General features: G+C 37.2%; 1 protein-coding gene across 12 annotated transcripts; it reads right to left on the reverse strand.

Moving 5' to 3' along the window:
* Positions 1–4,756: 4,756 nt before the first annotated feature.
* HERC1 (HECT and RLD domain containing E3 ubiquitin protein ligase family member 1) lies at positions 4,757–110,044 on the reverse strand. Of its 12 annotated transcripts, none has more exons than XM_032195046.1 (78): positions 110,029–110,044; positions 89,728–90,683; positions 87,871–87,966; positions 87,393–87,587; positions 85,918–86,229; positions 85,186–85,282; positions 83,531–83,674; positions 82,495–82,622; positions 81,444–81,588; positions 81,178–81,349; positions 79,952–80,086; positions 78,158–78,323; positions 76,740–76,865; positions 75,428–75,649; positions 74,058–74,210; positions 73,766–73,898; positions 73,090–73,281; positions 71,628–71,849; positions 70,524–70,697; positions 68,701–68,815; positions 68,489–68,612; positions 66,431–66,602; positions 64,420–64,726; positions 62,903–63,023; positions 62,543–62,594; positions 53,110–53,381; positions 52,256–52,471; positions 52,048–52,168; positions 50,844–51,081; positions 49,707–49,900; positions 47,565–47,720; positions 47,220–47,326; positions 46,868–46,978; positions 46,611–46,787; positions 45,481–45,720; positions 45,219–45,302; positions 44,159–44,679; positions 41,332–42,107; positions 40,049–40,247; positions 38,907–39,067; positions 37,806–37,922; positions 37,409–37,640; positions 36,093–36,217; positions 35,630–35,850; positions 34,197–34,465; positions 33,632–33,684; positions 32,126–32,365; positions 31,374–31,548; positions 30,374–30,644; positions 29,973–30,186; positions 28,951–29,207; positions 28,248–28,375; positions 26,009–26,136; positions 24,570–24,761; positions 23,582–23,712; positions 22,499–22,698; positions 21,835–21,949; positions 21,165–21,311; positions 20,543–20,644; positions 17,904–18,077; positions 17,298–17,591; positions 16,482–16,547; positions 16,268–16,393; positions 15,478–15,616; positions 14,846–15,027; positions 14,005–14,160; positions 13,442–13,564; positions 12,760–12,862; positions 11,933–12,102; positions 10,900–11,038; positions 10,536–10,705; positions 9,973–10,142; positions 9,624–9,789; positions 8,294–8,370; positions 7,622–7,874; positions 7,222–7,374; positions 6,040–6,345; positions 4,757–5,133 (listed from the first exon to the last, which is right to left on the reverse strand). In XM_032195046.1, exons 2-78 carry the CDS (start codon positions 90,655–90,657, stop codon positions 4,948–4,950), a joined length of 14,676 nt encoding a protein of 4,891 aa, XP_032050937.1. In that variant the 5' UTR covers positions 90,658–90,683; positions 110,029–110,044; the 3' UTR covers positions 4,757–4,947. The 12 variants fall into 12 exon arrangements, with proteins under 12 accessions (XP_032050937.1, XP_032050946.1, XP_032050944.1 ...); XM_032195055.1 differs by lacking the exon at positions 110,029–110,044 and adding an exon at positions 107,969–108,094 and having other exon boundaries at positions 28,951–29,156; positions 32,126–32,326; positions 68,489–68,609; XM_032195053.1 differs by lacking the exon at positions 110,029–110,044 and adding an exon at positions 107,969–108,094 and having other exon boundaries at positions 32,126–32,326; positions 68,489–68,609.
* Positions 110,045–132,009: the final 21,965 nt, after the last annotated feature.

Genomic DNA, 132,009 nt, shown 5'->3' on the forward strand with positions numbered 1-132,009 from the left:
TTCCTTCCTCTGCTAGAAATGGTGAGCTAGCTATGGACTCCTGAAAACACTATGTGCTATTTTCATCATTTTTTATGAAAAATGGAAAGGATTTTACAGCTTTCAACACAAATTAATATACTTGCTCCTCCTTTACCATCCTGGCTTACTGATTCACAGATATCCTTTGGAACTCTCTAATTTGGCTGAACTAAGAAATAAATCACAGCATTGCAGATACTTAGTCAAACAGATAAGAAATTCTAGAGAAATACTTTATCAGTACGAGTGTCCAAAAGTTTCACGCACTTAGAAGACAAATAAAATAATTTAGTAATTTTATTTGCACAACTTAGAAATACTTAACAGCATAGCACTATAGTATTCTGCTATTTCATTAACTCAGTCCTAAAACTGAAGTAGGATCCTTATGCACTACAAAAGCACAGAACAAAACTAGAAGCATAGAAAGGAAGAAAAACTGTCAATCCTAAAACAGTATTTGTAAGTTGGAAAGAAGATTGGTGGTCTGAATAAACCAATTATGATGTGTAAATTGGGAAGCCGACAGAATCCTTACTTTGAGTACACAATTTATGCATGGAGAAAAATACCAATTTCATATATTGATAAGCCAGAAGCTACAAACTCTTTAAGTCACATTAATAATCAAAGACCCTCCTGTGATGCTAGCTCTCTCTGAGCCCTCTGTGATGAAAGCTACACCTCTGCAGATCTAACAGATAATTTTAAGTAGCTATAAAATACGAATGTGGGTCTGCAGCTTTACATATTTTTTATACCTTTTTGCCAATTTTCTCTCAACTGTTTCTGAGTTTATTTATAGTGTCAAAAGAGTGCCTCAGAACACTCTTTTACTTGATTTCTTGGTTTATTTCTATACAAATGCTCAAAGTTATATTACTTTGCTCTTCTCCTCCTTAAATATGGGTATTTCTTTCGTGACATGGTAAAATTTGAACATACTTGTGCTGATAACTTCTCTTAGCATCAGTAATCAACTTTCTTAATTTTTGAATTGTGTTCCCAAGTATACATCGGTAACATTTTACTTAGGCTGTGATGCAAAGATAGAAGCATATTTAAAGTTTTCCTCAGTCCCAAGCCATTTGAGCTCTGTCAAAGTTCTCTTAACATTGTTGAAACATTTTTTAATACTCACACATTCTAAGTCTAAATTACCAGGTATGGAGGGAGGAGGGCTTGTTATATAAATTTCATAAAAATACCAAAAGAAAAGCAGTATAAAAAAAAAAGCCTGCTCAGAAGCTGCACTTATGTTATCAGATCCAAGTAGAAAAGACAAGTTTAGTTGTAAAAGTTCGTGCCTTTTCCCACAAAATAGGGGAAAAGCAACATCCAGGTGACACTTCAAATTTTCACTGTGAAACATAGATCATATTGGCAATAAAACAGAAGAGGAACAAAGACCTGCAGTATGGTAAAACTGTTTACTTACAAGCAGTGGTAGTTTTTGCAGTTCAACTTCATCACATAGCTAAATGCCAGATACAGATCAAATTTCCAGACCTGAGCTGATCATTTGTTAACCTCTTTGGAGAACACCACTACTCAATAATACATTCTGCTCTTACTAGTTCCCCTCTAGGCATGACAGATGCACATACCACCCACCAGTACATTCCAAGGCTGTTGGATGAGCCAACTCTTCTACTGCCGACTCTCCAGTCAGAATAAGGCTTCATCAGGTTAGAGCAACTTACCTACCTCTAGAGCCTTGGGGACTGGTTGCTCATCTTCTCTCTGCTGTAGTCTGCCTACCTGTTTCAAAGGGCTAACCAGGTATCTGACAGCCTGACAGCCCAAAAGGCTAGTGATATACTTCCTAGGTGTACAAAAAAAAGTGACTGGAAATACCAGAGGCGTAAGAGAAGAAATTATTTAATCCCAGGTTAGAAACAGGATAAAACAACATAAATTAGGGTTTCAAGAAGTGACAGACTTACAAAATCAGAGAGGACAATTGTTTCTTGAGAACTGAGTCGTAAGGAAAAACTAAAAACGTACAGTAAAAAACAGCAGCAAACAGTAGCCACATGTAACAAAAGAAAGAGGCTTTTGGCAATGAAGTACTTTCCTATATATAACCTACCCAGCACAATACACACGTGGCTAAAAGCTTTTCAAGCTTTTTTTTTCTCTAGTTGGATTTAAAATTTAACATTTCTAAGTATAGTGTGCTCCATACCTCATTAATTTGAAAAGGGTCTAAATAAACACAGTGACACACGTGTTCTTACTTCTGATATGCACTTGTTATCACTGATACTCCCTGCTGCAGTCTTACACGTCCCATCCAATGCTGAAAAATGGAAGGGGAATGAGAAATAGCTCACAGCCTACCTTGCTACGGCCTAGTGCTACAACCCTGTCATTAGTAGGCTTGTTACAAGACTGAGCTGCACACATTTTTTTCCTTTAAAGAATGGCATATATGACTTACTTATCCTATGGAATGCTGACATACACTGGTAATATTTACTCCTCTTTTTCCACAGGGAGAGGTTTGCATACCAAAAATATGCTGAAACTGACATAAAGTTAGAACTTTCTCAGATGGTCTCCAATGAACAGTACAACAGAGTCAGCACTGTACATTCTTTATCTCCATATGCAATTAGGTATAAGAAGAAGCATTATGCAGGAAACTTGAACATGATTCCAGTCTCACTTAGATGCCTCAGATGCCTGAACAACAGAAATAAGACAATCAGCAGATTAAAAGGAATGCACGCACAATGTAATTACAGTAAAAACAAATGGTGGGATAAAATAAAAATAATTAAGCATTTGAAAGATTTCATCATGCTAAGATAGAATATCCAAAGGACAAGCACAATGAACGAAATGGCTAAAGGAATCACGCTTAAATCTTTTAATGAACATTAGTATTTGTAAACATTGCTATCCTCTCTTACCTACCTGTAAACTGCCTCCAAAAAAATCCTAATTTTCCAAGAACCAAACTGCATAGTCCATACTAAACTGCAATTTTTCAGGCACAGTATTACTATCTTCTCCATCTGATAGAAACAGACTGGCAAACTGGTAGCACTGATTTGAGTCACATCAGTGAGGTCTAGTATACAATCATACACTACATTCTACAGCAGTTTCCATTCTTATTTGTAGCCATATATATATATTTATATATGTACTACACCTATAAATTTAAGCCACAAAGGGAATATACTTCCTCACAACATAGTGACAGGCTGTGGAAATCTCAGTCCAATTTGGAACCATAGTACACGATGAGTCAGGAAACTAAACTGCATGATTTCAGAGCCCTGAGTCCCTCCTCCCCAAACAATTGGAAGTCCCCCTCCAGATGTTTCATGCTGCAGTCTGGTTCTTGGTCATAGCTCAAGAATCATTTGCCTTTTTCATGAGCCAACAGTGAGTCCTAACCGAATAAACCAGATAAAAACTGGATCTGGAAGCTCTTTGCTCAGCCCTTTGACCAACATTAGCTGGCAGCAATACACCAGGTTCCATCTTGGACAGCTGGGAAGCTTCCCTAATAATCCCTGCTAACATAAAACAGGAATGCCTGTGTTCTCAGACAAACTAGTGGTGTACCAAGTGAGTTTAGGTTCATAAATTTTTTCCACAGCCCTCAGGCCCCATAGCCTCCTATCAAGGATTCCAGTGAGAATGAGGAGAAACATCAAGCCAGAGCAGCAGCAACTCACCTGAGGAAAGACACTACCCTTCTCAGCCTGGTTGAACTGGTTCCTGAACATAAAACAGCATTTGCAGTTTGACACAAATTATACTTTAGATATGGAGACTGAAAGGAATTGTCATCAGCACTTCGCTAAGACACAGAATAAAAATTTCTTGGTAATAGTACATCACTGTCCTAACCAAGTATGAATGTTACAGTGTAAGCCAGGCACTGCTGATTATAACACAATTACAGCTGTGACAGAGACCAAACACGTGCAGTTTACTAAAATCAAAGTTGTATACTCAGAACGTATATAAAACCCACAACTTCAACAACTAGCCTGTCACCTTCATTTTAATTTATTTGTACTCTGATTAGGACCAGTTACATCAATTCCTGTATATCAAAGAGGATGGTGTGTTTTTTGGACAAAAAGTTTAAGATTTCCAAGTCAAGATGGCTGTATATTATTCATGTCAGCAATTACTACTCTTGAAAAGAAAAATGTTTAAATGAAAATCAAGAAGGAATCAAGTACAACTTTAACTCATATTGAAGTACAAGGCATAAGCTAATGGTATACCTGAAAAAGCCTCAAAGACATTAGAAAGCAGGGCACGGTCCTACCCATCAGATTACTTGAAGATAAACATTTTAAGATGCTTCAAAAGTCATGTCCTGTCTAAATACCGCAGTACTAGAACTTCCTGAGATAAAATGAAAAAGTATGAAGACTAAGTATACCAATACACAGTTCACAAATGCATACAAGCAAACAATTCTTGAATTCGCTTTATTTTTCTCTGCATAAGGAACCCTGCACAGGCAATTCAAATTAAAACAAAATAAATATGTGAATATTCATGTAAAACTGTCCTTGCTAATGAACAATTATACACAATGTACAACTCTTCATGTTCACTGGGAAGGCTTACAAATGTACTATTCCCAACAAAAATGCACCAAAATGTCTCCATGCAAACTTATCAAAAGTGACCAAAAAAAAGGAGAAAAAAATTACTGATCATACTTTTTTGTTTTCTTTTTTTTTTTTTTTTTTTTTTTTACAATCACAAAAAATAAAAACATCTAATTTTTTGTTACATTTAGAGTAACTAAAATGTGGCCACTGTTTATTAACATCTGTTTTTATGCTCCTAAAACATCTATGGTTACCATAAAATTATGTCAACAACAAATTGGACTCAGGGCGCTAGTCGTAGTAAAAGGAAGATGATTTTGTTCACAGAATGTTAATAATCTGTGTCTGAGCCCTCTGCATTGTCCACATTCCGTGAGAGCATATAATTGTCCATATCTATAGACCTGCAATTATTGATTGCATAGCGCAAACGCTCTGCCATGATTAGTTGACTGGAGTAAGGTGGGAGCCTCAGTTGAAAGAAACAAGTCTGTGAGGTAGGCAAGCTGTCGTAAGGCTGTGGAAACGGATAAAAGGTGGGACACTGTTAAGTTTGTGAATAAAGTAAAAAAAAAATGCAACATATCCATATTTCATTGATCCCTTCTTCCCTGCCTCTATCATTCAGCATTTTCTCATTGTATCTCAATATTTCTTCTAAGAAGCAGACTAGCCTCTCTTGTTTATTATATCACTTGTTTTATCCTGCAGTATGTGCAAAACTACTGCTATATCACCTGCTGTGTGACTTCCTCCATTCACTAATGAAATGCAACTATTTGACCACGCTATTGTTTAGAAGCCCACTGGAAGATACCAAACAACATTCAAATTACATACCATTCAGTGCCTTAACATGAAGCAACCTGAGACACCTCACCAAAGATGACAGTCAAAACACTGTTATCTTATATTTGCCCAAGTTTTTGAGTCATATAGTTCAGACAATATCCTTTCACTGCACAAACCCCAAACACAATGCAAAACGTATGCAACCTGTGCGTAAAGTAATATACTGTAAATTCATTATAGTGGTTTTAGGACTTAGAGCTCATTAGTGGTCATATGTTGCTGCTTAACACAAACTTAAAGGAGTTAAAACTATCGAATGAAGAAAGGAATTGGAACAGAAAATGACTGTGGACAAGTTACAACCGAAGAGGTTTTGTTTCTTGTGCAAGGGCTTGTCTTGACCTCCAATCACAGAACCATAGTAAATATATGAACTGAATTAACACGCAATCCATGCAGTATTCAATGCTCCTGCACAAATAAAATCCTTGGTTTTAATAGCTCAGGGCATATCCTATCCCTGACTTTCTCTGTAAATTTAGTTATGGAAACCTGGCTGCTATTGCCAAAGGACAGATTAAACTAGACAGGAATAATATTAATAATAATAAAAATAAAACCATCATCTTACCCTATCAACCTTCATTATTTGGAATCGCTGAGAGATATCAGCTGTGTTGGCTGGCAATCGAGATCTTCCTGACACAAACCTCATGAAAAGCACTCTCTCCTCATTTGAAAATTCTTCAAGGGTATGCCAGAACCACTGTACTAGCTGATGCTGTTCATCAACTTCTCTGTAACGCACAACTTTCTTCAGAACTTCAACTGATATTTCTGGCATTCCACAGACCATTTGTTCCAACTGCTTAGCAGTCAGAAGAGACAACAAGGGAACTGGAACAATCCAAGACATTCCTTCTCTTACAGCAGCCACCTATTGCCCAAAAAAGAAAAAACATTGTATGTGCAATTGTCCTATTTCTGCCACTTATTGTACCATCCAAATAAATGCAAAGGCCATGTATCTGCTAATGAACAGGGTAAGGAGAGAGAACATCTGCCAAATACAACCTCTCACACATGCATACCCTGCACGGTCAACAACCTCTCAAAATTCTGGTGAATATTACAAGTATTATTAAACAAAGCTACTTTTAAAAGTAATTACACATAAAAGAAAAGATTCTGACGCAATACAGCAGAACTTAAAGTACAGGTTAGTAGCTTATTTTTCTAACACAGGTTAGAATTCTGCATGTATTTATATCTTGAGAAAAAGGAAAAGAATATTCCTAACATCTAATTATCATAGTGCTTTTGCAAACTTCACTATATGAGTGACAAAACACACAGAAATATGCAAATAGGTAATTAATACTCCTCAGAACATTTAATGCTGTATTTGTAGTTTCTTTGCTAAAGCAGATGAGAAAGTTTTCAGTTAAATGAATGTCTGTCCACAATATTTACTTCAGCTAGACTCTATGTTGCTGTCGTGTCTAGTAACAGTGCATACTGCACACAACTGTGATGAAGTTTCTCAAGAATTGACAGTTGCAATGGAACTACTCTAATGAAAAAGAAGTTCTCATTTCCAGTACTCTTTTGTCAAGTGAGCAATTGCTAAGAAAAAATATAACTGACTTAGAAAAACAGCAAAAACATACAACTAAAAAGAACTATAGGAGTTTGTAGGGAAAAAATCCTTTCCAGCTTTTCATATTCCCTTATAAACTGTAATGGAAACTTACACAAATCAAAAATGCTGTTCATGTTAACAATGTGGAGAGGATCACGATGAGATTCTTACCTGACGGTCCATTTCATGAAGTCTGTACTCAATTGCCCTCTCCACATATTCTTTCCTGTTTGAAAAGGTAAGTGGGATACTGTTCCCTCCAGGGATTATGGGAACCATTTTACCATCAGCACTTTGACCAACAAAAGAATCTAAAGGAATCATCTGTTAGGCAAAACAGAAAAACTATGTTTAGTGTAAGTCAATCAAGTGATCTAGGTTCAACATTTTACTATCAGTCACCTAGAAATATATTTAGGTCATGAACTATTCCGAACGCTTATCAAGGCCTTGTTATCCCAATAATGGAAATATTTAATCATACAATAAAATAAATACTGAGATTAAGGTCAATCTGATAACAGTGACCACTTTCAGAATAAACGCAGAAGCTCCAACTTTTGCATCTTACCTCATGGAAATTTTCTTCAGTAATCCCACTGTCTTCAATGTGAAGAATGCTGTTGAGGGTCTGCACATAGAGCAGATCTACCTCCTCCAAATCCTCCAAGATGAGTGGGATACAACAAAGTTGCTTCCAGACCATTGGAGCCAAATGAAGATCTAATGGCTTTTTTGTACGAATAGCTACACCCATGAGAATACCCAAGAATTTAAACTGCATCAGATGTTCATCTAAACATGCTGAAGGGTTAAAGAGAAACCTGGAAGAAAAGACAGTCAAAAGACTATAGTATAATTTCTGTGCTACTTCATTAGAGGCAAAAGAAGTATTTCTAAGCACAGCATTGTAACTGCCAACACAATTATCAGCAAGAGGTGTCCAAATAAGTAGATTAATGTTATTTTTAACTGTTGAAATAAAGGAGGCCAAGATGGGCAAATTTAACCCTGACCACAAATACTGAAATTCTTAATGTTATACTAAATTCTGTATCAGCAATCCAGAAAGTTCACATTTAAACCACACCTTCTCCTTCATGTCAAAGTAACATCACAACCTGAAGGAAAAGAATGTACTAGGGACACTCATGAAGTCTTACCATTTGGTAAAAGGTAGTTAATAGAAGTTGATTTTCACCAACTTACAACTGTCAATAAAAAGAAATCCTGGACAACTTACCTATCCCTATTGTAGCCTACTTCAGCAGTAGCATTTGGAGAAGGAATAAGTAGGTCTACTACTCCAGTTTCCAGTTCCTTAAAAATCAACAACCAAAGAAAAGCATTCTTAGACACAGGTACAAGAAACCTATTACAGAAATATTTTTACATTACAGCATTACAAGACAGAATAGTCTATGACAGTGATTATTACTTCTTAAAAAATCTTTTGCAATACTTAAGAGAAAGCAACAATGGCAGGGCTGGTTTTCCTTAAAAAAATCATGTTTATTTGAAGGCCTGCCTGTATGTCAGACTATAACCATTGTTTTGCTGTGACTACTCTGTGATATATTCCCGGGTACCTGTTCTAGAAATGAACAAAAGCTCTAAGCTATACACCCTACCAAGTGCAGCTTTTTGCATGAAATACCAATGTATCAAATTTTTCAATGAATTATGTTCTGAGCCCTCATTACACCTCACTGTTAATGTAAACTGCCTAGGAAAGAATCTATAAGTTAGGCCTCAAGTCCTTATCTGAATCAACCCTCTCTGGTCTAACAGGTATTAGAAATATCATTAATAAACAGAGTTCTTTAGTTTCTTCCATCCTATATCCTAACCGTAACTCCAATTCCAGCTTCATCACTATCTATGGCTGTTCCCCTGTCCCAGACTAGGCAGGTCTATTAATTATCCTCTTTTGATAGCATTAATTCTTGTTCTTTGGGATATAAGACTCCTGGAAGAGTCAAGGAACAACCACAGTTCTCCAGCCAGTATACTTTTCAATCCTTCTCCTGGCTACAATCATAGTTGTGCCTTAAAAGCAACCAGATCTTAGTCCTAGCCCATAGACCTCAGTTTCCAGATGAAACTGTATAGCAACAATATTCTGGCTACGGTCATAGTAAAAATACTTACTTTCTGCCACTGAACTCCTTTCCAGCACTGAACCCAAGAGGTAACAGATTTTCACATATGTTAGAAACCCCTGACAGAGGTGTAACTGTATTGTAGCATACAATCTTATAGAAAATATTGGCTGGACAGAATGGGGGTTTGCAAAATGCTCCCATAACGTGTAGCAGCTATTGTGGAACTTCAAGCCTATTGGCCTATTTTAACACTAAGTTACAGTGTGGCTTTTTTGCATCTCATTGCCACAATTTGAAGAAGGTTTATTTTTCCTCAGAGACATCCGTAAGTAGACAATTCTAGTACTATGGCAAAGGACTGAAGAATAAGAACTTAACGTGCTGCATAAGGAAATCTGACAAATACAAACAAACACCAGATATAACAAAAGCTCTACCAGGCATTTTGAAGTAATTGGCTTTTCATACCTGACACATTTCTGTAATAGTGTCATCAAACACTCCGCCTGCATCATCGGCTCCTTCTCCAACCAGTTTCACTTTCCAGGCACGGGAAGGTAGGCGAAGGTCTGATGCATTCAGCTTTACCACTTGTCTTGCTATCTGTACAAAAATGGGCTTGCATTTCCGACCTCTTTTGAAAAAGAGAATAAAAAAACACAGCCATACAATGTAACTCATAAAAATGTAAAGGCTAGTGAAGTCACTTGGTCATAATAAAGTTGTATAGAGAGAGCATGGTATACCAGAAGTTCTGGAAAATGTATGAGTATCAGTATTTGTTATCAAATACATTCCCTATAAAAAGAATACTGACCTGGTTGATATTCTTTTTACAGTAATCAGAGGCCCATAGTTTTTTCCCTGAACCATAGTTTTTCCTATAGAGCGTACCATGGGGAGTGTGTACACTCGTGGTGCTAGCAAGGGTCTTAGCTGTCCTTGAACTATTCCCCACGTTCCAGCATTGTAATGAGATGTACTGTTCTGCAATAAAGCGGTAATAGAATAAACATTAATAAAGTTCATTAATTCAATTCTTTAAAGAATAAAAACTTTTATAATTAATCACTAGTACTTCAGTATTTCAAGAAACAGGTTATTACTTCATGTTTATAGCTTTGAGGCTACTAAGTTTTTGGAAACTAAAACATTGACATGTCAGTATTAGCATAAATGAAAATATACAATGGTATTTGAAAATGTCTGGCTTAATCCAGATCCGTATATTTTGTTTATAAAATAAATAAATAAATAAAAACCAAACAAACCAACCCTACAGAACCTACCAATAAGGTCTGTCTTAATCTGGTGAAAAACTTCCTAGTGACATGGCACAACACAACACAGCTAAGCTGTATTTTTCAAATGGAATTTTACCTGGTTATTGGGACTGAGGTTAAGTAATCTCCACGAAGAGTACATGAGGTCAGAAAAATGGTACAGCAGTCTGAGCCTTGCTCTTACTGTATGAATGCTCACTTCTTTCAGTGCCCCATACTGCGGTGGAATGGCATCAGGTAAACCAAGCTGTAAAGGCACTGAAACACCTACCACAGTAAAAGAAAGAATGCATTATTTCATCATAAAGGGTAGCAAAATTCAGAGACTAAGACAATTTGAAAACTTAATAGATGTAAAACAAAACAAATTTGTCCAAATGTTCCAAGGCTCCAGTTGCATTCATCTCTTGGGAAACAAAAAGACTAAATCAAATGACCATACAAACTACCCGGTTTTTTACCTGGAGCTCTTGGTGGAACAGGTGGTGCTGTCCAGGCAGCACTGTGGCAACGTCCTGCTGAAATCTGTCGAATATTTTTTCCTTGCAGGACTGTTATTAGGGTTGGTTCTCTGACATGGTTGGTATGGCCAAGTCCAAGCTGACAATTTGTAACAGATGGAAAAGGCACAAAGAAGAATCAACAACTGTGGAAATACTTCTAAAACACTCTCAGCAAAGATTCAGAGCAAGCAGTAAAGAGTGATACTTATCAACAACATATACTGGGTTAAAATATTTAGCTTTTAATCTTTTATTATGCTATCGTATATCTTTTATTTTGGATAAAATGTTACATCCACACTTAATGGAAGAAGCAAATTTAGGTGGCAAAGCAACCTTAAAACAGCTACAGATTCTTTGCAAGATCTTTTGTACACTGAGAAATTCATCTATGCACAACCTCTCATGCATAGTCAATACAGCTCATGCCTGTTCTGTGCCATTTAAATACCACTTTTGCTGTAGCGTAGAAGCTCCTACAATAGTTTATGAAAACACAATCTGTGTAAAGAGAATGTCTACTGAACCTATTCTGACTTTTTACCTATGGCTTTGAATTTCATTTTCTAAAAGCAGTAACTTTGTATCATAAGAGTATAAAAAATTATTCCTACACCGTATAAACCAAGCTTTTTAAACTGCAAGGAAAAACATAAAATAAATAGGCTTTCAGAACCAAGTTTCTCTCTTTTTTTTTTTTTTTTTTTTTTTTTACACTAATAAGCATTTCTCTTTCAAAAATACAGTGTAAGCATCATTTTAAAAATAAGACATATTTCTTTCAGAAACTATTCTAAACAACTCGCTCAACAAGGATTCTCAAATACTCAATCCTGAAGTATCAGAGCAGCAACTTTGCCCTTCTCTTACAGGAGCCATCTGAGGGACAGGGGAGAGTTTGATTTTCCACCAAAAGGTATACATTACAACGACATCTATAAAGTATAATTAGCCTTATAAAGGTTAGAAATAAACAGGAAATGGTAGATACCTGTCCTTCAGAGTTGCTACCCCATGCATATACATCCCCTGTAGAAGATAAAGCAAGTGTATGCTCTGCTCCTACAGCTATGTCTTCAATAAAGACTCCTGACAGTACTGGAACTTGCTGGGGTCTGTTGTGATTTCGAGCTCGGCCTTCTGGTAAACCTATAAGGCGATCTGAAATTGCAAGGAAATATCCACATATGTAAAGAACATCAAAAAATGAATTTTACTTGCAGGCAAAGTCAGGGAGGGACAAAAAGCAACTCTTTGGTACTCTTAGAACTGGGACTAAATAGAGAAATGTAGTGTACATTTCCTACAAAATCTTACATGTACTCATTAATATTGCCAAAATTGTTATTTTCACTTCAAATCTGAAACAAAACTAAAATTTATTAAAACAAGGCTTCTACATCTAAGCGTATAAATTTCTCAACACACAGGAGTTAACTGACTTAAGAGCAAATATGTTTATTTCAGTGTAGCTGGCAACTTGCCTGTCCAGAATTTTGAACGATTTGTGTAGGTATACGATTTATTTGGCAAAGTGAACATTCAAGTAACCCAATGCATTTGGATGGGTGAAATTTGATGAAGATTAACGAAAACACTCTTCAAAAGCTAAATTATAGTATTTTGAAAGCCAGTTTTTGTGAGATCAAACTAGATACAGCCACAAATCTGTATTTTAGGCCTATGTTAATACTGCATTGCTGTACTTCCAAAATCCACATTAGGTCACTCTTATAAATGCATCTTAGTATTCTTCATTTTCACTTTCAATACACAGAAACATGTAGATGGAAAGATCTAAATACTAGATTGCCCTACCTTGTCCAAAAGTGTATACGTGACCATCTTTTGTCAATGCAACAGAAAACTGGGTTCCACAGGCAACTTTTTTTATTCCAATTCCACACAGAATATCCACTTTCTAAGGGGGTAAATGAGAGGACAAAAAGCTATGATGTTATGAGGGTACAAACAGAAAGCAAATATGAATTACATATGTAACTTCTGCTTCCAAAGATAAAATTTATAATTCCCACAATGCAATGTATACAATACAACATTATTCTAATTAATGCCTGTACATGACTACAAGAAACTGAGACACAGTTTTCTCTTTTTCTTTAAAAGAACTAACATCTTATTCTATGTGCAATGATTCAAAATGCCTTTAATTTATTGGTGATTGGTGGGGCTGGCATCAGAGGAAGCCTGCCAGTGTGGAAACAACCTTCCCCACAAATTCCAAAATAAGGAACCTCTGATTTAAGCTAATTCTATGACTGTCACTATTTGTATTATCTCTGACATAAGGTGAGACTGGTTTACATGAGATGCTTTAGAGTGTCATGCTTAGTATAACATATGATCAGAATTATTTATGCTAGATTTTATTGGAGTAGTATAGCCTCTGGAATTACTAAGTTAAATTCTGAGAACTACACTCTGAACTCTGTGCAATACATTAAGCATTGAAAGAGTAATTTCCCTTGTGAATTCTAACCTGTGGTGACGATTTTGCAGTGGAATTTCCCAAACCAAGTTTACCATAATCTCCATCTCCAAAAGCCCAAACCATTGAGCCATCAGTTGACACAGCTACAGTATGATTGAGTCCACAAGCCACCTGGTTCAAAGAAATATGTTATTACTATAGTTTTTGCCAACTTACTACAAACTTGTACAACCCAAATACCTTCTAAAAAAGAAAAAACACATTTTAGAAAATAACTATCCCTTTAAAGGCACTGAAATTTTTATTGCTTCATATAGTGTTTTGAAGACATTTAGGACCACATTAGTTGTGTTATTTTTTCTAGCTCAATAATTCATACTTAATGCCTACATATTGAAACTTTGCAATGCTTTAAAAAAAAAGTGGGGTAGAGGTTGCAGTATTGCAGAAAGAGGATCAAAAGCCAGGAAAGAAATCTGAAAACAATACACATACTCAAAATCTGCTATTACAATCAAAATAACAGCCAAAATTAAAAAACAGAACACTAAAGTATACTGAGAATATTAGCTTTAAACAAAGATACGATGACAATTTGAAATAAACCATGCCTGTCCAATCTGGTAACCCTCCAGCGCTGTCACTCTTTCTGGAAGTTTCTTATTGGAAGTATTTCCAAGCCCTAATCGACCATAATCACCATTTCCAAATGTAAAAAGTTTGCCATCTGCTGTCACTACAGCTGAGTGTTTGAAGCCACATGACATCTAGAAATAAAATAATTGTAATTTATACATGTAATTTATATTTTCGGGGAAAAATATTACACATATAAATATGTAATACCCTTCTCACACATAGCACATATTTACTTTATAAAGATGTAAAGTACAGATATTGTAGTATTAATGACTCAACATTCTACCTCTTTTTGTTTTCCCTCACAGTAAAGTTAGGAGGAAGACAGGTGGATACCTGTGTACATAAAGGCTTTCAGACAAACCCAGGTATCTTTTTTTGGACTGTTATAAAGCACACTTAGTAAGGAGGAGGACTGGTGACTTACTTTAAAGGTCAAAGACCTGAGAAAGACCGAGAGAAAATGCTAAGTTGTGCCTGTGTTTTGACAGCCATTTGGATCATCCCTTACTTCCAGGCTCTTCCAAATTTTTCGTCTTCTCAAATAACGAGTGTCAAGTAACATCACTAACCACCAGTGAGTTTTGTGATTATAACATTCTTCAAGTGGGAATTATCAACTTGCTTCATAATACTTAGAGAGAAGTTAGAAGTTGCCTGTTTTCATTCAATATCTGAATTCAAATTGGCAAGACTGACAATGGCTTTGGAACATCTCTATCACTATCTGTACTGGTTACCCCAAGCCAGTATTCCTAGCACTAAGTCACAATATCTGCAGTTTATAAGAAGGAATAAGAAATGCTGTGGTACCTGCACCACTTCTTCTCCTTGCAGAGCCTCTATTTGTCTAGGCCTGCGCTGTCGGTCGCTGTTCCCATGTCCCAGTTTGCCATAATCTCCATCACCCCAGCTAAAGACTTCCCCACTTTCTGTTAAAGCCATGGAATGTCCATCAGATCCACAAGAGGTTACCAGCTGTGTTACAACAAAGCCTATTAAAGAAAAGTGAGAAAACAGTGCTTACAGTAAATTATAATGAACTCTTCATATGCATCCACCAAGTGCACCTAGTGGTAGCACATTAAGGCCAGGGAAAGGAAGCAACAATGTATAGTTTTTTCTTATATCAATTATTTTATTTTTATTTTGAAGGAACTCTTCAACTTCTCATGTGCAACCTATGCTTCTGACCTGCTGTTAGTTTTGAAATGAAATGTTGCTATCTTGGGCAAACACTTTTCCTCAAAGCCTTCTGAAAATTAAGGAATTTTAAGATGTCACTACTTAAATCATGAGAAGAAATAAAAAGACTAGTTTATTTGTTCAATTTATTTAATGACTACAATGGTTCGATATCTGTGAAAAGTGTCTAGACAAATAATATTAAATGCCAAAATACTTATTTGTTCTCTATCAATCAAGTAATTTCGAACCAGTCTTACCCTGCAGTGCTGAAATGACTGTTAACACATGAAGATCATCTGAATTTCCTTGTCCCAGTCGTCCATAGCTCCCTTCTCCACAAGCCAAAACTGTGCCATTAGCTTGAATGACAAAAGTACAATTCTGACCACAAACAACCTAGTCAAGAAGAATACACAAATGTGTTATTTTTGTTTTAGATGCAGCAATGTTGTAAGTCCTGTGTTAAAATGTACCATCTTTTTTTTTTTTTGTCAAGACCACAGATTCTGTTACACTACAAATACCTTCATAACAACCCTATTAGCATCATTCATCCCATGTTTAATGGAGTTTTAGCATCTAATCACATCTTAATACATATTATTTCATTGATTCTTGCTACTAGTTTTGGCAAACCTTCTTAAAGAACCATCAAATCATAGAATGGCTTGGGTTGGAGTTGGAAGGGACCATGAAGATCTTCCAGTGAAAGAAATCAGAATATGCTCCTACGTGAGATTTATCTTGACGTTTCCATCCTAAATGTTAATTTTAACCCAGAAAACAAAATGGGCACATGAATTATGCTAGAGCTGTTTGGGTATTTTCAAGTCATGCCCCTATCAAGCAATTTTGCTTTGTCAGATTTCAATGGCTTAATTTGAAATTGTCAAATAATTAAAGACTTCTTTAGTGAAAATACATGTTTGAGGGTAGTTCGCAGTAAATTCAAACAACAAATTGAAGACATTTAGATAGAGATTTTGACAAACAAACAATAATACATGTTATAAATCAATAAAAATAAAAACGTGTTTAAGTGATTACCTGCTGAGCCTGAGAGAATGAAGGTGCTGCTACTGGTATCATGACATTTCTACCAGCTTCTGCTAACTGCCCGTGTCTTCCTGCTCCCCACAGATACACATCACATTTGCCTCCCAAGTGCCAATCCTATTGCATAGCATGAAAGAATGCTTTAGAAAAAGAGTACTTTCAAAAGCTTACCATGTTGAAACAAATAAAATTCAATCTTACTAACCTCTGGCCTTGATGTTGCCCAAGACATTATCTGTTCATCCATACCATTGATCCATTTACTGTTATCCTATGCAACAAAAGGCACAGTTACGACATTCAGTTCAGGAGAGGCACATTATTTAGCTGTTATGCAACGCGTATTTATTTTTTGACTAATAACAATATGCTCATTCAAATCATTCTAAAAAATACAAAAATAAAAATGACTGTATGCAGACTAAAATACTTGAATTTTGTCTATAGACCAAGCTTATTTCCTTACTATGCCGATCTATCAATGGCACAATTATCCATGGCTTGCAATCAAAAAATAAAATAAGACATTGGGATGAAATAATCTTTTCCCTTTTACAGATACTTGTTAGGGTTTTTTGAAGCTTTAAATGCAAACACTGTCTGAAGATATCTTGCTGATAATATTTTCTTAATCTAACATTCTTATTTTGGTTGACATATTGTAACAAGTTATAAAGACAGTTACCTCTGCCAAAATAATTCAGTGTAGGAATGTGCCAGAAAGTTAGTCTGAAATCAGTGTAGTTGAGCTCTAGATTTCTTGCTTTTATCACGTAAGAAAATTACTGTTTTTTTTTTTCCCCTCAATATGCAACTGACTTGCATTCATGACTACACACACAGTGAACAATCTTTACAGTATACTCTGTAATAGTTAATTTAAAAATAAACCTATTGCTGGTGCTTATGTGTATATATAAATATACGTTATAAATATTTACAGTCCAGAGATGTTAACTGCATCATACTATATGCTTAACACTAATATTCTTTGTTCTTAAGGCAGTATAGCACATTTTACCATTAGGAGAGTAAGTTCATCCTCTGGAACAGGCTCAAGGTCTGGAACAGTAAAAGATTCTGGGAACTGTGCTCCCTTGGCCAGGGCTTCAGCAGCTTTTATGGTAGTTGAGAAACACTCTAGCCAGGCCCATTCTGTGGGACTCCAGGCTGAAGGATCAGGGAGGCAGTTCTGGTGATGAGGTGGTACTGGAGGATTGCACAACAGCTGATCTAGATGAAGGCCCACAGCGAGTGATGCCAAGCATTGCATATAAGGACTATGAACAAGCTGGTCTCCACAAACAACATGGGGCTAAAGGTGAGGGGAATGGGAGAGAGAAATCAAACATGCAAAGTTAGGAGTATATATTCATCAATTCAGAAACAGGAGTCCTTCAAAGCTAGTCCTATAGACAAATACTTTCTTCCACACTTAAATTTTTTCTAGGATTTTAAATATTCTCAAACTAAAAGGCTGCTAGTTTTGAGAACACTGAAAGGTAATTGCAAAAAGGACGTAGAAAAGTCTTGGGTTTTCAGTCTTGAAACACTGAAACCAGCAGAGATTCAAACAGTGATCTTAAGTCAGACATGAATTTTAAGTATTCTCATTAACTTTTCTTACCTTTTCATAAGCATACTGTTCCTGAAGCATTATTGGCAAACGTTCCAAGAAAGCTCGCATGCAAGGAGCCATATTTAATCCTAGAACTCCTTGCTGTTTCAGTGCAGTCCTACACGTTGCAAGGACATGATTGGAAGATATCCACTCTGAGGTACAGTTCACTACCAACACATCCTGTATAACAGCAGCCACAAGACACATTAGAAATTTTAAAATCATAGAACAGCATTGTTCAGCTCCACTGATTTATCACCAATTATCTTAGTTTCCAAAGGGGCCAGAAAATACATAAACTTCAGTATTTTTTATGTCTTCTGGTGAATAATCTGCTGGAATCACCATGGAATAGCTCTATCAATATGCCTCTTCCTCACAAGTTAACATCACATTCTTGAGGCAACATTAGGATTATCATTCCAAGGAAGAATGCAAACAGATGTTAATAAGCAGAGTTCATTTCAGTGACTGCTGTTGTAACCTGAATTAAGGATTAGCCTTGCAATATGATCTTCAACATCTGGGCCGAATTCAGAGAAGACTTTCAAAAAATCCCCAAATATTTAGAATCAAATGTACCATGACTCTAATAAAAGAAACTGTAACTTGTGCCATGTTTAACTTTGCTCACAAAAATGTCATCTTTTGGAATAATCAGCTGTGGGGAGTTTCTGTTGTTGTTTTCTGTTTTTTTAATTACTTGAGGAAGTGCAGGACACATGCAGGTTTCTAAATATTGCCACTTATAAAGCTTCTGTTCAGGTACCAGAAGTTCTTGACACAGAAAACATTGAAGTAAATTCTGCTGCTCCTTAAAAAAAATTCTTGAGGCTGGTTGAGACTAAATTAAATCCCTACAGAGTTTTATTTGTTTTGGGAAATGAAACATTTTTTCATGTTGCATAAACAAAAAATTAAGTGTCTTTATCCTATTTTTGTGGCCCATTTACAGCTGCCACCGTTAAACAGAAAAGTTGATATAACCAGTGTGCAGCATCCTTTATAACCCCCAGCTCAGAAGGTTTCCTCCCTCCTCCACCTCCACTGCCCAAAACTCAATGTGGGATACTTCAAAAAAAAAAAAAAATCTTTTTAGGGTCAAGTGATAGTTGAAAGTCAAAGCAACATAGCTTGCAAATATAACAGGGTTAGATAGACTGTCAGTTACAGCCATGGTCTGTTCTGAAAGTAGTAGGACTGGCTTTTTCCTGGGCGAACGGGTGGACGAGAGGTGGTCTGCGCGCGCAGGATCGGTGGAGGGGGATATTGGGAACGCTGGGAAAAATTGGCAGTCAGCTGTTGGCCGTTGAAGAGAGCAGGTCGCTTGTACTGTGAACACCTGTTGAAACGCCTCGTCACGGAGAATCATGGAGCATTTACTGGAGCAGCGATACGCGATCAAATTTTGTGTAAAGCTTGGTAAAACGGGCAAAGAGACTCACGACATGATTAAGGAGGCCTACAGTGATGCTGCCATCAGGTGTTTTTGAGGGGCACAAGCTGTTCCGAGAAGGTAGGGAAAGAGTGGAAGACAACGACCACTCCGGACGCCCTTCGATCAGCAAGACCAACGAAAACGTGTCGCGAGTGAAAAATTTACTGAACTGTGATCGCAGGATGAGTATCAGAATGATTGCTGATGACTTGAGCATTCCTCAAACCCAAGTTTTTGAGATGGTGAAAGAAAACTTAGCCATGAGGAAAGTGTACACGAAGTTTGTGCCGCGAGTGTTGTCAGAGGAGCAAAAGGCCAACCGGAAAGCGATCTGCCAGGATCTTCTTCAGCATGTGAATGAGGAGCCCGACTTTTTGGACAATGTAGTGACCGGTGACGAGACGTGGGTGTTTGAGTAAGACCCGGAGAGTAAGCGGCAGAGCACAAAATGGCACACCCCTGCTTCCCCACGCCCCAAGAAAGCACAAATGAGCAAATCCAAGCTAAAGTCCATGCTCATTTGCTGTTTTGATTGACATAGAGTCATCCACTAAGAGTTTGTACCACCCGGACAAACAGTTAATGCAGTTTTTTACGTGGAAGTCCTCACAAGACTGCGAAAACGCATTGCTCGTGTCCGCCCAGCCATCATCAACAATTGGCTGCTGCACCATTACAATGCGCCGAGCCACACAGCGTTCCGCGTAGTGGAGTATCTTGCCCAGCACAAGGTGGCAACGCTGCCTCAGCCCCCCTACAGCCCTGACTTGGCCCCGTCAGACTTTTTTCTATTCCCAAGAATAAAATCGACGCTCAAGGGGAAGAATCACGCATTGGCAGAAGCGCTTCAAGAGACCGTGACGAGGGAGCTAAACAGCATTCCGGTCCAGGCGTTCCTGGAGGTGTACGAAAACTGGAAAACTCGTTGGCAGCAGTGTGTTGATGCGGAAGGCTGCTACTTTAAAAAATTCTAATTGTTTGTTCTATTCTCATGAATAAATTTTTTTTAAAAAAGTGAGTCCTACTACTTTCAGAACAGATCATGCAGCTTTGTAAACAAATATCTTTGGATAACGTAAGCCAATAAACAGAGATTGGACCTGCCTGCATACTTCTTTAAAAAAAAAAAAAATAAAAGATTTTATTTCAATAAGATAATTCTAAATAATACAAAAATTTAAAAGATTACTTTAACACACAGTATCACCTTTGATCTGTTAGAACACGCAGCTACTCCAACTTCAGGTATCCATACTGCAGTCTGAATAGCTCCAGAACCTATTACAACACTCTGTAATACTGAACCATCCTAAGGAAAGAAGTGTTTTGTGTCAGTGTGTATACAGCTACTTTTCTACTTAAATACAAAGTATATTACTTAGGGATGATATACTCCCATGCTGTTCAATAATTTATTAAAAAATGAAATGTCTATACTAAAAGCAAAAATCCATCTAGCAATTTTATCATACAAAGGACATAACATAACAAAGGGTTTAGAAGTGTTTAATACTAAACATTGTCTGATTCTTGGACAAGTTCTTGTAGTAAATTGTTCTTGTAGTAACAAGAGTTGCTGCTTCTGCAAGGCCTAACATGACCAAGACTAAAGAGTGAATTAGTAGAACCCTAAAATACAAAGTACTTGAATGTTAAGTATAATTTCAATTTATCTTTTACTAAGTATAACATCATACCATTATTTTACACTACACTTCCTCTCATTTGTAACATACTGGGGGAAAACAAAAAAAAAGAAGTCTGATTACTTGACCATTTGAGATACTTACACTAAAAAAATACTCATGCCAGCTCTAAGATAATCTTACCCGTAAAGACCAAATATTCATGAGACCTCCAAGTCCACCAGATACTAATGCCAGTCCATCAGGACTGAATGCAACAGTCCGAACAGGAGTAATATGGCCTCTCAGCTGAAATACACACTTGACTTCTACTGGTTTTCTGTATCCATCCTGCAAATTATTTCATAGTTATGGAACAATGAATTTGTTACAGAAAAAGGAATAGCATTATATAACTTCTATATCCTGTAATAAACACTGATAATTTGTAGAGATGTAGTAATTTACACAGGATAATAAAGTCCAAAATTATAAATATCTTTGTCATGTTATCATCTTTTCTCCCTGTACAAAATGACATCAACATTAAAGATTGCATTACAATTTAATTTTATATTGGTTAAATTTATTGTGACTTAATTTTATCTAGAAAGAATTTAAAACACTTAGTGAATTTTGGTATAAATTTAACAACTTTAAAAAATTGAAACAGTTCAAAATACACTCTTTAGCTAAATAAAATTCACTTAAACCTGTGATTTTTCATTTCCTGTTCTGAAAATACCTACAAATGTTATATATTTAGCAAACATGTTCTCTTAGTAAATTTGAGATTTGAGTAATTTGTTCACATTTCCCTCCTCCCCAGTTTCAGAACAAGCAAAGGAAATTTCTTAAACACTACTTCTTCTACCTTGGCACTTGTTTCTTGGTCCCACCACCCTTCTGAGTATGTTGAGCTGGACTGCAATGTGGTTACTATGTCCTGGGGAACAGTCCAGACACACACCAAACCATTGTGGCATCCTCTGAAGGTAGTCAGGTTAAATCAGAAAAAAAAAAAGTAAAGGTATTAATATAAAGTATTAACTAACAAAACATCCTGAAAAAATCAGTTGGCACCACCTTTCTATAACACTATATTGATCACATAGATCATCTAAAGTGGAAAGGAATGTTAACCATGGATAAATACGTTCCTCCTATTCCACTCCCTAAACTCCCAACCCTCATCCCAATGCTTTTCAATTTTTTACTAACACCGTAATCTCAAAAAAAAAAGAAAAATATATTTGCAGGAAAACAACAAATTTCAAGCACAGGTTCACCATGCACAGGTCTTATGACATAGAGAAAACAGTAAACATGACCAGACCCACACTTTCCATTTAAATGTGGGTGCTTTATAGATCTCATTAAAAATGGCTTACTGAGTAAACATTATTTGAAAAAACACAGAACTTATGTTTGTTTTAGACATTAATGACCAGCAGAATTAAAAAAAAAAGAAAGATACTACTACTAGTAAAAGAACACCCAACTGCAAAAGAGCTAAAACAAACAAAAAAATTACATACGTAGCTAGTAAAAGCTGTAACTTGGGTCCTTTCCCTGGAAGAGCACACCAGGCAATGCCATTCACAAGAGCTGGATGGGGCAGTGAATGCAGACGTCTCCAAGACCCTCCCATATATCCCCAGAGTTTCACTGTTTCTTCTTTGGCACATGTCAGGAGAATCTTACCAGTTGGATCCCACTTCATACTAACAATCATATCCTATTAGATTTTTAAAAATTGAATGTTAGTGTGAAGTAACACAGTAAGAACAGAGGAAATTTAATTGCCAGAGCTAATGCAACGTTTAATTACTAATAACAAAGAACATTTTATTCTCACATCATAACAAGTAAAAATAATATGAATGATACTTTTCAGAACGCTCACTTTTTATATTTTTTAATTTCAGCCTTAAAGGTATTGGCTTCATAAGCCTATTAGGCAATGGGACTGATGACATACTGAGCCTAACCAATGTAGGAAAGAAGAGCCCATACTGGAAAAGCCAAGTATAGTTTTATCGCCACAGCTTGCTCACTTCTGTGACTACCACACTTCAAATATTTAAGACAAATTCATGGAAGCACTTAAGAGGTTTTTAATAAACTTTCCTTTAGGAAATTCTCTTATTAATCTAATTAACTCATTAGTCAAATTATTCATGACTTATATACACCAAAGCAAAAGATCAAAACCTTTACAGCTGCATATTTAGAAAAATATCTTTTGCTTTGCACAGTAACTTAAGCTTTACAAAAACATGGGGCCTGACCAAAATTAATATTTTTAATATTTGTTAAGTGCTTTTACGAATGAAGTCTTTTTAAATCCAGATGCCCATAATACATACCCATTGCTGTATGCCCATACACTTCACAATCTCCAATAGCAAAAAAGGCTGTAATTCTTTTTTCTTTTTTTTTTTTTTTTTTTTTTTAAATTTGGTATACTCTTCCTCTTAACTGTATTGTATTTAGTATGTCAGAAATAGACATTATAAATATATGCTTGATTTTATAATTAATTTCCAAATACAGAAAACAACTTAAACAGACTGTTACCTGCAGAAATTATAGATTAGTTTTAAAATGAGTAACTCTACCTTGTGTGCGTCAACTAGAACAATTTCTCCTTTTTCAAGTGGTTCCTTTGTTCCTATCAGCAACTTTCCATCTGAATAACCAACTGCAAATGGTCTGTCTTCACTGAACCAGGCAAGGCATGTGACGGAAACTATGTAAACAGGTAACACAAAACTTAATTAATTACTCCTGCCAAAAGGTGTGCAAGTGTAATTGCCTAAAATATTAAGTGCATGAAAACTTGCCCTCCCCACCAAGGTTACCTGACATACTTTTTGTCTGAGAATTTTCTTGAATTTGTATAGTAAAGAGAGAAGCAAGTGCCCCTGTAATCACAGATGTTGAGATCCCGGTTAGATTTTTTTTCCACTCTTCTTTGTTACAATAACTGGATTTACATTCCTGACATGGTGAAAATTATCTATGCTAAGGAAAAGAAAAAAGTAGACGAAATCCTATACATGTGTCTGAAATTGGAATGCTTCTAAGAAAACTACTGAAAGCCACTTCAGCCTTTGTTAGTACCTTGATAGCAACTCACTCGATTCTGCCAAAAAAAAAATCACATTTCTTAGAGAAACAATACGCAAAACCACAAAACACTACCTAAGATGTGCTATTTGATGTCCCCTGGGACTGGAACTATAAAAGAAAAATAGCAGTAATTATGGAATTCAGATGATACTGTCTACCTGCCTTTTTTAGAGAGAGCAGACACTGCAGAGAATCTATATTAATTTATTTTTTTATGACGACAAGGAATGTCACGATTTGACTAGGCCACTATAAACTGTTGGTCTTTGCTGTAAAAGGAACCTAGGTGCAGACAGATTCCACACTTTCTTGCTCCCATGAACACAAGTGAATGATGCTTGTGAGCAAAGTATCAGAAGTTGCATCCCCATGAACAATAATAAAAATAGGGATTATATACTTGTTAAAATATTTAAGGGGGTGGGGGGGATTTTTAATGTTAAGCTCTGTTTAAATATTAAAATAGTCACCTACCATCCTTTCTGTAGCAGTGTTCCAATTCTATCCGGTGCATGGTTGAAATATCCACAACTTCAATAAGTCCAAGAGACCCATCCATACGACCAATTAATAGCAATTCTCCTTTCCATGCTGCAGCTGGCCCTTCTTCTGGCCAAGCTAATGCAGATACCCAGTGAGGCTGAAGATCTAATAATCCTTTTCCTCCTAGGAACCCAAAAAAAACTTTTAAACTGCTTCATCTTCATAAAGAAAATAATGCAACAGAAATACTTTCCATGGGAAAATATCAAAAGACCCTATTGACAGCTAGGACATGCTACAAATTCACATAGATTACAAGACCATGAAGCAGTGGACCACTAATCTCCACAGACTCAAAATCTAGCTAACAAATCTAAATTTTCAGTCAAGTTAAGTAGTTTCATTAAAGGAGGAAGCTAAATTCTTCAGTACTCATACAATTTATACTTTTCCTGTGGACTGCTTATTAACATGGACTGCGGCAGCAGTGATTTTCCTAAGTGCAGAACTGCAGAATAATGTTTCTTCAGAGATTAAAAGCAACACAGTGACTAACATTCTTCCTCTCACGGGAGTTCTGAAGGTATTATTCTGAACTGGTTAAATGCAGCAAAAATTACAGGAAGGATGTAAGAGAATCCATTTAGAGACACTTGCAAACTGAATTGAGGAATTAGGAACGACCTTTCTGAATCAGGCTCAGTCCTCCCTATCACAATGCAACCTTAAAAATTTATCTAATACATTTTAAAGTATTTCTTTCTCAGTCATTATCCCTCCTTATAAACTATTTGATATCACAATCTTTTTAACACCAGAAACATTCTTGAAGTTATTCACGGACTACTTCCATTTCTTCTAGTGGTAACCCTATTCATTTTTGCTTAGACAGTTGCTTTTGCTCTCTGGGCTTTTAGCGGTTACCTTCCTACTGTATTGATTTATAATCTTATTCCTCTGAGACTCTTTTGTTCAGCTACATAAACCGAGCTTAGTCATTGTGCTCTCAGCAGGTTTTCCATCTCTTCCACTGTAACCCATCCCTGCATCTGTTTCAGCCAATTTTGGCATTCTCTGTGCCTTTTGTAGAAAACTAAGTCTTGTGGACTATGGGAAGATACCATATTTGCAAACAAAACACCAAGAGTGACCAAGCTTCAAACCTAAACATCACATACAACAAGAATTCATATCTGGTGCTCAGTTTTCTACTGAATTAATTATAAAGCATGCATCAATTTGTGGTTAGTGCCTTCCTCTAACTGAACAGGTTGAGAAGATATTATGGAAGATGGCAGGTATTTAAATTGGAAAGCACACACAAATAGTTAGGTAAACAAAGACTCAACGCTATAGCAGCTTCCCTAGAAATACATTTTATGGTAGTTAGTTTATGGTGAACTTAACGTTCACCGGTAGTTAGAGCATACCATTGACTTGCCATATGTTCACCATCTTTTCCGTAGCTCCAGCCAGATACTTGCCACTGATGCTCCAACAGACAAGAGACAAACTAAGGTCACTGGGTGACCCCAGACTTTCTTCAGAATCACCTTCTCTGTAACAGGATAAAATAAAGTAATTGAAAAAGGGCATTTCCTTTAAGCAGAGTAGATTATGATTATTGTATTGCATGCTGATTATTAAGAATTTGACCTCATCTGCAGAGGGTCCATGTAACTAAAGAGTTTAGGTGACTAAAAATTCTAGATAATATGAAAGCTATGCTCATTTCTAAAAGAAAGCTACCCTAATTTCTAAGAAATATATCTAAATTATTATACTTATTATAATATTAATATATAAATAGTCATAATAATATTATGACTATTAATTATAATTGATTGATGATCATGATTAATAATTATAATTAATAATTAATTGTATAATTATTGTGATAAGCTATGCCAATTGCTAGAAATTCTTTTTAATGATAAGCTACACTAACTGATTAAGATTCTAGATAACAATAAGATGCACTGATTGCTATAAATTTTATGTGATGATAAAGCTCTAATAATAACCACAACCCTGTGGCCAGTCCTCATTCTATCCAGGATCCCTAAAAGAACCTGCCTCTCCCTGTAGCACTGGGTGACACCTACTCATATCTCAAATTTAACATCTTTGGTGAGGACAAAGCTTTCCAGGAAGTCATGAAATGAAACAGAATAGGCTGAACAAAAGAAAGAAAAGATGTGCATCTTGCTCTCAGTTCTAGCCTAAACTCTTCCTCCTGTTAAAACAAAAATTCTACTTTAAAGCTTGCTTGACTAACTGTAACAGAACCTCTGTTATGTTTTATTTCCCCTAACAACATACAGGACAGGTGAAGTTTTACTTATTTTAGTTACAAGAAAATGAAGGTTTTAAGTCAGGATACTTATTACAGACCAAATACTGCATCACCCCTGCACTTTTGGTGATGCAGCAAGAGTATGCTAGTGTCTTCTTGCTCAAGCAGGTGACAGTTCGTTTGTGAATACAACAGGCAATGTGATTTTTTTTAACTATTATAAATAACATTAACACATTAACATAACATATGGAACATATTAACATAAAAAAGTAACAGAACAGATAGTAATATTGTATCATAGAATAGTCATCTAGTAACATTTAAACAATACTCCTCCAAACTCAAAAAAAAAAAAAAAAAAAAAAAAAAAAAGCATCCTCACAAAGAGGAGATAATTCTATCACAAAGAAGGGATAATGCCTTTTCTTATGATCATCTCTAGGGGCTAAAAAACAAAAGTACAACTCCACCTTTAATGATTGACACTTATCCTCCACAGTAATGAATATAAATAGAACTATGCTGTGTTTGCATTTAAAGCCATTGTTGAATTGTTAGAAATGAAGCCCAAGAAAGTACTGAACTCTTGATCTACTTTACAGGAAACTCACTCTTCTGCCACCTGGATATCAAACATCTGGTAAAGAAAGAAGCTGGTCTCATTTCAATCTTCAAAGTCAAGCTGCATGTCATTCTGTTTGTTACTTTTAAGGCAGCATCTAACAGTAGCACGCAAGCAAACTAATAAAGACTGCTAAGAAATCATCATGAAACAACCTTTTAGTTCACTACTGCTTCTTCATTCTCCCCGATTTAAAATCGCATAAACTGTACTAAGGAATTGCCATATTGTAATCTTTCTTCTTTTTTGGACACATCCAAATGACACAAATGTACTATCCAGACACTCTGCTGAAAGAGTATTACTCTAAATTCCTGAAGCCCAGAAGTCACAAATTCTTTTCTGACACTTCACTGAAACCACTACATTCATTATTATCTTGTTATACATTTTACCTGTTCACTGATACACACTGAAGGAACATTTAACCTATTTTTTTCCTCATGTATGACAGGCCCTTACAGTTTTTATTTTACTCATTCATCATTAGATGAAATTATTAAGACTATTTTTAAACAGTTTTAACATGATCTCCTTATACTGACTCTTATCAGCTTGATATTTAAGTTGTGTTTTCTGTTTTAAGACACTTAATTTACATTGCTTACCATAAACACAGCAACAGTTCCAAGAACAAAAAAGATGAAATAATGTCCATGTAGGAGAAATTGTGTGATTGGCTCCTTTCATTATCTTGCACAGTTACAACTTATATTAAGTATGTGATTATTACAAATAATTAACTTACAATTTGTTGAGCACACATGTTTGTTGCAATGAGTACTGCTTCTTGGTAACATTCCACACTCTTATGGTACCATCATTTCCACTAGTTGCCAGAAGTCCCTTTTTATTGCACCAAACACATGTCATGACCTACAAATGTCAAAGCAATCATAGCAAAATTGGAGTTTAAACCTAAAGCTAAGGTATATTTGTTTACTAATATTAATGCCAACTTTAACCACCAGGACACAGCATTAGCTACATTACTGAAATATACTATAACCACCAAACCCAATACAGTTTTCTACATTTGCAGTACGATGTACTGTCACTAAGCATATTTTATGCTGTTATTGAATGCTGCTATTTGTTCAGACCCACTGCTCCACAGGCCACTATTGCACAAGAATAGCTGTTAACTACTACGACAGAAAAGCTTCTTCAAATTATGATCTAGTCTAAAAAAAAACTTACGGTGATTATACTAACTAAATGTGCTGAGAACAGTTTCATGTCTCCTTAAATAAAAGCTTCAAAGAACTTAGGCATTTTTCTGTATGAGAAGTACCCTGAAGCAGTAATATAGTTTATCACCAAAAATTACTTTTTGTGGTAAATCATTTCAGTCAGTGTATTTGTAGAATAAAACTATTTTATGTTTTCTGTATTCTGCAGAAGAAGTAGACTATTAAAATTCATGCAATTTTGGTAGAAATCATGCTTACCCTGTTCTGATGAGCCTCTAATTTTATGAAGGAACATTTTCGTAAGTCTCCCCCCATATCAGCGAGGGTCTGAGGAATAGTTTGATTATCTCGATCATGAGCTGCAAGAGTTCGCACCAGCTGCTGAGCAGCCCACTGCCTATGTTGCGAAGATAACCTTGAAGAAAGGCAGCAAGCTGCTAGTGCATTAGCCAGCTCCAGAGGGCCTACAGCAGAAGGATCATAGGAAGGATGGGCATACAAATGGGCAATTAAACCTGCTTAAACAAAACAATGAGATGATGCCTAGATGAGTACCAAACAGAAGTACACAAACGAACACAGCATTAGCTATAATTTCCAGAAAAAAAATTAAAAGATCAACAACTTTTTTATAAGAATGTTGCAACTAACAGTAACTATTAGAAAAAAAGTATCTTCTGATACCAAGAGAAAAATAACCTCCCTTAAATTTACACAAAAACTAAACAAGAGAATTATGAGTAGTCTTATTCCCACCATACGGAAAATGGTTATTCAAAGCACAAGTGTTGTCTAAACAGCAAAATGCCTCCTCTGACAGAGATAAGCTGCTGTCACCATTATGTCCTTCCCTCCCCTGAACACAACAAAAGTCTTCTGTGGAGGCACAAAAGTTGTTTTTTGTTTCCCTGACTTCTCACAGCAGAGGCAACAAACTTTTCTGAGACAAAAAAGTACTTGGGTGGCAGGAATCAACTGTTTTTCCCTTTGATTTTATCATGTGGCACAACTGAGGCTGAATGCTATACCTACATGATTTTGAATACACAAAAACACTCAGATTTCTTTTCAAGTGATGGAAGATACAGGAATGTAATAAAACACCATATTTCTAAATAAAATTTGTGTACTGAACTATAAGACTACTTCAGTGAAAACATGTTCTATACATTTTTGAGAGCATATTTATTTATAATTATTCTAGCAACCCTCCTTAAATAGAAATGACTAATTGAAGATTTAATAATTAATGTTTAGAATAAATAGAAGCCTTCTCATACCTTTCTTTTCAATTTCTGCTTTATCATAATTTGGCCTCAGTTTGGCCCCTTTGTCTGCCAACAATGCTACAAGTGCCTGAGTAACCACAAAATTCGGAGATGTTACAAGTTTGTTTTCTTCAGCAATTCCTCTTAAAAAGCTTGGCAAAAATTTTCGTTGAATTGGATCATCAACTGTTGTTAAGTTTACACCAGTTGCTGCAGAAATCAAATTCTAAAAATAAACAAATAAAATAAATAACTAGAACAAGCAAAATAATCACATTTACTACTACTATTACTACTAATAATAAATTAATAAACTATCACAAATTATGTACACAATGGGTTGCTTTATGTCATGTATAAGCAGTTTAATATAAATATTTAATATATATTAATTTAATATATAACAGTCATACCTGCGTACATAACTGAACCAGCAGTTTAGCAGCACTAGGAGTGTTTGATGCCAAACAGCCTACTGCTGTACTCAGGTAGGCAAGACAAGATATAGGCTTGCTTGTTTTGCTGTGTATTCCTCTAGATCGCTCTGTTGAACTTGACGCAGTGGATGGACTTGTGGAGAGTCCTGCTCTCCCTGCTGCAGCGAGGCACATTAAACGAACCAAAGTTCTGATATCTGTTAATCCCAAGGATTCAAGACCAGCTGCCAGACTACAACTGGAACCACTGTGAAAAATGAAAACAAATGCTCTTGGTTTTGCTAGGATATTCATAAAGAAAGTTATATTTGGCCAAAACTATTCCCAAACCATTAGTGAACATTGCCTGCTTGATTAGCTGGATATTGCTAATGTTCAGAGGGAAGGAGAATAGAGAGAAATGAAGCTGCAGATCCCTCCACTCCTTTTCTTTTAGGCTGAGAGTGAAGACAAAAACTATTACAGCCTTGCCCTAACAAGAAGCCATGTATTTACCTGGAATCACTCAAACAAAGTTACACGGATAATTCATTTTTAGAATTATGCTATGGCAATATGCATATGTCAGATGTCTGTGACTTCTTCACAGCTGCACAGTCTTGTACAAAACCCATATTTAAATCCTCATATCCCATTAACTCCTGCAATACCTCTTCTTTCCTGTAATGTTTCCCTTTATGTTCTAATACTTGTCTTGAACAAAAACCAACTAGCAAACACAGAATCATTATGTTTCAAGTGGTTAATATTACTGGAGTCTGCCTTCTATATACAGTGTAGAAGTCTCTTTCATAAAGTTTGAAGATAGGGCTCAAAAGAACAAAATCAACAAAAACTGCTTTCTTAACAGTATGATTTAAGTATTTAAAGTGAGAATCAACTTTCCCAAATAACTTAAAACTGCATCCTTATCAAGCATAATTTCATAACTGATTCCAAATGAAAAGGCAAAAATGTTGCCAAGGATGCCACAAACCTGACAGACAAAAGTGAGAGCGCTCTCATAACCATAGTTCTTGCAAGGAGGACTTGTGCAGCAGCTGTCACTCTTCTTAGGGCCATAACACGGTCGTGTGGATTTACTAGGGCAGCTGCCTGTTCTCCTAAGGTTATTCTGCCAGAAGAACTTTTTTCTATAGAGCCATGACAGCCTTGGAAATAACAATCTGTGTTAGTGTTCAAGAAAACCAGAACATTATCATATGGTAATAAGCACAGAAGGAAATTCGACATAGACTTGCTTAAAAAATCTTAAATTTTCAACATCTCATATGTACAAAACTATAGCAAGTGGAAAATACACTCCTGAAATTCTACATAACTTAATTACTACTTATTTTCAAAGCTAGATAATCAACAAATTGATATTACTGAAGTTAAATAATTCTTCTGTTTCCTTTGTCTACTAGAAGGGTCTATGAAGTTAAACATCGATCCTGCATTTCAGTAGGATAGCAAACCACAACTTAAATCCATGAATCTTTGAGTTGTGCAAAACATGCTACTGGCATTTCTTGTAGAAATATGGTCGCAACTTTATTAGTAAATCAAAGTTTCAAGACCTCTGTCAATAAAAATGCCTCACATTTCTCAAGAACTCCCTTATAATAAAAGGAAAATTTAGAATCTCTGTTTCTTCATGGAACAGTAAAGACTGATAAAATACTTCTGCATCACTCCTATAAAAGTACACTAAAGGGGACATATTCATTCTAGTATCAAATTTACCTATTTGCATCAATGTTTCTTCCATACTGTTCGTGGCTGTCACCATTGCAACTGATGCACCCAGAGGGTCACTGTCAGGGAACTGTACAGGTTCAGGTACAATACGTCGATCATTTAACCCAAGAGGTCCAGCCAGTAATTCAAACTCCTCTTCTCCTGTCAGCTTTTCATCTTCATCTACATCTAACATATCCCAGTCTTCTACAATTGGAGAAATATAATTGAACTTGGTTACAAAATCTGAAAGTAGTAAACAATTTTAATAAATGTTAATAAATATAAATTAAGTATAATATATAAAATAAATATATAAATATAAATAAATATAAATTTTAATGAATAAATATAAATATAAATCAGTAAATAAAGAATATAAACCATGAATTCAATCTGCAATTTAGTAGTCTTAATTCCCATCTTTAGACGTTGCCATAGGCACAACACAGTGAATCAGAACCCTCTCCCCTTTCCCATCTCCATTAAATCTGATCTTTATTTCTACTGTAGAGAACTTTCATAGGAGATTCTCTCAAGAACCATTTGTTTAAAACAAAGAAACAAGAAATCATTGTATCTAGCACAAGACAACTCCACAACCTGGAATACGTTGAGAAGTGTGGACATACAGTTGAGCTTTAAATCATGACAACAGGTGCGTATTCCAAAGGACCAAACAATAAAGAAAGCTACTAGAAATTTCTTGTCTTCATATTTATCAAAAAGTATGCACGAGTTCTGAGGTCATATTTGTACATGCAGGTTTTTTGCTTTTCCTTCCTCCTCATCAGCTCCCAGCCCCTCCCTCCCCCACCAAACATTCAATTCAATTATAATTCAATTATGTACTCCACTAGTACATTCACTTCCCAGCCATTTACACAGAAGCCAACTTACATTTAGTTACCTCTCCCTCTCTCACTCCCCATACAATTTAATCTCAACACCTTTTACCTGCTGGAAAACAACTTGCCCTTACTTTCCAGAGCACTCATTTACTCTTAGATATACAAATGTGGCAACTCATGTAACTGTGATCATACAAGCTACAGAAAGGCCCAGAATCAAAGAATGACCAGAGTCACTAGAAATAGTCTGCTCAATTGTGAAAGACATTCTCGACTAGTAAAAAGGTAGAAAGAGTAAAAATAAGCCTAATGGCAGACTTCCAAAACTCTAACTTATGATAATTAACCTCTCCTAAAATGCCAGCTAATTAAATCAATTTCAATATAAAATTTTACATGTGCAATTCTGGATGTAACATCAACTTACAACACCTCATCAAACAAAGCTGAATATTAGCCATTAGATGAAATACAAGGGAAAAATGTCACTGATTGTTTTCCATTTGAACTTAAATAAATAAATAAATAAGTCTAGTATGAAGATTTAAAAGTATATCTTCAAGTACAGTTTCATTACATATTTATTTGCATTTTTGTTTATGGAAAAATAATACTCTATAAGTGTAAAGTATTCAGTATATTCAAAAACTTTAAAACATACCTTCATAGACACTGTCTTGTTTACCTATTAAATCGGGAGCCTGGCCTTTGTACCTATATGGAAAAAAGAACAAAGACAGAGTCTAAATGGCTCTAATACTTTACATAATATGCATACCAGTTTTAAATTCTGTTTACAGTATGGTTACTTTACTGTTAGGTCAATATATATATGATTTGTGGAAATGACTAGCGACAGAGAAATGAATAAAACAGTTTCTAAAAAGTGTGTGTGGAGGGGGAAAGCATTTTCCAGTATGAATGTAGAAAAGGCCCATAAAAATACTGGCATTTTCAGACAAAACTGAAAACAAGTTTTTCAACAAGAATAGGCAACATTTGAAGAAATAATTCCTTTTTTTTTCATTAAAAAAAATCAAGACAGGTTTTTTTCTAAATATGCCTTTGTTAATATAAAGATTTCAAGCCTCAGTTAAAATTACTATGAACAACAGTTACAGAAATTTTAGTTTCTTCCATCAAAGTCTTAAAATCCATATACTAGTAAGCATTTTTAAATTCTTTTCTTTCTTCACACACACCATTCCACTCTTTTATTTCTGTACCTTTCTGAAGCTGATGTTTTAGATTTACTCTTCAGGGCTAAGTACTTCTCTCTGCAGATGCCACACAATAAGTAGTAGGGATTTCCGCTTCCACATTCACCCCCAAACCATCCATCTACGTAAGAACCATTGCTACGGTAGCCCTGACGATTTGCACTGCGACCGCAACCTGGATGGTTTCTTTTCATATGTTGATTGAAGCTGACAACACTCGATTCACACAGTTCACAAACCACTACTTCTTCTCTGTCTTCAGATTCACAAACATGCTGCAAAATCAGATTTTCATGTTAGTTGTAGAGCACAATTACCTTCATATTAGATACAAAAATATGCCAATATTGTTAAGTGGATGTTCCTGCCCATTTCTATTACATAGATCAGTACTTGTAAGGTTAACTTGCACAAAAGTAAAGCAGAAATAGGCAATTTATGACACAATGAAGAGCAGATCATCTGAGAACAGGAAAAAAACTCGGATGTAAATCAGAGGACCAGTATTAGTTTTCACATGTAACTTTGCTAGCTTACATTTAACACTGTATTTAAGTTTTCTTCTTCTTAGAACTTGACTGAGACTAGATGTAAAAAAGAAAGAATTCATTGTTTCCAGACAATCAGCCTTTACTTTTACTGAGCAACAGTAATAATTTATGTCAATACATTCCGAGGTGTTGCCTGGATTTAGAGTTCATTCTTCTAGAATTACATCTCTATCCTACTTAATTTCATCAAGATGCTCCAATGAAACTAGCCCTCTGCAGATTATACATGCCTATACTGAAACCTGCTTCATGTTACACAGCAGTCATGTAACATTATAATTAGGAGATTAAAGTTTAGTCTTGTAGGTTGCTTGTCAAGTTAAGATGGATAATACAATGATTAACAAACTACAGGTCACGTATTTCTACTTCAAAACAAATGTACTTTGAGTGGGCTAACCAACAACTGAATGAAGACTGTCACTATATCCTTCTTAGAGTCTGATACACAACATTACTAAATTAAGATTGCAAAAACTGATTTGTGTAAATTATGTTGCTACAGAGCTGATTTATTATTTTAGTATTGTTATTTTAAATAGATCATACATTTACAACTATGTTTGTTATCCCATACATAGACAACCTGAAATGCCTACTTGATTTCTAAGTAATATCAAAACAACTACCCTAGTTCTGTTGCCATCTTTCAGAACTATTTACATATAGCATATATTAAAAACTATTTACATAGAGCAGAACAGGAAACCCAAGAGAGCACCATTCTTAATCTAAAAGTGAAGCTGTGGAATACAACAAAGATTTCAGCATCACTAGCTTTAAGTAAGATATTTTCAAACAGTATATAAACTTATGCATGTTAAATTACAAAATGCAAACATGCAAAAAGCAGTAAGTTAAAGCAGCCCCCGCTGCAGTCACACACACCCAGGTAGGCCAATCCAATACCTCTGGGATCCACATTCCCAGAATATCATTATCGCTAGCCAGGTCTTGACCAAACATAGCTTCCATTGCTTCATCATCAAGGTCAATTTCCAACTCCTCATCCAAGTTGAAGTCATAAAGAGCCCCTGGATCTGGCTGCAAACATATCGCTCCTCTTCGATTCTGATTCCCATGGGCCTGTACAGAGCGGTATAATCCCGCTCAAGTAAAAAAGGAAAGCAGTACTTTTATTTTTCACGTTATAAACATAAATACACTTTCAACTTCTTTCTGCTTTGTTTTTAAACTCATATAAACATAATCTACCTATGTCACTTAAACTAAAGATACGTTTATATACATATGCAAAGGAGACTTGTTTAACTTCCACGTTAGATACCAAACTCTCTCCTCTTCATTTATTGGATATGCAAAGAACATGGAAGTCTTTTAGTACACTTACCAGCACGTGCTAGCAATGTTCTGGCAGCTAAATCTAATTTGTGTCTTCTTGTTACAGCTGACCGACTTCTAGAGGGAGGTCCACTTGCAGAAGCTGCATTATCTGCATGATCCATATTATCAGGGCTAAAAGAATTTGTAGAATTAACAGGTAAATCAAAATAAGTTTTAAAGAGCTACATATAGTAGCTATGGAAAAAATACTATTTATTTGTATTTATTTGGTTTTTGCTTTCTTTCATAAAGTGAAAAAAAAGAATTTTGGAATTCAAGCATTTTCTTTTCTACTGCAGCACATTTACTGTCTTTTTTGACCATATTTACTTTAAGAAGTGACATGCCGCAATGTTTCTTAAGTGGCTGAGCACTGCAAAAATGTTGGGAGAGCTTTGTTTTTATGCTATGTTAACTATAAACTGACCTAAGTTTCTTCTCCTTTTTTAAAGAAATAAACACTTCCGTCCCTGCATCCGTCATTTCCCCTTTTGCTCAACATTTTTTTGACAAAATAAATAAAAAAATAAATAAATAATAAAAAAAGAATTTAAGTTACTTGGTAACACTTGTTAGTAGGTTTATTTTTCCCCACATGAAATCCATGAGTTCTCTGTGAAATGACAGTTTACTTTGGTCAATGTAATTAAGGAAATCTATAATTGTGTTTCTCATTAAGATTGAGCAATCTCAGCAAAAGTGGCAAAAGTGTTCTCAAAATGCACGTTAACAATTCTCACCGTCCTTATTAATAAAAGGCTGCTATGATTCCTAGCACGTGTTACTTAACAATGTAACTACTGTTTTTAGGATTAAAACAATAAACAGTTTTTTTCTTCCTTGATTAATACAGACTTTAAATCTAAGGTTGTGAAGGTGGCCAAGAATGTAAACCTGAATTCAGTTTCATTCTTTCTGAACAAACCAAGAATTTCTTTAAAAAGAAAAATGTAAGAAAATATCTGTTCACAAATACACTGAAGGGGAAAAACAAACGAACGAACAAACGACTCTCCAATGAAGTTCTGCTTTATTATTACTAGTCTTCCTGGTAAAAAGTAAGCTACATGCCTTCCTTTGTTTACACATCCTCCTTTTCTGAAGGAAGGATGTTCAATTGTGTTCTTCCCCAGTTCTATGCATAAACAGTACTGGAAAGTAAACGCATAGTGTAGACCTATTTTAATTGCATCTTTGACTATACTAACATTGTAACAAAATTCAGAAGTGTCATTTCAAAGCCTTCTGTCAGCAGAAATGAACATGTGAGGCTTTCAGTTTCAGCAAGAGATTTCAAGCTGTTAGAAGAAAACTACAGTTTACCTTTCACTAAAGCCTTCCTCCATTTCAGTGGCATCAGCAGATGGGATATCACCTGGTGACTGCAAATAACAATGATCACTAGATTTTCCACCACTTCCAGAGACTATTGTCCCATGTCGTGAATCTACAGTCACTTCTGACTGAGGCTCTTCATCATCTTCGTTTCCAGGATGCTCTATCATCCACATGGCCAGCACTGTGATATTCTGTGCATCTGCTTCTCCTCTGGCACCTGAAAAGAAGAAAATCATACTTGGAAATTGTACTATGTCACTGATGGTGAAAATCCATCTTTTATTTTAACCAAAAACAGTTGTAGAATTTAAAAAAGTATGAAACACACTTTTTTTCAATGGAATATTTATCTGATTTTTCCGTTTAAATTGATATAGATTACCTGTGGCTTCCATGGCTTTTGCAATCTGCCTGAGGGAGAACCCCATTTCTAACAACGGAACAGCAATGGCAGGAGGAGGAGGGGATGTTGAAAGTCGGCTGCTTGGATCAGACAAAGCTTAAAAGACAGAAAATACTGAATGTAAAGTGTGTAAATCTTTATTATCTTACACTGTAGGAAACCTTCTGGTTTAGCAAAGATATGTTAGCTTTAGATAAAGGAATTCAGATAAAGGAACTTGTCTTTAACAACTTTTGTCTCTATTAGTTTCTAACACTATAATGAAATCTTATGCTTATTCTTACTGGTAACATATATATTATGTCAGCCTACGTTTAATTAAATATTATGAGTGCCATATTTAAAGGATTATTTGTATTAAGGTATTTCTAATACCTTTTTAAATTTCCTTTTAAAACTCTATCAAATTATCTATTTGATTTACATTTAGGTAGACTAGATAAGTTATCCTTGCCTGAAATATCAAGATCCACAAATATCGTGAGATCACACAAATACACATTCCTCTTAAGAGGCAGAAAGAGGCCTCTTATAAGCTGAAGACATATACCTGAAAATCTCTTTGCAGATTACATCTATCCTTTTGTGCAAAGTGTCTCTTGAGAGACTCTAAAAAGTTCAGCTACTGCCCAAAAAGTTTAACAGAAAACACAATTTCTTCTGATCAACAAAGACATTAAATGTACTGACACTGTTGTAAACAATGTATTATGATCCAGAAGCAAGACATCTCATCAAAAAATGAGGGGAAACTGAAAAGACAAGTTGCTATGCAACAGTGACATCAAAAACAGCCAACTTTACAGCATGGATATAAGAACAAGAATAATAAATTGTAACAGTCAGGAATTATGAAGTACAGGCTTTGTTTCTCAGTGTTGTGTATAAAAACCTGAATAATATACTTTAACTCAGTCTCTTCTATTCATTTAATATAAAATATAAATATGGATTTATATGTTTATTCTTATTACTATCTCCTCTGGATCACAATACTGTGTTCTTTAGGGCCTTGAGATTCTCACTCAACAGTTGTGAACTAACTGTTCGTATTTCTATTTATGTTGACTACAACTATACCTGTACGGTTTGCAGGCCTTGCAGACTGGGAATCAGGAGAAGTCAAACTTTGCCGCCTTCCAACTTCATCTGAAGGAGATGTTGGTAAAGAAGATATTGGAGGAGTCTGAGCACGTCGTGCTGGAAGTACAGTTGTAGTAGGATAGCTAGAGAACATCTGCCTATAATAAAAAACAAAATACATTTATATGAAAAAGATCTACCCTGAAAAAGGTCTGACACTTAAAAGAAAAGCATCAAATTAGAGTACGACTTGCCAAGTGCACCTTACAGAAAATGAGTTTTGTAGGGGTAAGGTGCAGCATGTACATTTAGGGAGATGGTAGAGGAACACTGTAGGAACAGCTCATTGCTAACATTTTGCCTGGACAATTCAGTTCTCAAGTATGCACCTAAAAATACCTCAGAAACCAATGGCTGTCCTAGGAGATAAAAGAAAAGCAATTCTTTTCCCATTTCCTTGCTTTGTTCTGAACTCAGGCTAACTAATCATTCCTTTTAAGATACTTTCTCTGTCCTGGTGATAGGACTTTTGTCAAATTGTATCTGCAAAGCCTCTAAGAGGTCAGACACGTCAACAAAAGTAATAAGTTTACAACAGGACTGTATTCAATGTAAAGCAGATTTCTTTCCATATCACTAGTAACGTCTGCAGGTTAACTAGCTTTATCTTACTTCAATTTCAGTGTATCAGTGTAAGATGAAACAAACAGGATTGAAGTGCTACCTTCAAACTAAGATCTACTTTAGTTTGAAAACCAAGAACGATTCATTAAAATACAGAATTTTGCAGACTTTTATTTTAAACCACATCAAATAAAAATGGAAACTAAAGAAGACAACAGAAAACTGAACAGAAATGGAAAACAATAGAAAAAAGGTATTTTTTCCTGTCCTGAAGAATTAAGACGTTACATATACGTAAACTATATATAAAAAGCTTAGCTGCTTTTTATTTCTAGAAACACATGTCTTGCAAATAAAGCAACAAATTGAACTCTGTCTTTTGAGGAGGCAGTTCTTGACAGCAAATAAAAACGTTAACGTTTTCAAAGCCTTGGAGAGCTGAAGACATACCTAAAATGCAAAATCAGTTCCCTACACCCACAAAATCAAATTTGTTGAAAATAAAGATATTTTACCTAAGAAGACTGAGAGGCATAACACCAGGTGACTCTGAAGCTGGAACAGTTTCAGTATCAGTTACTGGAGTAGTAGCAGTGGTGGTATCCTCCAGAGAGCTGCTCATGAAAGATGTTGTGCTAGAAGCAGAAGGGCTGGTTGTAACTGGTGTTTGGGCTTGCTGAGACTGATCACCTTCTTCTACTTGCTGATCCACTTCTGCAACAGAAAATGGACATTAATGTAATTGAGTATTGAAAAATAGTATCTGTGACTATCAGGGTTTAAAACTATCAACGTTTAAAATTCTCCTCTAAGAAAGGGGTGTGCAGAAATGCAGACAATACAAATACCTATTCCAATAACTCATGGACTTAAGTAAATAAATTGGTCTTTTGCTGTTGTCATACTGATACAAGGTAAACAGTAAGTAAATATTTCTGAATGATAACAGAAGCCATTTATTTGGTTAGATCTTATGATATTTACTGTTCTAACAGCTACTGTTCTTATTCTCTTAGCTGTTTAATTAATAAAGCTATTTTTAACTTACCAGCCTAAGTAACAGATCTTTGGAGGATTTTTTTTGGTTGGTTTCTAAGAAATCCATAAGATGGTAAAGAAGCAAACAGTACAGGAATTAGCTTTAATATTTTAGATAGTTAAAAAAAAATATTTTAGAAATTCCTTGTTTATATTAATTTATATAAATGGTTTCCCTGTAATATACGTATTTTTAAGATGAACAGAAGAAATGGTATGCATTCTCTCTTCAACATCTTGTTATTGCAATGCCAAATATCTCAGGAAAACAAACAAATAAACAATAAAATCCCAAACCCTACAAACGATTCAAGATTTTCAGAGAGTAACAGAGGTTACTTACAGCATAAACATACACGCTTTCAGTATTACTTTTTAACATGACTGCAAGCAATCATGTTTAACAGCAGTGAACAATGTGATAATTGTGCCATAGAGAAATCCTTCTGACAAATATATACAGAACTAGTCATTTTTTAAAAGCACAAAGAAAAATTAGAAACTCTTACATTTTTGATTGATACACACTCACATTTTATTAAAATAAGGAACTGAGGAAAATAAGGAACTGAGAAAAAAATCTGCATTATATCTACAAAGTAGTATGTGTCTAAAATTTCTCTGTCCAATCAACATTCACCAAAGTACTGCCACTACAAAATTACAAGGTTATGTCATTTATATCATCATTGTTCCTACATAATTTCAATAGGAGTAAAAAATAACTTAGCACTGTACTTTCATAATTTTGAAAACATACCTTGCTTAAGTCTGCCACCAAACTGATCCTCCAGCAGCCCATGAACCACTAATTTGTAGATCATGGCTTGTGCTCGTTCTAAATCTGCCAGTCCTAGAGCTCTTTTAATCGGTGAGCGCATGACTGCCCGTTTCACCATGTGTCGCATCAGGAACTGCAAGGCAGCACGCATTTCAACATCTTCGTGAACAACTGGAGAACTAGCACAATCAGAGTTGTGACCATTTTCTGCCAGGACTTTTGGAATTAACAGTAGTTCAGCATATTTACTACAACTAAGAAGAACACTAAGTGACTTCATAGCACCAAGATAAAGGTAAGATAGCTGTACTGCTCTGATTTCTGACTGCACTATATCATGATTTCTTGGAGTATGCTCATGATTCTTTTTTCTTCCTTCAGCAGGTTGGTGCTGGGATTCCATACCTAGCGTTGATGGCTCTAGAGAAAAAGAAGCAATTTCATTTTCTGATTTCGAGCTTGTAGTACTATGTCCTTTGTTATCATCAGCACTTTGTGCTAATCGCGTATCTGATCCACCATCCCCCTCCGTTTTCTGGTCCACTTCCCCTTTGTCTTCGGATTCATGTCTGTGTTTTTTCTCATGTCTCTTAGTGCTTTGTTTTCCCATATCCTCGTGAATACCAGTCAGATAGGTAAGGTCCAGCAACACAGCAGCTGTCAGCCCACGAAATCTTGCAACATCAAAAGGCAGTGGTTCACAGGGCTCCAGATTATACAGGGGAGTATCACTAGGCGACCAAAAAGTTGGGAAGCTTTAATAAAGATCAGAATGACACAGGAAAAAGCAAGTGAGGGAGAGACAGGAGGAAAGTACAGGAAATAATGTAGGCAAAGTAAGATGTAAAATATATTTAATGAAATAAATGGATCAATTCTAAAAATTAAATGTAAACAGAGGAAAATGAGGTAATGATCAGAAAATGAGGAGATATGGTATCAGAGCAAAGCCAACAAAGCACGCGCAGGTTTTCAACAACCATTAAAAAATCCAGAAGCATCACAGAAGCTATCAATTAGGCACTGACAGATGTTTAGATATAGTAGCTTAAGTCAAATTTTATCATTATACCTAAAAGGAATTTGTGAATAGGAATAGAATATTAGATAGAAAAAAAAAACTAACTTTTTTTTAGCACTAAGTAAAAGCTTTGATTGACTGCACATTCTTGTTCAACTGTTTGTCACAAGGAACACAAAACTAATAGCTCAAGGTAATTCCATCTCTGTTTATACCAGGACAGAGTGCCTAAAGACAGCAACTTTTTAAAACACAGGTCAGAAAACCCCACAGAGGAAAAATGGATGTCTACCTATCTGTCCAGCTGTACATAATGGTAAATTTTTGTTATATTTAGGAGTTATACTTGACTATTTTTCACTGTAAGCAGGACAAAAACTTGCCAGCCCGTATTTTCCAATACATTTTCTTATCCACCTATCGCATAAGGGATTTCTAAATTTTCCTTTCATTACCCCCAAAATGTTTCCTCTCTTATAATGTAAAATTCCATTTAAAACTTGAAGGCAAGCTTTAATCTCATTTTAGTTACAGAGGTACACTCTGAACTTAATTCAATGAGCTTGTCTATGCTCAAACGCACACCACTTCACTCAAGTAGTATTTAAAATTATTTTAAGGGCACACTTTCTGTAAAGCCATACTTCCACGTAGGCATACTTGAAAGAATTTATATCTGGAACTAAATTTGATAATCAATTGTACTTCAGCATATTTAGTTGAAGTGACAACAGCTTTTGCGTAAAGACAAAAGAGGCATAATGTTGGAGCAGTTCTAAGAGGTGATCTGACTTCAGCTGTTTTGGAATGTAATAACAACCAGTTGCAAAAAAATAATAATAAAAAAATACTGCTCAATTTCTCTACAGGATTAAAGTTCAACTATAGCCAGGAGGAGTTTAAGTGAATCAAATTTTTCCACACAAAAACCACAGGCAATTCCTGCAAGAGCACCACTGAGCCAAGAGACACCACTACCTTCATTTCATAGTTTCCTGCAAGAAAGGGGGAAAAAGAAGTATCTCCTTCCAGCTTCCCCCCAGTTCTTACTATCAGCTGTACCTGCAGAACAGCTCCAGAGTGTCAACATCAAGTATATCTCATTCCTTTAGCTCATTAAGGCAGGTCAAAAAAAAAAAGCACAAATAAATGCTGCGTTGAGGCAGCATTAATTTCAATAGTACCACCCAGCCACCATTAAGAAGACAGAATCCTCCTGATTTGGACCCACTCTTTAAGCCCCAGAGAGCATTTCCAGTCTTCTAAGAATGAAATGACAATGCAGCAAAGAAACCTGTTCTCAACTCTGATAAATCAAATCAGGACTCTCTTCAGAAGCAGGTTCACCATTTACAACAGAAGTGTGCACTTTCCCCCTGTAAAGACCTTCTTTATACCCATGAACAAGAAGCTACAGTAAATTAGGACAGGAAAGCAAATTTTAAAGCCAGCAATACTCCAAATTTAGGAAAACCGGCAAGCTGGTCACATTCCAGCTCTGAAAACCTACAGCCTACAAATTCTACAAAAAAATCTACAAGAAAACCCTACAACCTAAGAATTCTAATGATGTTGATCAATTCCAGATTATCAAATACATATTTGACATGCATTTTATTACTAGATACTATCGAAGTATCTCATATTAGTTTTGAACAGCCAACTTTAGCTGCATTATTTTAAAGTTTAAGATTAAAATAACTTATCGACATGACTCTAATGTAAGATGCATATTATTTAAGATAGACTAGACTCTGAGAAGTACAGGAAGTGAGCATACTATACCTGATAGTAATTTCTGCTTCATCCCATTGGACCTTGGCAGATGTACTGCCTTCCTTCACTACTCCAAGTAAAGTAGCATGACGTCCCGTTTGCTTGTGTACACATCGACCTCCAACTCTAAGACCAGCATCAACTCCGCCAATTACTGCTAGAACAGGCCACACTTCCACACACAGCATCTTCAGCTGAAGTTCTGAAAGGTCAGCTAGACCATGCCTACTATGCTTGCTTTTCTCCTCCTCTTTATTTTCTTTTTCCTCTCTCACCTCATTCTCTTCTCTACTTTGAATTGAGCGACTTTTCTTCAGTTTTTGACCTGCTTCTTTAAGACATGTTTTGATTTTATTCAGTCTTTCCATCATTTTTTTATTGATGCAGTGTGTCCAACGGTCTGTGCGATGAAGGATACGAATGAGTTGGATAGTGGCTTCTGCCAGCACTGCAGCAACAGGACTACAGATGGGGTCACCAGGTAGCAAATCTCTCGGTGTACCACGCATCTGCATATCACAGATTTTCACCTAAGTGTTCAAAGAGAGCAGTTTAAAGTTATCTTCTCAACTTACCTACACAGGAAGCTATTTTAACATGTGAGTCTCCTGATCAATACAAAAAATTACTGGCTGAGGGCTTTTTTTTTTCTTAGGCTCTCTAGGAATTTCACTTTAACAGTGATCAAAACCTGCACCCCTATAAAGATACTGAAACTCCAACATTTCATGCTTCCCCACATTAAATTCCTAATACTATATTAACTCTGATTTCTGGGGATTGCGATTTTATGTGTAGAACTTTAAGTCTCTAAATCAATTTGGACTAGTAACATACATTCTAATTTCACAATAGATTGCACAATGTAGGAATTCGTGAAGAGTCTAGGTAGTGCACAAGTAATGTAGTGTTATATATGCCTTAAAACAAAATGAATCATCAGTTACATTCTCAGTACTTCTCAACTACCAACAATTCCCATTTATCCCCCAAAAATCCTTTACATCCGCATGACACAGTCTAGGGAAAGCACAAACTTACAACCAATGCAGATGAACATTTATATTACCTTTTCTCCTGGATTACTGCTATAGAACATAACACACGGGTATAACTCTGCTGCATCTACATCTTCAAAAGCTAGTTTTGGCTCCTAGATAAAACAAACAAAACCAAGCAACACCTTAAGTAAAAACATGACAAAGTTATACTTGTAAGTACTGAAACTATCACTTGTCTTAACCATTATGCTTAGCTTTATATAAAATATCTGTGACAATTACTGCTGGAAAAAGAAAAAAAAAAAGAAAGAAATGATTAATGTTAAATACCTCTCCATTTTTACCAAAGGAAATAGTTCTTGCTTCCATATCTAGTACACATGTGATGAAATCCCCTTGTGTAAAGCTGGACAGAGTCAAAGTTTGTTCTCCATTGTGATAAAGGTTACCACTATAGGCTCTGTATAGCCACATATCTGAGGTAGTGCGATGGTTAAAATCATGTACTGGCCAACGAGAAACTCCTACACATGTGCCTTCATTGCCTCGATTCTCTTTCACAATGTAGAACTAGAAGGCAATTAAAAAGAGAAGTCAGAATATACATTGTAAAAGAACAAAGCAATGGCAATTTACTTTATATGTATTTATGTATACTTTTAACCGTTTTACTCATAAGCATTTAATAAATGAAAATTTTTAATACACTAAAAATCGCATTCCATCTTTAAAAGTACACGGTGTACAAGGTTAGTCATTAGTTAGTCACTAAAATTTAACCTAGTAGTAATGATGAAAACTGTATGTAAATACACACAAGAGCTTATGATTTTTCTGACTCAAAACTCACTCCTAGAAGCTGGCATGCCGGTAATAAACGTAATACGGAAATAAACCAGCTTCACTCCTCACATTCACAGCAAGTGGTTTACATAGATTCAGGTAAAAGCAGAAGTGTTATGCTCAGAAATGCTACTAACTTGGACTGCAACTGTGTATTTATCTGTATTTCTGAATAAATCACTTCAAATGATGTAATTAAAGGCTGGTCTTGTCATACATGCTGATGTGCCTTTTTGAAAGACAGAATATTTTCTAAATTATTTCCCTAAAGAAAAAAAAAAATCAAAATCTACATAACTGAGTAGATTAACTATTGCAAGTCAATCTTATCTGTACTAACTATAGATCTGAGAAACATGTACCAACACCTCTACAAATATTCAGTGCATATTCACAGCCTCCAATCTGCATACTGAAATATCAGCTGAAAATTTGCTCCCAACAGCAATGTTCAAAAGCAGCCTCAATCTCTTCTCTTTGGATTGAAAACATCACTTATTCAAGAATGTTTCCACAAGAGAAAAATCATAGTTAGCTGTTGTTTATAAATTACAGTATATTTCCAAAATAAGAAGAGAGGTAAGAGAAGAGAAGAAATAAACTTTCAGGCAACCTACCTTCCACTGGTAACACCCAGAAGTGACTCCAGTGGATGCTAATCCATATCCTTTACCTCCACTGCCGTGAGTCAGAATCTGCCCATTCTCCACTATGCAGCATTGAGCTTTCTCAGGGTCAAAGGACACTTCCTGTATGGGAAGATTCTCATCTTCATCTTCAGACTCTCCTTGCTTCTATCAGAAATAGGACAAAATATCTGGAGTAAATGTAACTCATTTGTACTCAGTCAAAAGAGCAGGTAAAGCATCATTACCTGTAGTTTCATTTCTTGTTCTTTCTCCTTTATTTGAATTGCATGTTTTGCCTGAGCTATTGGAGTCTCCCACATGCAGTCAGACAGAAGCAAGAATAATCGTTCAACAACCTGGCATATTAGAATATAAATCAGATCATTGCAAATCCAAGATGAAGATAACAAATAGAATGATATTGTTTTATTTTGCTTTGTCAAAATGAATGTCAAAATATTTAGTGTGCTTAGAAAAACAAATATCTACACCCAGTTTCATCTGATTTGGATTCTAAGCAAACCTATGAAACATTTAAAACTTTAACAAGACTTTCTGAAGAAACACGTGTAAAAGTTAATAGCAAATTATAAAGACCTGAGCCATTTGATCATCTTCAACGCCAGATTCACAAGCAGGTAATACAGCTTCTAGTACATGAAGTGCAAGAAGTCTAGTCCTCAAATTGCCAACCAAGGGAACTCCTGAAGGTAGAACAGTATGTTATGTTAATAATCTAGAACTGACTTTGGCATCAGGCACGCACCTATGAAACGATCTGCATGATACCAATGCAAGTTTCCGAAGTGTGACTTGTGTACATCTACAGGATTTAGTTTTAGGTGTTTACTGTGTAACACAGATGTTCTAACAGGACCTGGTTTTAGGAACTGCACTAGAGGAATGTGGATAACTATTCACCATATTTTTAAAAGATCATACCTGAGCAACACTTCTGAGAAGCAATATTAAGAAGTACTTCTGTCCACTTTGGAGATGCCATTTTTGATTGAATTGCCTTTGAAGACACAACTCGACGTAGGAAAACAAGAAAGTCTCCCAAGTGCAATTCAGCTGCATGTTGCTTTCGGAGGGCAGCTAGGAAATTAATTGAAAGTTTCATTTATACTCCTACAGTACTGCGAATAGCCTATTTTTAAAGTCAAAATAGAAAAAAAATAAAATTAAAGCAGACATTTGTAGTTGAGTTTTGGGAATTTTTCTTTTTTTTTTTTTTTTTGTGAGTAGGGTGGAATAGAACAGAGTAGATACAATTGATATTGGTAGGCTACACTATGTGAACTAACAAGCATTTGGAAAAAGACATAGTTACTCAAGTATCACATGGTGCACTAAGAACACAGGTACTTTGGTAAACTAAGATTATAAACAACTTTACAGGAAATTACTGTATATATCTCACCAAAAGCACGCAGTAAAAGAGGTTAAAGAACTACATTTCAGTATTTGCAAGCTCTACATATTTAATGTAAGTTGCTTGGCTATGTTTTGAATGTAGCCATCTGAAGCCTACCAAAGACTTGAACAGGTGACAAAAATATTAGCAGTCCTTGTTACATGCAACAAACTGATCCATAAGTAAAAATGTAATGATCAGTTATTGCATTTTTAAGTAACTCCATAGCATGAAATATAGCTACTGCCTTCTGAGTTTTACTGTACCCTGGACAGCATGCATCAAAAGACCCACAGCCAGCAGATTGAGGGTGGTGATTCTCCCCTTCTACTCTGCTCTGTTGAGACCCCATCTGCAGCACTGACTTCAGTTCTGGAACCCCCCACGTAAGCAGGACATGGACCTGCTGGACCAACTCCAGAGGACACCATGGGGATGCTCAGAGGGCTGGAGCACCTCTCCTATGAAAACAAGCTCAGCGAGTTGGGGTTGTTCAGCCTGGAGAAGAGAAGGCTCTGCTGAGACCTTAGAGCATGCTTCCAGCACCTAAAGAGGGCCTACAGGAAAGCTGGGGAAGGATTCTTTGTCAGGGAGTGCAGTGATAGGACAGGGGGTAACAGCTTTAAACTGACAGCGGGGTAGACTTAGATTAGATATAAGGAAGAAATTCTTCCCTATGAGGGTGGTGAGGCATTGGCACAGGTTGCCCAGCTGTGGATGCCCCATCCCTGGAAATGTTCAAGACCAGGCTGGATGGGGTTTAGTCAGCCTGGGCTGGTGGAAGGTGTCTCTGCCCATAGCAAGGGGTTGGCTAGGTGATCTTTATAGTCCCTTCCAACCCAAACCATCCTATCTGTCAATGATTCTATGGTTTTTGTTACCTGTGGGGGTTTTGATGCAAAACTATACTTGCTCATGCCCCAATTCATATTCTAAGGGAGTTAACCTTAACAAGCAGATGTTTGTGGAAAGAGAAGACCTTATACTCTAGCTTCTTTGTGAACTAATTTCTTACAAATTATCTTAAAAATTCATCAGTCATCTGATTATTTAGAAGCAAAGACAGCTGTAAACACAACCAAAAGCATACATATACCTAAAACTAAGATATGCTCAAACATTTCTTCAGGCATATAATTTCCACAGAAATTCAAAATATTCATTAAAGGACTGCAAATTATGGGAGGACTTCGAGATTTCAGAAGATCTCTTCTTGCAAATTTTTGAATATGACAGGGTATGGTCAACCTTTTCCCATCAAGTCAAAGCACAAAACTCTTTACAATACAATGCAAATGCGGCAGCTTCCTGAATTACGTTATATTTCTTCATAGTTTAAAATGTAGATAACTGAATTCCTATGACTGTACTTTGAAAAACAGTACTACCATTTTTGGAGGAAAATAGTATTCTCCTTCTAATTACAAATTAGATGGAGTAGCTCTTATTCTCTACTTACTCCTACCTTCGAATTGATTTATATATCACATGCATATAAATCTAATCTGAGCACAAAATTATTTGACAATTTTTAAATCTATTTTACAGAGCTAAGAATGACCCAACAATAATCAATACAGTAGAGTATGTGAGTGCATCAGCATTCAGTGGTCTATTATGTTGTCTGGTATTTCAAAACTGTAAAAGAAATGATGCAAAATAATTACCTCTGAAGTCTCTCTTTTCATTCTCCCCATTTGAATCTGTCTTTTTTGATTCTACTTCATGTTCCTCACCTTCCCCTTCTCCAAAGGAAGCCATAAGCATCACACCAGCTTGTGATAACAAGTTCTTCAGCTGACTGCATAATAAATCCAGCAAAGATTGGACGACCTTCGGGCTCAGTTTGTCAGCATAGGTTCTATTCACACACAATAAATAAAAATAAGAGTATTTGAGAGTTGATTAGAGGAACAATAATATAAAGACACAACTATAAACTCAGTGCAAATGAAAACTGGGGTTAACCCAGTGCTAATTTTAATTCATTCTACTGCAGCAGGTTACTTTGCCACAAGTTCTGCAGATTACTCTTATTTGAACCTTGCTTTTAAGACACTTAAAACCTGTAGAGTTAAACTTAGAGTCAAAAGACACCTTTCCAGTTTTTCCATGAGAAAAAAAAGGAATATGTAGTTCATTAAATGTGGAATTCCATTCCAACTTCCAAAATTGAGGGTATTTTTTTCTGTTTGTCTTATGTAACAGATTTGACAGGTAAATTCACAGCTTTGTATGAACACTGAAAGTAAGGTGCATCTACCCTATATTAAATCAGAGTCATGCTCCAAACAGACTTCAAGTCTTTCACTGTTGATAAAATTTTGGATCTTGTTCCCTGGTCTAACATACTTCTCAGAATATTGCTTTGTGTTCCGAAAAGAAACACAATGCACTGTTCTGAAGAACACCTACGAGATTATGGTTGGTATTACTTTTTGTATAAATGAATATTACACAGCAACAGAAAGCCTAGTATCATCATCTGAATGCACCCATATGAAGTCATACTTGAAAAAGGGGGAATAGCACAATGCAATGTTTGGAGATCATAAAGCTCCCATGAAATTCTAATTATTGTAGTCCAAACACATCACCTACAATTTAAAAATACTTACCAGTCTAATCTTCATATACCTTATGAATAATGCAACTACACTTTTTTTTTTCCCCTTCACTTCTATGTTTCTGAACACCACTTCCTATCCTAAAGAAAACTCACGCAAAAGAAGAGTTGCTTTTAAAGGATGCTGAAAAGACAGAAGATCACATTTTTTGAAAGCAAGGGAGCATTCAATACTCACCCTGTGGTGATTGCAAGGATCTGAAGTAGTCTTGTACTGGCTACTTTCAAGGCTGTGCTGAGTTGAGAAATACCAGTTTTGGGCAGCAACTGGAGTGGTTGTCCTAGCATGGTGTCTGTGCCACACAACTGGGATAGCACATTCAGCAAACCAGTGGAAATGGCCAAGGAGACATCAACGGGTTGATAGTGTACACTCAGAGCAAAGACTGTTACCAGCAGAAGACGCTGCTGTGCTTCTAAAGATTATATATTAAAAAAAAAAAAAAAGAAAAAAAAAGTTGTTTTTAATTAATAAGCTCTTCAGAGTAAGAATACTAAGACAAGACAGAGTTGCCATTATCACACACTTTGAGGTAGTCTTTCTTATGTACCATCATAATATCCCCTCCTTTAACTCAATGAACTCTCTGCCATGGGTGTCCAAAGAAAAATATTGTTCAGATCTAGTTTGTGATATAAATGTTCTAACGCTAAATCTCAAAATGAGACCAGATTCTTCTCTCCAAGGTAAGTATAACATAGGTAAAATATGCAATTTTCTGCTTGCACTTCATTGATTCCATTTAATTGTAAGTGAAACCAATGAAATAATTCAGGTAACCATGACCATCAGGCATTATCATCAAACTATTCTGTACTGAAGCTCTCAGACAATGCAAATGCACAAAGAGTTGCAGAATTCCAACTTTCTCTCAAGAACAGAAACACATAGCAATATCGTGGTAAAAGGGCTTTCAAAACATGCAACATGCTCTGTTCATTTGTTTTTGGCTTAAAGAAAGTGCACCCAAATAAAAGATAAAGGTTTGGAGTTTAATCTCTTCTCAAAACTGCTCATGCCTGGAAAACCAAAAAAAAAAAAAAAAAAAAAAAAAAAACAAACAAACAAAACTAATATAAAAAAAAAAAAAACAAACACAAAAACTATAAGGTGCAAAAGAAACAGGTGACTGGAAAATTGCAGTATGTGGCTTACAGGAAAAGAAAGGTTTATAACACTTTAAAACCCTAAAAAGGGCTGACACTTGAATAAAGGTAAGACAAAAAGGTTTTAAAGCCCCCCTCTCTTCAGAAAAGAAGCTGTCAGCCAGATACTGCATCCATGAGTTTTGGCCACTCATATCAAAGTCTTCTTTGTTAAACTTATAAGCTGTTGTACTGTATATTAGAGGACATATTTTACAAATCTGATCTTCACTTACCTATGTGATGCTTATTAGCTTGCAGTGCTCTTTCTAATGTAGCAGACAATTGCTGGTAAATTTTGTGCACAGCCACCTGGATTTCAATCTGAATACTTCTCTTAGCTGCTCTGATACCATCCTGAGTCAAACAAATAAATACTGTAAGCACTGATAACATTTTTATCACCCACTGAAACAGCAAAAAAAAAACCATCAAAATACACACCTGGTAGTGATGCAGTCGTACGCTCTCTCCTTTGGCACCTGCATGTCCTACAGTACCCAAACCGAAGCAACCAGCAAGAAACTGTAGTCTAACAGAAGTAAGCAATGAAGACGACTGAAATCCTGTCCCTTGATGACTTCCCATTAATGGCACACTTCCTTTTTCCTCCATCCCTGATAGAAGCACTAAGATCTGATGAAGTGCTTCTAGACGAAGCTGAAAGCAAAGGCAGTCAAAAGGCAGTATTAAATAGGAAGCTTCCTTAGAAATCCGATCATCTTCAACTATGAGCAAGAGTGATCGATGTAGCTGTTTCCTCTGACCGTATCCGTGATTTTGACAAATCGTAAGACTAAAAGCTCATTTTCACATTTTCAAAGACAATTCTTCTTGTCAGCTTGCCATTTGGTTTCTGACTAATAGAGAAGTTGGCTTAATCTAGTCAGCACAAATAAACTACATGGAAAGCTTCATATAAATCAAGTAGTTAACATGCAATTAAAGTTGGTGTAATTCCGAAGCCTACACTGGAAGTTCTAACCAATTCTATCAATGACGCATATAGCACATATAGGATAATCTCTCTATTTAAAGAACAGTACGTAAAGAAAATGTTATGTTAAAAGACAGATAACATTTTTCTCATTTTACTCTTAAAGTGCTTTTTTTTGCTTTTAAGAGGATTCTTTATTTTTTTATACTTTTTGTTAAGTTCTCAGTTCCGGTTAAAATATTTCAGAAGATAAAGGGAGGAAAAAACTCCTTAATAGACAGAATCTGGATAATGTTAAAAGAAATCCATCAAATCTGTAATATATGGAAAAAATAAGAAAAGTTATTAAATTGAAACTTACCTCAGCCCTCAGCTGCTGCTGCTCCATTGCAATTATTGATGCCTGCGGACTGGTGGACATGCTTTCCTCTGGTTCCTTAAATCCTGGAGAGTTTCCCACATCTCCACTTACAAAGCTGACAACATTTTCAATCAAAGTATGAACTCCAAGAGATCTTGAGAGGTCAAAATCAGACTCAACAAATGAGTAGGAGGAAGTGTACAACCAATCTCTGCTGTGTTTTAGTCGAGCCCATGAGTCACTTAAAGGTTCCACTTGACTGTGTATCGCTCCTAAATATATACACAATGAAGTCTCATAAATTTCAAATCAATAAGTAACAAGTAACGATTCTGACAGCAGGTAAAGACTGAACTGCTGCTATTCATACAGGTGAAAAATGGATATTCATGATTAATTATACCATGCATTAAGCAACTTAGAGCAAAACACTGATTTAAATTTACAGCAATTGCCCTAAAGGAAAAGCTGTATTTCTTTTAATTAAGTTAAGCAGTATTGCAACACGCTGCCGAGTGAGAAAACAAAAAGACAGAAGCCACTCGAACTGCCCAGCTTAAAGCTAGAACAAGGAATAAAAATGCTTTGCGGCTAAATGAGAAAACAGTAAAGAAAAGATCTGCTACAAAAGAAGTTGTGCGCTTTGTAGATGTATTTTAAAGTCTAATCCTAAAACGAGTGTTTTTGTTTTGTTTTGTTTTAATCAAGTTATTATATATTTTATAGATTAGAAAAAGCATAATGTTATTTTTTGATTAAATATTTGCAGAATTCTTGAGTGCAGAAGGGCAAGTAAATCAACAAAAGCTTTCATTTTAGACTAACAGAACATTTACTTTCTAATGATTCATGATAAATAGATTCATGTATATTAAATTGCTCTCTGTGGCATGTATTAAACTGTATCTTAGTCATTTGCCAATTTCATATATCTATTTTCAAGTATTTCCTGTTACACCAGCATGTCATTACACTACCTGAAACTTTACCTTCACTAATTAATGTACTTCTTCAAATGAGCATCAGTCTATCTGTGGCACTGGGATTTATTTATCATCGTATACTTCATCTCACCTCCAAAAGCATTTAGCTAGAACTGCATCTCTGGCGCAAATGAGTGTAATGACATTGACGTCATACCTTCACCAACAATTAACTGATCTGTATCAGTTAAATATATATATGTATCAACAAAAAAGTTGGTATTTTATTACTTTTGTAATTGATGTTAGATGAGTTGGATCTAGTTAGTCTGACCTACAAGAGGTCAGACCCTGGCTCAAAAGACCTTTCCATTTGTACAGAAAGGGAGTGTCTGGAGACCTATAGAGAAACCTTAAGAAAGTTTAAATTCAATTCAAAAGTCTGTTTTGAATTATCTTAAATAATCTACATAGAATTTTGCAATATTAGTGTCTCTTGTGCCCAAGGAACTACAGATATTGTCTGGAGAACCACAATCCACTCACAGTACTCACACAAACTTAGGACAACATTCCTACCAACCATTCCCCACCACTTTTTTCCTGAGACAAGCCAAAAGGCCATTCTTCTGTATCACAATCCGCACATTCCTACAATTTACACATCCAAAATACTGTGAAGTTTTGCTTTTCCTTTGTAAATTAGTTAGCTGACCTCCATGAAGCTGACAAAAAATTATCTGGCAGGGATATGAATTATGAAAACCTCTTCACATCCAATTACCTTTTCTGTGAATAGTGTTTATGTGCATTTGTATGGCATTCCTTACACTTGCTACTAAGCAGATTACAATGGCTTCAGAAAGAAGCATCACAGTACTTAGGTCAAATATGACCTAATAAGATAATTGACCAAAAATATAAGGACAAAAATTTATTCTGAATAATGCAGAGATATTAAAACATTAATTTTAAACACTATTTTTTCAAAGTTGAATGTAACTTCTACATTTCTGCTGGTTTATTCTACATAGTAATATTACCTGGCTTAAAAAGAACTGTCTTGTCTTGTCTACTTTGTCTTGTTTAATATGAGAGAATTTACAGAAACTGTTACTCAGTTTTACAACTTACACCTGATATCTATATTTAAAACATAAGTAAAGATAAATATGGCCTTACCCTAATTTTAATATTAATTCTTTTAGTACTTGTTTTAAAACTCTCTATTAAAAGCTAAGTTACATGTATATGCTGAAGTGGCAGCTAAGAAACATGAAATATAAGGGACATCATAAATGGGTTCTAAATAATTTGGTTTCACCAGAGAAGGAGTTTCCTAGCATATGCATGCTGAAGAGAGTCCAGGGGAGAGAAAAATTGAAACCTCAGGTTTCCTACAGTAAGCACAAGCCAAATCAGTACCAAGTATACCAAATGCTGCCTATATACCAACAACTATTTCAAAAGTCTTCAGTCTAAGCTCTTCAGTCTTTCTTCCACAGCAGGAGAGGTTAAAGCCTTCCAAAGTGATGTTAGCTTCCTTCTCCTCAACCTGTCCTATACTGTACCATGCCACTAATAAGCACAGCACAGAATCCAAGGATTTGTAATGAAGCACAAAACAATTCTGATGCCTTAAACCATAACCTTCAGGAGATACCCTTTCAAGTATTAACAGAACATCAGAAGACAATTTAGTTTTGATAGCCAACAAAAGAACTAATAAGATCACCCATCTACGTATTAATAGAAAACTAAACTATTTCACATTTGAAAAAAGATTAGGTCTTAGCAAATCACTTCTAGTATTAATTGCAAAAATATTTAGATGTAAAAACAATTTTAAATTGTTTCAAATTAGGATAAAAGTTCAAGAATTAAGAGTTACAGGCTAAATGTAAAACAAGTGAAGACATAACTGAAAATTTAAAGATTACAAACAAAGAATGTCAGAAGACAAAGTATATGCTTACACTTCAGAATTAAAACATTTAAGAATTAGGGCCAATCTAAAACAAACTTCCTTTTTCTTGAAGATGTTAAGTATCAACAAAAGAATCAAAGTATGCTTGTGTATTAGCTTAGCTAGATTCTGTGCAATATCCATTCCACAGAACTGATTGCAGCTTAGGACTTCTATAAGCCTTTACAATCACATGAACAGAGTTACATATAAGAATAATCTTTAAGCTTACAGTAAAAACAAAACAAACCAAAAAAGTGTACTTGTCCTTATAAGCCAGCTTTTAAAAATGAGTTTTCTAAATGAATGTGGCACAGCTGCAATACACACTTCATAAAACATAAAACATGTAGGGAAGCTATAGAGAAAAAAAAATAAACATGCCATCAGGTACTTGCTTGAAGCTCTTCTTTTTTCTGGGGCTCAACTGGCCAAAAAGGAGTAAATACACTACACCACACAAGAATCAGAAGACAAAAGCACACATTTGAAACAGAAGACAATATATTCATATCTCTTCCTCGTTTTATACTGACTTAGACTTAAATGACCATTCTCATCTCAATCAATACCTCTATACATCAAGCAGCAAAGTTAGAAAAAAAAAAAAAAAAAGATTTATTCCCGTTTTTAATTAGTATACCCTAGGTGACAGACTTTCTAAATTTTCTGCCATCTCTGCAGGGAAAAAAAAAGCATTCCTTTTAACACAGGTACACACATACACCAATACATTTATGTCCCTCACTCAAAATGATCTTCAGTTTCAACTTCAAAACACAGAACTCAGATCAATATAGATACGCCATTACATTTCAATTTAATTTAGATATAATCTAAGTTGTTGCTTTTTTAGTCACTCTGTTGTGTTAGTAAAGTCCTACAGTACACACAGGCATGCTGGAATTGACTGAATTAACATTTAAATGAAGCAATTATCTGTCCGTAAATAAGTTTGTGATTGTGCTGCTGAAAGTGCATTCTTTACTACCAGATATTTAATGCAATGTACAGTATCCTACAGGTGCAACATTTTGAGGCATGCTCTCTGGGTCTGCAAAACTGAAGATAAATCTAGGCAATGAAAAAGAAAGCAAAAGGGCTTACATATCAGGGGAAAATATTTATGTGCTCATCACCCCTTACGGCAAAAGTTTTGAAAAAGAGATTTTTATTTTGCAGGAATAGAAAGAAAAGTTTACTGATTTGGATCTAACTGAATAGCAGCAAGGAATAAGGTACTCAGAGGATCATCAGGCTGAAGTAGAAGTAAGTCTCATTTCTGAGCAGATACAATAAATGGAGAAAGCAATTAGATTAAAGATTGGACTGAGTGGCTAATATGTTAACTGAGTAAAAAGACCAAAAGACAATGCTTTCCTTTCACACTCAGCTGCAAGACCACAGGAACAACTTACAGTATTTTTTTTTAATGTTGGTTTTCTATATTGCAATTTATGAATATGAACAGCTTTTATACCATAAAAAAAAAAAAAAATCAGACCAATAGTGAGATTAGGTTACTGAGAAAAAGTGATCTGAATTTTGAATAAGTTGCTGAATTCAATAAACAAATTATAAAGTAGGTCAACCCACTTCAGAGAAAATTACTTTCACACCTGTACAAAAAAAAAAAATCACTCACCAATACCCTACACACAGTGCATTTTTTTCCACACTTTGCAAGGATGTACTCTACACAGACTGCTGATTGCACTGCAGGAAAGTAGGAAAGGGAAGACAGAGAAAGACACCCATTCACACATTCAGCTTTTCTGAGAACTAAAAAATTGGATCCATCTAGTCTTAACACGGTTTCCCATAGGATCCTACTGGACAAAATGTCCAGTATACAACTTGACAAAAACATCATACAATGGGTGAGCGATGAAGGGCAGGGCTCAAAGGGTTGTGGTAAATGGGGCCACAGCAGGCTGGCGGATGGTCACTAGTGGGGTCCCTCAAGGCTTCATTTTAGGGCCAGTCTTCTTCAATGTTTTTATAAACGATTTGGATGTAGGACTAGAAGGTGTTCTGAGCACATTTGCCAATGACACCAAACTTGGAGGAATTGTGGACTCGGATGAGGGTGGAAATGCCTTGCAGAGAGATCTGGACAGATTGAAGAGCTGGGCGATCACCAGCCACATGAAGATTAACAAAAGCAAGTGCTGGGTCCTGCACCTGGGATGGGGCAACCCTGGCTTTACGTACAGACTGGGTGACAAGACGCTGGAGAGCAGCACCGCACAGAGATCTGGGGGTTGTGGTCGACTACAAGTTGAGTATGAGCCAGCAGTGTGCCCTGGTAGCCTTATCCTGGGGTGCATCAAGCACGGCATCACCAGTTGGTCTGCTCCGCGCTGGTGCGACCTCACCTCGAGCACTGTGTGCAGTTCTGGGCACCACAGTAAAAGAAGGACATTAAACTGCTGGAGAGTGTCCAGAGGAGGGTGACAAAGATGGTGAAGGGCCTATAAGGGAAGACGTATGAGGAGCGGCAGAGGCCACTGGGCCTGTTCAGCCTGGAAAAGAGGAGGCTGAGGGGCGACGTCATCGCGGTCTACAACTTCCTCGCAAGGAGAAGTGGAGAGGCAGGTGACCTATTCTCTGTAAACACCAGTGACAGGACCTGCGGGAACGGGGTTAAGCTGAGGCAGGGGAAGTTTAGGCTGGACATCAGGAAGAGGTTCTTCACAGAGAGGGTGGTCGCACACTGGAACAGGCTCCCCAGGGACGTAGTCACTGCACCAAGCCTGTCTGAATTTAAGAAGCGACTGGACTGTGCACTTAGTCACATGGTCTAAACTTTTGGGTAGACCTGTGTGGTGCCAGGAGTTGGACTTGATGATCCTTATGGGTCCCTTCCAACTTGGGATATTCTATGATTCCATCAATACCTTAGTAACTGACTAAAATTGCCACCTATAGTAACAAAATAAGAATATCAAAACGATTTATTCTCTGATGGTTACATATGGGATTGATTTGCTCCTAGAGGAAAACAAAGGTAATAACTATCTCAAGTCTCCCTTTTAAGATTTGATTGGCCTGAATATACTTGGGACATGACTAATCCCAACTGGAACTGGCAAACTAATCATCAATTCCTCTCCATTTGAACAATTTTGTAGCATTTCAACTGAAAGTTGTTTAAATTCCAAGTACGTAGCAAGATTTCTTCTTGTCTTCTTTGGCAGTTATCAAGAGGGAATTTTCCTGAAGATAGTATATTGTTTGATGTCAAACAGGTGTCAATAGCACCAACAGGGCAAGGCAGTGCTTTTACAATTAACCTTTAAAAGCAACATGAGTGTCTACAGCTAATGGCACATTTTGAAAGGTTCACAGTGATTAGTAGCTAGTACTCAGATGAAAAGGACCCTACAGCAGGCTGATGAACCCCAGAGAACAAAAGCAGTTGGTTCTTGGAAATTTTATGGTCTTCTTCCTACTTACCACCATTATGTAGCAAGCAGTGTGGTTAAATTCTAGTAAACTTGTTAAGAAGTGCCCACACACTGAAGAAATTTGTTTTAGGAAAAATCACCTTCGAAGTCTCCAGAATAGCACAGCTTACAGGAAAATGTATTCACCATTTAATGGTGATAGAAGGAAATTTCTCCAGAAAAAAAAAAATCCTATCCAATTAGCTCTGCTTGTCAACCTCCTTCACACAGTTTGTGGTTTGAAGGAATAAATGTATTTCAAAGGACTGCTACAAACTACAATCAGACTTATTCTCAAAACCAGATGTAAAAGGAAACACAATTGACTTTGTTTCCCTTTAAATTACTTCATAAATTTAATCTGAAAAAAAATAAGAAGTGTTTCCTGTGGTTCTTTAAGATGCCACTTCTTTCCCGCCTAACTGTGCCAACTCAACATTCATTCCAACAACAGTTTGAGAACTTCAGCCTTTAGTTCCTTAAAGCAACAACGGTTACTTCTGTTTTGTAGAAATAGAGATGAGAAAACATGGGAGGCTTTGCTTTATGTTAACTGTAATCTGAGAAGCATTTCCCATATGTACTTCTGCTCTAATTCATGATTATCTTCTGCATCCAAATTAGACATTTCCTCAACCATCCATACGGCGTGCATGTTTCCCTTCTCCCATTTTCCTCATTAGGATTTATTAGCATAAACACCTTCCACATCCTCCGTTCAAAAGCAGATCATATGCAGAGTGAGCACAAGACACAAAATTGCACATGGAAAGAACATCTAAAAATAAAAAATAAAAAAAAGCACTTGTTTCTCACAAAAATGTTGAAAATGTATAAATGTCTAGGCTGGAGAGCATCTTGAGGAGCAATGCAACAGCATTCTATTGGTCTCTCCTTCTACAGTTGTTTACCTATGAGAAATGGAAGACTAGCCTACTTTTAATATTTCAATGCTTAAGAAAAACAGCAAATTCAAATAGCTCATTCTTATGGAACTCTTTTGCCAGCAAACTGGGATGGAGCACAGCATAAAGACAACATGCTGTGAAAATTTACATTTCCCCCATTCCTCAAGCTGAGGTAAGAGTGAATATGATGTCCCCTTTGTCAGTGTACATAAAAGCATATCACAAGAATAAAGATGAAACTGGAGGGGTTTTGCCAATCAAAACATCCTTGACATGCACTGCAGAACCTCTACAACTTCAGAGTGCTGGCTATATTATAAGGAGTAAGGAGTGGACAATACAAAACGTCTTCAAGTTATGCCTTGAACAAGCACCAGGACATGCTTGCACTGTACAAGACCAACTAGGATTCCCAAAACCAAACATCTGATAAGAAATGAAGGACCTTAAATAGCACAACACTGAATAGTTTTTCTGCTTGATCAAACAGATCTTTGAAGATCTTTTTCTGACCCTAATGTAAGTATCAGGAAAGTTTTCCAGTAAATGGAAGCAGTGTTCACTGGATGAGTCTGGTATTGGGTATCAACCAAAATGGGCATATATACCTTCCAGGGTGAGTGAAAAGTTTTCACTGTTTTATGTTGACAAACCTCCAGTTGTTAAAGCCAGACTAAAAATCTTTAGGTATGATGGATGGGACAACAAAGTAAGTCCTCCACAAGAAGGCAACAGGTAGCAGTACATAAACAGTTTCGAAGCATGCTATCTGAGCATCTTTAAATTCTGGATAGACCAACTGCCCTTACCCCTATTTCTCCTTTGTGTTGCAAACTTGGTACAGAACCTTCCTGTGTTATAAGAAGCCTCTATACAACGGTATGCTGATAAAGTCTATTCTTGCATTGCTCCTTATCTCCTGGAACCCATGACCCAACAACCTTCTCAGTCTAATCAACAGTTCAGGAACCATAACCTGTACAATACACCACGTCTCAGACCTAACTCAAGATGATTTCCTGGATTACTTATACGACATACTTTTAGAGGAAAGAGAGTACAGAGTCTGTATCAGTTCTCTAACAGCAAAGCTAAAAATGGTGGCTTCAAAGAGTATGTTGGAGATCTGGGTGCTGACAGAGACTCTATCAGATCTCCTAACACTGAGAATGCTAACATACATCATGCTGTCACACTGTGAACAGCTCTAGGAAATTTGTTTGTTGAATGGGTTCAACTGAGTATATGTATACAAGGAATTCCTTTCCGTATTACTAAATTAAAGCATAATGAGTGTTGCCACCGATAGTGTGATTTAGGATTCCAAAAGACTTTTAGAAGAAAGCTACCTCTCAGTACTCTGCTTAATGATGAAGGCCATTAAACCAGAACTCTTAAGTTACCTAACAGCATTCAGGCTTACATAATTAAAGCACACCCTAACTCAACCTAATTCCTGTTAACCTTTTAGCAAGGATGTAACAAATACCATGGAACAGACATAATTTGTCATTCTAGCAATGACTCTGCATCATCCAGAGTGAAGCAGGACTTTTTGGTCCCTGTGTAAACATGCATCCTTTGTTCTGTCTACTGCCACCTGAGAAGCAGCTAATGTAGATTCCCCAAAACGAAGGCTAAAAATCTGATTTATAGGGGAGTAATGGGACAAGTGGTCGCTTGGTTCTGTAGGTGTGCTGGTGTTGAATGATGTACAAATTATACAGTACTTTCTAGATAACAGTTCTCAATGTTAAAGCACATTTTAAGGTAAATTATCAACATTAGCACAAGAATAGATCATTCAACTTGATACTGAACTTCTCTGCCATTTTTTTTTCTTAAAGTTAAGAGTGAAAACAGAGTGAGACTTCTAAATTCATTTGAAATCACTGAAATCCTCACTTGCTTCAGAAGAGAGCTGCAATTCTAGAAACTAGAAGAAATGATTATAACCTAGGAAACATTACAACCAAGCTACAACGCAGTCAATGTTAGCACAACAAATACAAGGTAAGAATTACATAGAAGGTAAGAATTACATACAACATCATTTTTAAATACTCAGTTTTAACTTTCTGTCATTAATGTACTGTATTTAACTGCAAACATATTTTAACTTAAGAAATATTAATGTATTTACTCTGATCAATATTCTTCAGGTAAATTGATATTGATAAAACTTACCCCTCTTTCTGTGTGATGACACCAAATCCAAATCAACATTTCGTCTTCCACTCTAGAGTAAAAAAGTAATAAAAAACTCATTCTCTTAAGTGGACGTACATGGTGCATAATATTAGAGTGTTTAAAATACAAATCCCCCTCAAAAATAAGAAAACGAACAGAGCTGTAATAATTTAAATTGCTGTTTTACCAACCTTTACTTTCTCTTAATAGCAGTTACTAGTTAACAGTTATTGGCAGAGACCCCTGTACTGAAACATAGCACTAATAATAATGAATAAATGACAAATGTTTAACATGTATTTCCCACCTAGAAAATGTACCAATAATCTCCAAGGCATATAATGCTATTTTACTCACCAGTGAATAACCTTCTTCATCGGATTCTGGCTGAGATAAATCAGATTCACTTCTTGACTTAATCAGTCTATAGTTTGAGTTTGCATGGATCGAGCAACTCTCTGCAGTAAGACTTTCACTCCTGCCTCAGATGTACCAATGAAAAAAACCACGAAGAAAATACTTGTATTAGCCAAAAGTAAGTTGACAGGCAAATTCAGCAGATACCAGTTTTATTTGAGAGAACACTATCATGGAGCAATACAAAACTACATCAAAGAGGAAAAAAATGGTCTGATGGTTTTGGTTATGCTTATAAAGGTTATTAATAAATTTTGTTACTTCTTGCCACCCTTATTGGTCAACTGAATGAATGGTAACTTCGAATGACTGATCATTACATACAGTATACATAAGCATTTCTGAACTAAGAGGACAAGAAAACAGAGAGAAAGTGGGTAGAAAAGCACCACACTTATATTAAAAAAAAAAAAAAAAAAACACTGAAAAAATGCATCCTAAAGTTTATATCCACAGATGAAAGCCACTTTGACAATGAGAGAGACAGACATTTATGCTTTAGGGACCAGACTTCCCAAAGGAGGCAAAAAGAATAAAAGGGTACTGAATAGCTATAATCTTACTCTGAACTTTCCATCACTACCTTCATATTAAATAAAACTGGAAATGTCACAGCAACAAAGTTTCTCCACACTAAAAGATTAAGTAGACTGAGAAGTTCACTAGGAGCACTAGCTACCAAGAACTGTATCCAAATTTAATAATTTCCATGTTATATTCTAACACACACACACAGATTTGTGAAATAAAAAGTTTACATGGACCGAGTTTAGAGAAAAGTTCTGTTACCAAGAAGATCTTGGTTTATGGAGTATTTATACGTTCTGACCTATACACTTCTCAAATCTAATGAGCTATCTGGCTTTATTTTGTTACTCTTCCACACCTAACAACACTGTCTTGCACATGCCAAGATAGTAGGAATACTAAAATTAATCACAAATGACTATTTTTTCATAATAAGCTTTGACTCTTTTCTTTTTAAGCATATACAATGTTTTTAGACATTACAATAAAAGACATAGCTTATGGTTCAGGAAAAAACAAACCTGGTAATAGAACATCTAAACACATGAATAATTTTTAGGAAATACAATGAATTTGTACATTATCTGTACAAATTATCTGTACACCAGATGATCTGGACTTTATTACTATTCATCAATAAGCTCAACTATGAAAAACAGTATGGTCCAAAAAAAAAACAAACAAAAAAACACAGAAAACTCTTAATTGAGTAAATGTGGACAAAGAAAACTGAGAAAAAGACACTGATCTCAAAACCACCACCACTACCAGCAGCAAAAAAAACCCCACACCAAACCATAAGCACTGCTCCATTTTTTTCTAAGAATCCTCAGAGGATTTTTTCTAAGAATCCTCAAAGGAAAACTGAATTATTTTGATCTGAAAAGGAAACAGAAGAGTTAAATATTTATGTATTCAGTGAACCACACCTCGTCATGAGTCCAATACTCTCAGGAGCAGTAGAGGGAGGCTGCTGTAACTGTCCATCCTCCCTTCGTTTCTGGAGTTCCTCAATAACAGGGCTCACTCCCAGGATCAACAAGGCACATCTGTGGATCACAGAGTTGCATGCAGCAGTATACACATCTTGACCTTCAGTCAGATCAGTGCTGATTCTTCGCTCCTGCTGAGACTGAGGAGGTTGGTCATCAAGTCTAGTCCCTGTCCCAGTGTTCATCCTATCTCGATCCCGACTGCGAGCTACTTCACGGGCTGATAGGAAACATTGAAATATTTCTGTAACATGCAACACAAAAAGAAGGTCTTAACTTCTAGACAAAATTACACAGAACAAAATATTCATCTATAGCTGAAGCTAAAAATGTCCCATTATGAAAAGCAACAGCTATTTTTTGAACATTAAAAGAATGCAGTAATACAAAGCTATAAGAGTAGTCACACAAACGGCTTAAATAAAGCATTTACACAACGTTAAGCTTAAAACGAAGGGGACAATACGATTTGACAGAACACTAAACACGCTTTTAATGTCTTACTGCAATCCAACTGCTACGTGGATATTATCAAAGAGAAAGAGATTTTTTTCATGCTATCCTTTTAGCAGACATATAAAGCAATGCATCTGTAAATCTGTGTTCCTGAAAACAGCGCCTCTGTAATTCAATACTGAAACAATTTAATGCTGTTATTAGCTTTGGTTAGTACAATGAAGATGCTACCAAAATTGTCAGCCTTCACTTAATTCTTCCTTAATTCTGCTGTTGTCTTACACAGATTCTTCTAGAGAAGTGGTATGAGAGATTGCATCATCTCTGTCCAAAGAACCGAAGATCTCTTGATTTAATCATTTTAATTTTAAACATTCAGCTTCCCTTTGGAAAGTTAAAAATAATTCCAAACACTTTCTCCATTGGTGTTAATAGCTAGAAGCAGCAAGAAGTCAAAGACGGGAATTGATCAGCTTCCCTCAGGAAAAAGCAGCAAAAACATTGGATGTGCTGAGCAGGTAATGTGTACACTTTTTAAAATCATAAAGGATATGATGCCATGCTCTTCAACCACATTGTGCACTTTCAGGAAAGTCTACTACATTGTGGATATGATGACACATGATAAGGAAACTAAAGGTGTTACATATTTTGGTGTGAAAAGATCCCCAAGAGGAATATGGGAGTCCTAACAAGGAATATAAGCACTGCCACCAAAATAGGCAAAGGCCGGCAAGAGATATACATTCTAACAGTATCTAGAGGAACAGTGTTTGGAAGAGAAAAATAAATAAAGTTATGGAAAATATTCCAAGACAGACATTTTTATAGGTTATATATACATTCCACTATAATCTTCCAGTGCTAACACAACTTCTGTCTTTGAGAACGGTCTTTGGGCAACAACAGAAAAACACCTGAGTGTGACTGGATGCTGCCTCACTAAAACTGGAAGAATTAACTACCTCACTGACTCTAATTACAAGTCCAAGTCAGCGTAACAACAACAGTTTGTGAAGTTCACCTTTTTTGGTCTTTTTTTTCTAAAGAATTGAGCTTTTTTATTTTTGATTTTTTAGAAAACCCATGGGAAACTATTGCAAATGTTACAGCTATTAAACTTTGACTAAAACCTCAATGTTTTTAATAAATTCAAGATACTCAAGGATACAAATGAATTCCATCCAGTCAGTCGTCCACTGTTACAAACAGCAATTTTTTTCCAAACTTCAGAACATTACTCTTCAAAGTTTATGATGTGCAAGATTAACACATATAAATGCAGCAATAAATCCTATATATAAATACTGACCTAAAGACTTCTCTGACCCAATAAAAGCACTACTTCCTTTTATAAAAACTTCTATCAATGTTTACACAGAAAAATATTTCACAGTCTTTTCAATCCTTTTTTCCTCATTCTACTTTGAGATAAAAATATATTGTCCTTCCAAAGCACATTACACTCTTGATATACACAACTAGTACTTACTACCAGCTGTCATAACTTCATGTTCTCTTTCCTCTTCTTCGTCTTCCTGTTCTGGGTGTCCTTCTTCTCTGTCACGTTCTGCCTGCTCCTCCATTTCTGCTTCTTCATCAATTGTACGAGTAAAAGAATGCTCCTGAGTATCAATGTCAGCAGATTCTTGGTTATCTAACATCTTGATTAAAAAAAATCAAAATCTACAGTGAGTTAATTCTCACCAAAATAAAAGCTGAATATCAAAGCAGATAGGAAAAAAAACTTCTTTACTGCCATGTCAAAAAGATATTTGTGATACTATGTGAACAGCTATTTATATTCAAAACTGTAAATACTTAAGTTGGGAAATCTAAATTTCCTCTAATGACTTGTATTCAGACTCTTTGTAGAAAAATCTCTCCTTGTACGACTTACTTGGACTTGACTGTCAAACTTTGATACTTCAATGTTTAAAAGCGTTAGCAAACATATGCTGTTACCTCATAAAATATTCTCCCTTCAAAAAGGACAGGTATGATAAAACTTACTTTGATGGACAGAATTGTGTTACAACATTTTTTATTTAAATTAATACCCAGTATGTTCCTTTTTTTTTTTTTCTTAACATTCCTGAATTCACAGAATACTCCCTATTATTTCAAAATTAAAAGATGCAACACCCCAAGATAAAATGCAGTAGAAAGGCAGTAATCTTAGAACTGTAATTTAAAAACTCTTTTTGTTTTAAGAGAGATAGCCAAGCTAGAAATTTAAACCCAAACTACTGTCCCAGCCAATTATCCTACACATGAAAGAGACAAGCAGCTCAGAAGCAACTGCTTTAGAATTATATTTTCCTACAAAAGCCCTAAGACGTAATTTGGCAATGTAACTGCTGAACAGCAGAGTACTTTCTACCTAATAAGACAGTTTTCCAATGCAGAAAACAACTGCAGACAAACTGAAAATGGCAAAGGTTTAAGTATAAAACATAATTACATTGGAGGTGTTAGAATATTTTAGAAGGTAATTCAGCCTACAAATCTTGGGCCACACATCCTACCAGCAAAACTATCAAACCGCTCCTTCTAAAGGAATTTACCCTTTCCCAAAGAACAGAAGGTCTTGGTAGCAGCAGACCATTGTTACAATTTTATTGGGACCTCTGATCTGCTGAAGTTATTCTGTAATTAAGAGTGTGTGTATCATGCAAATGCGGAACAGCTATTTTTCACAGAAGTCTTAAATATGAGATCTTTCTGATGCAACTCACCTACTACATACCTTTAGATTTACTCTGCTGCATTTGCACAACAAGCTTGAGGATTTCTAGAAGGAATGGAACTTACCACGCATGCACAATACTTTACTGTGAGCATACACAACAGCTACAGCATGAACATGAAGCAGCAGATTTACTACCTGTGTAAAATGACCACCCTGTGTATGCTTGGTGAGCCAGAGAACCACCAGACTTAATGTGTTCATACTATCCTGTGTACCCACTCTACACCCAATACTTTTAGAAGTGCTGAATCTATTGCAAACATGTTAAAACCCTACCATGAAAGGTCGGATGAAGATACAAATGCCATCTCAGAATTAAAGGGAAGAAATGGACCTATGTTATTTTAAAAAGTTTCAGTAATGCTTTATAAAACAGCTAAAAAGCCTCATAATCTTGATGCCACATAAGAACCTCCTTGATCAAAAGCATCCCACTTGTAAATAGCAATTAAAAATCACTCAGAGAAACCTAATCCTAGTTTAAGGACTATCTTGTAATACCTAACCGTCCCCAGCATCAAGTAATTCAATGAACACTTCCAGCATCAGTTCTGACCAGGCTTAGTAGAGTGATTCAGAAGTTGCCATCATACCAGGCACTGTATATTTAATTTGAAAAATCCTCAAAGATTTTTTTTTTTTTTAAACAAGGCAGAACAAAAAACCCTTCAACAAATGAAACTAATATTTGAACATCTTCACCTATGTACTGAATTCATCTGCTACTGAGGTATTTGGTAGTATTTTCTTAACACACAGGTATAGCCTGAATAACTGACAAGAGATTTACAGTCTTACCCATCTGTCTCTTGACGATGATCTAGTCTGAATAAGTTCCATGTTCTTGCAAGCAAGCAAGCGACTCCGAACTTTATAAACACAACGGTACACTTCTGCCAAGGCTTTGCCAGGCTGGTACCTACTAAAAAGACCCAAAACTGAAAAAAATTGCACAAATTTTCTTTGAAAACTTGAAATTGAGCTTTTAAAGGCAGCTTTAAGTTACTTGCCTGCTCTCCCCACAGGCTTGACTAAGTAAACTTGTATGTTTCAGAAGAGCTGCAAGAACAAATCTGGACACAGTATCCAGGAGTGATTCATTACTTAAAGTTGCAGTATCCCAATCTGAAAATAGAAAGGATTCATCAAAACCAGCTACTGATTCCAACAGATAAGTTTTAATAGACTGGTGAATATTTTTATACATTGTCAAAAACTTCTCATTTACAAGTGGATTTAATGTTTAAGAAATAAGTTTAGCATCAACAATTCATAAATGCAATGCTTCAGAGACAAGTATGTTTTGATCTGCTCACGATGGTCACGTCTAGTAGTCAGCCAAGTGAGGGCGCACAGACTGGCCAGCCAGGAACTCAGCTCAGAAGACCTGAGCTAGGTTGCACCCTCTGTTTTGGCAAGGTTACACAACTGGAGCTCTTTCCTTTATCCAGCCACTGAGTTGCAAGGAGCTCCTTTAGGAACATGCAGTATTTGAGATCTTCTGCTCTCTTAGAAGCTGTTGAATTCAGATTCAAAAATTATTTTGCAGACTCACTTATGATGAAAATGCTGTATCACCATAAGTACATACTTTAACAGACCTTAAGCACAAGCTTCACTGCTGATATCAACGAGAGATATTTTCAGGTCTCAAATCTAAGATTCCTTCAGAATTTTCAGAAACTGACATTCTGATTTCAAAGTAATTTTTCCCCAATTTAAAAAAGGACCATAGGAAAATAATATTGTTCCACTATAAAATAACAGAACTCCCAAGCAAAACTCCACAAGGCTCCATACTTTTTCCTGCAGGGGAAAATATCTTCATAACATTATTTTTCTTATTAAGTATTATTTATGAATCCTTGAAAACTGCTTTAGAAATCATAAAAAACTATCTAGTGATTTAAGTATAAAGTTTAGTCTAACATACCTGTTCCTCAGTGAGTTCCATCACCTTGCATTTGATGCTACACTAGCCATCACCATACAACTCTCAGTCAACTTGCAATTTAAACTGAGCAGAACCACAACAACTTTTAGAACACCCAATTCCAAAATTAAAATAATACATATTAGCTCATTCGTCTCAGATTTTTTCAGCTACACAACAGTTTTTTGTTTGTTTGTTTGTTTGTTTAACTAGTATTCCTAATTCCATGGAATTCTAGAACAGAATTCTCTGTATTGCTCTCAACAGGAACACAATACCATTTTCTGTCTTCTTAATCTGGCTAGCTTGGCCAAAGCTACAGAAAATCATCTCTGGCTCCTGCAGAAAGTTACAGCACAACAGCAATGTTCAGTAGATCTCATTAAAAGGAGACCTGGAAAGCTTGAGCATAAATGCAGACTACATGCAATAAGCATGAAGAACCATTAATACTGTAATGCCAGCCTCCTGGAGACTTAAAAAACAGAAGAGGACTTCATCCCATTCTTAGCATATTTTACAAGTTACTCCACCTTACCCCATCTCCCCCCTCCCCATCAAATTTTCTGTTTAATTGCAAGTTTCACCTTGCTCTACTGTGAAAACAGAAACACAAACACCTGAATAAGGAAACAAGACTCTTTTTCTCCTAGTTAGGAGGGGGAAAGAACATTGAACTACATGCTTGACAAATACTGGAATCAGTATCAAAAATAAGTAGCAGGAAAAAAAAAAAAAAAAAAAAAAAAAAAAAAAGAAGGACCATGGAACATGACAATAAAATAAATTTATCATGTTGTAGAATTAAAAGTCATTGCCAAAGAAAATACAGGACTTTACTAAGCAAGTAGCTGAATAATGTAATATACCTTTAACATATGTGTACTTTCAACATCTTACCTTTACTAATAGCATAGTCTTGCATACTGATCCACAGGCTCCTTGCTGGCTCTTTTGTACAACCCAAGGCCAAATCAACATAGACAGTAATCTCAGGTCTCAGCTTATAATCAAACGGCTTCTGTTCCTCATTTCCAGATAAGGCCACTTCTAATAAGGAGCTCATGCATTTATCTAACAGAAGGGAAATACTTAAGGAATTAAACTCTGCAAATTTTGAAGATTATATGCATCTACCCTTACAAGTGTATAAGCATATTTCACTCTCTACTCTATTCCAGAAAAAAAAAGGAAAAAAAATAAAAATCAATACACCTCTTTGTCTGACTGCAAACTCTCATGAGATAAGGAATAAAAGCGACTCAGAGTTACCATTTGTGTAAAATGTATGGAGACTTGGAAGCATTAGCCAATCTGTTTCAAAATCATAAATCTGTATTGATTCTACCTGGCCTGTAGTCATATGCTTACAATTATTGCATCTTCAGACATGGATCCCTTTAAAACTACAATGTTTTGCAAGTAAGTCTTGAAGCAATCCACTCAGAATCAGAGGAAGGAGGAGATGTGAATTAAGAGGAACACACCACAGAATCAGAAGCATTACTCATATAGGAAAGGTTGGCTAGAAATAGTCATGCTGAGCGCTGTCAACAATTCTGGTAAATCAGGAGGACTTAATTTTTTTTGTTTTAATAATCTAATTACAATTAACAAAAATTCCACTTTGTAAGCAGAATACAATTTAAGATGATATTTTTTGATGATAAATATGAACAATGGAGCCCGTGGTTTGTCTGATAACGCTGAACATCTAACGGTAAAACAAATTTAAAAATTAACTCAGTGAAATTTCTGTTACTTCTTGCACTGAGAAATTGCATTTATTTTTTAAAATTTCTTTATGCATTTCCAACACCCTTTGTAAACTACAATATATACTTACACAGCCATATTCCATCTTCTGGTATTTCTATGTAAATAGACAATAGAGCTGAAAGATGAACCCTATGTACACAAGCTTACTCAAATGTGATCTGAAAATTTCAAAACTGAACACAAATATTTACAATGACAGTTAGATTCATGTATTTAACAGCTTACCCAAATGAGGAATATCCATTTCAACTCCATCACTGAGAAGGGGAGTTTTCAGCCAGTAGGCTGTATCTTGCTCCTCAGGGGACACTGGAGGTCCTTGAAGCATGCCACCAAGACACCGCCCAATAAGTAAAGCTACAGTCCTCTCTAGATCAACAAGCCACACCCAAGACTGGGCAGGCTGTGGTAAGGGCACTCCAGCAGGATCTATTAGTTCAGGACCACCTACAAGTATTAGCAATGAATCACCAAATTAGTCACCCATATTTAAAAATAAATAAATACATAAATAAATAAATGCAATTAATAAATTTAATTGCAGATCTTGGTAACATTTCCCAGTAAATAGCTGACTAGCCTATCTGCCAACAACTTGTAGAAACAACAGTTAGAACGAATTGTTCAGTTAGTGTTTCAGTTTTATCAGCAGCAAAAGCCATGACCATTGACAGTACAACTATTCAACCTCAAAGTTGAAATGCCCTTTTAAACTTTTCCCAAACATCTATTTTGCCCAATACATATTTCTCTTTAGGTTCTGCTAAACTTGCACAGATAAATGATACAAGCAAGAATTTCTAGTCTTCAATTTCTTGATCAAAAAGGACTACAGCAGTGCTCTCTTACAAGATGGTTCCTGAGAGTTTCTATTATTTACCTTCTTACCTCACTATGAGAGTTTATTGACTAAACTAAAATCTCATTTGGGATTTTGTCATCTTAGTATATATCCAATTACCTCCTTATCACTGATTTCTTTAATAAAGAATATTCTACAATTTTGCAACATCTTCTCAGAACCTTATGAGAAAACAGTTCAATTATGACCAAATAAAACATTTTTTTTCTGTTCTTCCTTTCAGTTACTCTGTTTACCTGAAAAAGCACAATGACATATTCCTCTGCGAACTACCTGTGCATGTTTATTTGAAATAACAGATATAAACTTTAAGCCATTACTATCCCAAAAATCTTGTTTGGTTTTATTTACTTTTCATTAAGGGATCATTGAGAAGGAATTGTAGTACAAAACTTGCTGGTATTAATGAATTACATCTTTATTTTTTCCACTCCTGATTTAGATATCTCATAGCAAGAATGCTCTTCACTGCACACTGGAAACAGTACTCAAAAGCAGAAAACTATGACAGAAATATTAATGAAAAACTCAACAAATAGCAAATAAATATAACATCACCTATCACAAATTTCTGTCACTTCATCTCCATTTTTCTATTTCATTAGAAGAATCTGGTAGTAGGTAATTAACATTTAATTGCAGCACATAGCAGGAAGCAAAATTAAATTTGCACGTGAAAGTAAAAAGATCATGAGAGAATTTCTGTTCCATTTACAAGTAAAGAACAGTTATTTTCATGTATTACAAGCTTAGTATCTTCAGTTCACTATATGTGTTTCCCATACAGTTCTTGCATTACCACCCAAGCTAAGTTATTACACTTACCATGAAGTGGCCACTGTAATTCTTGATCTTCTAGAAGTGCTGCAGCAGGTAAGAGTCTATTAAGACGATCTAAAGGTGGCAACAGATCCAGCAGGTAACTCAACAAAGGACGAGCTACTGACACTGGCAGTAACAATAACGAGTTGACAATCTGAGACAACATACTACCAGCTGCAGATACATAAATTACATCTACAGAGAGAGCAAAAAAATAATAATTATATTTTGGAATATATTTATATCCTATGCACAGTTTATCAAGTCACAAAGAACAGCATAAAAATACCACATCTGTCTCAACATGTATCAAGAGCACATTTTGAGTTGTGTTTGTTTAATAACCATAAATACATTCCGTACTTCCCTTCTACACTTTCCAGTAATCTCAAAAAAAATGTACTTTTAAAAAGAATAATCTAGAACTAACAGTACTGAGACAATAACAGACAGAGACAACATCCTCTGTATTTTGTAGTTCTTCTACATGCAAGATGTCCTACCAAAAACATGAACTAGATGCTATGCTTGGGTAGATGACTCATCTCTTCCTTTGGAGGAGAGGCTTGTGATATGCATGTGTAGGGAAAATAAGGTGTTTTATTATTCAAATCTAAACAAACAAGAACTGCCCTAAGCTGACGATATCTCCATTACTGATTTTTCCATGAACATTTACCTCTCAGTTTTTCCCCAACACTACCATTCCAAGAGCTTTCCTTAAGCAGCGTTGCGGAACGGGAATAGATATCTGTAGCATGAGGCAATAAAAGCTGAAGGTGTTTGTGAAGCAGTGCCACACTGCTGGAATTCTAAAAGGAAACAAATCACCAAACATCATAATCATGTACATGATTTTTACGGGTTCATTACCTATATAAGTTCAGTTTCCAAATACTGTTACAACATTCTGTTGTTCACACACACTGAAGCGGATTTTCCCCCTTTAAAACAAAAGTAAGGGCACATACCTCACTAACACTGTTGATGTGACAAAAAGCCAGCAATTGTTTCTGCAGTGAACATAAAAGCTCATGAAGATGTGCAGGTTGGCTGTTTTCTGATGATGATGTACCCAGTAAAAATTTGTCACTGTTTTTTTCCAGTTCTCCAAAGGCTTGATCCTATTTACCCAAAAGAAAAAAAAATAAAAGAAAAAAAAAGTCTTCAAATGCTGTAATACTTCACTACCATCTTAAAAAAAAGCTTTTTTACCTTTAGCACATGAACCTCTGATTACTGAAGAAATCAGATAAAGTTAACTGAATCATGAGATAAACAAAATTATAGTCATTTTAAATATCATGGTAGTGATTGTGATAGCTATCGAGAGTATTTCTGTTCTAAAGAGGGTTATTCTCAGATGCAGAAGTATTTTTATTTCAATGCAAAGGAAGACTGGATAGTGTAACTCTCCCCACACTCTGACTTCCAAATCACAGTATGTCGAAATAAGTAATATCCCTTCAGAATTTGTTGTGGGCTGATACATAGAAATGTTTCAGATCAGAATCCTTCCTTGCTTAACCTAGGATGGCAGTAAAAGGAGCAGCAGGTAGATGGCTGCTCGACTACCTTCTGAATTCCATAGCAAAAAATGGAGATAGCTTCAAGTAGAAAATTGAAAGTAGATGAATCTATGTGACTGGTGAATGTCTACAGAAAAGAACCAAAACTACTGACCCACACCTTCAGCGGACAGAGATACTGTGCTGGAGAATTAAAGATCTCAGGTTTCTTTTCTCTGTTATATTTAACCAGCTAGTTGAATTTAAAAAGTGCAACAGTCAGTCATTTGCGCTTATGCTTCCTTGAACTTCTCATCGGCCTATGCTATTCTACAGCTAGGAACAATAATCTGTTTGACATGCTATAATAAGATGGCTGACCTGTACTTGATGAACTACTGGCAAGGTAGTTTCCCCAGTGTCAAGTTAATTAAACAGACTTGTATTCCTGCTGTCTTTTCTCTGGTTGCTGAGACTATACTGACATAAGGGGTATCATACAACAATCTACTTACTACATGTACTGTATTCTATCTTCCAAAAAAAAAAAAAAAGTGCAGCCAAAGTAACAGCAGTAAATTCTTCAGTCTGATATAAAATCAACTACATTCATGTAAGACAAGTTAAACAAAAAACCACCACTACAAGAACATTACATCCATAATGTCAGAGGTGGCAAACTAATTTTAGTCTATTTCCAGAGACAAGTATATATGGCACTGCTGCTTTAGACAAACAAAAAGAGTAACATTTTCTGAAAACTTTTAACCCTTCCAAATATTCAGAATTCATTATCACTTTAAAAAAAAATTAAACACAAGGCCTATACATACAGTATAAAATCCCAAATTCCTTAGAAGAGTCTTCATTAAGATTTCTGCTAGATGAGTATCTGGATGACTGCTCTGGACAGTGTATGTTTGATCGGAGAGATTTCCATAGCTGATGCATAATGAGGAAGTTTCTGTGGCATCAGATGGTGAGCTATATCCAAGCAGGGAAGCTACATGGGTGTGATCTTGCAAGCTTGTCAAAATAATATCCAATTGCATTCTCTAAAATAAAAATAAAAATCAGTAATAGAGAACAGATAAATAAATTCAATTTGATAACCATACCTAGTAAAAAATCTGAGCTTGAAGAAGAGAAATCAAGACACTGGACCAATGCTTTCTTCAGCTGTTTTTTGTTTTTTTCTTTTTTCCCTGTTATTCTGATTTATACACAGGGAAAAGTAAAGGCGTAAAAAGTGGAACAGGCATAGAATAGATGAAGAGAGGTAGCAGATACAGAGTAACATCCCCCACTGTTACCAAGAAAAACTCAACTTGTCCAGAAAAAAACTAAACTTGTTCTAACCTAGTAATTTTCAGTTTGTTTGTTGTTATTGTTGTTTTGTACCAGTATTAATCTTCAGAAATCTTTAGGAAATTAGAATCACAAGATTCTTCTTCATAGTTCAATAAACTATACAGTTAAACTAAATAACCTGTTCAGAACTAAACTTCACTAAACCAGTCTATTCCACAGTGTATAAAACAGAGGACTTCACCAAGATGTTCTTCTGTGTACAGAATTGAGTAATAGTTACTCTTCTTTTTAAATCTGAAACTACTGATGTAGCTTCAGCCATCAAGGACAGGAACAGAGGCTCCTTATTTCCTTCTGTTTGGAGGGTACTGGGTAAGCCTCCTAACCTGCATAAATTCCTGGTCTTCACATTCATCACGAGAGAAAAAGAAAAAAATTTACATCCCAGTCAACTTCGCAAAGCAGGGTGAAATCTATGTAAGGAAAAACATTTTGCATGTATTCTTCCAAGAAAATAGTTAACCTTCAGTTTGCATAACTTGTTAGATCATGCTATTATTCAACGATATCTAACCTTCAAACTTGTCTAGACATGTTAACATAGAAACTCCTAATTTTTTTTGTAGTCTAGCTTCACATGAGAAAACATGTAGTGCTCCTTACCTTGCTAGATTTTGATTTAGCCAGGCTACATCGTTTAAGTTGGGCTTTGCAGAACATTCCATCAACAACATGCATGTACAACATTTCATGCACTTTACAAATAAGGCTCACCTCACTCTTCAACCCCCCCCAGTTGCTCCCAAAGCACAGACTATTTTTCCTTGACCCTACCTGTCCTTTTGATAAGCTTTCCCATCTATCAGGACCTTGGGGTAGAAGAGAATGTAGCAATTCCATTCTTTCTCGCAATGGAGGAAGTAGCATAGTTGCTCCTACTGAGAGAGTTTCAATTACAACCTAAAATTAAAGTAACAGAAAATATTTCTTTGGCAGGGGGTAAAAAAAAAAAAAAAATCAACTTACAGAACATCACACACAATGTATCCAAAACATCCACTTTACATCAGATTTCTAACACAAAATAGCAAATCAATCTTTCATTACAGGATGAAAAGATACACAGGACATTGAAGGAGTGAAATGAGACCAACATATTGGCAAAATACAAAATTTTTGTACGTTGCTGTTTCCTCAATGACTGAGATCTTAAGAGAGGGCAGTTCAGTTTAATCAGTCCGCAAGATTAATATTTTTTAGTAAAATTTCAAGATAAACCATGTCCTGCTCCTATTACCAATTAAAGGTTATCTAATACACAAATGTATCTCTATCAATTGAGTGTATACTGATGACTTTCAGATGAAATCATACACATAGCAAAGTTTCTCTGAATATAAAATTAAATTAAACTTCAGAGCTACACAAGTTCATCCCATTTTAAAGGCAATATGAAGAGGCAAAACTTCCTAATTGATAGCTGAAAAATTGTTTCTACATGAGAACTGTGAATTTTCAATATATGTAAAACAATCTTCACAGTATTTTTCAGCAATTTTCCATATTGCTATGGACTTGTGAAATTAAGTGCTCTGCTCTAAAACTTCAGTCCCATGTAATTTATTTATTTTTTTAAAACCACAAACGCAGGCTGAGAGTATAAGCTATTTCTTTACTAGGGACACCAAAATATTAAACACATGCTCTTGCTATTTTTGGCATATACTCCATATAATAAAGTGTGAGGTTCTGTTTCATTTAAACACACCCCAAAAGCTATTTGACCATTAGTTACTTTTGTTCACAAGCAAACTACCCAGCACTCTTTCTTCAAAGCTGGCAAAAAGTTACAATGAAGCGGAAAGCTTGACTTTTTAAGGCCCTACATAGAAACTACAGGTTTCCATGATACATTTTACATTTATTTCTTACTCATGTTAATTATCCCACAACCTAAAAGGTTTTAGGTTCATTATTGCAATTACATAATAATTAAAATGCTAGGGAAAAAAGCAGCTACTTGAAATTCCCAAGCATATGTTCTCCTCTGCTTTCAGATTATAAAACCTGATGGTGAGTAATTAAAAATAATAATAATAATAAAAAATTAACATGTAAAATTGTTAAGTCAGAATTGTGTTCGTAGTGCCAATTTTAGAAAATCCAAGTACAAAATTTCTAATTACACCATCAAAGAAAGTAAGAAAGAAGGAAAAAGTAGACTTTTTACATGTAAACAAAGTATTACTGACTTCTTGAATTTCATCAGGGACAGAAGAGTCCATCAGTCTGAACAATAAATTTCGAAGTGGACCGGCTTGCCGACCAAGAATGCTAGTAGCTACACCTCCAGCCAGTGCAAGTGCAAGATGATTAGAAAGCAGCTTCAGGCATAATTTAAGAAAACTGTGATGTTCCCTGTAAAAACAAATATATCACTGATGATCTTTGTTATTGTTAGCATTGCTCCTTCTTATTTTTTTCTGCACTAAGCTTTTCACACTAACATTTTAATGTTGCAGACCAGAAAGGTAAGTAAACTATAACTAGGACTTCACATAAATTCCTCTGAAAACCTGCTGTTAATCTGCACAGAAAAGCGTCTTTGCAGACAATGGTTCCAAGGAGCATTCAGTTTAGAAAAATAGTCCCATGAATTAAAAGGTAAAATCTTTCCAAAATACATAAACAGATACACAGACAAACAAATATATTCCTCACATAAAGAAAAAGATCAACTGTTTAAGAAGTAATAAATGTACTCTTCTCTCAGAAGATTTAGCAATAAAACAATCATGTTAAAAACAAAAAGACTGGATATTAATTTCTGGTCTTCCTTGAAAAGTCTTGGTGGTGTTTTTTTTGTTTGTTTGTTTGTTTATTCGTTTTTTAAATAAAGAGAAAAGTTTCAAAAGAAACATAGAATCAAAGAATATCCCAGCTTGGAAGGGACCCATAAGGATCATCAAGTCCAACTCCTGGCACCACACAGGTCTACCCAAAAGTTTAGACCATGTGCCTAAGTGCACAGTCCAATCGCTTCTTGGTGCAGTGACTACTTCCCTGGGGAGCCTGTTCCAGTGTGCAACCACCCTCTCTGTGAAGAACCTCTTCCTGATGTCCAGCCTTAACTTCCCCTGTCTCAGCTTAAAACCGTTCCCGCAGGTCCTACCACTGGTGATTAAGGAGAATAGGAAGCTGTAGAGTGCACTGAGGTCCCCCCTCAGCCTCCTCTTTTCCAGGCTGAACAGGCCCAGTGACCTCAGCCACTCCTGATACGTCTTCCCCTCTAGGCTTATCTTCATAGCCCTCCTCTGGACGCTCTTCAACAGTTTTACATCCTTTTTGTACTGTGGTGCCCAGAACTGCACACAGTACTTGATGTGAGGCCGCACCAGCGCAGAATGGAGCCGGACAATCACCTCCCTCGACCAACTGGCGATGCCGTGCTTGATGCACCCCAGGATAAGGTTGGCCCTCCTGGCTGCCAGGGCACACTGCTGGCTCATATTCAACTTGCAATTGACCACAACACCCAGATCCCTCTCTGCGGGGCTGCTCTCCAGCGTCTTGTCACCCAGTCTGTATGTAAAGCCAGGGTTGCCCTGTCACAGGTGCAGGACCCAGCACTTTCTCTTGCTCTTGTTTTTTTTTTGTCTTAGCTATCAATAAGTTAGTCAGCAGGCATCCACCGAAACTGGCTAGAGGGGAAAGAACTGGAAAGCAGAAACAATGCACAGAAACCATAAATGCACTTAAATTATATAGAAAAATGCGTTTTAAAGGATAACTCTGAAAGAAAAGTTCAGTTTAAAAGATACGTTCAAAATTAAAATAAATTCCAGACACTTGCTACACTTGAGGTACTGCAAAGTTCCTATTTTATACAAGCAAACAAAAGGCACCTGAAAGAGCTAAACTGGTAAACCAGACTTTTGTTTGTTAAAGGCTGGCTAGGACTAAACCACACACCACTGATGTGGATTAAAGAAATTACAAAACGAGAACATTGCATGAGTTACATGTAATGTTACATTACATCATACCTTGATGAAGGAAAAGGAAGAGGGGGGATTTCACTGTTAATTTTGTCACAGTAGTGCTCAAGAAAAGAACGAAGATGTGAAAAGGTACTTTCTTCAAGGTCTACACAATAGGGTCTGTGCCATGCCACAACTTGCCTAGAATCGAACACCAAAATAAGTCAACTATTAAAAATATTCTAATTACTGTAACAAATTAGCAGTTTAAGCAGGTTAAGTGAGTACATGCTTGAGCTAACCGATTTTTTTCTTACAACAAACTAATATGACGTAGGCAGACTAACTTCCTTACCCTTGCAGGCATTTTCTACTCTTTTCCATAAAAGTCTTCACAAAACAAACACTGTTCATTTATAAACAAAATATCTACAGTGCCACAAATATAAAAACATCTGCTCTGTGCAAAAGCTGACAAATACTCACAAAGCTGTTTTAGTATAAATTCCAGATTATAACGAGATTTTAATACAATATAGGTAGAATTCAAAAGGGGTATTACCACTTAGTACTATTTGAGTTTAGTGGCTTTTCTAAGATAGCTCCCTTTAAAACACGGCATCTTGAAATACTGTCTGAAATATCTTCCAAACAGTAAAAGAACTCTTCTATTCCTTTGTGGTAGTCCATATGTAACTCTGAAGTTTATCAGCTCAATTTAATTACTTGATCATGCCTGTGGTGTAATGAAGCATTATTTCAGGTACTGTACATTAATAACCAAACTATTTATTTAGGTGACTGATTTTAGTCCAGCTTAACTTATAGCTATTCAGAAATTTATTAAGATGTTCAAGTCCACATCTAGTAATTTATCTGAGCTTCCCCATTTCCTAAAGTCTTATGCTTAGTTTCCTCTTTGTTATACTGAAGGAAACTACATAAACTACAGGAAATGCAGTCAGAAGCACAGAATAAAGATCTACCGTATTGTTTGTCCTCACATTGCCTAACTTTTTGATTTTTCATAAAGAGGGCTTATTTTTGCCTAATAGCAGATAAGAAATCTTCATATAAAAGTCTTAGTATCCAAATTAGTGGTGCTGTTATGTTATCGCTTCTTCTAATCTCTAACAGTTGAGAGATTAAAAAGACACTGAAGTCCAAAACATTACAAGCAGAATACTTCAAATACATGATGTGATTAGCACCTTCAGGAGTATTACATGTATCCCAAAGGCTACCTGTTTAAAAAAAAAATAATTGTACTTGTCCCCAAGCATCACTGTTACCTGTCTCTTGGAAGAGCTGTCCATGCGAGGCTATGGGAGGTTCCAGCTGAAATCTGTTGAATTGCAACTCCATCTAAACCACTTACTTTCTTTGGTTTAGTAATGGGACCGGTAGAGTTTCCCTGACCACACTGTCCCATTGAATTGTTACCCCAAGCATAAACTTCATTATCTATAAAGTAAATAAAGTAAAAAACAGAATCTGAGATATAACTGCTTCTGACTGTAAAGGGAGATTACAGATTTTTACACTTTACTTATCTTACCATGAGAAAGTGCCAAACAGTGACTGTCACCAATTGAAATATCAACTATTCTTGTAGCAGCCAGCTCTTCAATAAGCTTCGGTCTGAGAGCAGTTGCCTCAGACGAGCCACAGCCAAGGCATGCACCACAGCCCCATGCATAAACCTAGAGCAAACAAAGTCACAAAATATCAGTATCAAATTAGTATTATTGGTGACCATCAACAGAACACTGCATAACCACTTTCACAGTAACTACAATTACATTTTCATCAAAACATACATACTACTTTCATCACTAAAATACATTTCACATAGTCTACATTTATTCCCTCCAGCCACTCACTGGATACAGAGTGCATCAGCTGGGAGGCTGTTTCAAGAAACAAAACCACTAAGTAAACTTCAGCATTCTTGATCCACACTTCACAAACACACTGTCTTTGAATCACGCTGAGGTCAGGTTCAGTTAGGTTACATGTCTGGAAATGTTTGTTGTATTACATGTATATACATCGTGCCAGTAAAGGCCCCCTTTACCAACTAACATTTATTTCCAGGCTTTCCTGAGATATTTTGGATTGGAAGTATAACAGTTAACACTTATATTCTAAAACATGTATTTTTAAAAACTACTAAATTTATTTAAAAACTAAATTTATTTAAAAACTGGTGCCTAAATAAGCATCTGAATTGTTTAATGGATGAAACATGAAGTGCATTTCCTTGCTTTTTGCTTCCCGAAACCACTTTGCTTAGTGAATTTGATTTGGTTTTGCACTTTTGATTTAGTTTTACATTTATTAACCTAATACGAATTAATTTTTCTGTGGCTAACCAAGACTCTTGGAATTTGTACTTTTACATGACTCTTCAGCACATTATGAATTAATCTAGCCTATTAGGATCTCAGTACTTTTAATCAATATCTAATTGGGAACTTTAACTGGTGTTTAAGAACTAGCTGTATATTTTCTCAACAGCCAAAATAATGAATGCTGAAATAAACCCATGCTGTCTTCTTCTTACATACCAAATCTCATCATTTGCGTGAAAACTTATTTTTGCCTACCTGTCCTGTTGATGTTAAGGCAAGCGAAGACTGGCTTCCAGCACAAACTTTACGAATAAACATTCCTTGCAAGGCTTCTATAACTTTAGGTTTATATACTCTGTTCGTATCTCCATGACCAAGTTTGCCTACAAAAGGAAGAAATACAAATGGGAAGTATTTCTGGAGTATTACAACTATCCGAAGTACCCCAAAAGAATTATTTTCAGATTTCCAAAAATGTCAAGGCATGCTATTAAAATTAGCACATTATTATTTTTATAAAACATACTCTCTTTCAAATACAATAATTACAGACTTCAGGAAATAAATATTTATTGTAGTGTCCTTATAAATGGAAATATCAATTCCATATAACTGCAGTATTCATTTCCTTCTACTTAATTGCTAAAGCCTTCCAAGGCACTAAACCTACCATATTTGTCCCAGATTAAAAAAAAGTTCTCTCTCCTTGTTTCTAAAATCATTTGGAAAAAAAAAAGCCAACACGCTTTTCTACATTTTTTCTAACAGCCGTGCGCACTTGTATCTTAAACATTAATAGTTCAATTCCCCTTTACTTCCCCTTTAACTTGAAAACAGATCTTCTCTACACATCCACCATTTTTAATCAATGACCTTAAAACAAAGACTATCATTACAGTGGCTTTGTAAAGTGGCGTTGTGGTGCTTCGCTGCCTACTGGGGGTAAATCAACAACATGAACAAATACATTTTTGGCCATATCAAGTAAGCAGGCTTATTTGAAAGTTATCTGCAAGCAAAGCATTTCTTCCAAAATCATTTACATATGATTTTAGGTTTCTTCTTTTCCCTTCAGATATCTGAAAATCCATTTTTAAAGTCTATAATCTTGCAATTAAGCTTTAAATACTGTATTCAGATTTTACTAAAATCTTGCCTTGAACAGCTTCTTGAACCCAATGGCAAAAAAAAAAAAGCAAACAAAACACCGACCAAACCTGCAAGGAGTATTTAGACTATACAGTAACTGGAATACAGTGAAAATTAATACCGAAACATTAGTTTTACCTACCATTATCTCCTCCTCCAAAGGACCATACTGTTCTGCCATCTTTGGACAGAGCTATTGTGTGTGAACTGCCACAGGAAACCTCTCCTACATTACTAATATCTTTTACTAAAGTAGGAATGTTGCGACTGTTGCTGTCACCGTGACCTAAGAAAAACAGAAACATTCATTTTCTTTTTGTGAAGATTTAAGATCCTATCGTGGTCTGTAATTCCAGCAAAATTTAGCAAAACCCATGGAAATTGTAATCATCGCAATTTAAAATTTCCGCCCACTTTTTGGAAAGATTTTTAGTAGTGTCAGGAAGATATCTGTAGTAAGGTTAATAAACATTTCATTTTTATAAGACAAACTGCAGAACACTTCTTCATAACTTACTACCGCTAAATAATTTTTTACCTGGTTTATAAGAAATAAAAAGAATTACTAGTATAACTGCCATTAATACTAGTTGACAAGGTAGCTATCCTTCCTAATACTGGGCAGCACATATGCTGAACAGCATAAGGAAACTGAAATAGGGGCAATTCTTACTACTATCAATAAAAGCAAACGTTGTGCACAGATGAATGAAAATAGCAAAGTAGACCTTTCTATATAGTCCTCTCTGCAGAAACCTAACACATTACAGTATCACCTAACTTGACAGAAAAAAAATACTGTATGGCATCCGTAAAGGACTGAATGCGAAGGAATTACTATGGCCTAATTAAATGCTACTTTTTAGCTACACACCAGAACACACCACTACACAGTTCAAGTTACCCTACGCATGTAAAAAGACCACATTAACCCAAAATTCATTAAGAACTTTTCTCGTAAGTTCCTCCAAAAATAATACGTTAAACCTGTAACCTAGTGTGTCTCCTAACAGTAGGGCTACAGCTCAGCAATTCTGTGATTCCCTTGAAAATCTCTGACGGACTAAATTGTAAAACAACATCCTCCTCATGTTTTGTCTCTGCAAGTTGCTTGTTTTCACCACTCTACTTGGGAGATCATGACATTCAAATCAAAGACAATAGAAGGAAACTAAAGTCCAACTTAGAGCAATTTTCTGTGCAAAATCTGGTATTTCAACAGACCCTGCTTGAGAAGGATAGTTTTATACTAGGCATGCAAGCTGTACAATAAAGATGATGAAATAGATAAAAGTGAAATTAAAAAAGATAGAAATGCTGTGTTCATCATTTCAGTTAGATTTATTTTTTTAGGCAAAATGACAAAGCCATTTTGGGAAACTCAAATGTCAAGTTTCTTTATCAATATCGCATTAGAATCAGACCCCTGATATTATTTGCCAGTTATTCATGACTGCTTAAAGAACCATCCTATCATCTCTATATTACGTTCATCTAGAGCTCTAGTTTATTTTAAATACCTGTTGTTTACATTTAAGTGGCAATGGCTATCATATATAATCTTATAATGAATGAACTAAGTTTTCTTGGAAAATAATCATAGAATATTTATAGAATTAACTGCACTGAAATTTTTAATAGCCTTTACACTAGTATTTATATTCATCTATACACACGCACACCTTTGTATACATGTGCATATGTATTTATATTTAGAAGGGACAGTAAGAGAAAAAAGCAAGTATCTATAGCATCATTACTAGACACAGGAATTCTTTCAAAAGTATTGAAAATTACCTAATCTTCCAAAGTCTCCTTCCCCCCATGTGTATAGCTCTCCATCTTCAGTAACAGCAGCACTATGCCTGTATCCAGCTGATACACATACAACAACCTAAGACACATGTGAAAATAATAATTACATTTTTTAACAAATAGGAATTTTGAAATCTTATGAAAGTCAACTTTCGAAAGGAGTCATTATACATCTACGCTTGTGCAGAGCAAGTACACAGCCAAATTAATTTTTGCGAAGTTTACGGCTTAGGATTTGGTAAGTGGAAGTCAGTACACATAGAGGTAAGTTTATCTATAAATAGGTCATGATTTATTTAACATAACAATATCCCAGCCTTACACAGTAGCAGAAAGAAGCAAAAGCAGGTGTTTAAAACATTGGCTAAGACATCAACATATATGGAAAAGAAGGCCTTTTTGGACAATACAAATGAAACCACTAAAAAGTTGCATGTGAAAAGTCATGATGTTACAGCTAACAAAAGCAATGTTCTTCTGAAACATCACTGCACTTCAACAAAATCATGTAAGCAAGTTCTAGTAGTGCAAGAAGGTTTATCAACAAAGCTATCGTCCAAATCACATGCCTAAAGGCAACAAACAAGTTAAAGTGCTTTCCTGAAACAGATCTAACTTCAAATAGAAGTTTACATAAAACACAGAATCTTAAGATTTTATATATTTCAATTTTTAAATAGAACAAACATAGGTGTGCTCCTATACAAAACATACCTTCCCTTGCAGAGGACCCTGAATAAGCTTGGGATATTTCTGAGTTGAGCTATTTCCATGACCCAGTTTTCCGTAGTCACCATCACCCCAGCTGAAGACTTCCCCTTCTGTTGTAAATGCTAGAGTGTGCCCATCAGATCCTTTTGAAGATGATACTTTTTTAATAGATCTATGAGGCTCAAAAGTCAATTTCTTCAATGTAGACTGGTTATTAGAATCACCCAGTCCTAGTCTCCCATAACTGCCTTTACCACAGGCTCTAACAGAACCATCTGTAGAAATTACAAAAGTACAATATTGTCCAGCTTCAATCTATAAACAAGAAAGGTAAAATATTAAAAAAAAAAAAAAGAAAGAAAGAAAGAAAAAAGAAAGATTAGATAAATGTAGAAACCATCTGTAGGTCTTAAAGCATGTATTTTTGAACAGAATGTCAAGTTTCTTTCTATATCCCTTTCATATAGTATAACATAAAAACTAAGGAGAGTTAAGACTCCAGCAAGCAATAAAATTCTAATCCTTGAAAAATACTTGATGAAATTATTTTCTTTATGTTGAGGACATAAATAGCGATTAAACGGTTCTTATTTGCATCTCTTCTATAGACTGCAGAACTCAGGCTGCTTTCAGATCTCCTAGACCCATGAAATGGACAGTCTTTGAAGATACATTAATTTATTACGATTAAAAAGACAAAGTAACTCATTCCACTCCTGTTTTGTTTCAGCTCAGGTTTTGGGGTGTGTGTGTGTGGTTGTTTTTTTTTGTTTGTTTTGTTTTGTTTAAATGCATAAGCTTGCTTTATGATTCCTGGTCCTAGAGTTCACTGGCATATACAATGAATCAGAGAAGTCAACAAAAACAATTTCAGAAAATGTACCTAAATTGTTTAGTGACCCTGAAAAATGCTTTTACTTAAGTCAACAGTGCAAAGCCAATACAGCAACAGAAAAGCAAACTATTCTGTGTCACGCATCAATAGAAGTGCTACACTGCAACTGCACAATCTGTGACTGAGAGCAGAAAGAGCATACTGTATATTGATTTTCAGAAAGCTAATTAAGGTTTCTGTGCCAGCAGTTAGCCCTGTTTGGACTTTTAAATGAGACATACTTGATGTGAAAAACACCAATGGAAAAGATGATTAAGTACTTAAGCTATCTTTTAAACAACAGTGATAAAAACCTACAGGCAAGCAAATTCCTCTCTAGAAATGCATTTCATTGTAAATTAGATAATTCAGTCTTTCTTCTTACATTGATATTGATGTATGTGCATCATTAAAAAAGAAACAGAATCCTTTTTCCAGGCATCAATAAAAGTAGTGAGATATTTTCTGTAAAGTAACTTGTGTGGTTAATTCTTGTACCTTTATTACAACTTTGGCACTTAGAAATTAAGCATTACTTTCCCGTTTCATGCTGTAACTACGAAGGTGTTAGGTTTTACACTGTACTGTTATAAATGTCACTCACAGTCTGTGCATCAGAAAAACTTGGAGCAAGCTTGGGTTGAAGTATTTTCTCTTGAGTTCCTTCTACCAGTTGATGACTGCTGTTGCTACCCCAAACATAAACTTCACAGGTCTCAGAAACAATGGGAGCATCACCCGTTTGAATGCTGTCAGGGCTGGCACATGTTCTTGAGTAGTCTGATGCCATTCGACAAACCTATTAAAAAGAAAGATTTATTACACAGTGTATTTTCATTTATCTCCCTATAATAGTGTTTGATGCAACTTAAATTTCTTTTTGGTACAACATTGCCTAAAACACAAATCATCACCTTACCATCAGTAACTTTTCCAAATTACTTCGTTTTTCTGCATCTTAGCTTTTCACCTTGTTTTGGCCTTCCTCTTCCGCTCCAGGATAACTCAGCAGAGACTCAACCCCATCCAAACATACACATCAATCAGATGTAAAGTACAGTTACCTTAAATTCACGACATACCTCTTCGAATAAACACAGAGCTGCCTCATAAAGAGAACATAAGCCATCAGACGTTCTAGTTGGCTCTCTCCATTGGCTCCGGTCAGCAGATGATCCCTACAATTTTTAAGTGTTATTGTGAGAAAAATGCTTCCATATAGCAACAGTGCTACAGTACAAAATACAGTAGGGATTTGTTGTTAGAGTATGTATGACATCTCCATACATTTTAGGGTAACAAAAATGTGACAAGTGTTCGTTGAACATTCTTATTTATCCATTTTTGTGAAAATACTTGGGTTTAGAGTTAATTTTTCCTAATACAGTTTTGTTCTTAAATGCATTTTATTTGTGTTCATTTTAAAATGATTACTAGTTAAATCATAAATCAGTAACCATCATTATTTTTATGCCCACATTACCTCTACATTTTGGTTTGTAATTTTATATCTAGTTAAAAAAAAAGAAAACACACACACAAACACAACAGATAAAGTTCAGTCCTGCTACTGCCACACTTCTCTCCTACTTACCCTTAGGCTGGAAAAATACGGAACCAAACAATTTGTTCTGGCAATCCACTCTCTCTTCCCTTTCATCTTGCAAAAGCCACATATCCTAGCATGCAATGAGTTTGTAACCTATACACCAGAATCCTTCACTGATATAATATAGATGCTATACATCTTTCCTCAGTCAAAAGAATAAAACTTACCTAACACAGCAGGCTTACATTCCTAAAGAAAGCAGATTTTAACAACAGAATTGGTGTGAAGGAAGGATCTGCTACTGGCTAATGTGAAAACAGATTACGTTCAGAATTTTAAAAGCCCTATTAGAATCAAAGCAACACTTTAAAGAGTTGGTCCCATCTAGAATTTGACACAAGTCCTCCATTAAAACACTGAATAGCAGTAATAAAACTACAAATAGCTCTACTCCTTCCTATAAATATGAACATAAACTAAAACATAAACAGTATATTACTAAGTTGTGTTACTGTATGGCTAGAATTTTTTCCTATAGTTTAATAATAGGATTTCAGTAGTCTGCACAAAGGAAACTAGAGCTGCTCATCAACCACTCTAGAAACAGAATTTTGTATTTCTTCAAATTTTTAATTAAAAAAAAAAAATGCATTTTTTAGTAAGTATTGGAAAGTTGAGAGGGGAGAGAAAAACAACCGCACTTCAGGGAAAAAGTTGTTCTCTGTTCCAGTGAGTGTATGAGGCAGAAGCTTACTACAGCTGTCAATTGCACACTGTGCGTTAACTTCATAACTTTAAAAATATTCATCTAGGATGAAAAGTAAGCATTCAAATGACAAAGCAAGCCACATGCCTTATTTACAAACAATTTAGTCCGTTTTCATAGGGTATAAATTTCCAAGCAGTAGGAGAAATGCTAAACATCTCAAATCTTACTGATTCTCTAAAAATGTATAAACAGAGAGGTGAAACTTTGAAAAAGTGTATTGCAAAACTCTGCATTGTGAACAAATTCAACAAAGCAAGCCTTAGAAACAATTTCATACTTTTTAACTCTTTTGTTGTCATCTTATCTTAAATATAAAATGCAAGTGGATTGGATGATGTCCCTGATTTTTTCCTAAAGTTAAATGTAACACAAGACAGGAATTACTCTGTTTCATCTCCTGTACCTATGAAGAAATGGGTGGGAAGAGAGGAAGAAAAACATAGTGGATAACAAAAGAATTACTGCAAAAATATTGCAAGTGAAAGAAGCTTTTTTAAAACATGTTAAAGCAATTTATTCAATTAAGAACTGCCAATATGGCATTCAGTGTTGAGAAACTGTGTTTAAGTTAAGAATGCATCTGTATTTGCTAGGTAGAAAAATTAAAGCTGGTATACCTACCAAAGACCGCCGCATCTGCATCAATATACTCATAAAGCAATCAAAGCTGATCATCCCTTCTGGGCTTTGCAGCATCTTGGTCTTCTCCATGCTGTTTACTACAGCTGAAGCACTTAATGCCATTTCTATCCATTCAAGAAGGTATCGCAGAGAACCTCGCTGGGCAGCCAAGCCAAGAAGCAATTCAGAAGCTAACCTACGACCTAAAGTATCTGCCCCAGAGTTTGGAATTGTCACTCCTTTAAGAAATGTTGTTACTTGTGATAAACAGTCCAACCCCATCGGTGGAATTTTGCTTTCATTTGCTAAAGATAAAGGTGGTAAAGAGCTCACAACTTCTATTGCAGTATGGATAACATCATTGCAGAGACTGAGGCCAGGTCCCGATGCTGGCATCATCCAGCTTTGTCTCAGCAGTGCAAACAACAAGCTTAATCCAGTCCGTACCCCCATTTCTATAAGTGCATCTGTACTCGACCGAGGACGTTCACTGACAGAATGCACATCTGTTGATCCAGAACTGCTTTCTGGCGAATGCTGCTGTTGTTTCACCTTACCCTTATCATGGTATTTATTAGAAAGTGCATAGAAGACACGCTGCAATACAAGGAGACGTTTTCGAAGTGCTCCAGCAAATGGAGAGTCTGAGCACACCATCTTAGCCAGTGCCAGCTGGCTGCTAAGAAGAGCATCCAAATAGTGGTCTTGTTCATCGCTAGATAGAGATTCCCGCTCAAAATCCGGAAGCTGAGGTCCTTTGAGGCACAGAACCTGCTGGGGCAATGGCACTACTTCTTTATTGCTAACTAACTTAGCGTACAAGATGGAAACTCCCTCCCTTGTTGCAATAGATTCACTGTCTTCTGTGATCCAAGAGCTGTTTAGATGTTCAAGCCATTTCAGCTTCACAGGTGGGACCATAGCTGCCATGTTGGTTTACTCTTTTGCCATTAGGCCTAAAGATGGAAAAACAAACAAACAAACAAACACAAAAAACATGTAAGTAGGTGTGCATTATTATCTACTAAACTTACTATTCACACAGTAGGACAAATCCTAATAGATCATTAATAAAGCAAGCAGCAAAAAAGTTTAATCACCAAAAATCATCGAAGTTGCACCATTCTGTCCATATTGCAAGAATCTGGAATTCAGAGCCAATACTGATAGTTCAGGAGTACTGTAAAAATTACATTTTGCAGATTAATTTTGAGCTTTGTTTTAAGCAAGTACATGGACATGCAATTTCCTTAACATGCTGTAAGAACTGTAGTAAACGTCTACATATTTTCTAATTCCATATGCATAAAAATTAACACAAAGCAAATTTAATTCTGCTATAATTCAATGAAAGTATACTTCTAAACCTTTTGGGGAAAATAAATATTCTTTTTGCAGACAGGACAATGACCTCAACAAATGCACAAGATCATACACAACTGAGCACAAGTGAATGGAGTACCAGTGTAAAACATGACAATAAATAAGACTACTAATTCAGGCCATAAGTAAATGCTCAACCTGTCAAGCATACTCTAAGTCCTGCTGTCACAAGCCATTCTCACCACTTTCTACAGCAAGCTAGAGATCTCCTTAAAACTCAGGTCAGAATGTTAAAAGGAAACCAGGACAGATGATTTTAAGCCACACAAGGGTGGCACATTAGGAAGATCCGATTCATTCAGTGAATAGGCTCTTCAGAGCCAAATACGCATCACAGCTACTCCAAGTAAATTTAAAGTATCAAATATTACATATTACATTATATTAATATATTTCATAATGTGTGACTTTGAGAGCATTCAAATCTTTTAGGAAGGATTTTAAGGAAGGGATCACTAACAACATGGAGGTAAAATAACAAATTTCACAATGAAACACTTTTCCAGGACAGTTCTAACTTGACAGCTTCCACGATTCTTTCAAATCAAACATGTCAGTGAATTTAAGAAATCTTTTTCTGCTGACAATTTTAGGGGAGAAGAAAAACATATTACACCCTTTTATATAGATTCAAATTCAATGAAGCATTATGAACGAATTGCTACAAAATTCCTGTGATTCTGATGGTTAAGATGCAATTCCTTGCCACATACCACAATGCTTTTTTTTTTTTTTTTTTTGGCTGGCACTAGCCCCTAAAATACACCTCTCTACCTCTCTTCTGCTTGCTGCACCACCTGAACCCAAGTCATCCTATGTAGCTAAGTGGAAAGATTCCTTTTTTCCATTTAACTCCCTCAAGAGACGGAATAGGGTCTGAGTTCTACATAAACAGTCGAAACCTCTGTTAGAAAATCCTTGCGTGAAACTCAAATGCTTTAATATCAACCCACTTTCAACCCATCTTAAGTGAAAGGTAGTTTTCAGACTAACAGTTAATTAGAAGGGACTGCATCTTTTGTTCGCTGTTTTAAAATTACAGTTCTAAAATAAATGACCAAATGCAAAAATTACATTTAACCATCTTACAGAAACTCAGATCTTTTTGAAACTTAATCTGAGTGCATCAAATTTCAAACTGAACATGGCAACACGTTTAAAATATGTAAAACCTTTAGAAGGGAGCATACAGTATTGGCATAGCAGACTATTTTCTGTACACAGTCCTTTCTCTTAGGATGACATACCGTCTTGTAGTCCCCCAATGTTCAATAACAGCAAATGTCTAAATGTCTTAACCATACCTCTCAAAGTGGAATTGTAACCATTAAAAATGCTCAGAAAGGCATCTTTTATGGTCAAAAACATACAGTATCATTAGACAATGCTGTAATAAGCTAATTTTAAAAATTAAGGTGTCAAAAGTTTATAGAGGAACTGTATGTTCTAAAAGAAGCTACATAGAGAAGACAAAATTTGGAGGAAAAAGAAACAAATCAAGTTAGTATCTAGTTAAATTTCACAGAAATCATTCTTTATCTTGAAACCAACAATTTAATATTTTGATGAACTAGTTGGTAAAACAATGACAACGCAAAGTACAGAGGCACCTCTATTGCTGTAGACAAGTATGTCACATGGAGAGAACTGTATGCAAATGAGAAGTAATAAGACTAACAGCTTGAAATTTAATATTAAAACATGCAAGCTCACACAATTGTGAATAAAAAAAAAATCTCCCATAAGTAGAGAACCTATAACTTGAACATGCAAGTAGGAAGAATCTAGTGACTCACAAATGGATTATGAGTCATGACAGAGACCAAATACTTGCCTGAGTAGCATTAATGAGCATTTCCAGAATGGTTTGGGAAGGACAGGGTAAGGGAAGCATTTTTACACAATGTTACAAAATGCTAATCAGTCGGATGCCAGCTGGAATTCTGGAAATGATTTCTGTCACCGATATCCTGACTGCAAAGAAGACTGACACTGGATCATGCAGAGAAAAAGACTATTCTTCTGATCTAGCCTGAAGAGAAGACTAGGATTGTGACCTTTTAGCATAGCAAATCAAAAAATAAAGAAACAAAAAAAGCTCACAAAAACTGCTACAACAAATTTGGTCAACAAATTTGGCAGGGAAAAGAAAGAGGGTGAGGGGAGTGACTAAGTAAGGAAAAGGATAATACAGGCATAAGAACAAAAGGGTGTGAAGCAATCACAAATTAATTAAATCTGAAAGCCTCCTAAATCTGTTCCCAGTTAAGTTCTGCAATGACTCTTTAATATAAGTAGACAACACTTTTAAAATGGAGTACATGTATAATAAATTTTGGTATACAACTCAAAGAATTTTCCTAGTCTCGTATTTTCATTCTGCTACAGAAAGATTTATTTCAGGCTAACAAGATGATCTTCCCTGACAAGCTTTCTGTTACAAAACTAAATCCTAAGTAATCTGCACCAAGAACACAAAGTCAAATTTGTTCCAATTTTGCTATATTTAGAGTTACATATACATTTTAGTTATTTAGAAAGTGCCTAGTGCTGTCCTACTGACTGCTTTCTGACAGACAGATGAGGATGTATAGGGAAACACTGATATCAATGTAGCTATGCAAAACCCTTTTTTTGTTATGACACACAGCATCTCACCATAATTCACTTCTTCCAAGTATTACAGAATTGTATTTTATCATTAGCAACGACATTTTTATTTGACCTGGTTACAATTTTCAAAATAAATACAAATAGCATTTACTTGGAAGACAGGTAATTCAAGGTTCAGATGTGGAGAAATAAAATATTGCAGAACTGTTAAGTATCAGCATTACAGTGATTTACGCCTGCGCTGAATCATGCAGTGGGTGACCATGCTCCTGCATAGTCATATTCTTCTCCTCTAGGATAAAGAATACTTTATCCTATACCACAGAGTAGCTTTTCTGACCAAAATGTAAACTGCTGAGCAGCTCACACCTCTCATAGTAACAAGAAATTCTACAGAAAAGAAAAAAAAACAACAACAACAAAAAAAAACAGGGAAATAAAACTAACAGTAATCTTGCCAAAAAACGAAGTGACATCTAGAACTTCCATGCATATGGTTTAGAGCTCAGAAATGGAAGTTACGAGTATTTTCCAAAATTTATTCCAACCAACCCCATGAACGTATGCCGCTGGTACCCAGAGCCCAGCTGCTGCAGGGAGCAGTGTTTGCACTGTCTGGAAGTGTTGGCTTACATGAAACTCAGCCGAGATACAAGCAAAGCCTGCACTAGGAGAGCTTTTTAGCAGGGTTACTAGCCCAAGCCCAACACCACGTTAATGCAGTCATGCAGTTTTCAAGTTCCAAGCTAGTTCACAACTTTCGCAGCAGCATGTACAATAAAACTTTTCAGTTCATTCCGTCTCATTATTTCCTTTCATCTCATGATTTCAGGCTGTTCAATGAACACTTAAGAATAAAAAAATGAAAGCCACGTGGTTTTGGAGTAACTCGCTTTCAGAATATCCACTTAATTACAAATTAAGGAACGGCTTCGTTCCCAGATCTTATCCATTGTTCTGGATCCCAACTCTGGCATTAAGCAGGAGAAATCTACAGAAGAGTGTTAGGTAAGTGCAGTCTGCACTCAGCATGCCATTTTTATATGCACCCCATATAGTTCGAAAACTGTCTACTTTTGTCTTACTATTTTTAGTGTTCCCTTGCAATCTAGAGGCATTTTATTTAGTGTTTTGCAAATGGATTTGGGATATTTTTTTCTAACTTCAGTGGATATATTGCAATTAAATGGGTATTTTTGTGTTATCTTGCTTGCTTAATATTTTTTTACACTTCCATAAATACAGAATTTTCAATAGACAGCTTTTGAACCCAACAGCAAAATCCTAACGCAGAAGAACCGCATGCAGGGGAAGTAACAATGAAGCCATTAAAAACACCAGAGTTCCTTAGTTATTGTTTATACAACAATCCATTGCTGCCAAGGTAAAAGCACTGATAACATGACAGAAAACTTGTCATTCTGAAAACGAAAGCTGAGCTTGAAAAACTTCTCCCATATAAGAAGGCACACCGATAGCAACCACTGAGTTTAAGGTTCTTCTAAGACTGACAAAATGTAAGAAATGCAGTGGAATAAATCTGAAGGTAACTAAAACTGCCTTTATAATCTACTAACTCTGAATTCCAAGATTTTTGGTATATGGTCAGAAAGCAATCTAGAAAACCTCCGTGTAAGAGCTGATTCAATGATTAAAAAAATTTATTCTAGGGACACGTCTAAGTAAGTGGAAACGCTAATTATGCATAACTGATGAAGGAAGCTTTGTTACACGAAGAGTAAACAAGTAACACTGAAGATAGCAAAGCAAAAAGGTAAGCATGAAACCACCTTCAGCAAAACCTCTGGTAAGGTCAAAAGTCATCTATGCTTCTCATAAACATTATATCGAGGAAAACATTCACATATTTCTTACCCAATTTAACAGATGCCAAGAAAGGAGCTTTTTTTTGAGTCTTCCTCAACAAGTGCTAGGAGGAAGACTCAGAAACCTATGAATACTACTGGCAGTTCAAAAATAAAAAGAACTGCTGCCAAGCAGAAGATGAAGGAAAAGGGATTTGCCCGCTACCCTCTTACAAACTACTGCTAAGGTTGAGGGGAAGTGATGCTGAATAGCTTTGTGAGTCACAGGCAGTGCAGTAGACTCTACAACTAAACTGATTAAAAAGCTTAGATTCATCAAATACTCTACTAGAATATTTGCTGGATGAAGAACAAAGCTGTTAATTACCCTTCACTTCAACTGAGACACTAAATGCTATTTTTTGCCTTTTAGGTCACATGTAAGGGAGTGAAAAGAAAAGAACCTTAAAATGAAAACTGTGAAAACAAGAGAAATATAATAAAGGTGGCTTTTTTCCCCTGAGCTAAAAGTAGAGTAGGATATTTAAATAACAAAAGAAAATATGTTTAAGAGAGCTCTCCGTATTTCCATATTTCATGAAACATGGAACTTAACTAGAGCATAGGCAAAAGTGGATTTTTTTTTCTCTGCATCAGTCCACCATTTAAAAAGCACACACCAAAGAGTAGTCCACACCTTGCAAAGCTGTACCATGAAGCATGGGTCATCCCCATGTTTTAGGTTTGTGTTTAGAAGCACAAAAGAACAAGCCAGCTCTCTGGTCTGTTCAGAGCTTTCCCCATTGTATCTGGTGAGACCCTACCTGCAGCACTGAGTTCAGTTCTGGGGCCCCCCACGTAAGCAGGACATGGACCTGCTGGACCAACTCCAGAGGACACCATGGGGATGCTCAGAGGGCTGGAGCACCTCTCCTATGAAAACAAGCTCAGCGAGTTGGGATTGTTCAGCCTGGAAAAGAGAAGGCTCTGCTGAGACCTTAGAGCAGGCTTCCAGCACCTAAAGAGGGCCTACAGGAAAGCTGGGGAAGGATTCTTTGTCAGGGAGTGCAGCAATGGGACTTCAACAGCTTTAAATTGAAAGGGGGTAGACTTAGATTAGATTTAAGGAAGAAATTCTTCCCTATGAAGGTGGTGAGGCTCTGACCAGGGAAGCTGTGGCTGCCCCATCCCTGGAAACGTTCAAGGCCAGGCCAGATGGGGTTTGGACAGCCACGGCTGGTGGGAGGTGTCCCTGCCCACAGCAGGGGGCTAGAACCAGGTAATCCTTAAGGTCCCTTCCAACCCAAACCATTCTTTGATTCTGTAAACCAAGTGTTATCTGTAACCAAACATACAAATTACCACATGCTATACCACTCAAACTGTAAGCTCAGGATGAAGTTTTGACTACTTGCAATAATTAGTAAGCACAAAAAGTTCATAAAAGGCTGTATTTCTAATGCAATTAGATTGAGTTAATAGAAATTTTGAATATTATGAAATTATATAAGTAAATGTCCAGTGTGCATTTTCATGAGAATGAGAAAACTCAGAGAATGAAAGTTCAACATTAACGTAATTTCTCCTTTTCCTATATATTTCTGTTCATCTATTTACTTACATGATGATTTAAAGAGCTTCTTTTTTAGACAGTGCTACATCTAAGGAAAAATAAAAAATAAATAAAAAAACATGACCCTGCACATATTTGGTAGCAAAACAGAGTAAATGCTAATAATATTTAATACATTTATCATTTTCCCCTTTGAGTTAAAATATAGAGAAAAAGAGGAAAGGTACCGTACTTTTGGGGAAAAAATGAAGCCTGCAGTGGCCTACTAAGCCTAGAGAATTTAAAATATTCAGTGTTATTACAAGGCTTTGTTTTCTTAAACTGGAAATGATTCAGCCTGAAATCAGACATCTGTAACAGTTCTCTTAAAATATTCATTTTTTTGAGATCTAAGTGTGCCTACATTAACTAATAAACCACTTGCATTATAATGTGGAAGGCCTTTTGCCTTCATTAAGAACAACAGATTAAAAAAAATCAGCTTTAAGATTCAGTTTATATCACTAATGATGTAGGCCAAACAGTAAATACTTTTACAGAAGAAAAAATGTATTTTTTCTACCTAAATAGTAACTATACCTGTATCTTAAGATGTAAATAATGTTCATCTCTTCATCACCACTGCAATTTAACATTCAGACACTAGAACTTCACCTTGCAATTTATCCCAGCTTGTTTATTAAACACAGTACAGTTTATTTTACACAGCACCATGTCAATGACTGCATGAACAATACTCTGATGGAAAACTGACGTAGCAGATATAACAAAACAAGTATTTCACAACAAATATATGAGCACACATACATTTTTTGTATGTATTTATAGTAAATACTATAAATGTTAACAGTATTTCATGTATACGCATCTGAAGCAGAAGTAAGTTTTGGTTAGTATTTCTTCTTTTCTTTCCAAAGGGGAGTATTTCTTTCAAAATGTTGCAGTTAATATCAAAAAGTAAAAAGTATGTAAAATGTGTTTTTGAGTATGTATCTATACAATGTGCCATACAAAAGTTAAAATGGGACTAGAAAGTAAGTTTTCCAGCCAAATATTACCATCTCCTAAATTACTAGAATGTGAAAAAAGCAAACAGTTAAGAGTTCTTATAAATGCACTTAGCTCAGACAACTGTCAAATCCCTAAGATATTTAAGTTCCCAAAACTGTAGTAAAAATCTAAGATGTTTTTGTTTTTTCTCACTTTCAGGTAAGTGGGACAGCTTTGATCAACTTCAAATACACGTATAAGAACCACTCACTAAAGGAAAAAATAAATAAATAAATAAGTTACAAAATAGGTTATTAATAGAAATTCTCAATTTCAATACAGTCAAAGGACTTCCGAATGTGCAAAAGGCATGTAAATATTCCTTTATTCTAATACAGGGAGAGAAGGTGGATTTTATATATATATATATATATATATATATATATATAAAAAAAAAAAAAGAGGACTTCTGCATGAGGTTGAAGGTCAAAGCTGAGCTTAGTGGGAAAGACTGCTCCTGGACAGCATGTATACACAACCTCTCAAAAATAATTTCCATAGTCTCACCTTTCCAATTCAGCTTGGAAATTATAGGAGATACTTGAATTTGTCATCAAAGAACTGTTTCCATGCAGCTGAGCAAATTTATCCTAATATAAGTAAACAGGAAGTTCCCTTCTTGGATATACATGTACGTTTTGAAAAGATTACTAAAAAGGTGTTGTTGTGTATAGATCTAAGAGAAAGATTAACCTGAAAAATAAAAGAAAGATGGAGATTGCACAGAAGCCACAGGAACTATGGCTTACAACACGCACTGTAGCTTCTTTTTGAGGGAGAAACAGGACAACAAGGAACCACTCTACCTAGGGAACACCAAAGAGAGAACTCAGAGAACTCTAATTTCCTGCAGGAAGAGACTTGGGTATGACAGTTGAGGAAAGAAAAAGTGGTATTTTTATATTTGTGTTTAAAGAAGGTTTTCTAAAGATTGTTAACAAGTAGAAGACAGGAATATTATCTTATTGGTTTAGAAAGCAAAGAGGGTAACAGTACAATTTCCCCATACCATTTGTTTTTTCCAGTCCTTAGCAAACATACACAACTCATCAGTGAACAGAAACCACCTAAAAATGTGGAGGGGAGGAATTGATTTTAGGGCTTTTTTTTTTTTTTATATGTATATTATGTTCCCCAACTCAGTGCTTCTACCTCATTACCAAATGTGTGCACTCATCATATTCTATCAAGAATTTTGACGATAATAAAAGAGGATAATAAAAGACGATAGAGGAAGGAAGAAGGTACAGCTGTGCCCAAACCACTAAAAGGAAAAACTGAAAATATACACAAACAATTCAGAAACATAGTTAAATCAATGTAGCTAAATCAAATATACAGTGATTTCCTGATGTTTGTGTATACCTGAATCTTCCTGCTCAATTGTTGTTTTACAGCTTTGTGCTATCCTCCCTGCTTACAAAACCTGAATAAATAAACATCATAATACGGGGATAAAAAAGCAAAATGGACCTTACATAAAATGTTGTCAAATGGACATGATAAACAGTGAGAATATATTTTAACCTAGTCTGTAGATATCACTTGTCCAGTCCATTGAGATTTTAAAACTTGTAAAAATGATTCTTCAACTAACACGCTTGCAACTTTCAAAGCTTTCTACAGCTCATGAAAGCCTATCCCTCCCCTTACTTTTCTTTTAATAGTAGTAAGACTTTCCGATAAGCACACTTGGATTGCATTTTTGCAAGCCTGCATGCAAACAGAACTCAGAGCCCAAATATTTTCAAAATTCCAAGTAGATTTAAGAGATTTTGCAAGTATTTCTTTGGCAATCAAAAATACTAGAAACATCATTGCTTGTAAAAGATCAATCTCTTCCACTGGCATCTCAGTGTAAGTTACACAACTGAAGGAAGGTTTGACTATCAGGTTATCATCGTAAACTCTTACGATTTTACATGCATATAAAGCCTCTTCTTACTTGAAGATTTGGAAAACGTCATATTCTTCTGCTCAGAAAAATCACGGCATGCCAGCCAGAGAAATAAGAGAAAAGAATTGTGTGTTGTAGGCAGCAACACTGTGGCTCACCAGTAATTTAGTACAATGTTTCTGGAGAAAAAAAAAAAAAAAAAGATAGATGATATTATTTGTAATTATAAAGTGATTTGAGCAATGCTTATAATGATAGAAGAATGAAACTTACCATTCTATCCAAATTTTACATTAGCTAATTATATTTCTCCCTACAGTATCAACTGAATAAAATGTATTACTATTCACTTCCTGTATAAATAATGTATTACATATAACACAATTAAAAATTGCTTCAACGGTCTACCCCCAAAGGCCAGAAAATAGGCAGAGTTAGGAAGTTATTTTAGCATTTATGAAGGGCTAAGTTATAATACTGCCTGTCAAAACCAGGATTAATTTCTGGAAAAGTATTTGCAAGGTAACAAAAACAAACAAACAAAAATCTAACTATGATCCAGAAGCTTCTACATTCTGGAAAGACTACACTGGAAAGACAGCACCACCTGATCAACCACAATCTGCATAAATTAAGATACAGTGTCTTCACTCAGTGTGAAGAAAATACATTTTCTTAAACCAACGAATCTAGGACATGCACTAAAGAGATTAATATGGTCAGAATTTAACAAAGCCAAATGTTACCTTTTTTTTTTTTTTTTTTTTTTTTTTAAACGTGGTCTGACTACAGGGGGAATCGAGCACAGACAAAAACAACTACTCTGGCAGAAGCTAAGTGCTCAGACTCTTAGAACTGCTACAAAAATAGTTGAAAGCTCTTATTTTCTGCAGACCTCTTGAAAAACTGCCTGTAGATACAAGATTTCAACCCTTAGACCTCCTAAAAATCAGAAGTTCTCACAGTTTCACAAGTGCTCACTCTCCTTTCTGCAACTAACAATTTCAGCGAACTCTGTAAGATGCTGATGGCATTTAACTCTATTTTAAAGGTACGTACCTAAAAAGGCATGCAACACTAGAAGCTAGAATTCGGCACCGTCAAATAAAAGGCAGCAACCACCACAACTAAAGAGCACACCAGGAACTCGCTGTGACACTCACATGCCTGGATTCTGTTTACTGCCTCGCTGTAATGATACTATCATTCTCCAATGGATTGGTAAATATATTTTCTAAATTGAGTCCAAGAAAAGCAAGGCTTTAACAAATATGCAAATTTGTGTTTTTCTGGAGAATACAGTTCCTCAGTGTGTGTTCACTGACATAATCTTTCTCAAGTTTACAGCAGTTTCATTTACTATTTTCAGCATGAGTAGTGCTAGAGTAAACTATGCTAGAGGTACTTTAAGCATGATGTCACCTGGGTGGTTTCTGACAAGGATTAGAAAATTTAGCGTTTAAACAGATGGCATTCAGGGTGCACTACAGCTCTTAATCTTGGTAACAGAAATTTAACCTGTTTTTTCAACAGTGAGAAATAACTTCTGTGGATAGGATAGAAAAATCAAGGTTTTTGTGCCATACACAAAACTCAAAAAGAAATTCACAGTCAGATTAATCAGGTAATTCTCCTAGCCCATTAAGAAAATAATCCAGTTCATTTTCTGAAAGTTAATAGTGATTGTTCAATGGTAACACGTTTGGACTGTTTAAAACTTCCTTTTTCTCCAATGTTAATTTAGCTAAGTTCTGAAGAAAGCAGAAGTCCCATATACATAGCTGATCACAGGTCTAGAACAGTTAATTTATTTTAAATATAACTGAAAAACTGATGCAATAGGCTTTTATTTACTGCCTCAGTGTGATGACAATATACTTCAGTTACAGAAGTGGAATCTCTTCAAACTTGCAACATACTAATTTTGTAGCATGAGCACTTAGAACCCTTACTATTATTAACCCTTACACTATTTTATATTCATTCAAATGAATGTAACATTCTTGCCACTAAACCTAAGTCTTTACCTAAATCTACTAAATTATTATCTCAATGTTCTGTGCAATTCCTAACAAGGCTATGATGCACAAAAGAATGTGATTATTTTTATTTCGTCCCTGCACTGTCAGCTGAAACCAAAGACTCTCTCTTTGCACAGAGGCAATGCATACCTCTGATCATCAGTTTCATCCATCCTTCTCCTGCTCCCTCTATTGCTGTATGATCATTTGCACTGACACAATGACATTCAGATGCATGTCTCTATGTCCATCTGCATGACATCTCCAGAACTGAACATGGAATGCAAGCTACTGATGTGTCTTGAATTCAAGCTACTGATGTATCTTGAATTTATACAGCCGAAGGGCTGTTTACTCGTTTTGCCAAGTTCCAGTCCTAGCAGTTCCTAACATTTCACAGAATGCCATATCACCTCAACTTTTTCCATTCCTCTTTTTCATGCTTCTTACTTAAGAGGCCCACAAAGTCCCAGTAAGAGCCATGCTTCATGTTACCAACTGTTATGATGCTGCAACTTTTGCAATTCTTAACTGAAGTTTTACAGTTTTAATGTACAAATAAAAGTTTGATTTTCATTTCTTTATTAATAAAGGCATATTTTTATAACATAGGTAAGGTATATATTTGCATGCATTACACATTATTTTTGCATTTATATGGTTTTATTCATTTATATACACAAACAAATAAATATATTACTTCACGTTATATATATATATATTTACATATATATATACACACACACATACATATATTACATTCCTTAGCAGCAGATACCAGGGCTCCAAACAACACTTTTTTCTTAAAAGACTTATTCAGAAACCAGGAATATATAAAATTAATTAAAATCCTGCCTTCAAGAATAAATTAAATGCACGATTTCAAGCAGGAATCTTTCCCAGGCACATTTTGCTTTCATGTGAAAAACAGCACAAAATTAACTAACTCAACAGAACCCCTATACATTCTTACAGGTACTGAACTTTCCTTGAAGTACCTAGTTTCTACGTCTCTGAAAGTAAAAATCTAGACAAGAAAATCTCAACAAATGCAATGTTTTCTGAAAGCATAGAACAATACAGCTACTAGACAAAGAATTCCCAACTCATTGACTCAGAGGACAGAAATGAAACAGGCTGGCTTCACTACAGTGGTTTCTGAAGAAAGCTACAGAAATTTCTGAAGACTTCAGCTTAGCAGGAGGTAACTACAACTACTGCAGAGGTATTGCGAGATACATGTATAAGAATTTAATATAAATGACTATTTTGTAGCTCTACTTAACTTGGTGGACCCCCACATCCAGATTCTCTCAAATCATTTGAACTGCCTACAGTGTGCATCGATGACATTATACAGTTCTAACATGAAGACCATGACTTCCTTATATACCATCAAGTGCACTGTAGACACAGACACTTGCAGATTCCTCAGCAATTACCACAAGGACAGAGTTCATCTATCTTTTCTTGTAGGCCAACAATGTAAAACCTTCAAACACAAAACCTACAAGTTCTTCAATACTGCTCATAGCCAGGGTGAAATATGATTGTTCAAACCAATACTAATACTACAGGCCCTTGTATTTTAGTCACACCAGCAAGTACTGTAGACCACTGTAGAAGACAATGCTCCTGAAATGTTCCTTTTGGACAAAACAATCTATGCTCATCATCATGCCAGATGTGAGGTGAATGGGAAACTACAGTCATGGGAACAAAAAGGAGAAAAACGATAAACTATAAAATGCTAACACTGAAGAGAAATTACTACGTAGGAATAAAGAATTTTAACTAAATAGACAAAAAGAAACCTTAAAAGTAGAAAGAAAAAAAAAAAAGGAGGGATGTAAGATAACATGAGATAGACAGTAAAACAATGAAAAAGAAAAAGACATGGTCTTCTACAAATCTGGAGCAGCAAGACAAAAAGTACAAGGAATCAAACTAGGAAAAGCCAGAAAGAAAAGCTGTTATCAGCAAATCGGTTTTCATTCATTAAAGAAAAAAAAAATGTGACAACGGAATACATACTAATATTAAATGATTTGGTGGATGTCTCTCTACTGGTCGCAACATCCATCATCTTTCTTCCTTTCTTGTATTAGCCTTCTGCTCAGCAGACAGAAACCAAGTTACTGATATTCTAATTCAGATTATTTCTGCAACCAGATATCACCTTTTGTTTCTAAACACTAAATTCTAACTAGCTTCATAATATTTGCCAGCTAAGCCATGCTGAAATTCTAATGATACTCCAACTGTGGTCTTTCTTCCTTCACGATTTTCAGTTGTTTTAAGACTGTTTATTCCTTCGGTATCATTCCTACTTTCGGAACTCAGGTAATCCTATGCTTTTAGCTGGTCAGTTCCAGCTACTGTTTAAAACTCTTTAATGAAGAATAATCTTATGGCAAAGTTTGCTTCTCGTAACCTCTAAAACAAAAACAAAGAACAGATAAAATAATGTATATTTTATTTCTTTTAAAAACCCTGAAAGGAGGAACACTGTTTGCACTAACAATTCTCTCACAGCATATGGCTATGACTTGAAGCAGAGAGGCAAACAGTATGACCTCCAGAAGTGACTTAAAACCTCAACGATTTGATGGTCCTCTTACCATGTTTTTCAGTCACTTCTATCTCTGGAATACAGAGAGAGGTTATTCTATTTTATAATAGAATGGAGACCATTTTTACTTCATTACACACAAATACCATATTTAAAAGAGTAAAAAACGTACTCAAAGCTAGACTGGAACTTATATGCAAAATGAGCAAATTTTTCACTTTGCATTAATATTTTCATTTCTTGACTCAGTATTCCTAGCATAAGTAACTCAAAACCAAACTTTTGTTGTACAAATTTGTGCATTTATAAGGAAGTGTTTGATGTTCGAGGATGACATTTCTGTATTATGCAGTGCTGGCAACAATAATAATAATGATAATATCACTCTTCATGAAGACTCAGAACTGTTGGCTGTTCTTTAAACAGTAAATTAATTCCAGCTCCCAGAAAGAACACGACTGCTTGAGCCACCTAAACGCACTCCCAACTTACTTGATGACATCAGGTCAATCACAACAGGCAGTCATGGCCATGGAATATACCTGGCCAGTTCCCAGGCCACAATTACACTTGCTGTTGACTGACAAATTCCGTAGCCACTGGGTTCCAGGCTAAACTTTTTTTTTCATCTTCAGAAGTTGCACAGGTTACTGGGAAGGTACTACACTGCATAGTAAGCATCTGCAGCACACTACCAGCTACTTTAGCAGCCCTCGAAAAGTAGAGCTCCATGTTCTAAGGGCAAACTCAGATGTTTCAAGGGAGAAAACACCTAACGGATTTGAATTTTCCACATGAATGTCACCACTATGGAGAAGGAAAGGAAAAAAAACTGCCAGCAACTTTGGGGTTTGAGTACTTCTGAGAACTAATCATGAGAAAGAAACATAAGCAACAGAGTACTTATCATTCACTAACATTACTTTGAAAACAGGAAGTTAAACACATAATAGACATATGCACACTATATTTAGCTAAAATATACTAGTGCAAGATTTAAAAGAAAAAAAAAACTTTCAAGATAAGTATCTCTACGGTATCTAAATGGTATCTAAATGAAGTCAATTTTATTGAACCGATAATGACTTCATAACAACCTACAAACGGAACTCAAATGTCTGCTCCACGAAAGTCTTCTCAAAATCCATATAACCTGGCTCCTTCCCTTGTAAGTAGAACGGGGATAAGAGCGCTCTCCTACCCCATGACAATTACAAGAATTACATTAGTCAAACTGAAGGAAAGACAGGAATACTGAAAACAAGCCCTAAAGAAGTATTCAAATGTATATTTTTTAATTTTACTACCAAAATATCACGACTAATTTCACACATGGGTTTTCCCCATCTGTAAAAACACTCCCACTATCACGACTACTTTAAACCGTGCCAAGGCACCACTGCACTGTTTCCTTCAAAAAAGAACAAAATTGTATACCTGAAATCATGAAAGACACAAAACAATTGAGATTTTTAGTCAGGCTGCTTAAAAGCCTTTCCTAATTAACCAATATCCATTTATTTAATTTCTGAAATAGAAGAAGGAAAAGCTTTCACTAGTAAACTACTGTTCAGTTCAAGGACAAAAAGAATTTAAAAATGTGTGATTCCCACCAAAAGTAAGTCAAATACTTCATAACCCTATTATTCTTCAAAAACAACCAGATAAACCTTTCAGTACTTCCTTTACAGAAACTGCAGAGCAAAATTTCATTCCCCTTCCCCTTTGACTCCCAAACAAAGATACGTGATTATCTTTAACATTAAGGCAATGAACAAAATATACATAATACATTTAAACAAGAATGTAAGAGGAAAGTCTCAAATGTATACAGGTCTGCTTATGCTTGGAGAGAAGGAGCCTCGAGATATTTCATTCTAAGGGAGAGACAATCACCGTGTGTAAAGCCACCTAACAAATTCCTTCTAAGTGCAAGGACAGAGACTGGCCATGCCCTTCTTGTGTCCTATGACACTTCAGTGTTGTGCAGCTTTGAATCTTTCATACAAAACCAACAGATTCCTCTTAGGATACTGGAAAGCAGTAGCAGGCTGACCAAGTATACAATCTACCTTTCCAGATTAAACACCTATTAGATTTTTCACATGATTATCTGAGACTCAACCCTGATATCCTAGTCTCTGTAATCCCCCATTCCTAAGCAATGGAGACGATCATAGAATCATAGAATGGTTTGGACTGGAAGGGACCTTAAACATGACCTAGTTTATATGGTACGTCAAAGGAGTAGCATTAAATGCAGGATGTGTAAATGTACAGCTTCAGGTTTTGTTGTAAGTTAACAGAATACTTAGCTAGACTACAAATTTGATCAAGATCACAACATGATATGTACATATGTGCATACATCATATGGTCCCTGCTAAAGAAAATTAAACAGTCCATGAAGCAACAATCAGCTTAAATATATAACATGAAGAACAGGTCTGAAACTACAGAATGTGAAGATGCTTTTATCAAGTCCACATAAGCCTCTCCTATGCAGCTTGTTAAAGGGAGAGACTGTAACAATAGGGTTCTGCCCCTAATGAACATGAAAAGCTGATGGTATAGAAAATACTCTACCTACTACAAGAAAATAAACATATGCGGTTTAAAAAAATCAGTCTACTAGAACATCACTTCATAATTCAAAATAAGTCATCTCTAAGTAAAAGCCTCCGCATAATTTTTCAGTATGGCAAATGGGAGCCAGCAAATAAGCCATGTGGAGACAATGCAGTTCAGGTGACAGGTCAGGAGATGCACAGAACACCTAAGGTCACGCAGTTGACAGAGGCCCACATGACAAATTTCAGGCAGCATTTTGCAAGGCCAACCAGATACACCTAGGACACGCAGCCAGCGATGCACGTAACGCGCAGCCACGCTACAACCGCATTCGCGGGGCTCAAGGGGAAACAGTGGGCGCTCCGAGGCTCCCCGCTGAAGCAGCACACGGATTCTGCACGGCTTACGCGAGCTCGAAGGAGCACGAAGAGCGCTCCGCTCCATTTCCCACAAAGGATGCAGAGGTGCCGGACGCCCGCCGCTCTCTCGCCGTCGGCAGGGGGGCACCGACCCCGGGCCGGCCCCGCCTGCCTCCCCCTTCCCTCCATCTCCGCCTGCGCGCTGCCCCGGCCCCGACCGGAGCTAAGGCCTCCCGCTGCCACCGGGCGCACCCCGCGAGGCGGCCGTTGGGGGCCGGAGCGGCGCTGAGGAGAAGCGCCCCCCCCCCCCCCCCCCCCGCCGCGCTCCCTCAGGCCTCCCGCCCCTGGCCCCGCCGAGGAGCGCGCCCGCCAGCCGCCCCCCAAGCCGAAGGCTCACCAGGCAGCGCGGGGGGCGGCACACCTCGGCCGGGGCCTTCCGCGGGGCCGGGACACGGACACGGGCCGGGAGCGAGTCCCCGCCCGGAGCCGCGTCCTCTCTGCGGCAGCGGCGGCGGCGGCGGCGGCTTGTCAAAGAGAAAACATGACGCGGGCGGGGAACGGGAGGGGGAGGGGGGCCGCCAGATCTCGCGGGGACGCGGCGCACGTCTCGCGAGAGGCCGCCGGCTTCCCCGCCCTCCGCGCGCAGGGCCAGGAGCCGCCGCCGGCAGAGCGCGAGGAGCCCGCGGCGGGGAGGGGCTGAGGCGAAGGGGCCTGGGGGCGGCCCGGGGAGCCCCGGCGGGAAGCAAGGGGACGGGGACGGGGACGGGGCCCCCCTCGCCGTCCCCAGCGCCTGTGCGCGGAGCGGTCTCGGCCCCGGCTGCTGGTGCCGGAGGGGCGGCGGGTGCTCGGGGTGAGGGGACGCTGAGAGCTGCCTCTGCCTTACTCGCCCCGGGCTGGGAGCACGCTGGGGGAACGGGGCGCGGACAGGAACGGAGGCGGCGAGTCCAGCACAGGGATTCGGGGAGAAGAGAAAGGGCTGGTGTGTGTCAGGGGGCAGGAAAGGCAAAACGGGGCACAGCCGGGGAGGAGCAGGAGCATCCAAAAAGAAAGCTTCAGCTTAAGGTGAACAGGGTAATGGAAGTGAGAGGGGCGCTGCGGTTGAAATTTTGGGTCTGAAACTGTAAAAAGTAGATTGCTGAGGCAGAGTTAACGCACCAAGTCAGATTGGTAAGGCCAGACTGGCAAGAAAGATTGAGAAATTTTATATATACCCTTGGAAATTGGTTATGGTCCATCAGTGGCATGATGTCATGAAGTACTGTTAATGACTTTTAATTAAAAAAGCAGAAAACCCGACAAGAAAAGCAACGGACAAGCTTTCTGTTCAAGGAGAAATCACATAAGTCTGGCTACATCAGCCCACAGCAAGAACCTGACAAAAAGACGGGTGACATGAACGAGGTGAACAGGGAACAATCCTGTACTGTCTCCTCCACTAAAGGAACCGGAGGCTAACGAGTGGGACTGTTCCTCAGACATGTCAACTTCCAAACACGCAAGAGCGATTGTTTCTTCACACACACCATTAAGCTGTAGAGCACTGTCCTACAGAACACTTACGTAGTAAAAGTTTGTGCTATGGAGTGGAGGAAAAATAAGCAAGAAAACAAGTCCGTCACATTACCAAACAGAAAGGCATCCACTCTGGTTTTTGAACCACTCTGGTTCAAAAATGCCTTGACCCACAGGCCACTGAAGGCCACAGGTGATTAGAGGAAATGTTCTTGTATGTTTAGTCTTGCCTTTTCTTCCCCAGCCATCTTCCTTAGACACATGGTGCTCAGGGACCAGTGTTCCCATCATTACGTCCTCCCCCAGCAGACCATCTGCTCTGCAGCGCTTGGTATAAGCTCCCCTCTCAGGCCCAAGGACACAACCTTTCTTGTTCATTCTGAGGTCTAAAGCAGTGAGGGGATTTACTAAGGGTAGAGCTCAGCTCCTTGGAGAGGCTGTTGCACTCCGTGACACAAATCCCAACAAAATTTAGATAAATGACACTGGCAGCCTTGGAGGTAGATCCTAGATATTCAAGGCTCTCCGTCCCCCTAAAAGGCTACTTACAGATTCAGAACTCTTTGTAGCAGAAAACCCAAATGTTCTGCTTTGAAAATAGTCTGTGTCCCACCCAAGCTAAAAACCCAGCCCAAAAAAAAGTCTATTACTAGTTTACCCATGTAATGTTGTCCCACAGAGCAATAGTAAAGAAAATGCATTTTTATCCAGGAAGTATGAAGTTTCTCTACTTTCATACCCCTAAATGCACTGGCTAATCTTTTGCCTAAAACCACAGTCAAACTCTGCTATGAATCAGCAGTTTCTTTGTCAACAAGACCACATTTGCAAACAAACGTCACCAGGAGAAGGATAAACTATGAACATATTTTAAAGCACTCTTTAAACATTTAAAACATGCTAGCTACAGAATGCTGTGTAAGAAATAAAAAGTTGATCAGATACCTCAGAATACACTCAATTCAGAAACGTCCTTTAACCACTTCTAAGCAGATCTGCCATTCCGCACAACAGGAGGAGAAAAAAACAGACACTAAGCAGCACTCAACATGCTAACATGCCCCACACCCACATACTTATGTTAACCACTGCATGAACACAAACCTTATCATTAACTGCACGTTTTTTATGGCTTGCAGGCTCCACCAGTAACCAAGAGCTGTACAACTCTCAAGGAATTTATTCGGTTTGCAAATGTTTTATATTTTTCAGTTATGTATATTTCAATATTAAGTTCATATAGCCACAAGGTTTTCTTGTTTTGTTTGTCAAGTCCTAACGGAGCCCACCAACCATCTTGCAATATGGATAGTCTAGGCTTGCAGTTTGACTACATGCAGACGTATCCATCCTTTTCCACAGAGGCTCACGGGTACCAGAATCTAAGACAACACAACAGAGACATGATGCAGTCAGTCTCCAGGCTGGGACCTCAGGTGCTAGAAACATGACAAGAATCAAGGAAACAAATTAGTAGTAGAGTGTTCTAAATTAACAACCTTCCTACCATTTCAGAACGTATATATTTAAGTTTAAATGATGACTATAATACAGACTCTTGTAATCAAAGTACCTAATTCCCTATAATGCTCTGTAAACCCTTTGCCATGTAACTTGTAATCATTTCTGTTGAAATAGCATGCTGCCAACTACAGGGGGTGGGGAGTAAGAGAAGCAACAAGAGAGAAGGATACCCAGTTTAGCATACTCAGCCTTCATAAAGGTTTCATCCCATAGAGCACTGCCAATGTCCCAAAGGATCACTGCAATTCCTATTTCGGAATTCTCAATATTTAGCTAGTTTATTAGGTAGCAACTGTTAAAATAATCTTGACAGAAAGTGTGTTGCACTGCTTTAAAGGTTGTATTATATTTCTACTCATTGTTTTCTTATTTCAAATTCAGGACTTGACATTCTACTTCATGTCACTAGCACATTTTGACTTTTTAACGGCATAGTTTTTCCCCTACCAAACCAGGTGCTTCTCAAGGTTAGCTGAATGCTAAACCAGTACTCAAATACATAAATGGAGAGCTAAGAAATACCTTCAATAGACACAATACGCCTGTGAAGTTTTCACATTTCAGACCTTCTAGGCTGGTTCAAACTCAGAATACCATGTGACAATGATCCATGATAACCCTCTGCTAAAAACATCTGTGAAACCTTGTCTATATATTCTCCCCTGTTGTGTAAAAATACAGTAAAAATACTCCCCTCTTTCTGTACATAATGAACCCATTAAAGAAGTTTAGTATGTCTTAAAATGTCTAATGTTGAAGGATATAAAAAGGGGAACAAGCTCTACATTTCCCTGACATTGTCTGTGGATGTCACTAGAAATCAGTCACCTCACCTGAGAGTCAAGCTATGATTAAATGGAAAGAAAATGTAGCAATTCCATCCTTTGGAAATCTAAGCAGTTCCCAAAACTCTTTTGGGCGCCCTGAGGACACATCAGAGGAAAGACAGCCTACCAGACATCTGCAGCTAGCTACATATTAACAGGGAAAAAATAACAAAGAAGCTGGTAAGGTTCCTTCATGGGAGAACTGGAGACTGAGACCAAGAAAACTTGAATCACAGTCCCTCAGTGGGCAACATTATTTGAAATCTTCAAATCCTATGGATTTCTAGAGTTAAGCAGATAATTCCCCTGATTAAAGGATATTCATGCTCAATTTCATTTCCAAGACAGTCTCAATCCTGGCTTCAAAGTATAGAAGGAGACCCTAAGAAAGCCCCTAAGATCATGAAGTTTCAAGGGACAGGAGACCGTACATAGTACCTCTGTTAGCTCTGTGCTAGCACCTCTGTTAAAAGGGAAGCAATCCCTCCCAATGACTGTATGTCTCTCAAGTCCCAGTCCCCTGGCTTTCCTTCTTCCAAGCTTTGCTTGGACTAAGGCAAATTTCTAGTGTTCAGCTCCACAAGACCCATTTTTCCATCAATGATTCCCTATTATTACATTATTTACCAGTTTTAAATGCATCACTTGGTACTCCCATCAAATGCACTTTTAATCTTGGGCAATAATGAGAAAGGTATGACAATGAAAAAACCATCTGCACTTCTGTCTGCACTATCCAGTCTTTTTCTAAAACTGTTACTAATGATCCCTTATTTTTAGCAACCACATTTAACTCTTTATTCTCCTCAAGTCCAGACATTATACTAGAATTATGACCAATTTCCCTGACACTATTTTTGCATTATCTTTTTTTGGAATGCAGTGCCAAGGACAAGACTTAACAGTCAGCATTACACTATGATATCTACCTAGGGTTTGTTCTTAACCACTTCTCCACAATAATGGATAACTAGGGATCATTACATAAAATTGGATTTATATATGAAATATGTCACTTAACTGTGTTTTGCTTTAACTGCTTTTTTTTTTTTTTTTCTTTCCAGCAGACATTGCTAACATTGGCATGTCTTTCCGTTGCCATGGCAATGAAAGGAGTCTATATGTTTCTGGATGTGAGTCAAATCATTTTATACAGAAACAGGCCAACAATTAGAAGAATAAATACTGGTTTGTTCACTGGTGGCAATTAAACAATGGTTTAAGGGGGGAAAAAAAGGAAAGAGACCAAACCAACAGTATAAGACACTGAACATATGCTCCTTGATTGGACAGAGGACATCAAACTGCTATTTGTGACCTCATCTTGCAATTAAGTCCGTGTGGGTAGAACTTTGTCAGTTTGAAGCATTATTGAAATCAGTGATTTGCTTGTGCAGTTATGTAATGAGAGCAGGACCCAGATTTGTCCAAATAAATGTTGCTCTTATTGTTCAGAAATAGACAGGAAGAGTCTTCTATTATATACTCATCTCAGTAAGGAAAGGTCATGAAACAATCATTTCTCTGTGAGGGCTCATTCACAGACAAGACAGACATTTCTTGGCCATTGAATTCACGATTCACACAAGGCAAAAGAAAAAAATACAGTTGAGTTTACCAATCAAGGGCAAGAAGGCAAGGGGAGGAAGATGTCAGTCACTGATCAGGTGTGGAAGAAGCAGTTACAAAGAACATGAAATATGAAAAGAATAAGAAACATGACTAAAGCCAGCCTACACCGATCTATCAAGCGTCCAGAAAAACTGACTAAACTAAAAATACCAGTCACCTATGTCTTCTATATGTTACTCATCGTAATGCTTGCTCTTTTCCTGTGGATCCAAGGTATATGAGGGAGGCTGTTATTAGAACACTTCGCCTGTGCAGGCATGCCAAATGTGGAGGCATTGATATATATGCATCTGCGTCACTCAGTAATTTCATCTGACTCATATTTTGGAGTGGCAGTTCTTCTGCATGGCACTTCCTGTTCATTCCCAGCTGAGCCATACGAACTGCTGTTTGTTAGAAAGTAATCTACAGCCACATCCTCGTGGCCAGCTGGCGCTTACCCCAACACAAATCCATCATTGCCACACAGTCAGCACTTTTCAGAACTCAGGGTTGCAGGCGGCTGTGTCACTTCCCTTATTATTCTGTGGATCCTAACACACTGTGAAATACAGAGTAGGAGCCAGTCTGGAGTAACCTCAGGTTTCGGATCCAATTCCACCTATCACCATCTCTTCCTTTCTTTATCTAGTTGGCACATTTTTCAAACTGTTACAAGCCAGTCTTTGGGAAACACTGTTCTGCACCTCAAAAATGTCTCCACCAGGCCAAAATAAGAAACTTGTCAGAACAAATGGGAAAAACACATGGGAAAAAGGAGGAGTTTGCTCTTGTTATATATGGAGTAGTAATTCGTGTTGAGAAAATGGTTGATATTAATAAAGAAGGGGGAGATTTGGGAATGTGGCCATGGGGGTTGGAAAGCCCCGTGGTTGAGATAATATTAGACTCTTAATGACGAGGCCATCAGGAATATAAAAGAGTTTAGAGGGAACAAAGAAGGGTGATTCAGGAGACTCCATGCAGTCTCCGGGTTTCTTGTTCTCCAGATGGTTCTCTTGTTCTCCAGCCATTAAGGCATGGATGTTTCTGGGTGTTTGCTGTTGTTATTACATTCAAAGTTGTTTGACCAATGAAAAGTTGTTTTGAAAAGAACTGCTGTGGAGAGAAGGGTATAAGAGGGGAGCCTACCCTCAAGATAAAAAAAAAAAAGGCAACATGATGAAGTTATGTCATCAATAAAGAAGCAAGAAAAAGAAGGGAAGAGGAACAGGCTAGCAGAACGGAGACGAGGACGGGAACAGGCACTTTGATTGCCTCATGAAGATAAGTTCGGCCAGACTCAGCAAACCGCTCAGAGAAGCTGGTACAGAAAGTCGCTGGAAAAAGGCGCACTGGAGCTGGAGAGAAGCTCGAGCTGAGAGAAGCGGAGCCGTGCACACAACTGCCTCTCGCTGGTAAGCAGCTGCGCGTTATGGGGAATCATACATCCTTAGGAGCAAAGACTGTCCTGGTAACCTTACAGCTTATTCTCCTTATTAACAATTGGACAGTTTATGAGCCTGAAATATGGGACCAAACTGAGGTCAAGGTGTGGGACTCTGCAACTAAAAACGACAAGGTTGCAGTGGGATTGCTCGGCACCTGGCGAGCAGTCTCTGAGGCCTTAAAGAGCCGTGTGGGACCACAGTCAGAAACGTGTGGTTTGCCAGACAGTGAGGGAGCTGCGGGCTCCTTTACTGACCCGACTGCTACGCCATGGGCCCCTCTGCTGCTACAGCCATCGCAGGCCTTTGCTGTTCCGCCCCCTGTTGACCTGAACGTGCCTTTTGACCCAGGCCTATTGGCCTTGAAAAGGACATGGATGTGCTTTTCTTCAATCTGGGAAGAACGGGATACATAAGGCCTGAAGACCGAGTTGCTTGACAACTTAAAACGAGACATATTGTTCACAGGGAATGGAAAATGGAGACCGTTAAGTCATGGAACTTAAAGGATTGTTTGTTACCTTTTCTGATTTTACATATGTATAGGCATACTCGAGTTTAGTACGTAAAGCAATGTTCTGTATATTTAGAATGTTTGGTGTTCGTGTGTGCATGTTGGTGGAGCCTAGACTCCCCGCACACCCAGCGCTGTTTACTTGCCTTTTATACCTTTTAGAAATATTTGTTTTATAAATATTACAAAATTCAGATTGAGTTGAGACCTCATTTATAACACACTGGAAGATAATGAATGAGGATGTAAAGGGGGAAATAAAAGGATTATACCTGAACAATTGAGTGATATTAAAATTTGTACACAAGACAAATTCCAAGCTAATCTATGCACATGTACACAGTATTTTCAGTAGAGGCAGAAGTTTTAGAATTTTAAACAGGTTAGTAACTCAAATCAGCTCCATATGACAGCATCCAGTGCACAGCCAAAATGTAGCTTAAATACCATGCGATAATAATTCTACACATAAAGACATTAGAAAAGAGTTAAACACTAAATGACTCATGGTCAAAGTACTCTTCATAGGATTGCCTCTCCCCAGCTGTGTTCTTATCAATTGTTCACAATGTCTCTAGGGCTTTATAAATGAGTTTTGTTTCTCTTTTTAAGAACCACTGTTGCACAACACTACAATTGTCTCAACTTCATATTCCTTTAGCAATACAGTTAAGAAAAAGAACAGCACTTGTTACAACTGCTTCCCCTCCCCTCCTCTTCCTGTTGTCTTTCCTGCTCAGTGACCAAGGCAAACTGAGACCTCTGGATGGAAAGGAGGCAAGATAGAAAGGAGCTCTAATGTCACCTTTGAGCTTACTACTGGAGTCAGGCAGATGCAAACAGACAGACTACTTGTCCCTTTGCATTCAAAGCAGAGGGGTTATCCAGCTATCATGGCCCTGGAGCTACAGAAGCAAACAGACTGGTTAGTCTTGGCAGGACACTGGGGGTGTACTGGAGGACTGACAAATATAGTACGCAAGAGATGTGTGCCTGTACACATTAACTTAATGCACAGTAAACCCATGGCTGTTCCAAAAAGGCACAGCCACAGCATTTCACAAGTTAATATTTACTAAGATTTGCATCACACAAAACTGGAATCAATAGCAAAATACAATTCAAACTGTTTCTAGCCAGCACGAGAATTCAGTTTTGTTTCAAGGAAATTTTAGAGGGTGAAAAATGTAAGGAAGAGTTAAACTTTACATGGTCATAACCACAGCACCAATCTACGGTCCATACTCATAAGGAGGAAAAAGAGTAGTACCTTAATTAGTCTATCCACAGGGCTTGGGTTAGGCAGAAAGCTCCACCCACACACACACCTAAAGGCCATCTGACCCATCTAACCTTGAGTAAGTCTCCTACTGATTTATTCCTCCTTGAAATGGGTAAAATGTTCCTACTTGGACATATAATTTGCCTTAAACAAATTACCTTTCTCCAACAAATGCAAAATATTAAGCTTTACCATAATTCTTTCATACAAGGTCCCGTGCATGATATCTTTCAGCAAGAGGTAATATAGTTTTTGTGAGACCATAGCATTATTTTTTATAAGAATAATATTAACCCCAGGAAAAGAAGCACTTCTTATACTTGTGACTGTTTTGTTCTTCTTTTCAGAATATTTGTGCATACAGGTGGTGAAGTTATACTCAAAGGTAAAAACATCCAAAGGTTAGTTTTGTCAACACCTGGGTAATCACACCACATGAAACCTGAACACCTGAAAGATACTTTAACGTATCTTGTCCATACACCATATTCTATAACATTGGTTACTATTCTTAAAAATGACAATGTATTTTCTTTAGCTCATTCCTCATATTAAAAAAAAAATGTTCCAAATATTACTCTACTTCCATTCCAGCACTCCCTTCTGCACTTGAGCAACAAAACCAAGTCACTTTTACCTATCATCTTTTGAAGCTGACAGACATATCATTTCCTCACTCATGCTCTACTCAACCAATTCACTAGACCATATTTATTTTTCTTTTCCTAACAGTAATTCACTCAGTTCCCTAACTTTTTTTTTTTTTTTTTTTTTTTGACTCTTCTTTGGTTTCTGTCAGTTCAGTGGTATTTTTCTAGTGTTTAATGGGAAGTAAATATTCTAACTGCTGTCTGGAAGCTGCACAATGAGGAATTATCATCTTTCTGCTGTCGTGAATGGATGACCACTGTGTAAGGCTAAAAGCAGTTTTTCTCTTCCCATTGTTTTCATGTTTCCTCTCATTCCATTGTTCTCATTCATTTTTTTTCCAGGAAGCACCACAAACACACGTAATACCCTCCCAAACTTTTCACTTTGAGATCTGAAAATGTTTTCCAAGAAAGAATCATCTTTCCTATATATGGGGAAAACACAAGGTATAAAGAAAATACTTCTCTCTTTCCAGCATGTCTAACGTAGCCTGCCTTTCACCTCAGCACATTGCCCAATACTCTGCTTCTACAAGAAAACACCTGTTTATGCTGGTCTTTTTAGAGTAAGATTGGTTCAAGCACTGCTTTTTTTCTGTTCCACGTGGCTTCCCTAGCTGCTGCTACCACAATACCATGTTGTTGCTGGGCAAACGAAGTGCCTGCTCATAGAAAGCAGACATGGAGATATAAAGGTCACCTTCACAACGAAGAGTGGAAAGAAATCTTTCACATGGAGCACTGTCAACATGCGCATTTCAGAAAATTAAAAAAAGAGCCCGAGTCGGATGAAACAACTTTTCCAAGACTGCTCTGGAGTTTCAGGGTTTAACTCGGAGCAGAGCCAGCACAACTCCCATCTACACAACACAATACCAGGCTTTAACCCAAAAGCCCAGAGGTACTTCTCACATGTGCCTAAATTGGTATGTGCCATAATGTCCTGGACTTTACAGGAGCAGCCCACAGATATTTTCCTCTGCCATGGTTGATTGGGCCCTAAATCATCCAGAAAAGAGATAAACCAAAACAGTTACATTGTAAAACACTAATAAACTGTTCATCCAATTAACAAGTTAGTGAAAGACTAATACAGGTTTGCTGATTAGGGGTAACCTTGTCTGTCACAATCTACTTATGCTGTTAAATGACTAGGATTAATGCAATTTGCATTAGTAGAGGTCCTTCTATCATCTGTTCTTGTACAACTGGTTAAAAGTACACTGCTGTCTTTACAACTGCATTTACTTAGAACACCTCTGTGCTCCTGCTCACACGAACACAAAAATACCACCCAAAACCCAACCAACCCTAGAATCAAACAGACAACAATCTGAAGTCAAGACAAACATTAGTTTGTACAACTTGAGGACACAAGTTCACTTGGTCTGTTTAAACATTAAAAAAATATATAAATAAACACTCTGCTTTTCTGAAATCAGTGACAGAGCTGCCAGCAACTATTTCTAATTTTTCTTGTATGATGTGAATTAAAGAATTAACTCAAGCCTGAATAATCATCCAGCTGAGGAAGGTCAGAAACTGAGATGGAAACCTGTCTATTGCTTCTCAAGAATGAGATAAAGAGCTTTTTATGTATATATTTTAATAAAGTGTTTCTGGTCTCTGTGTGTTATGGATGAACAACAAATGCACGTTTGGAGGGTTTATAGTGACAGGTCCAGGACAGAAAAGGCCAGAAGTGCAACTTTCTGTGGATGTGCCTTAGAAGAAAATACATGCTCTGAAAGACACATTCTGTCCACTTAGCTGGCGATGCTAAATTACCCTACCTCATCATGATGAGCAGCACTTTTTGAAGGATATAACCAGAGAGCAGACACAGTCTGCCTGGCTATGGGAGAGCAGTAAGTACAATGAGGAAGAGGAGAAAAGGCAATGAATGGTATCAAACTCCTGCAGACAGTCCAGTTGATGGCCAAGATAATTTTTCCCAAATTCATCTAAAAGTGAAAAAGCCAGTAAAATCCTATAAAACATTTTCAAGCAGATACAGCAAACAAATACAGATGATTTTTTTTTCCTTTAATTGTATCTTCTCTTGTAGGTTGCTGTGTTTTCCTGGTCTCACTCAGGATGTGGTGTAACTAATCCCCATGCCCAAACATTGCATTAAGGGGCAAGCATGTGGCTGGCTACGCTCCATTTAATCCTCCTCCTTGCCTCCCTCAAACCCCCCAGTAAGCAGCAGCTGATTACTGAACAAGTTTTTCTTGCTGCTATTTTTAATTCCCTCAAGCTGCCTATTTTTCTTCCTTGCCAAGCAGTAGGAGTCATCTAGCTCCTGAAAGGTCTTAAATAGCTGCTGGATGCTGCTGGCCGGGATGCAGGTCCAGAAGGTGCTGTCCTGTCACCGCATGGAGCAAGGCACCAGAGCCATGCCCAGGCACCAGAGCCTGCCCACCTGGCAGCAGGCTGGGAAGCAGGCCGGCCAGACCCAGCCTGCGCGCGCAGCCTAAGTGCCCAGTCGAACATACCTACATGCCATTTCATGGGGTAGCTGCATACTGGTCACTGGCCCTACTTCTTACCCACTTCTTCCACTTCCAGAAGGTTTCAGAGTCACATTTCTGAAAAAAAATGTAAGGTCCAAAGGGAACTATTCCTCATACCAGTTTGTCCTTTGATTCATGGAGACAAGCTGCTCACTTCAGGGGGTTTCAGCTACTCTTAAATTTCCCCACTTCAGTTCAGACTGAAATCTCAGAGAAAGCACTGGCAGGATCAGTGTCCTAAAACCAGAGCTGCTGTTTTATCTTCAGAGCCAGCCTCCTTTTATCAGATGTCACCAGCAGCTGCAACAATGTACACTTGGTCAATAGCTTCCATCAGACCAGTACAGCTACAGTGGAAGGCCTCATTCAGTACAAGCTGAACATGAGTAGAATAGGATCTAAATTTTATGTGACGTTTGATTTTAAATATTGCTATAAATGCAATTACAATACAAAATAAAAAGAATGTACATATTCCGCAATGAAAAACATGAAAACAGACAGGAGCTGGTAAAACTGTTTGAAATATTATCAAAAAGCTAAGAAAGAAAAGAACAAGACATTCACAAAGAAAGTAACGTAGCCAAGAACAATTATCCCATATATTTTTTCCCCTCCAACTTCCAAAGCCTGTAAAACAACAGACTTATTACTGAAATAGCAAAAATGTAAACACCAGGAGTACACAAATTCAGTCAAACCCCATCCTACATTTCTTTCTGAATTTCCTCCAAATGCAATATCTCTAGATAGGTAGTGTTAACTCAATTTAATTATGTGATCACACAGAAAATAAAATTAAGAACCTTGCACTCCTCTTCCTAGGAACAGAACTGAACTACCGCAAAACCTTACTTTTAGTAGTTTCCTAGTGGTTTGTTTTGTTTTGTTTTTTAACAAAACCTTGGCATTATTCTAACAGAACAAAAAAAGAACAAAAGAAACCAGTTCTGCTTCAAAATTAAAAGTAGGTCTACTATACAGAGATATTTGGCTAGATGAACAGAAAGTTCTGCCCACTGAACAGAAAGGACTTCAAAGGGCACCTGGTTCAGTAAGGCAGGGTCCCGAGGAACAGTCTATCAATAGTCCAGATAATCTATACATTTAGGATGGGATGCAAGTTATCTCCATCTGAACACTCAGGACACCATTCTCATACACAGAATCACAGAATTTCTAGCTTGGAAGAGACCTCAGGATCATCGAGTCCAACCTCTCACCTAACACTAACAGTCCCCACTAAACCACATCCCTAAGCTCTACATCTAAACGTCTTTTAAAGACCTCCAGGGATGGTGACTCCACCACTTCCCTGGGCAGCCTGTTCCAATGCCTCACAACCCTTTCGGTAAAGAAGTTCTTCCTAACATCCAACCTAAACCTCCCCTGGCACAACTTCAGCCCATTCCCCCTCGTCCTGTCACCAGGCACGTGGGAGAACAGACCAACCCCCACCTCGCTACGGCCTCCTTTAAGGTACCTGTAGAGAGCGATAAGGTCGCCCCTGAGCCTCCTCTTCTCCAGGCTGAACAAGCCCAGCTCCCTCAGCCGCTCCTCGTAGGACTTGTTCTCCAGGCCCCTCACCAGCTTCGTCGCCCTTCTCTGCACCCGCTCAAGCACCTCCATGTCCTTCTTGTAGCGAGGGGCCCAAAACTGAACACAGTACTCGAGGTGCGGCCTCACCGGAGCCGAGTACAGGGGGACGATCACCTCCCTAGCCCTGCTGGCCACACTGCTTCTTATACAAGCCAGGATGCCGTTGGCCTTCTTGGCCACCTGAGCACACTGCTGGCTCATATTCAGCCAACTATCCACCAATACTCCCAGGTCCTTCTCCGCCTGGCAGCTTTCCAACCACTCCTCTCCCAGCCTGTAGCTCTGCTTGGGGTTATTGCGCCCCAGGTGCAGGACCCGGCACTTGGCCTTGTTGAACTTCATGCAGTTGACCTCAGCCCATCGGTGCAGCCTATCCAGATCCTCCTGCAGAGCTTTCCTACCCTCGAGCAGATCGACACACGCACCTAACTTGGTGTCATCTGCAAACTTACTGAGGGTGCACTCGATGCCCTCGTCCAGATCATCGATGAAGATATTAAAGAGGACCGGCCCCAGCACCAAGCCCTGGGGGACGCCACTAGTGACCGGCCTCCAACTGGACTTGGCTCCATTCACCACGACTCTTTGGGCCCGGCTATCCAGCCAGTTTCTAACCCAACGAAGCGTGCACCAGTCCAAGCCAAGAGCAGCCAGTTTCTTGAGGAGAATGCTGTGGGAAACGGTGTCAAAAGCCTTGCTGAAGTCAAGGTAGACCACATCCACAGCCTTTCCCTCATCTACCAAGCACATCACTTTGTCATAGAAGGAGATCAGGTTCGTCAAAGCAGGATCTGCCTTTCATAAACCCATGCTGACTGGGCCTGATCGCCTGCTTGCCCTGCAAGTGCCACATAATGACTCTCAAGATCATCTGCTCCATGAGCTTTCCTGGCACTGAGGTCAAACTGACAGGCCTGTAGTTTCCCGGGTCTGCCCTCCAGCCCTTCTTGTAGATGGGCGTCACGTTTGGTAGCCGCCAGTCAACTGGGACCTCCCCCGATCGCCAGGACTGCTGATAAATGATGGAAAGCGGCTTGGCCAGCTCCTCCGCCAGTTCTCTCAGTACCCTTGGGTGGATCCCATCCGGCCCCATCGACTTGAGCACATCCAAGTGCCGTAGCAGGTCACCAACCAGTTCTTCGTGGATAGTGAGGGCCACATCCTGCTCCCCATCCCCTTCCACCAGCTCAGGGTACTGGGTATCCAGAGAACAACTGGTATTGCCGCTAAAGACTGAGGCAAAAAAGGCATTAAGCACCTCCGCCTTTTCCTCATCTCTTGTAACAAGGTTTCTCCCCACATCCAGTAAAGGATGGAGATTCTCCTTAGTCCTCCATTTTGCCTTGACGTATTTGTAAAAAGATTTTTTGTTGTCTTTAACGGCAGTAGCCAGATTGAGCTCCAGATGAGCTTTGGCCTTCCTAATTTTGTCCCTGTACAGCCTCGCAACATCCTTATAGTCCTCCTCAGTGGCTTTTCCAAAGATTATAAACCCTCTTTTTTCTCCTAATCTTAAACTGCAGCTCTCTGTTGAGCCAGGCCAGTCTTCTTCCATGCCGGCTCGCCCTTGGCCACGTGGGGACAGACCGCTCCTGTGCCATTAAGATTTCCTTCTTGAAGAGCGCCCAGCCTTCCTGGACCCCTCTGCCCTTCAGAACGGCCTCCCAAGGGACTCTACCAACCAGTGTCCTGAGCAGCTCAAAGTCAGCCCTCTGGAAGTCCAATGCAGCAGTTTTACTGGTCCCCTTCCTGGCCTCGCCAAGAATAGAGAACTCCACCATTTCATGGTCACTCTGCCCAAGACAGCTTCTGACCACCACATCTCCCACCAGTCCTTCTCTGTTGGTGAAGAGAAGGTTTAGCGGGGCACCACCCCTGGTAGGCTCACTAACCAGCTGTGTCAGGAAGCTATCTTAGACGCTCTCCAGAAACCTCCTAGACTGCTTTCTCTGGGCTGTGTTGTGCGTCCAGGATATGTCAGGGAAGTTGAAGTCCCCCACGAGAACAAGCGCCAACGATTTCGCAACTTCTGTCAGCTGCCTGTAGAACTCCTCATCCGTCTCCTCATCCTGGTTTCGCGGTCTATAACAGACCCCGACCAGGACACTAGCTTTGTTGGCCTTCCCGACAATAATATTCCAATACACGGAATATTAACAAATCAGTAATAAAAATTCTGGTGTATTAACTCATAGGTGTGGATTTATTTATTTCCAAATTTGAAGAACTTGGTGAAAAACAGAATTCTTCCTTCAACTCATTTCCCTAGAACATTTGGTATACCTTTTCCTAAGGTGAGATTTCCCTAGCAAATAAGTGTCGGTCTTCAAGATGTGGTTCCTCCAGCGTTCCAACAGTTCAAAACACCATTTTGAAGTTTCCCTTAAATGGCATCACCTGAAGAAATGTGTAGGTAATCTCACTTGAGGAAATCAGCATAACATCAGTATTGGCTGTACTGCCTTTTACATTCAGACTTGAAGATTTCTGCAGGCTAAAATTGCAGTTTTGATCAGTCACTGAAAAAAAAAAAGTTGTAACAAACATAACAGAAATATTCAAAAAATCCCAAGTGTGAGAAGGAATGTGAAATTCTACCAGATGACGACTGTTGGCAGTAAATTCAACAAAAGTTAATTTCTCTGCTCCCTGTTACAGAGTGCTGAACACCATTATCTTGAGACACACACAGCACAAGACAGCTGCTAGTATAACAAGACATCATTTAAAAAAATCTCATTTTTCATTCTCTATATACCTTCCTTTTTTCTTCCTCTCATTCCTATTCCTAAAATTCTTTAATTTAAATGAGTATTAGCCAAATTACAATTCTTGATTTTTTCAGTGCCAAGTGAAGAGCAGCCTGTAATTCCTGTGGACTAGTTTGTTGTTATGAACTTACTAAAGAATATCCTTGAACACCTGAGAATTTATTTTGTATTATAAAGCACTCTCCAAAATTCAGTAACAAAATTTTATTAAATATAGATATTAATCACTGGAATTTTAAACAAGGTCCATCGTTGCCGAACTTCCCAAGGTAAAATTAAATAATATCGTAGGGAAGTTATACTGTCTCTCATTCCAAGTTTCTCAGTAATTAAAAAAAAAAAAAAAAAAAAAAGAATAAAGATACGCAATTAGTTGGAACAGTTAAATGCGGCCTTGAAACATTTTTTAATGCTAATTGATAAATGGCCATAGCATCTTGTCATCTATCCACGGAAAATCCTAATGAGCTACCACAAATATAGAACAGCTACCTTCAGTACTGTATTTAGATAGAAGTGAGGGGTTTGTTTGTTTGTTTAAAATTAATCAGCATGGTACTTATGAGAATGCTTCCAATTTAATAGCAAGAGAGCTGGTTTTGGCCTAGCCTAGATGTGTCTATCTTTCACATGGTGTGTTGTCAACTACAGATAACAGAAGTGACTAAAATAATAATCCATTCAGACAAAGTGCTTGGGAGAATCCATGATCCCCAGTTAAACTCAATTGGTTCAGTAATGTGGATAATAGTAAAAATTCTTTTTTTCCTCTTTCCTTCCAAAGGTAGTAGCTGACAGTGCAATTTAATTTGTTCAGAATATGTTGTGAGTCAGCAGTTTTGCTCAGGCTTCTTACAAAAGCTTCCAGTGTTAGGTTGCTTCATTTTATTACTTTAGGACTGTCTTCATTTTTAAAATAGAGCCCTGTTTATGTGCAACATAAGCAGTCACAGAAATGATTAATAAGCATAGAGAAGATAAATCAAAAGACAAAACAACAATACAATCATCAGTACTGACTGATGATTTTTCCCCCATTATTTAAATAACCAGCCAGCATGACAAAAAAGGAAACATGAGAAGGTGAAGGAGGTGCCAAAAGGAAAAGAAAAATTTAGAAAGGAAAATTTTTTGAGTTGAACTAGAAATTCACTAGGTCAAATACCTTGTCCAGCTGAAGATCTCAAAGGTCATACTCTGTTATCACATGTAGAGTTTATCACATTGATATACAATTAGATATCTGGTGTACCTGTCTTTGAAGAGAAGCAGATGCTTTAAGATCATTTTTGGTCATGCTTTGTGTGATCTGAGTTGGAATGCTGAGATAAAAGCATACATTAAGATATATTAGCTTGTAAAAATCCTGTTTAGCTTATCCTATACTTGTGATTCTTGACTGATGCTGACTTGGCTGTTCACAGCACAAACTACCAGAAAAAAAAAAAATAAAAATTATAACTCCTCTACACAACACCTGAGAATTGTGTCCTCTTGCAAGCTGGAAATCAGAAGTATTACAAAAACAAGCATTAAACAGGTATTGTAGCAGACCTGAAGCCCATACGTATTCTTAGCTGCTTACTTTCAAATACAATCAAAATGCAAGATTAGGTAAATTCTGTGAATAAATAGGAAAAAATCTATATACACCTGGATAGGCTGTTTGAACTGCTTGAAGCTAACTACAAAAAAAAAATCAAATAGCTAGAAGAACCGTGGATAAGTAGGTAATTCAACTGGAGTAGAATAAGAACATAAGATCTTGTTATTTCATGGCCGTAAATGGCCTACAAATTCTTAGCAGGCAGTAAAAAAAAATAAAAAATAAGCTTTGATATGGGAGAAAGAAAAATATTAGGAGTTAGAGCACTGGAGAAATTCTCAAAAACAAATACAAGCCTTCACTGTCAGCAGTACAGATAAGCATATGCCCAGTAAAACAAACAGATGTCACCAAACACACAGAAAAGGACAGGATACATCAGCTTTATAAGGGAAATATACAACAAGAAGAGGAAATATGACAACATCAAGTGTGGATGCACTGGTCAACACTAGGAAAATAAGCAGGTAAAGTATAAGAAGTCAAAAGTTTTCATAAAGATGCAACACAGGGAAGCCAAAAAGTATATAACATCACAAAATTTGAGAGGTTCAATAGGCACAGCTTAGTAGCAATGAAACCATTCTTTCAGGCAGAGTACAGGAAGAGAAGGAAGATTATGATGAAGCATACAGTATCTTAGAAGCTACAAAAAAAAAAAAACAACTATAAAATTTAACATGGACTCCAAGAAACAAGCAAACTATCGCCGAGACAGGTGAATAAAAGTCTGTCCTTTAGTGCATGTTAATGTAGCCTGGAATTAAATATGGAAATCCTTTATAGTTTTGAATAGGAGCGAGTTCGTGCAGTACTGAATACAGGTGTTAAAATCAAAGTCCAAGCTATGAAATAAAACATACCACCAAGACAAGCACCAGGGTGCTAAGTTGAAACAGGGTGACATGGGAAGGACAGAAGCTATCTCATTTCTGTTGCTGTGGGGTGTCACTGAGGAAGAAAAACAAAAAAAAAACAACTATAATATTAGAAGATACAAACCACGATTGTGCCTCAGGAAGATGGACGAGCCCACACTCACTGCAACCACCTTCATCTCCCTCAACTTTGCTTCCACTACATGACACGCTGATCCTACCCCAACAACCCCAGCCATCCACCAACATCTATGTAAACTCCCCTGCCTCCATAACCCACAAGCCTTTCTCCCCTTTTTGATGGGCATAGTCCAGTTTCCTCTCACCCTTTCTCCCCTTTTTGATGGGCATAGTCCAGTTTCCTCTCCTGCCCACCACCATCAGAGCCAGCCCATGTGCAAAGCACTGCAAGGCCAGCCAGCCTCCCACCAGAGCCCTGCCAGCTGGCCTCTGCTCAGCACCCTCAGCAGCATCGGCTGGCAGCCACCGCCTCGCACTTGGTGGGGGGACATCTGCTGTTGTGGCCCAGCATGGAGGAAGTCCAGTGGAATAGTGCGTGATCCAGCTGCTTAAAAATGCAGCGTGTCCCAGTTTAATGCTAGCTAATGTTAGCCTTGAGCAGAGGTGAGGCTCTAGCATCAACTGGGTACAAGAGAGAAGGGGGGAAACATCGGAACGAGTTAGCCTGGTGTTCTGTCAGCAATATTTTCAATGCCTGAAGTACAAGCCACCCGCGTACAGCATGTATAGCCATACAGAACAGAGAGTAAACTATTTTAATGAAGAGATGCCACTCCAAGAAATGCACCTAGATCTATCTTCTGTCTAACAGGTGTCTTAAAAAATATACACCACAAACTTACGGAATTCAAGTCCTAACTGATGTCACCCTTTCACACAGCAGTTGAATAAAACAATACAAGAGTAATATTATTGCTCATGTGATGCTGGAAAGATGACTAGAGCTTCATGACTAAAAAAACATAGAAGTATACAGCTGCTGCCCCTTGATGCCTATCTGTGACTCCAAAGCATTAACAGAAAGGGAAACTGCAACCTACAGATGAGATGGTAGCCTGAAGAAGATTGTTGTAGATGACCTTGCCCCCAAGATTTCAAAGGCCAAGGTATAAAAACTAAACACCTAACACGTGATACTGCAACATTGACAGATTTTTATAAAAATGCCAGTATGAGTAGTGAAAGATGCAGTCTAAAAGCAGAAATACAAATAAGGTGGCCTGGGCACAGAGGAAGCTCCCTGACATAATGCACACTTCAACCAAGGAGTATTATCCGATTATCTTTTCTCCATTATTGGTAAGCCTTGGGGCAGCATCTTTGTGACACAATGGGGACTGCTACCGAGCCAGTACACACCGTTTTGCTCACCCAGACCTCACCGTCCTCAGTAGTGCCATCCCCTCCTAGGGAATTACTGGGATGAAACAGTGCCAGGGAGATGAATACTGGGGTCCAGATCAGGGCATCACACACATGGAACAGGCAGACAATTAGGTGAAACGACAGTGAAACAATGGGAGGTCAGGAGGGACAGGCTCTGTCTGTCCATCTTTCCAGGCCCCAGCATGAGACCATCCAAGTTCCAAACAAGCGATTACCCCAATCCTGGCTGCTGTAACATAGCCCAGATCAACCACCTTCCCTGAACTCATGCAAGACAGACTGAAAGTGTACAGCAATGGAAAGAGCCCAGACTGGGGCTCTTCCCTTGAAGCAGGCTGCTGAGGAGTTTCGCGCTTTGCAAGGAAGGTGAGGGAGGCTTAGATCTAAACAGAGAAGCAGAGCAGCATAGGTCAAAGACCCTTTAGGAGAGCATCTAAAATAGATGGATAATCACATCTTGTGGAGAGCTCATAGGTCAGGCTTTTAGTTCAATTCTAAATGTTCTTCTCTATCTAAAGATGCATACTATTTTTACCGCATTAAGGATGACAGTAGTTTCACATACCAGTGTGACACGCGGGCATGTCTAAATGCCAATATAGAGCAGGAAGCAAAAGAAGGACGTTGCATCCCATTGAAGCAGCAGGACACACCTCAGGCATGCCAGAAGGAATTGCTGAAGTGGGAACCTGGCCAGCCTACCGCAGCCCACAGCTGCCCTTATGAAATGGCCACAAGGCTGCAGCTTTCTATCATCTCAGAGATGGTGCACCTCCAGCTACACAGTGCCACTCAACACTGTAGGATACTGCATCAACTACAGCAAAAACACACCCAGGAAATTACCAGCAGCTTCCCACAGTAGTGAATTCTCTATCTTGGCTGTGAACTGACAAGGTATTTAACTTCTCCTGAAGCTACAGTTCTGTAATGAGAAGATTTTAAGTTTACATTTAAAGAAAAGCATGAAAGCAAGTCTTTTCACAAATAGCAATCCTTTTATAAGCAAGAACCTAGGTGACAAAAAAAAAAAAGTCAAGTGTAACAGTTCCTTTCAAATCCTTAGAGGGGATTTCACATCATTATGAAAGCTGTCCGTGACTAGAAGGTGCTCAGATACCATGGTTACAGACATGCTATAATATCTTAAATAGAATACTCAACAGATTTGCTACATTCCTTCATATTTTAATTAGGTAAGGCATGGGAAGACCAGACTCATTTTCATTATGTTTTATCTGTGTTCCACTGATCATTAGCATTTGGTCAGATCTCGATTAACATTTTGTAGCTGTCCACATACTCTGAAATAACTGCCCTTAAGAGCACAGTCCTCTTTACATTTTTACTGTGCAAAAATCAAAAGTAAATGTTGTGTCACTTCCCAGGTACTTGGGGATTAGCATGTAGTTGGGTGCAAACCACACACACCTGGTGTGATGTGCAATAGCTAAGAAAAGTTTAAATAGACTATTTCAACACAGCATATGGCAGTTCTTGTAGTCATCAGAAAGAAACATGGGTAAGGAGACAAACCTCTGATTCATCCAATTACAGGGGCATTAAACCACCAACATAACCTTTCTTTGGACTGGCAACATTTATGTTCATTCAACATGGAAAACTGACTCAAAACGATGTGGTGGTTCCGCTCGAGTGGGCAGCTGAGCTCCACCACAGCCGCTCTCTCACTCCCCCTCCTCAAAGAGAAATGGGGAGAAAATATGTGAAAAGGGCTCAAGGGTTGACATAAGGAAGAGAAAATCACGCAATAATTATTGTAATGGGCAAAACAGACTCAGCATAAGAAGATAGTAAGATTTATTGCTCATTAGTAACAAGCTAGAGAAGTGAGAAACAAAGGAAAGAAACCAAAAGCACCTTCCCCCTCCCATCCACCCTCTTCCACCTCCTCCCCCTGAGCGGCGCAGGGGAACGGGGGAACGGGGGTTATGGTCAGTCTACAGCACTTCTTCTCTGCCGCTCCTTCTCAGTCACTCTCGTCCCCTGTGCTGTGGGGTTCCTCCCAGGGGATGCAGTCCTTGATGAACTGATCCGGCGTGGGCTTCCCACAGGCAGCAGCTCTTTCAGAAATGCTCCAGATATGGGTCCGTACCACAGGGTCCATCCCTCAGGAGAAAACTGCTCCAACCTGGGTCCCCTACGGGCAGCAGCTCCTGCCAGGTCACCTGCTCCTGCGTGGGCTCCTCTCCACGGGCTACAGGTCCGGCCCAGAATCTGCTCCGGCAGGGGTCTTCCACAGGCGGCAGCCTCCGTCGGTGCAGGGCCACCTGCTCCACCGTGGTCTCCTCCACGGGCTGCAGCGTGGAACCCTGCTCCACCGTGGTACTCCATGGGCTGCAGGGGGACAGCCTGCTTCACCATGGGCCTCACCACAGGCCGCAGGGGACTTCTGCTCCGGCACCTGGAGCACCTCTCCCCCTCCCTCTACACTGACCTTCGCGCCTGCAAGGCTGTTCCTCACTCCTCTCACTCTCCCAGCTGCTGTGTGGTGCAGCGTTTTTTCCCCCTATCTTACCTATGCTCTCACAAAGGCACAAAACAACATCGCTTATTGTCTTGGCTCTGGTCAGCAGTGGGGCCCTTACTAAACATAGGGCAGCTTCTAGATCCTTCTCACAGAAGCCACCCCTATGTCCCCCTGCTACCAAAACCTTGCCATGTAAACCCACTACAACCGATTCTAAGCATCCCATGGAAATGCTGAAAGCTTGTTTTGCTCTGTTTCATAACAATTTCCATTTCTTCTGAAAAAATTTATCCTACATCCTGAAGAATTAGAGCAAGTTTCATGTGTTTTGCCCAAGGACAATGCAGAAGCATCAATACAATGTCACACTTGAGAAACAGGTAGTTTAGCTTTCACTCTAATAAAATGAGCACCTGTGCATACACAGTGTGAGACTAATTGCTCCTCATCTTATTTTCACTCACTTTTTCCTTCAGAATGAGCATTTCACGTATTTCTCCCAGGCAGAAAGGAAGCTTGAAATTTTGGAATAAGTTCCTCCTGGTGTTAGGGACCACTACAAAAGCAATTATTTTGAGTATTCAGAAACAACCATTATAAATAAAACCTTAGCTGACACCTTTAGAAAATTAGAACTCACCCACTGATACTGGCTTTGAACTTTATGAGCAATTCACTAGGGCCTTTTCTAATATTGTGCATTACACAAAGACTAAAACCACTTCTCTTTTGGTAACACATCTGCAAGCATACAAGTGTAAGCAAGCAGAGCACTCAGTCGCATCTTCTTACAGATGCAGACCACTCAATGTACCCAAATGCACACAATGAGTTGTACTAACGTGAAGACTGTGATAACAAAAAACCTTTCAATAAACCTAAGTCAGACCATTATTCCTCATCTATTCAGTGATGTGTATCAAATTGAATTTCCCTCTGACTTAATTCTTATGCAGTCCTTTAAAACATGTAAATTGCTGCACGATTATAAAACGCTATCAGCATAAAGAGGCAATTCCAGTCTAAAAGCACTTATTCCCATTTTAAACAAAGATGGCAACTGAATCAAGGTGTACATAGTACTCAAAAGTTAATTTTCCATTTATTTGCTGACGTCTATTGCAGGAACTAAAGTTACGGAACCTAACAAGCATCTCATCATCTGTAAGTGATGCAAAATACATTGTGGGCAATTCAGTTTTACCAGACTTGGCATTAGGAAAAAAATGACCAAGGCTACAACAAAATGACAACCCCAGCAACATTAATCTAGGGCGCTGATCTCAGCTGTACACAATTAACCTTCTTAGGGCTTTCTGCCTCCTACTCTGCTAATTCTAGCACTACGTTTAGAAGCCAACAAACAAACAAACAAAAAACAACTAACAACTTGTTCCGGCAAGTTGAAAGCCACTCAAACTCAGAAATACCTAAGTCATTCCCATCGTGCTGGCTGGCCAGCATTCATTTATCTATCACCTCTCAAGAGTCTTGGCTTGCTGCTACACAGTCCTGTTTAGTGTTTCCAAATGCAGATAAAACAATTGTAAAGAATATGCAATCCACCAAGTTGATAATAGAATTACATCTAAAGCCTAAACTTTTCACCAAAGAAACTACCAGAATAGGTTTTCAAAAACTTAAATGCACAACGTATTTGAAAGAGGATTTCACAACCATGTCTACGTGAAATAGCCCTTCCCATACCTCAACACATGTATGAAATTAGGTTCCTTGTTTCTATAATTGAAGGCTTTGAAATTCAGACTCTTATTTTCCTATGAAAGAGCTGCTTTGTTCCT

The sequence above is a fragment of the Aythya fuligula genome, chromosome 11 (genome assembly GCF_009819795.1).
Source record: "Aythya fuligula isolate bAytFul2 chromosome 11, bAytFul2.pri, whole genome shotgun sequence".
NCBI classification, from domain to species: domain Eukaryota; kingdom Metazoa; phylum Chordata; class Aves; order Anseriformes; family Anatidae; genus Aythya; species Aythya fuligula.

What these genes read in the sequence shown, in the direction of transcription:
- HERC1 (XM_032195046.1), bottom strand. Translation starts at nt 90,657, where the DNA reads ATGGCAGCTATGGTCCCACCTGTGAAGCTGAAATGGCTTGAACATCTA. An exon ending in AGGAGACTTTGGAAGATTAG is followed by an intron (nt 83,675 to 85,185) that starts GTAATTTTCAAT and finishes TGTTTTTCTTAG; the next exon opens with GTCACGGTGACAGCAACAGT. An exon ending in ACAAGACAGTGTCTATGAAG is followed by an intron (nt 32,366 to 33,631) that starts GTATGTTTTAAA and finishes TACTACTTTCAG; the next exon opens with ATTTTGTAACCAAGTTCAAT.